Below are 121504 nucleotides of genomic sequence, written 5' to 3'. Positions count from 1 at the left end.
CTTTACCTCTCGATTTCTTTTTTTTTTTCCTTTTGCAACAGCGATGCCAAAGGAGGGCGTGACCAAAGCAAACAGAATGAGATGCACAATGAGTTTTACATCTCAAGATGAACAAAATAAAAAGACAAAGGAGTATGTATTGTAAAAAAAAAAAAAAAAAAAAAAAGAAACAAAAAAAAGAACAAAAGAAACAAAAATTATATTTATCTTCTTGCTCATATGCTTCAGGCACTTTTATTTTGAGACATTGTTAATTTAATTTTTTCAGTTCTAATGTTGGCAAAGGTAAATATGGCAGAGAAAGGAAGGAAATACTGAAGAGATAATGGTAATGATTTCTGAAGTAATCCTACAGTTCATAAAGAAGTGTTAAATATGAAGTTGACACAAAGTGTTTAAAAATGTACTTATGTACTAATCCCGGCATTAACAACATTTCTACAGTGAACATCTCCTACATCCTGTTTCATCTGTTTAGGTTTCTAATTTTAATTTCTGATGAATATAAACAGACATCTCATCATCCAGAAAATCCACAAGAGCAAATATTTAAGTTTTTGAAAAATACCTTTTTTTTTGTCTCACATGTCTCATACGGTATATTTGCTACACAATGCAAGTTTGTATCCATCCACAGGCAATCTCAGATGTGTAAATAGTGCTGTCATTATGATACACTTTGTATTAAAAATGAGTTAGGGTAAAAGCACAGTTATTACATGAACACCAAAAAGGGTTTTGTGCCCGAGATTTAGAAAAAATCTTTAATAATAATAATGATTAATAATAATCTGGAAACCAAATTGTCTTTCCAAAGATCAACAGAATGTTGAACCTGGTGGATGTGAATCTGCCATCCAAACCAAAACTCGAAGGGATGTTTCACTTTGGGAAAACACGTTTACTTTGAACACACAAATGTCTCCAAGAGTTCAGGAGCACTTTTAATAGCATTTACTTGCTCCTATATACCTGTTGGTCTTAAAATAAGGTGCGATCAGGTGCATTGTCGGTGCATTTCTATCTTGAAGCAGCTGGAAGTGATTGACCAACAAAAAACTGATCATAAAACAATGCTGCAGTATTTTACTGTGATTTTAATGGTACATTATAAAGATAATTACATGTCACTACATAGGCGGGTGACATGTCCAGCTCACAAACTCAAATATGAAAGATTATTATTGTGAACATCAATCTGCACACAAACAGATCTGAACGAAAGTGTTCTTTCTCTTTATTTGGGAAGCCACCGTTATGATATTAAGTATAATAGTAAGCCACCAGGGTGCAAGCACACCTGACTCTCAAAGGGAAGGGAGATGACGCTCTGATTGGTTTATTTAATGTTACCTGCAAAACACAACAATGATTAGTTAGGGAACTAAGCACCACCCCACTGAACCATTGGCATTACTTTGTGCTCAGATTATTCGCCATTAAACTAGCAGCAGTGGATTTGGACACACCGTAAATGCACTTGTTTCATGCACTTTAGATTGTCAGTTAAATCGTTAGAATAGCAAACAGTAGTTAATCATAATCTGTATTTACCGCGCTACTACAGCTAAACAGAAACAGTTGTTTATCCTGCAGTATATCAGCATTTTCCTTTTTCTTGTTTCTTGGCCTATTTGAATAATTCAGTTTTGTGAAATTACATTTTATGAGTACACGTGGCTCCAGCAATACTTTTAAACATTAGTTAGCAGTTGACAGATATGAAGTGAACGCTACGGCTACCTTCCAATGACAGTCAAGCATCTTGCATGGGAGACAGGTTGTCATTTGTGTGTGTGTGTGTGTGTGGGGGGGGGTGAATGGATGATAACAAGGCAAAAAATTGTAGTGCATTTTGTAAACCACTAAAGTGAAAATTCACTGTATAAGTGCAGTCCAATATTTTGTCAAAACTGGTACCCAAAAGCAACAGCTCAAAGTGTTTAATAGAAATCTATCACCTAATTTGCACATACAGTATTAACTTTACTTGTGGAAAACAAGTCTTATAAATATCTGATGCCATTGGTTGAAATTTGAACTTTAGGTTTGTTTGCAGACCCGAACAGACGTGTCCCAGTAAAACAGTTCTGTACCCAAGTGAAACATCTCTTTATTCAGAGGGCAGATTAATATAATGCTGTATATAGAAAAATACAAACTACCTGTGATTTTTACATGACGGATCAGTGGGACTGAGGTGAAATAAAGTAAATGTGAATTTTGAACCGGAGCTCTGAGCAAATTCACTTTCTGTTCACATCTGTCAGGATCCAGAGGATGACATTCAGAACAACATGTATTCATATTTATTCAACTTTTTTTTTTTTTAATTTAAATTACTGGCCAAACATGGACAACTTGTTTAATTATTTCCATACTTTGTAAGGGTTTTGACAGTAAAAAAGAAGAATTCAAAATTTAAATACTTATCTTAATTTTTTTAAACACCATATATAAAGTCTTCTCCACTGTGTCCTGCAGGTAAGCTTACAAAATGATGATGTCAAAAGACAACAGATTTGAATTGGGTTAAAGGGCTGCTTCACAGTTTTACGGGGGTTCAAACCCGCCTCACGGATCAGATGTACAGAAAGTGAAACACACTCGGGCCCTCTGATGATGATAATCATTTCCTCTCTGATAAGACTGACGGGTTCTAATGGGAAAATAACTGTCACGTCAAAAAGAAAGACTCTAATTAATCCATTTTAACTCGATCTTGTTTGCATGATTTCCAAACCCCCTCCCCTCCCCCTACCTCCCTACCCCACCACCCGTCTTCTTTTTTTTTTTTTTTTAACAAATGACAAAATGAGATCAAAAACCAAAAAGACGTTGTTCCATCGGAAATAAAGTTGAAATCCTGTTTTGATTCCTATCAGTAACGCTCTCTGTGATTTTATTGTCGTACTGAAATTTCCTGAAAAACAAAAGGATCGGACTCAAATCATAAATGCACTCAAACATTAGTTTGAACTTTCTGCTGAGTCTTGAGTAACTTTTGTTTGTATTTATATCTATGCATATCTGTGTTTAAGTTACATGTTTAACTTACTGTTATTTAATTTTTTTCTCAGAGAAGCCGAAGTACGTATAAAAGGTAATGCATACAGGCTGATTTAGCTTAGCATAATTAAACTAAATTCACTTTTATTTATAGATAGATATAGATAGATATTTATGTGGTACCAAAACCCAACAAATCCATAGAACATTTTAAAGAGACACCCAACAGGTCAACCATTCCCATATGAGTGACAGTGGAAGTGGAGTGACAGAAGGAAAAACTCCCTTTCAAAAGAAAGAAAACCTCCAGCGGAACCCGGCTCAGCTGCCTCGACCGGTTTGGGAGAGCAGAGAGAGAAAAGAGCAGCATGGACAAACAACAAACCAGTAATGTAGATCAGAAATGCAGCTCATGAATCAAATCATGATTCAGGAGCATTCTTGACAAAAGACAGGAGGAGAAAGACAGAGAGGGAAAAAAATGTAAAAGTAAATGACATGCAGCGGTGACGTATAAATGTATGGAAAGTGAAGGAGAGAGTAGAGGAGAGGCCTATATCATGTAGCAGTGGAACTATGGGATGGTTCAGGGTCACCCGTGCTCCATTTTACAGGAAGCCAATAAAGAGAAGCTAATATGGGACGAAATATGATCTCTTCTGCTAAATCGCGTCGTTGCTCTCGCTGCATCATTTTGAAATGGGCTGCAGGCTTTTAAAGAGTTAGTAACAAATGCAGGGACTCGTTTTTCAGCATAGTTCTTGCTGGCTATAGCTTTATATTTACTACACAGACAAGAGAGGGGTATAAATTATCATCTAATTCTCAGAAATATAACAAACAAAAATGTTGAACCCTAAAATGATCACAGTGGTCCCATAACCAGTGATATTTGTTATCTTCGGAAATATTAATAACCTTCAAGGTCATACTCGAAGGTGACATTTCAGCCTTGCGATTGGAGTATTTAGGAAAAGGGTGTGGTTTATAGGATCAGTGACTTTTTGAAGGATCATCCTGTCCAGCACACATTTCAGATCAAATCATCGCTGAAAGTTGTCCTCTTCATACATTCGACTGTGGTTTATTTTGTTTTTTAATATTCTGCCACACAGGAGGCTTCGTCACCGATCACCAGATGCCTCTAATTACTGCTAATAATCTGTAACACACACACAGCCTCGCCTTGACCTCAGCTCGGTCAGCTTGTAAAGTGGATTTTCCACTTTCCAGTCTGATTTCAGAGATTATTCCTGTGAGGGTTCGACAAATTCACTAAAACAAACACACTCAGAGCTTTCAGACATCAATCACGGCGTTTTTTTCACCGTGGGAACCGGATCCGAACCCCCAAGCCAAACAAACAATGACACAAATGAGAAGTTTCATGACTTTTTCTTTTTTCTTATTTTTTTTTTCTTGTAAATGTCAAACATGTGAATGAGTCCAGATTAGATTACTTGCAATGAGATTATGGCAGTTATGATTAGAAGCAGTTCGTGTAAAAGAAGAAAAACAAAGTGGGAGAAAACTGACTGACTGAGAAACAAGACTGAGGAGGAAAACTGTTCTGAGCTTCATGTGTTTGAACAAGTTTAAAAAAAAAAAAAAAAAAAAAAAAACATGAACGGAATGTCCAGGAAGAGAGGAAAAAACCCAGTAATTGTTGATTTATGACTCATACCTAAATAGATAATATAAAACATATTCACCAAGTAAAAGATATATCCAGATTATGTAACAAAGGAAAACAGCAAAAAGGTAGATGCATTTGTATATAACAAGTTACATCATATTTATGGTAATTGGACATTTAGGAACTGGTTGAATCGGGAAAGAAATAAAAAATAACTGTTGATGGACAACAGGACGGACATCTGACTATAATCAGATTATAAATAATATAAAGTTTACACCAGATGGGGTTACTCTGAACAACCAAAGGACAATTTCAGGAAAAGTTTATTCTAAAAAACATAGTTAAAAACTAAATTCAGTCAAATGTACTTCACACTGAAATGTAATCCCTTTTACAGGTAATCAGTTGAACCTTCATTAGATCAACCCAACAGGATGTTTCTGTTGTATTTTGTCAGATTCGGTAAATGATGTCATAAATTCTTGCCATGTCCCTGCCGAGAGAAAAATCACAGATGACACACTGACTCTTGACCAATCACAGCTTGCCTTTTTTCATGACTATATTCAGGAGATCTGGGTATACAGGACTCAAAGGTAGCACCTGCTTACCTTCAGAGTATTGTTTTCACTTTGAGCCCTCTACTGGACATGTGCAGTAGTTCTGGCCCCTCCCCCGGATTGCTACTAAATCCATAGACTTTATGTATTCTGCAGAGTGAGGTGCCTGGTCAACATTTTACATATTATTTTTTTATAACTGTGGTCTGTGAGGGCCGGATATGTCGTCTGTTGTTGCTGCAATAATTCAAGTAAACAAGAGTGAGTGGCGGCACAATATTCGTCTTTCTTAATACATCCGTGCCTGCGTGATGTTCAATAATTGAAATCTAAATAAACAAAAAAATGAATGCAAATCTGAGTTCTCAGTCAACTTTCTAACAGTGATTTATTGTTATTGGCAGCATAAATCAAAACCTAAAAAAAAAAATAAGAGCCTTGATGTTGATGAAGCACGTCATACGCTAGACTTTGTGTTGTCGATGTTTTGTTCACGTTTGAAAATTGACCGACCCTCGGTCTGATAGTTTCTCCTTTCTGTGTGTGACAAAGGGCTCCTTTGAAACTGTGACACATTTGGTCTGTTAATGTTTTGTCTTATCTGTCTAACAGATGCTCTCCTCTTCTTCTACTCTTCAATAGCTGTCCAGGTCTCCTGTCGGCCCGTCGCGCTCCTCGTCTCTTCGGCTCTCACCTCCTGTTCTCTTCCCTCTCCTGTCCTGCTCATAAACAAGGATGTAGTCAGCATATTCCAACAATGCTGAATACATGATGTGATGATTGGATTATAAACATATTATTGTATTTGTTGAGGATAAAGTGAGTATACATAGTGGATGGATGGAGGGACATATTATTTATCCATTTATTTGATACAGCAATTATTCAAAAACACCAACAAAGTACTTATGCAGTTTTCCATTCCATAGCGGCTAAATAGTCCTCAATGCTCATTATTGCATATAGTATTCAACTTTACTGTCTTACTTAAAGCTGAATACTTATTTTGATTTCGTATTTCCAATTTTAGCTTCTTTATACATCCAATTGACTTCTTAATACATACGAATACAACCCCATTTCCAAAAAAAGTTGGGTAAATAAATAAATAATGCAATGATTTGCTAATCACATAAACCCATATTCAATTGCAAATAAACCAAAGACAACATATCAAATGTTGAAACTGATAAATGTTTCTCTTTTATAAAACATATGTGCTTATTTTGAATTTGATGCCAGCAACATGTCTCAAAAAAGTTGGAACAGGGGCAACAAAAGACTGGAAAAGTTGTGTAAAGACAAACAATAAAAAAACACCTGGTGGAACATCTCACAACTAATTAGGTTAATTATCAACACATCAGTAACATGATTGGGTATGAAAGGAGCATTTCAGAGGGGCAGAGTCTTTCAGCAGTGAAGATGAGGAGTTGGGTTTACCGATTTGTGAAAGACTAACTGGGAAAAAAGTGCAACAATTCAAAAATAATGTTCCTTAATGTAAAACTGCAAAGAATTTGAGGATTTTATCATCTACGGTTCATAATATAAAAAAAAGATTCAAAAAATATCTGTACGCCATGGATGCTGCGTCCTCCAGGCATCATATATATATATATATATATATATATATATATGTGTATGTATCATTTAGCATTAATGTTTCCTTCCCAAATGTGCCAGCTACCCATGCCATGTGCTCTAATGCAGCCCCGTATCATCAAAAATGCTGGCTTTTAAACTGAGCGCTGATAACAAGCTGGATGGTCCCTCTCCTCTTTAGCCTGGAGGATGCAGCATCCATGGCATACAGACATTTTTTGAATCTTTTTTTTAATGAACCGTAGATGATAAAATCCTCAAATTCTTTGCAGTTTTACATTAAGGAACATTATTTTTGAATTGTTGCACTTTTTTCCCAGGTAGTCTTTCACAAATCGGTAAACCCAACTCCTCATCTTATAAGATGTATATATATATATATATATATATATATATATATATATATATATATATATATATCATATCATATCATATTTTGGAGCAACATTTGCTGCCATCCAGACAACGTCTCTTTCGGGGAAGGTCTTCTTTATTTCAGCAAAACAATGTAAAACTACATTCTGCACTTATTACAACAGCATGGCTCCATAATAGAAGAGTCCAGGTGATAAACTAGCATGCTTGCACTCCAGACCTGTCCATTATTTAAAACAAATTGGCACATCATGAAATGAAAAATGCAACAAAGGAGACTCTGAACTGTTGAGCAGCTGAAATCTTATCTCATCCAACAATGGGACATTTCACTTCCAAAACTCCAGCAACTGGTCTCCTCAGTTCCAGAGTTTACAGAGTGTTGTTAAAAGAAGGTCATGTAACAAAGTGGTAAACATGATCCTGTCCCATCTTTTTTGAGACGTGTTGCTGGCATCAAATTCAAAATAAGCATAAAGTTTTCATAAAACAATGAAATTCAAAATTGAATATGTTGTCTTTTGTCTATTTCCAATTAAATATGGGTTTATTTGATTTGAAAATCATCGCGTTGTTTTTATTTACATTTTACACATCATCCCAACTTTTTTGGTCGTATTATGTTTTCCACTCCATTACATTTATTCAATAACTTTGTTTCTTTGTAAATTTGGATAAATACTCTTATTGATCTTTGTGTGATCAAAGGAGGGTGATTCACAGGCTTTCCGGCAGCATACAAAGTATTTAAAATACAAAAAACACCTATAGGAGCTGCAACATGATCAACAACAGTTATAGTTTAATAACATTATAGGCATTGATCTGAAATTGTCTAGTCTGAATATTGAGTACTTCCACTTCTAGAACTTTCGTGTATATTTGATTTTATTTTGTATATTTTGGTGCTCATAGTTTTGTTTGAGGACATTTTTAAATACGTGACTTTATGTTTTAACAGAGTACTGTATTTCTATGTTGGTGTTGTCACTGTTCTAATCTGTGTACTTCTACCGGCACGTGGCTCCTTTATAGTATTTTTGTTTAGTGACAGCCATAAGTATCCCATTGTAGAGATGCACCTGAAAAGTACAACTTTATTTTTCTGAAATATTGCAAAGGAACAGTAGAAATTCTTAAGTACAAACCAAAACACCTTTAAAATGACTCAGCAGTTCTCCTTAAAAAGTCACGACAGCGAAAAAAGAAAAGAAGAAGAAGATGAAACTGAGACGTCAGCAGTGACAGTCTTAGTTGGATATCAGTAAAGTTCCCCTGCCGCACTACTCTGTCTGAGTTTAACTAGTGTAATGGATCTAATGGTTTGCCTTTGGTGGAATTTCCTGTCGTGTTGAGGGATGGGGGAGGGGTATTTTGTAGATGAGAGGTCACACCTTCAAAACCTATTATAGATGAAGCTGTGGTGTTTTTTCCAGTTTTAATTGGAAACATGTTGGAGAAGAAAACTAGGGGAAGTTTCACTGTGAGAAAATCGCTCTGCTGTTAACTAGACTGCAGCTTAAAACATGTCATATGAAATACGAGTCATTTTGTAATCGCTTTTTTTTGTGAGTGTCATGATATAATTCATGCATATTTGGATTTACTGGGTTTGATTCATTTGTATTTGTATTCCAGATGTTGTCATCTGAAGCGTTTCATGGTTTAAAGTTTGGTTAAAAGTATTATGTGTCTATTCTATACATATTCTATATGTGATGCTTCAAACATGTGAAACTCTCACAGCAGCCTGAGCATAAGTTTCACAGAGTAATTGTGGGAAATTGTATCAACGCCCACAGCTTCAAGTATTTGCTGTATCAACCATCAGCACAGATTGAACTAACTTTTTTTTTTAACCTGCAGTGCCAAAAAGATCATTTTTATTTCACAGTTTCATGTTCACACTGACATTAGTTATCATTTCCCCCAAATCTGAGGGATTGTTTCCACTCGTGGCATCCTAATGGTTTCAGACGTCGGGGCTCATTTTAAAACTAGTGGAGCAGCCTTTAACCAATTGGTATTGACCAACATATGTCCCAAAACTCTACCATATTCTACCATATACCATATCTATTGCATTTAGACTTCAACATCATCATACTTTTGGCTATTAAGAGTGTCTTTAAAAAATATATATTATTAATAGTATGTTAATAATGTTAATAAACATTTTAAAGTTTCATTCCGGCCTTTTTATTGCAAACCATCCAACATTTCCAATGGACATGATCTGGCAGATTTCCACAGATAAATAGTAAATGGTCTGCACTTACAATTACAGCGGTTTAAAAGCACAGACGCTTTGGCATGTGGACAGCAGGACCCGGGGATCAAGCTGCCAGCCTCATGTTCAACCAGCTGAGCCACAAACTGGAATTATCCTTTTTTCACTGACTCTTTTTCTATCTGATTTTACAAACATGATTCCTAAGTTTTCTAAGGTTTCTGATTTGCTACCCTTTTAATAAAGTGCAGGTAACTAAAAGGATGCATCTGTGTTTTTGAAGGAAACTTTTAGGAGTAAACAGGATGCAAGGATCAGGATCATCTGTGTCTTGGACCGGGGAAAGGCTTCCAGCCCCAGCGACCCCGTAAAGGGGAGATCTAATGGATCATTTCGATATGATGTTGATCTGGGTACTACGACAGGTTCAACATAACCACGATATCTGTCTTTAACCAAGCCTAACAGACATAATCACCCTAAGCGGTAACGCAAAGGTAGTAATCAAGCCAGAGTTTATCAATCGAGCCATGAGCACATTCACATAAAAGGGGCGGAGTCTGCAGAATATGACCAATCACAAATATGGTAAAAGTGTACTGGCAGCAATACAGCATATTTTAAAAATGAAGAGCAATCTATAGGTTAAACTCATAATCCAAGATAAAAGCCACTCAGCTGCAGCAGCAAAATGCAGGAAGGTCGGTGGAAAAAACAGTCTATGTGTGTAATGTGCAAGTTAAAAGGCTTTTAATATCATTTTGCCATCATTACAGCAAGTACATCTGACTGTACTTACATTCCATGAATTGAATGTGTTGTCTGCAGAATCAGAACTGGATTTCAGTCAGACAAACTCACATTTGAAACTTTTATTTTGGCCTTTGGCATCGAGGCCCCCCCTCCCTAGATGGCATTACGCAGATATATTTGGGGAGTGATGAGCAAATATCTTAACGTATTGCTTGTATACGTTTTGATCTGTTATCTCAAACTTAACCTGTACTGGAACAGGTTACTGCTACTACTCGGTGGCTTTGACCAGCCGAGCTTAAGTTGGCAGGAAGAAGTAGAGTTAGCATTGTTTTTACCATAAGACTGAACAAATACATACATATCCAGCCTGTCTACGTGATTGTCATCAGCTGACTCAGCTTTGGTTGTCAGGGGAGGTTGTTTTACATTTTAAGGAACAGTGTCAGTTTAAATCACAGATTATTAGGTCTGCAATTTACAATTATTTTTATTATCAATATCCCATTATTTTCCTGATTAATAAATCAATGTCAGACTACTATGAAAAGTCTCTATGGTTTCTTGATGTCTAAATGTATTGTCTGACTGACCATCAAAAACCTTGTGTCAAAAACGTACTCAACAGTGATTGGTGAAAAAAAAAAAAGAGTGAAGCCAGATATTAGCAACGCAAGTAAGCAAAACTTTGAATGCCTTGTAGACAGCTAAGGTAAAAAGGTGCTGTATAAGTGTAGACTGTTTAATCATACAAAATTCACCATATCACCTTAAAAGATATCATATTGTAGTCAGTATTTGTTTCTGCGGTCTCCGTGTGGACAAACAATCTGTTACTGCAGGTTTAAGAGTTGTTACTTTTCTAAATTCAAGCTCGTCATTTTTTTCCCACTATATTTATGTCACTTTTATGGGAAGTCCTCATTCTTAATCTACGAAGTCTTTTCCACTGCCTCCAGTCTGTGGCATCGGCCTTCGGTGAGCTCAGTAACGGACCCACTTAAACCTGAAAACAAATTAGATTAGTGGTGTGCAGTTCGGGAACGCAGCCACACAGCACAGATCAATCAGGAACAGGCCTGCTGTATATGTGACACTGATAACACACTCTGTCAGTTCAACAAGCTGCAGCCGACAGCATGAACGGCGTACGTGCGTGTTTTTAAAGATGGTGTGTAGTAACGTCTGGGGGATTTTCTGAGGAGTATGTGTGTTTCTGTTAAACATGTATGACTGTTGTTTTCAGTTTTAACCTTCAGGATTCAACAGGGATGAGCGGTTCTTATAAAGTGCTGATGAAGATCAGCCGATATGATCAACAACTGCTAAACAGATGTTGAGGTGAGATGGTTTTGCCTGCGTACCTTTAATTGGATTAAACCTTTTCGGAAATGTTGTTTTACTTCATAAAACTCTCCCTATTATCCATGCAAGTATAAAAGTGTGCGTTTGTGTCTTTAATCAGCTGTGTGTGTAGAGTTGTCGGTGAAACTGATCCGACCAGAATGTTCATCTGATCAGAATTTTTTTATAAGATGGTTCCTAATTTGACAATAAATGACCAGCTGATCAAATCTCAATAGGAGAGCAGTCGTACACAAGTATATTTACATTTTTCAAAAGTAAAAGTCAACAATTCAAGTAAAAAAAAGTGTATAGCATTGGAATATAATTTTTTTTTTTACTGTGATTTAGTTTTATTTATTTATTAAAAAGCCAACAAATCTAAGTGTCAGGACAGAATTAGATAAATGTAAGACCGACATTGGCTGTCTGACATAGTTGAAAATGTAAATGTTGGATTAAAAGGATGAACAAACCTTATTATATATCATCTTTCATACAAGTCAAATGCATCTCTGACAAACACAAAGGATGGTAAATATGGACTGGGAGAGTAATGCAAATAACAAAAACAAAACTAGGTGACTTTTAAAGTATAAAATGAAAATAATAGATTCAAAAGAAAAGTAGAGTACATAAAAAAAAACCTACTTTTGAAGAAATTGATTGAAAAATACAATAATAAACAATACGTTAGGGAACAATTAGAATAATGCTGCTTGTGAAGTGGGGTAAAAACTCCGTTCCAGGAGAAAGAAACCTGCGACAGAAGCAGACTCAAGAGGCGGGCGAGAAAAGAACAGTATCAAGAACAACAAGAAAAACCCAAACTGGGAGTTCGCTCCACAGGGGGAGGAGCCTGACAGTTAAAGACTCTGTCCACTCCTTGGAAACAAGTGGAGGCTTTTGAAAGAGTTACTGGGACATAAGGTTTTGTGTTGATACGTGAATATACATATAAAGTTTAAAGTTTATAGTGGTCACACAAACATGTATAAACTCAGGTGCTGATGATGTAACTTGGAATATGTATTCATGAAGGTTAGGTTGGTGCACAGCATGAGCAGTCTTAATACACAGACAGACAGACACACACACACAGACAAACAGACAGACAGACACACACACACAGACAAACAGGCAGACAGACACACACACACACAGACAGACAGACAAACAGACACACACACACACACACACACAGACAGACCCACCTAAATTACTACAAACACAGAAGATTTGATTTATATAAAGTTGCTTGTGATCAAAACAGATTTCATCAGGATTAAAAAAAAAAATATCTAAGTTTGTTGTGCTTTTATTATCTAAATGGAAAATTTTCAGCTGTTGGTGAAATGAAATAAAAAGCTCATTGTCTGAGCTGTTAATTCAGTATTTAATCACTTCACATCTGTACTTACCTGTAAATATGATAAATTTAATTATATGTGTATCTGCAAAATGAACCAAAGAAAAGAGAAAACATGGATCAGAAAAGATCTATATTTGTATTAACAGATCTCATATCTTTAATAAAGCATGAACAATATTTTACAAAATAACAAAATACATATTAAACACAGCAGCTTTTATCCCAAAATAATTTATTCCAGAAAAACACAAAGAAGTTATATCTGCTGATGATCAAAAAATAAATTAATGTCTGTCTGCAGGAGTGTTCAGAGACTTTTCTGAGGCTGCAGCGCCACCTGCTGTCTGGAAAAACAAAACCCTCTTCAGTGCTCAACACAAACTCATCAGATTCTTTGATAACTTAAAATGATACATTTATTTCAGGCTCAATTATCTTTCACACTTTCACCTTTAAAGGGCCAGTGAGCTGAATTTTGGGAGTTTTAGTCCATTAACGACTGAACATGGAGATGATTTACATGATTGGTGACCTATTTCCGTAACAGCTCATTTTCTTCCCTCTAAGTATCTATTTCAGGATCTATGCATTATCAATACCTACTTTATCATGCAGAGTCACAGAGGGCAGGTCACCATCAAAACACACGAACCACTCACACTCAGCTACGCTCAACTTAGAATCACATGACCAGATATACATTGACAAAGTTTTTGGTCACCGTAAATTATTCCTCCTCTGTGTACCAACTGCAAATAAAAACATTTCAAAAAGAGTTTTTTTTGTGTGTGTGTAACAGACGCTGTTGAAGCTTCACCAGAACACAGAATGTGGACCTCAGAGTTCATTCTCCATCATTTCAAGTGTCAATGTGTTGGGAAAGATCACAGCCGGTACGAACAGACGGAAAACTTACAAAAACTTCATACGAGTTCTGTATGAAGACAAACTTAAAAATGTGAAATTATCATTTTTGGGAAGATTATTCACATGTTTAAGAAAGAAAGTGTAAGACATTCCATTTTAAATCTCCTTCGGGACAGAAATAAAGAACTCTTTAAAAAAAAAAAAAAAAAAAAAAAAAAAAATATCCAACTTAATCAGTAATTCTTAGTTTGATTTAACAAAAACTGTTGGTGCTTCAATGTCTGAAAATCAGAGGTTAAAACGCTCGGTTGGCGTGTTCATTGATCTTTAACTATATTTGATCAGTTTTAATGCTCTAAACAAGTTAAAGGAATAGTTCAGTATTTAGGAAATACACTGATCAATCTCACGTCTGTGTTCAGCTCAGAGCTACAGTTAGCTTAGCACAGGGGACATGTTCGAGAACAACAGTTCTAAAGCTCACTGATTTATATGTTGTATGTCGTATGTTTTATTGGCCAATAAACAGAAGGAGCATGCCATGCTGCCTACCTAAAATCACTCTTTTCATTTTTCTGTTTGTACAGATGAAACAATCAAGACATAAAGTGTGTTTTCAGAGCCCGGCTAGCTGTTTCTCTATTCTTCCAGTCTTCTAAGCTAAGCTAAATATGTTCTGAATAAGGCTATAAAGCAGTTTTTCTATCTGGGAGTCCCTGTTTTGATGCAGCAAAGTGCTTCCATCGGTGTCACTGTTTTTCTCTGATCCACAGGTGGCGGTAATGAGCCAAGAAGAGTATTAACACGGATGTAAACCGGGGGTCTCCAACCCGTCGCTCGCGAGGTATCAGTAGCTCGATCCTGAGTAGCTCGCTGAAGGTTCGAAAAAAATAATGTTTCCCAAACATGTCTGAGAAAATGAGGCTATTGACGCGATCAGTTAACGAGTGGACGGTCTCCCCTCGCTGTCCTTCCCCTGTCTGCTCCAGCCTGAGTGACACACAGAGATCAGAGGACTGTAACGCAACCTGCAACGATCCTGCAAAACACAGCAAGGAACGGGTGCTCATAAATGAGATAATTGACATGAATACAATATTTCTTGCTGGACTTCAACAACTGGGCCGGAACTAAAAAGCGAGAGTCTGTCACTGAGTGAGCGAGATCAAACTTACAACGCAGATAAGCTGAACGTGGCGACTTTTCAATTTAAAAGCCCTCCAGTTTCACACAAGGTCCAGTTATATACTTGGTTTTGACCTAGACGTGTTTATTTCAGGAGGAGCAGGGGGTCAGAATCGAAGAGAAAACACTACCATTTCCGAGTTAAATCTAATATTAGAATGCTTTATTTGACACTTTTTAAACCAGTTTGGTAAAACACTAAACGTGTGCACTGCAGTAGGCATTTAGGGAAGATCTGCTGCTTTGGATGGAGCTCAGCTACGTGAATAAATGTTCCCCATAAAATGAGAAGCCCTCGGACACTTTCATTTTGTCAAAGTAGCTCTCATGTAAACATAACTTCTGTTTGTTAGTTTGTTCCACTCCACAGGGTACTTTTACCAAATGGAAGACTCAAAAACATCTCTAGGGCTGCGACAATAAGTCCCTCGACATATAATGGATCATATTCATAATCAAATTATTGTACGATTTTTTTTTTTTTTTTTTTTAACTAAAAGTCAAATAAATGTCAAGATTGAATGTTTTTGTTTGTCACACGTGATTATACACGGAAAGTTCTTTAGAGTTTGGATGGTCGGTGAGATAAACCAGAACAAATGAAGGTGTCACCCTTTTCTGTGGGAAATTATTCATATTTTACTTTTATCTGCCATAAAAAGTTGTATTTAGATGCATCAATAATAAAACTAATGATTAGTTGCTCCTTTGGCCTCCTATAATCATTTGACATAAAGGCGTTAATGTCTGAGATGAGTACTGAACAAAATGTGCTTCCAAACAAGCACAAAGCCTTTACCCTCCAAAAGCAGGTGTTTCTCTTTATGACTTAATACCACTTATTAATGAAAAAATATGTCAGAAATATGATATTTGGGTCTGAGAGTTAAACCATCCCATATTTTCAAGATATTTTACTTAAAATGAGAAGCTCCTTTCTCAATATTTATTAAGTTCAGGCGGAAAAACCCAGATGGACGTTGTTTCTTTATTGAAATTAAAATGTTGTTAATATTAAAATGTCAATTCATGTCATATTGCTCATTTAGATCAATATCAGGACATAAATGTTTAAATATAAAACAAATATATTTTTATTCCATTTTTGGAATGCAATGCCCGTCTGTAGGTTCCTTAAGGTTCATTTTCCGAATTTGTAACATAAACATGTCATGACTTTGTTGTATTTCATTTTTGCAGTACTTGAAAAGAGTGATAAAGTTCTGCTAAAGAAACGTGGTACCTCAGGTGTGAGTCGGTCTCTGATTGGATGGCTGCGGCAGCCGTCAGAGCTTCCCTCGGTTACTCATGGCTTCCTGTATTTGTCTGCTGAGCTCGGCGATGATTCGGTCCTCGTGGGTGTAAACTCCGGTCCTCAGCAGTGTGTCTCTCTCCTCCAGCAGGCGGCTCAGGTGTTCGTCCGTGCTCTCATTCAGACTCTGACCAGGGGCGGGGTCAGATACGGATGGGGCGGGGTCAGATACGGAGGGAGCGGGGCCTAACAGGTTTTCCTTCTGTTTTAACCTGTTACAAAAACAGGATAATACCATTTCCACAACAATAAGAGTTTTAAAATACTGCGCATATAATGAAGTACTTTATATATGCTAGAGTGGATTGAAACAAACAGACACCAAGTGAATCTATGGGCAAGTAAGGAAAATAAAGACAGTGGAAGGAAGTCAAAGACGGAAAGAAAGAGAAAACATACAGATAAATACTTGTTCAAGGGTTATAATTAATAAAAGTGGACATGTAACTTAATATGACTATTTTTATATTCAGTATTAGATTAGATGAAGCTGCTGCATTTAATGAAAGACAAGCGTTCCCTTTCTGTTGTCCAAAGTTGATGTGCCAGTGTCATGTCGAGTTTTGCCCCCCCGCTGAGAATTGCATGCACCCCACAGGACGACACACAGCTACAAGGAAAACTAAAAATCACGTATTACTCCAGTAGGGTAGGGACATTGTAAATACTCTATTATAGTAGTACTGCAGAGGATAGAGTATTCTGGTATCAAAACCTAGCGTGGTGTTCCCAGACCCGAACATTCACCACATTAATATATTGGTCACGGTGCGCTCCATAAAGAATCGCTTGCAGCCGTTATATCCTACTCGGCGTAGATCCTCAGGTTAACTGTGAAACTACTGTAGCAGCTTAAACCGCTTGGTTTGCGCCAAATCCGTACGAAATTCCACCACTGCTGCAGCTACATCTAGAAAAAAAAAATAAACGCTCGACTTTAACGTCACTGCAGTTAACCTCCCGAAACCGGTCGCTGCTTGGTCTGAATAGTCCGACGGACAGCATCATATCAATCCTCACCTGTTGAGTTCGTTCTTGATGGTGTCCAGCTCTTGCCTGTCCTGTCGGACCGCCTCCCTCTCCTCCGTTGCTAGGTAACGCAGTCTCATGGCCTCAAGTTCGGCCTGCTGCTTCTTAAGGCGCGTCATGGCCGTCTCCTGCTCCCGCTGCTCACAACACAAAACAAAATAGACAAACCATAAAGCTGAGTTCTTTATACATTTTCTTACTGAGTATAGAGACTTCAGACTTTTCAAACATGTTTGACATCAGAAAGTTGAGTCTCAAAGTCCTTCTGCACCGAGCATCAGTCAACCGATCCGATCTGAACTGAGAATATTTAAAAATAAACTTCAGTCCCCAGAGCTTAAATGTATGTGCCGAGATGCCAAGTAACTGTTTTTCCTAATTACGCAGAGCGCAGTGTGATGATAAATTTGTCTGGTTTCGTGTTGTCATAAAACCTCCCTGAGAAACATTCTGCGGGACATTGAGAGAATTCACACGGACACTGACAGAAACACAGTCGATAATAGAAAGAAAACTTCATAAAAATGCCTGCAAGTCGTATTTCTCTCAGCTGCCTGGGCCTGCAGCGCAAAACTTCCCAAGACGGCCCTCAGAACCAACCTTGGCTGAGTCTGCTCGCTCAGAGCCGGACATTTTTACAAATATTTACAGGCGTTTTCATTTATTTCTGCGTGTAGGCATACACATCCATTCATCCATTCATCCATCTATCTCTATATATATATACACACACACACACACACACACACACACACACACACACACACACCGCACCAGAGAACAAGAACAGACCTCTAAGGCTCACCTCAATTGAATTTCTACCTTGTTGAAACCGCGACAAACGGAAACATCACAACTCAAGACCAACAAAAAGCCACTTCTTCCAACATATCGGTGATCTTAAACAGCCGGTGGCACGGTCACAAACATTATAGCAATCAAAGACCATCTGGTCCTTGTCTCAGTAATCTTAAAATTGTCAAAGCTCAGCCATAACCAGCCTCCTCTCCTGTCTTGGAATCCATCCAATTGAAATGAGCTGTTTTTTAAATGTCAGATTCTTGGCCAGTAAATCTTTTTTGGTTAAGGATATGATAAATGATACAAATTTGTATGTTTCTAGTTGAAAACAAGGCTTAACAGAACTACTGGTGAAGCAGCACTGATAGAGGTTTGTCCTAACTATACATTTCATACAAAACACTGTGTTGCAATGACATTGACATCAAGTCAATTTATAACATTTGAATATCTTGGCCTTGAGCTTAAAGAAAAGTGAAGAGGATTCATCATCACAGATGTATATTGGCCACTAAAGTATTCACCATTTATTTTTGCAGGAACTCTCAGAGTTAATCTCACTTGGTATCAACATTTAACACTCTGGACTCAGTGATAACAAGAGGGTTGAACATGGAACGTTTCAGTATGTGAATTACCTATTTCTAAGCGTCACTATGTATTTTTTTTTATGTCATCGTAACCATACCTAAAAATAAAAAGGGACATTCTGGTTCATACGAGAATCCTTAATGAAAGGGCTGAAGCAAAGTTCTGTGATATTATGATATCTTTTGAGCCGTGACTGCTCTTCAAATGACATAGTGGAACACTTCAATAATAGCTTTGTCATTAGCTTTAAATACCGTTGCTCCATTAAAGGTTAAAAACAGGTCAAGTGGTAGAATCTCCCCGAGGCTGAATAATAACAGCGTGAAAGGGATCAAGAGAATTAGTCGGAAAGTTGAAAGAAGGTAGAGGAAAACTAAACTCACGGTTTAATGTAGTATACACAAAGAAGCAAGGACTTCCTTTAACAAAGTAATACGGCTGCAGTCAGATACACTGACGACCGGCCCGCTGACAGAATACAGCGTGACCCGCATATTCCACTACGACGAGTCTTTAACGTTGTTAAATGGCTTCTTTTTTGTCCATTTTGTGTTTTTTGCTATATCACATACCGTGTCTGTAGCAGGAGAAGAATGCATTTATTGGGGTTAGGCGATGAAGAAGTGCAATTTTTTTTTTACAACTGGGTGTTCGCACAATTTATTTTGAACATTTTCAGGGAATTTTAATTTGTTTTCTCAAGACATTTCCTGCCCGGCTGAGCTCTTCAGAGGAGCCGCTTCTGGGACGCTGCCGGTATACAGCGTTGACGCTAACGACAGCCGTGACGGAACGTGGCGAACACGGAACTGGCTTTACAGCGAGTCCTTACCGAGTGGCAACCAGCGGTGACGTCACCTGTTGGTTTGTGAACGGCCGTAATGAAGCTGGCTGCTGCCATTTTGCTGGTCCTGAGCGGTTTGGAGTCGGTAGTGACCATATGTGGGTGAGCTGGAGAGGAGCGAGCGGTGGATCTGACGCCATCTAATCAGAAACCCGACAATACTACGTAACCTGACTGCACCACAGGCCTGTCAATCAACCCCCCCCCCTTTGTAATTTGTAATTAACGGCGGGATTATTTTCAGATGGAAGGCCATGAACACTAATCTGGAAGAGTGAATTTAGTGAATGACATACGGGAACCTTATATTTGATGAGAGAAGTTGAACGGGTCTACGGAAACCAGCCCTTTTTGGAGCCGTCCTCTAGCGGTACCCGTCTGGGTGTTCTGGTGATACGGAGCAGAACCAGCAGCCGGCTGATTCTGGATGGGAAAACGAACATTTTCACATAACACATTAGAAAGCTTTCCTTTTTCACACGCCTGATCAACTCCTCAAAACCACACAGTCACACACACACACACACACACACACAATCTCTTGTGACCACATCATTCACACACACCGCTGTGTGTTGACACAGGCGAAGATCTCTGTGGACCATTAGCAGTCAGTATTACAGGCGGTTTTAAGGATAATTACTAGAAAAACAAACAGGCTAAACATTTTCTCTAGTGTCCACTGGAAAGGACAGTCTGAGGCCGAGTCCTGAAACAATTCAGGACGGGTTGAAACCAGAGGCCTCGACGGGGGGAAGAGGAGAAACAAGGGGGCCAAAGAGAGAAGCTACTAAAAGTCAGGACTCTTGAGGAAAATATTTTCCAGTCGTGGTGTGAATCTCCATGCAGCCGTAGATGACACAATAAAAGTAAAAGTGCACAGATTCTGTTGAGAACGTACAAGAACTGGTCACCTTACAAACGGAGCTATCTTAAAAATGAATTTTCAAAAACATATCTACAGTGGTGTTTAAAAGTTTTAGAATTTTCTGTATTTCCGCATTAATGACCAAAAACATCATCAGATTTTCATACAATTCCTAAAATTAGATCAAGAGAACCAATTGAATAAATGAGACTAATATACTTGGACATTTGTTTCGGAAGAAAAATGATCCAATATTACATATCTGCGATTGGCAAAAGTATGCGAAACTCTAGGATTAGCTGTGTTTTATGTAGAGAAGAAGGTTCTATCAAAGTCTGAGCTTCACAACACATTTGTGGAAATGTGTAATGGCACAAACACAGTATATTTCTGAGGACCTCATAAAAAGAGTTGTTAGTGATCAGCCTAGGAAAAGATTTACTATCTTTGGACTCCACCAATCCACAGTCAGACAGATCGTGTATAAATGGTGGAAATTAAAGGCCATTGTTACCGTCCTCCCCACATGTATCGGACCAGCCAAGGTCGCTCCAACAGAAAGGCCGACGGTCCACGATGTCACAAAGGAACCCAGGGTAACTTCTAGGCAACTAAAGGGCTCTCTAATGTTAATGTTCATGAGTCCCTTGTCAGGAGAACACTGAACAACAATGGTGTGTATGATGGTAAGGGCTGCAAGGAGAAAGCCACAGCTCTCCAAGCAGAAAACTGTTTCCCATCTGCAGTTTGCTAAAGAACACAAACAGAACTTTATGGTTTACATGAAAAACATGTTTGGAGAAATGAAAAAAAAAAAAAACCCACTGAATTCCAGCATATGAACCTTTAGCCCCTCTGTGAAACATGGTGGCGGTAGCAACATGGTTTGGGGCCATTTTGTGGCCACATCTGGGCCACATCTGGGCCCAGATGGGATACTCACAAAAGTCAAAACGTTGAGTGTATCTCCACTACGAATCCCCTGCTCACTCCAGTCACCGCCCTCCATCACACTGAATATAAACCATATAAACACAGAAACTTCACAGTAACAGTCTCTTATTTAGTAATAACAGGCTAAACAGAAGTTGGATGCAAACTGTGATTTTGGAAGTTCACCAATGAGCCAGATTTTAAGTTGGTCCGATAAATTCTATTGGAGGAGTTTTAAAGTACATGTGGAAATGACCAAAACTGTTCAAAAGTTGTACAGTAAAGTCAAAATGGCTTGTTTTAAGTTGGGTTTAGGTCTTTTTTTTTTTTTTTTTAATGTGTCCTCTGTGTTTCATACATGCAGGTGGAATGCACTAAGAGGGCTACTTTGTTGAAACGCTGTAGGGGGTTGTATTAGGCCATTTTCAACCCCCAATCCTGACACCCACATAAAATTGAAATTTTTGCCATTTCTGACATGTGCCAGGTTTTGAGTTTTAAAGCATTCTGGACGCTGTACAACAACTTCCTGTGTCATGGCGAAACATAAAAATTCACAGCACCACCATGGCCACGCCCCTTCAATGGAAGTTCAAATTTGATCGAAACTCCGCAAAAATGACGGCAACATCAACGCCGTTGCACGAAAACAAAAGCTTTTAACAAATTTTGCCACAAAGGTTTTAAAATTTGCTCAGACCAAATTTCAAGTGAGTCTAATAAAGGAGTTTGTTAAAGTACAACATATGCGAAATTCAAGATGGCCAATTTTCTGTTGAGTTTAGGTCACGGCATGACATTTTCTTTTGTAGATCCAAGTATGAATCAAATTTTAAAAAATCCTTAATAAATCCTGACTAAATTAAAAGTCAAAATAGAAAGAACAGAATTTAACCTATTTGTAGTTGGAGGTTTCAGTTTTACAGATGTCTCTTTCAAAATATGTTTGCACGACAGGCCCGTCCGTGTTAACCCACGTATCCATGTGGGTATTGATGACGAGCCGAAGAACAATCAAATCAACTGATCGTTATTTGGGTAACATTTAAATATTTTAAAAGGGCAAAAACAAATGAAAGGATCAGACCATACGAGAGATCGCGCACCAAAAGAGTGAAGTCCAGCCCTCGACCTCCATAACTGAAATGGTTTTTGAGCTCAGAGAGCAGTGCAGGCGGGAAAGTTGCGGGTTCGCGACAGTCAGGGGGGCTGATTTATGGGATGGATGACCCGAGAATGACTTTTCCTTCCCCTTCGTCCTCCCTTCATTACTTACCTCCACTCTCAGAGGTGCCATGCCGCTGTCAGTGTTACCACCTACCATTATAACACTTGGGCATGACGCCCAAGTGCTTTTTCACACCGCCTGAGCCCAATGAGAGAGCGAGAGAGAGTAAAAGCGTGTCTGACGGTGAAGCTCGCAACTGGACACTGAAGCAGAGTATGAAGTCAGAACTATAGCTGTGTGAACGTAGCAGCGTGGTGTGTGTACAGGATACTTGGAAGATAAGAAAATTCATTCACCGTAAGCTTTGTTTTATAATGTTTTGTGATTATAAAATAAATATTGCAATAATACAATTGTGTGAAAATGCATGTTTCTCTGGTCAAATAACTCCCCACCACCCACAACTGCTACCGCAGCACCTAAGCACTCCAGAGACCGAGGGACAACCCTGATCTGTCTCCACATTTTCATTCCGTCACTCACATGACTCTGCTGGAGGTTTTTGTCGCTTAAAGAGGAGTTTTTTCCTCCTAGCTTATGTGGGAATTGTTGAATTGTTGGTTTCTCTGTATAATATTGTAAAATCTTGCTGTAAGGACTTTAATGTGTTAAGTGCCATGAAATAACCTGTGTTGTGATTTGGCATTATATAAATAAAATTGGATTGAATTTAATTGAACATGTGGACAAACTTTTCTCCGGTCAAATGAAGGTTTGTGAGTTTTGTTCGGGGAGGGGGGGGGGGGGGGGGTCAAAAGGATACGTTTCATAATTAACTATTCAATTTAAAGGTATTTACAAAGTAATTTACAAGCTAAAATGCCTCACATTGTTTTGTTGCAGTTTCTAAAAGTGCTGTTTTCACTGTTTTATTTAATTGCAAATTGAATATCTTTGGGTTCTAGACTGTTGTTCCGATAAATTCAAGTAATTCAAAGATACCACCTTGGATTTGATAAAGCCAATTTGTTAATTTAACTTTTAAAATTGTTTAAAATTGACACATTAATTGATGTTGAAATGGTCATGGTTGAAATGGACTTTAAACTGTTCAAGGTATATTTCGTCTTGAAAATCCAGCCAATACAGTTTAAGTGAAAAAGCTGCTGATACCATTATGAGTAGCCGGAATAATGCCATGTACTAACTTAGTAAGATTAATCCAAACCCTTCACCCTAACACTATTAGAGCTTCAGCAGCACCGGGACGATCAAATCAGCACCACAATGAGTTGAACTACCCTGCAGCACTGTTATATCTGCAGTGTTTCACGGTTTAGGAACACTGTGTTCATGCCAGACCGCAAATAGATGCTGGTGGGGATGAAATAATATATATTGTGAAGCGCTATAACTATATGTTAAATTCTGAACACAAGCAACCACATGAGAAATAGAATAGTTATATAATAACAAATTCATATAATATAACAGTTAAAAATGTTGTCAAACTCTGTATTTAAATCAGGATTTATGTCCTCTCAACTTGACAACTGGGCTGCAAGTAATATTTTTTTCCATTATCAATAAAGCTGTTGATTATTTTCTTAAATTATTGATAACATTTTTGGTCTATTTAAAGTCGTATTTTCCTAAATGTTTAGCATTTCGTTATAAAAAAAAAGGCTTTCGTGAAAAAAGCAAATCTTTCAACACTTATCAAAGAAAATTTACAAATTATTGTCCCCAAACATACAGCCAGTTTCCATACCCAGGTCTACAACTCTAACATATGTTTAGACCTTGAATATTCCAGTAATCTTTGCTCTGTAGTTAGAATTTCTCAAGACCTGAACAGTCTCTTTTCCAATCAAACTGTTTGCAGTTTGTATTGGAGGCAGGTTCCCAGTGGACCCATAAGAAAACATGTGTTTGGCTTTATATTTATTTATAAATTTACTCCAGTTGGACTAAAAACCATCCAATGTAGCGACTGTCTGGAAAATAAATCATGCGCTGCATAATATTTCTTAAAATCCCTCGCTTGCTCCAGAAAATGTATCAAACTCTCTGACCCCTCAGTCTGAAAACAACACCCTTGACACTGGGGCTGCATGATAGTCTAGGTTTGACCAGTGGGAACCATCAGACAGTCTCCACTGAGACCGGTGACACTAAAATTCCTTCAGATGACATGTTACAACTGCTGTTTGACAGACAGTTTAATACAAACAGACTTGCGGCATCATGACAGACACTTTTAGTCTGGACAACCTCCGAGAAACTGAACCCAGCAACAGGATCACATTAACACCATAACCAAGATACGATGGAGGTGAAGTGGTCCAAACACAGCAACTGATCAGTATGGATGTCCAACAGCTGTTTTTGAGAAAAGTCTTGGAAGATTAAAAAAAAAAAAAAAAAAAAAAAAAAAAAAATGTTGACATTGGTTCTGTTTCTGTTTGGTCCAAGCAGAAGAGAGCCCTCGCCACTGAAGCCTTTTCTCTGGTATAAGTGAAAAATGAAATAAAGTAATAAGTAAAACACATATTAGTATATTTGGTCTATAAATCTCAGACTCGCACTCTCCAGATAGCATTTTTCACACTTTCTTTTTGAGCTCATCTGTGACGGCTGTAAATCTTGGCTGCTTAAAAGATTTTCTGTTTCATTTCTGCAGGAAAGACACGATAGACTAGATATGTCACAAGAATTTATACTATGGTAAAGAGTGTATGGCAAAATTCAGAAAATGTTATAGTTCTTGTTTTCCTAGGGCACTGCAGGTAGTGAAGCTAGAGTAGGAGCTGTAGGTATATTGGAGATACTGGACACAGACAACCTGTAGAATGGAAGTAAGTGTAGGTGCAGTAGCCGCTCCGCAGCTACTTGTGAAAAAGACAACTCAAGATTTGTGTATCGGAATATTTTGCATTCGTTTCAAATGATCAGCGAGCCATTACAGTTTCACTACAAATTGGTGGAAATGGAGGCCTGGTTTAAAAGTGGGACTCTACACAGTATAGACCTAAAATCTTTCATCAGAAACTGCAGTGGATCACAACATTGATGTTGAATCCTTGCTCAGATTGTAGTCTGGTGTACTCAGCATAGACTATATTCTAAGTGTTCGTAGCTTCCGGGCCTGTAAAATGAGGCAGATGCAGAAGTGCCTTAAGCTTCAATACCACCGAGTGCCACTAGAGGTCGGCTTCAAAATCTCCATAGACTCCCATTCAAGGGTCCCATAAAATTCTCAGTCAATAAAATGTCTCCACCAGTTATTTCGGTGTTGTTAGCTAAAGTCACTCCTGCTTATACGTTTTCTGGCCGTCCAACCTCAAAATAAGCTTAAGCAGGCATGTTTGTTTGATTGACAGGCCTGTGGTGCAGTCAGGTTAGAGCTATTGGTGGGTGGGACATAGTATCATCAGGTTTCCAATCAGGTCCACCGCTGGCTCCTCCCCCAGCTCGTCCAAATATGGTCACTTCCTGCTCCAAACCGCTCCGAACTAGCAAGATGGTGACGGACAGAATCTGAACTGGAGGATTCATAACGTTCACAAACCAACGATGACGTCACTGATGGTTGATGGTTGGTCCTAATATTATAATCCGATGTGATGAGTGCATCATTCTTACATTTTTTGACTCCCAATATTAATGTGAAAGTCAGATCAAAGAAATTTTCATTGCAGTTGAAAACTATAGGAAACAATGCATTTTAACCAACGTGCAGCATAAATGAATAGTTCCTGAATACCGAGCAGCTCTACAACATATGGCAGCTCAAGGTCATGACGGATCTGAATTAGTATTTCTTTTTCAGAGAAATTCAGATGGATATTGACATCAGTTTATCAACTATCTTTCACTGTCACGTCAGGACAGCATGAACTTCTTGCAGGGGTTTCTTTTTGGGAAAATTAGGCTTTTGTTTTAATGCTCATGTTTCTATTGGGGTTTCATGAAATTTCAGTTTATCCCTCAATCCCACTACAATAAGTTTTCTAAAAAGCCAACTTAAAATAACTAATCTTCTACTTATCCTTTAAAAATACCAAATTTAGCTCGGGACCTCAATACCTTAATCCTCCTGTCCCAATATTTTTGCTTTGACAAAAACAACTTAAGCTCCTTGTCACAATATTTTCAATTCAAAAAAGACCGAGGCTGACTCTGATCTAATACCTCAGGCCTGTCTGGGTATTAAATCTCCAGTCGCCTTCACCTCCTGGGTTGAAAAGCACATTATTGCTCGGACAAGAATTTTTATGATCCAACTTAAGCTAAACAGCATGCCATGTGAGGCGCTGAGAGGAGTGAATAAATAGTCCGGGAGAGGCCGAGAAAAATCAAACAAGCTCTTTTTTTAAAAACGGCCAAGCACCAAGATAAATGGTTGTGTAAACACAGGCCTGATGTTTTATAGAAAGCGAGAGTGTTACATCTGAATAGTTAGCATTTCACTAGCTTATTGCTCAACGTAATCGCGAGGAGGGGGGAACACTCAGGGCCGAACCCCTTCAGAGCCGCATAACTCACTCTGTATTTTTCTTTATAATGATGTGACAGAGAGGGGAAGGAGGAGGGACAAGGGCGGCGAGACTGGGAGGAAAAACAAGAGAAAGAAAAAAAAAAAAGACAGGAAAGGAAAAGAAAAACCAAACAAAGGACACAGACGAACATGAGGCAGGGACAAGGGAGTTAAAAGCAAAAATAAATGATTGTGGAAGTGGAAAAACAAACAAAAGAAGGAACAATTAAAGGAAGAAGAATAACAAACAAAGTAAAGAAAAAGCAAAAGACCATTAAAAACAAATAAAAAGAAATATCAGACAGAAAGGGAAAGAATGAAAGACGACATAGATGGAAATACTAACTAGAATTAACATCTCACTTTTATGTGCCTCTGCCAACTAGTGAAGTTATAGTTTACATCCATGTCTGTCCATATGGAGTACCACAATAAGGAATAAATCTGTAAAAGAACAAGGACATGAATGTGGAAATATAAAGGGAATAAATATATGAATAAATCAAAAAATTAAAAAGCAAAAGCAACATGGGAAACAGCAATGTCAATACTCTTTTAAACTTTGTTATTTTTCTTTATATTTTCTTTATTCATTCCCATTTATATTTCTACATTAATTTCCTTATTGGTTTACAGATGTATTCTTTATTATGGCACTCCTATCGCTCCATATGTCCACACCATAACTGTAAGAGCCAATGCAAGGTGTCCTAAAGTGCAATACCAATGAGAGCCACTAGGAGCTGGGTCCAAAAAAACTTCTGGCTCCAAGAAACTCCCATTCAAAAAGCATCAACTTATCTTATTATATAAAGTCAAGTCAATGACGTTTTTTTTTTTTTTTCCACAAGTCATTACCAAAATTAGGTCCTTCTGATCAGTGTCCTAATTCCATAATTAATCAATTTCAAAGAGAGAGCTTTGTTTGAGGGCCTGCCTGGTTTGATTGACATGTCAGGTTTCCGGTATGGGTGGCCGGGCATAGCGGCCGGGGTTTCCACATCAGATCCACCCCTCCCTCACATCTCCCCAGCACGTCCAAATACGGTCAATTCTGTCTCCAAAAAAAACGAGATGGTGACACACAAAATGCCAATTTTGAGCCTTCAAAATGTCAGTTCACAAACCAATAGGTGAAGTCCCGGCGACGTGTACAGATCATTGACAAAAATGCTCCTCATGATAAATAATGAAATTGAAAGCAATTGTCTCATGTACACCTGCATGTCTGTAGTATGTCAAACAGTAAAGCAAAGAGTGCGCAAAAAAAAAAATATAAATTACTGTTTATTCTACAAACACTGTTCTAAAATAACCTGGACAGATTTATAGGTAGAAAAGATTATAAATAATACAATTTGTAGTGATATTTCAAACTAACTGTTTTTCTTTGATGAATATCACGTATCTTAAATCTTGTAATTAGTCATTCAGCCTACCTAAATGGAGAAAAGTGGTGCTTCTGCTGAGTGGCGTTATCACGTGCAGCGCACTGAACATTAAGCATAGAAAGCAAAAAGAGCGTCAAGCATGTTAGAGATGAAAGCTAAAAGACCATCTCCAAGCAGCTTTATGTTTCTGTGACTGCAGTAAATGAAAAGACAAAGAGGTTGATGCAAAAAGAAAGAATGAGAGCGAGCGAAGGAGGGAGGGAAAATGTTTACGCTATTTTCCAGCTGGTAAGTGTCAGTAACAGTTATTAGTTTGTCAGATAAGTCCTGTGTGTGCTTACATTAGTCTGACAAAAGCCACACTTTGTGTTTTGTGTGTGTGTGTGTGTGTGTGTGTGTGTGTGTGTGTGTGTGTGTGTGTGTATATGTTAGTCTATCTTTGTGAGGACTAACTTGAGTTTTACACCTTGGGGGTGATGTTAAAATCATGCTTTGGATTATAGTTTGGCATTTAGTTGTGTTACGTTAGCAAGAGTCTAAACAAAGAGAAATACAAATGTGTGTGAGCTGAAAAAATATCTGAAATATTTGGCTCGCTTTATTCCCCTTTCTTTCTCTTTAATACACACGCGCACACATGCGCACACACACACACACACACACACACACACACACACACACACACGCACACGTACGTCTAAGTTGTGAGTAAAGGCAGCTAATTGTTTTCACTATTTGTTTTAAAAATCAATATTTAAGTTGCATTTCTATATGGAGAAAGATGATAGTGCAGTTGTTTTCTTAAGACTGCTGTTCGAATACAACTTTTCAGTTATTAATTTGAGATTTTTTTTTAAGTTAGAAAACATACAGTTACTATCATGGAACTGCAAGATAATTCAGCCAATATTTGGGGAAAAATACAAAAAGACATAAGTCAGCAGACACAACTCGAGCAGCATCAAAGAAGCAACCATAACAATCTTATCTAAAAATGGAATGACCCCTTTATCATCTGTAATAAAACATCCTGAATGAATGACTTCCTGGATTGTTGGTAACAGAAACAATGTGAAGTTTCCTTGGATAGATGGATTACATCGTTATGATGTGTTTAATTTAAATGAGGCAATGCACTGCTGTGGCTAATAACAGGTTCTATTGCACGTCTGTTTATAGACTCTATATAAAGAGGGACGGCCTGAAAGGTGAAGTGGAGCAAATGCAGACGTGCCTTACAGTGCAAAACCACCGAGTGCCGGCTCCAAAAAAACCTTTGGCTCCGTAGACTCTTATTCAACTTCTCTCATTTAATAAAAGGTACATAAATGTTTTCTTGAAGTCATTATGGGTTCATTCAGTAAATTTACTCATTCTGATCAGATGGTGATCCATCTGAAATGATTTCATAAATAATTACATATTTGAGTCATCTTTGGAGGTGTGACTGGTTTGATTGACATGCCAGGGGTGCAGTCAAGTTTCCCGTGTCAGTGAATGGGTGTCGTGTCTTTGGGTTCTAAATCACGTTGATTCAGATCGATCACGAGCTCCTCCCTGGTTTATCCAAATATGGTCACCTCTGGCTCCAAAAAAAACAAGATGGTGATAATCAAAATGCAAGACTCAAGAATTCAGAATGGAAGTTTACAATCCAATTGCTTGCCATCTCTAATGGCTGGATTATTTGAAAGAACGAAAGCAGATTTGGTAGGTTCCTCCCCTTCTGCATGTTTGTCTTTTATTGTGGACATGGAGCTAATAGTGTTGCGTTATGTACCTGACAGATAAAGCAAAAACAGGTCAGATATGAATTGAATGCCACTTGTAGGCGTGCTGTAAAAATCAGCTGTTTCAGCACTTCAAATTTTTTATTTTTTTTTATCTTTCTGATGTAGCCAGAAATTCATGCTTGCTAGCAAATCAGACCCAGCATGCTTTCGGCATTGCAACATGTAACTTTGGTATAATGCAAAAATTATGATTTACTAATATAAAAAACCTTCCCATGTTCATAATTTACAAATGAAGCTTTTATATAATTTATATTATCTTTCATCTGGTTGCTGTGATTGTCCAATGAGAACAGTGCAGAAACAGGAATGCGGCGCACTTTCACGTGCACCTCGAATGACGGGCAGACAGAATGAACCGCAAGGGCAGTCACGTTTTCTAATAATTACATTTGAACGAACATAAAACGACACGCAATTCATACGAATGAATTACATTAATCATCAAAAAGGTGCAGGGGTCAGAATCTACATTTGTCTTTTGCCCAGCCAGTTCAAATATGGCTGTGCTGCATTCCAGACCTGGTTTCTGGGGTTGGACACCAGACGGCAGCAGGTCTGGGTTGCAAAGAATAAAATTAAACCAAACAAACGTATTTCTTTTTTTTTTAAACCGATGCAGATCAAAAAAAGCCACTCGGTCACAATGCACAACTTGCGAGACAATTTCGTTACCCAGCTAAAAAAGGCCTCATCCGTCCGGCGGTTCTACCGGGTGTCTGACAAAGACAATAAATTCTCGGTTTGCAAAGTGTGTTCCGAGGAGCAGCGGGAAGGTGACGGTACTTTGGCAGCGAGTGGATCAGAGCCCCCAGACAGAAGGACCACGAGCCGGCTCCTTCCATGATATATATGCAGAATCGTTACACGAAGGTGGATGAACATAGCGGTCGGCAGGTTGTCTGGCAGGACAATGAAAGCCGGTACCTGTTTGAACCGGGCCAGCTCCTTTAAGGCGCGCCCCCACTGCTGCTTGTAGTGAAGCTTGGACTTCGTGGTGGACTCCAGCTTCCTCTCCAGCTCCACCTTTCATCAAAAAAAAAAAATTCAATCACACATTTTGAAATGCTCTGGACATTAGTGTGATCATCCTCAAGGTAGCCAAACACAAGCTACTAAAGAAATACAAGAAAAAGTAATAATCCTATATAATAATAAGTTATTTAACGTTTCTGGTTGGAATTATTATCACATTTATTTTGTTGAGATCACGACTGTTCCTCCACCTTTGGGGAAAGGTTATTTGACTGCACATTTATTGCCTTTGATTACATCATAAAGGATTCCTTACATGTACAAATATACAAACTCTATTATTGCATTTAAAAGTTGTGAAGGAAGCGCTCGTTTTGCTGAATATTCATACTGCAAAGCTGCAACTAATTTGCCACTTTTGTCTTTTTGTTGTTTGCTTACCCCGCCTTTGCCATAGTTTATTATTATTATTTCTTCTATTATTTTATTGTCTTATTGGGTTTAATTTTTCCAATTAGGGTCCCATCACCAACATTATTGTCTTTGTCCGAATATTTATTAATATCATCATTTTTGGGTGATGGGGCCAAAACCACAGGCAGATAGTGAACCCCAAAATGGAATGACACATGCCAGCCATTAGGGGGCACTATAATAAAAGTAAAATCCTTTTTTTGACTAAGTCCTAAACCTGCTTTATATCCACATGTTCCTTTGATGGAGCTTCATCTGCTGGTATATGCCACGACCATTTCCACATGTATTTATATATTTTTTTAATATTAACTAATGATTAATATATATATATATATTTTTTTTATATATATATATATAATATATATAATTGAAAAATATGCAAAACCCACTTTTTCAAACTAGTCTGTTTTTTTCACTAAGAGTGACAAAAGCGAGTCAAAAGATTTTCTGTTATTATTGCACACATTTTCTATCTCGATAATTGAGTGTAAGAAACAAGACTTTAAATATTGATAGCCGAGTGACCTTTTTGGATTGAACACTGTAGCTCCATCAGACAACATCGAAATTGCATGAGATGTTCGACACAAAATGTTTAGGAGGAGCCCAACAAAGTTTTTTTTTCCAAATAGATATACTTATGGCCGAGCACAAATCTCACAAAGCTCATACACTGTATGGTCCAGAAGCAGAACATTAAATTGGAACCAATCAGCCCCACGGCAGAATTGTAGAATATATATATATATATATATATATATATTGATGTGATAAAAATTCCGGACAAGGATGAGTTTGTGATTCAATGAAAATAAAATTTAGTGTAATTACACCTCCATTGTGTATTTTTTTGAAACGTCAAATGTCACACGGTTCACTATGCTCATACAATCTTTATTCTAGAACCAGAATCTAATTTTTTTTTTTTACAAATTGGCCAAACGGTGGACCTATCAGCTTGGTTGAATAAAAAGAATGATATTTCATGTTGAATCTGTGTTAATTGCTGGGAAATATTGAATCCTGTGTTAATCTGTGGTGTGCTAACTCCCTCTGGTGGCGGCATTGCAAACTGATTTCCTTTTCATGTGTCAGTTCAGAGCAGGCATCAGGCTGACAATCAACAAGCCAGAATTCCAGTCAGCCATGTCAGGCAGGAAAAGTTACCGGCTGGTAAAGAGTTCAATAGTAACTCACTGATTATTGTTTTAACAAATTCCATTACACTAAGGACCATGCATTAAATATATTTAACTTGGAGATGGAATATCCATCTACGCAGTACATTGATTAACCTGATGAACACTAGGCTTTGTAATTTCACTACATTCACTTTGAAGTTCTTATTTTAGTAATTATTAGAGCTCCCCATTCATGCTATATCTTGTTGTTTTTTCAGAAGAGTCTAGGCTATCCAGATCTTTCATCATTTGATATGATACTACTTAAAGAAAAATATATATTCATCATTTAAGAAACAATATATTTTTTCTGATGTGATTGTTATGTTTTTACATGCATCTCAGCATAAACTGCTGGCAGTAGATATCTTTTCATATTGTGTTGGGGAGATTGTCCAGAATCAGGGGATATCAGAACCCTGCTGGTGAGATACTCTATGACTTAGTAAGAAACTAATTCAAACTATTTTAAGGTCATTTCAAGACCTGCAGATCCCATGTAATTATTCCAACTACCTTTTTGTTTAATCTATAACTGTGATCTGATGTTATGTATTTATCATACTAAAGGTCATCTTTCTTGCTCGGAACAACATTTCTGCCTGTTAGCTGCCTACCTTTTCGAGAGTCAGCAGGTTGATTTCTGACTGCAGTCTGAACTCAGGTCTGATGTTCTGTTGCTCTCTGTAGAGCTGAAAGTCTTTCTCCAGTTGTTTATACCGAGACTCGGCGTCTCCAATCTGCTCAACAAAATATAGAAGAAAAGGAGGGTTTATTATCTCGAGCAAATAAAAACCCACTGTTACTCCAACGGAGCTCTACAAGTGTCTCTACCTGCTGCAGCAGCCGGCCTCGCTCCTCCTCCATCAGTCGGACTTTGTCTCTCACCAGCGCCACCTGGTGGTCGCGGTCCTGCTGCAGCCTCCTGCTGCTCTCCTGCAGCTCCCTCTGACCCAGATCGTGCTCGGCCCGCAGCTCCCGCTGCAGCCTCTGAGTCTGAGGAGAGAGGTGATTTCTTGTGAGCTAAATCGAACTGTTGTTACCTAACCTACAGATTTGAAGGGATACTGGATTTGATACCTCGTATTGACAGGTAACAGATGACGGCTCTATTATTAAATCGTGCAATAATCTAATAGGACGCCTTGTGTGATGTTTGAAAATGTATATAAAGAGGTTTTCTAAGACAAAACGTTGGGCTTTGATTCAGCATCACGTTGCTATAAACCTTTAGATACTGCACATAATGTCAGCAGTTTGTCAGGTTTCAGAGGAGGATCTGACCTCCAGCTCAGCCTCGGCCAGCTGCTTCTCTCTCTTCTCCAGGTCAGAGAGAGTCTTCTGAAGCTGCTCCTCCAACAGGTTATACTCCACCTCCTACAAACAGAAACACAGATGGGGATAAGACAATAGGAGGGACTTTAAATTCAGACCTGAGTGTATAATGTAATGTGTCTGTTCAGTGTGTATTTGTGTGCACTCGCCACCTTCTTCTTGACCAGAGCTTCTCTCTCTCTGTCTCTTCTCCTCCACTCCTCCGCTAAAGCCTGCATGTGGCTCAGCTCCTTCTTCCTCAACTGAAACAAATGCATACAGTTCATCTTAATTATTCTATTTAACGTGAAATATTTAGTCGACACGAGGAGACAGTGAAAGTGGTAAAAAAAAAAAGATTGGAGGAAACATTTCAGTGAACAACCTCCTGCGCTGTTATTTTGTTGATATGTTTTCCATATCTGGCTGGTTGATGTGCTCTTAAGATTATTTACATTTCACAACAGTAGAAAAACACATTAACATGTTTAATTGTTCATATTTACTGTACGTGGAAAAAAAAGAAATTAGCCAATACTACACAGCCCTAATAGTAAACTTCTATGACTCAACATTGTGTGTGCTATACATAAATCCATGTGACACAGGGATGATTTATAAAATATAACGTAACTGATCATATTATACTAAACTTTACGTTACTTAATATAGAAAAATTGAACTTTTGTGGCTGTTCTTCTTATTTCTAGAGTTAAGTGAGTCTTGGAGGAGCGTTTACCTGATCATCAAACAGATCCTCCTGTTCCTCCTTCCACAGCTCCAGCTCCAGCGCCGTGCGGTACTCCAGGGTGTCTCTGGGGGCCGCGGGTCCTGTTGGTGCGGTGGACGAGCCGGCAGCTGCAGGGTGGGAAGACGACGGTGCAGGCGCCGGAAGTTCATTCTGGAGATGTCCCAGGATAAAAACATGTCAAAGATTTGGCAGCTATTTTTTTTTTTTTTAAACCAATATGCCAGGCCCCAGATGTACAACATCTTCCTCGGGTCAGGGTAAAGGATAATCTGTTGTGGTTGAAGACTCCAAAAAAATTTTTATGAGAAGAAAGAAAACCAGCAACAAAAGAACTGAATAAAATGATGTCTCGTCACTTTATTTATGGAGCACATTTAAAAACAAAGTGCTTCACAGAGAGATTAAATCAGGAGATTGTTGTTAGCAATCAAATACAACATTTTACAACAATATATTGTATATACTGTGCATTTTTATATTTAATATTTTTTACTGTGATTTTACTGCTTTCCTGTATCTATAAATGCTGCTGTAGCAAAAAGATTTCCCCTTGGGGATTAATAAAGTAACTACCAACTACCTACCTACCTACCTAGCAATCAAATACAACACATTTCAGAGAAGAAAATCACTAAAAGGGCAGAATATCTGGAAACACTACACAGAGAACATCTGTTTAAAAAAATGATTTGCACAGAAAGATGCTGCAGGAAGGAATATGTCTAGTTCAGAAAATGGATGCAAAGTTTGACCAAGAACCATGCAAAAAAAACTTTATGAAATTATCAGTCTAAAAATGTGTTTTTGATGCTATTCATTTGAGCTGTCATTCCATTTTATTCGTTTTATCCAATGAGTAGATTGTGGCCTAAAAATCTAAGTGTAGACGGCTCAAATAAGAACTGAGCTCCACACTCAGGCTGCTGTTGACATCTTTAGGTAATATCTAATTTTAACCTCAACTAATTTTGCATTAGGGTTGCAACGGTATGATATTTTCAAAGTATGATAACCATCTCAAAAATACCACAATATGACAGTATTCAATTATTATTATTGTTATTATCACTTCCATTGTTTGAAGTGCCGTCAGCAGTGCTCTGAGCAATTATTTTAAAAGTTGACAGTTTGATAAAGTTGCATTCGTCTGTGCTTTAAACTCACACTGATGTCGACACTCCGAGCTGGCAAAGACAGTGTTGGCACATGGGATGTGGAAAATGATTTCAACAGTGCATTTCATGATTGACGTTTGAACACGCGTTGTTATTTTTGTTCGGCATTAAAGTTATAAACGGAAGCATACTTTGATCTGCGAGGGATTCTTAACATGTTAAAGGTGTTTTCCCTCCATCGGCGACACTGATGCAAATTGGATATCCGTCCTCGAGGACAACCTCACGTTCATTTTAAAGATGACTAAAGTTACTCATGATAACCATCAATTTTAATACCACGGTATACAGTGATACCTGCTGCAACCCTATGCCTCACCGTCTCCGGCGGTCTCACCTGTAACGAGTCTGACACGATGACCTCTCTGGGTTTCACGACCCCCAGATCCTCCAACGTTGCTACGTAGCTCAACTCTGCCACCTTGTCAGCGGGACTGACGGATGAAAACACAGCTGTTAAAGACAGAAGTGACACGGCACCATGCGGTCGGTCGGTCAGAGCGGTTTCCCTACCCGTGCGTTTGCACCACGGGGATTCGGTTCTGGTGGATTTGTCTCGAGCTCTGCTCTCCCGTTGATCCCAGGAATCTGCTCCTCTCGGAGCTCAACAGGTGAGACAGCTGGACGGAGGCTCGTCCAATCAGCTGGTCTCTGCTGGTGGAGTCTCGGTGCCAAACCTCCACCACCAGCGGAACTCTGCAAAACAAAGAATTAAACACGTTTCATCACTGAATAAAACAACATATGGACTTAAACAAATATCCTTAAAAATCCTCAAATTCCAAAGGTAATGTTCCCAGAGACAGAAACTGTGCAGAATGCAGAGAGGCACAACTACACCCACCAGCTGGTCAAAAGTTAGGGCAGCATCTTCAAAGCCTTAGAAGCTTCTGTCCCATTAGTTTGCTAATAAGTGTATCTAGTTTGACCTCTTTGCCAAAATAAACATAATTAAGATGAGACTTTATTAATCCCACAGTGGGGAAATGTTGACGTCACAGCAGGTTAAGAATGTAAGTAGGAAAAGAGAGAAATTACAAACACTCACACAATAAAAAATAGAATGGAATAAAAAGAAAATATTTTAGGAAAATACAAAATAAAAATAATAATAAAGACCAAAGTATAAATACACACACAGGCTTTATACACAAAATAATGAAATACACCTTTGACCTGTACAGTGAAATGTTATTATAAATATTTCTGAATAAAGAAAAACTGATTATTATTGCACGTAGGCGATAAAAGACATTTGGTTAATTGTAAATTGTATAATTTTAATTTATAAATAATAAAACAATTATTACAGCCAGATGTATAGATTGTGTGCAGATTTGTAAACAAGTAGCAGTATTTTTTTTATTTATTACCGGTTTAAAATACATATTGTAAGATTAAAAACACTGTCAGCAATTTGCTAATGTTTCATATGAAACATAATGCAACCCTCATCTCTGAATGTAGACAAAGAAACCATCCATTTTGCCAGAAGATAAAAGTGTTTTTTGTGTGTGCGTGTACCTGCGTGTGTGTGTGTGAGCGTGTACCTGCATGTGTGTGTGTGAGTGTGTGCGTGTACCTGCGTGTGTGTGTGTGTGTGTACCTGTGGAAGGTGTCCTGTAGCTGCTGCGGCAGCGCCGCAAAATCGAAGGCGCAGTAGGACTGAGGCAGAGACACCGTCATGTTCCTCTGCAGCTCCACGGGAGGGTTGGTCATGATCGGAGCTGCACTGCCGAAGAACTGGTACGAATACCTGAAGTACGATCAACACACGACCACACGTCGATTTGAGCAATTATTACACTATTGTTTAAAAAAAAGAAAAGAAAAGGCAACAACCCAACATTCTCATAATCGTGTAAGTGTTTAGTGACTGGTGTCTTTACAGTGATGCTTTTAGTTTGCGCATCTAAAGTTGAGCTCTAGATGTCCACGTAAAGTTCTGTGCCGGAGTTTTAGGCACTAAAAGGGGAAAAAATGATGCTTTCAAAAAATTATACCATGACATATTCGTATTTATTAACCAAACAGATCAACTAAATGACATCAATATTTGCCTTTAAAACAGAACCAGTTTTAGGTAATTAGCAGGTAGATTGTTCCGAGCACCTCAGAGACCCGCAGTCCTTCTCTGGATTCAGACTTTCTCAGTTGTTGTGTTCCAAATTGCATACTTTCATACCAGCACTCACTATTTTGAGTGCCGAAGTGCATTCACCCCGTCGTGTATAGAAACAGGCGACAGCTCAAAACTGTCCACCAGTTGGGTGTAAAACGCTGGACACTACGCAGCAGATAGGGCGGGAGGTACCACGGACCTAAAGTATTTACAAAATGCAGCTGTCGCTGAGCACTGCACAAAAACAACGTTTTTTTGAGGGTTTTTTTCACTAGGTACCACTATGCTGCATGTTTAATGCCTTTAACAAGAGGACACAAAAACACGTTTATTTCCGGGGTATAACAATCCAACTCGGCAGATATGTTGGCCGGTGAGGAGCTCAAATGTAACGGTTCATTTCAGGAAGGGCAGAACAGCAATGTGCGGTTTGAGACAGCACTATCCTGTCAAAATCCAAGTACTACACAAGTAAGTGTAACTCAGAGATACCGAGTGTACTAAGGGAAGTATTAGATCTGGAATACAGTGTTCTTATTGTAGCTGATGTTAGTCCTTTAATACTCTGGCTGGATGCTGGGGCCTGTTATTATGCTGTAAGATAACATAATGGATAAGTGCCTAAAGCGTCTAACCACTGAACACACTGCTGGATGTGCACTAAAACATGCATATGATAAATATGATGGCAATACATAATGCAAATTAAAAAAAAACACAAGTGACGGGGTTTGTGGGAAATGTGGAAAATGATTTGGGTTAGGAATACTGGATGTAAAATTTGATATATACTCACTTTGTGTTGTAAAAGACTGGACTTTACTGTCAAAATAAGAACTGTAGATGCTGTTTTTAATATTAATAAAAAAATATGCACAAAAACAGATTTTGCCTGTTTTCTATATTAGTCGCAGATTGTGTGTTTTGCGAAGCTACGTCACTTTTATTAATTATTTTTAACTCTAGGTTCAATAAATTAATAAAAAAAAGATTTTAACTCAAATATGTATATGATGTGCGTCATGCCTATTTTCAAAGGAAGTGATTCCATATCAATCTTTATCAGGCAATTGTTAGAAGAAAAAAAAATGCAATTATTTTTCTTCGACTTCCACCATCTTACCAGAAAAAAAAAAATCCCCAAATTACACAACAATTTTTGATCACATCCAATGCAAAATCCATTTTTGAATGCAACAACCACAAATAAAAATGCACGAAATCCGAGAGGCACTGATATGACTACCATCGTATCTTTTTTGCTTGGATGTCCTATATACATTTCAGTGACCACTTCTAGTTTTACACGGTCCCAGGAGATGCGATCCTTCACCTGAGCGTAGCAGCGATGGGGTGGGTCAAGTTGAGGTTTCCCAGGCTGCGGAGGTCCAGAGAGAAGCAGTAGTGATGGGCGGAGGTGGGTATGGACACTTTGGGAGAAGAAACGCTGACCGACGACGCTGCGGCCTCTGCAGCAGCCTCGGGCTGACCGTGCAGCTCAACGGGAACCTCAGAGTCTGCGGCCGGACATGAATACAAACACCGTCAGCTGTTAAGTTCTGAAACTGTCAAACGTCTCATCTAAACGTGATACGTGGTGTTTTGATCCGCACCTGCCGGTCCCGCCTGCTCTTTGGCACGTTGAAGCTCCTCCAGCAGACTCTCTGCTTCGCTCTCAGTGTGAGAGGAAGATGGAGGGAGAGGAGGACCAGCGGGAGGAGAAGAGTCCGGGTGTTTCAGGAATGGAGAGGAGCTCCGAGGTCTCTGTTTAGCCGGAGGAATCGAAGGACGCGGCAGAGCTCCGCTTCCTTCTTTATTCTGTGCAGACTGGTGAAAAGACGCAAGACAACAGCTGTCAGTCCCAACTTTATTTACACGTGACGCTGCACTGTGGTAATCTGATTACTCCCCAGTCTCGCTGCAGACGTTATTGCCATCCATGGAGCTTTATGCTGTTGTCCAGTGGTGTTTAAATCAGAGGTGCCCAAACTATTTCCTATGATGGGCCAGAAAATAATAGTTTATAATAATGTTTATGTTATTTCAAATTACATTCAAGTTCAGAATAATTAAAACACTACTTTTTAATCTGCTTAAATCTTTGTCAAAAACATTTAAAGCATCCCTGTGCGTCTGTTGACGAGAATAAGAACGAGACTTTTCAAAATGCTGCGGTGGGCCAAAACAGAGAAAGTGTGGGCCAAACTTTGGCCCGCGGTCCCCAACTTGGGCGGCTCTGGTTTAAATGGAAGGTTCTAATGGGAGATCAATAATGACATCATTTCCATTAGTGGGGTTTTACTGAGTAGATCACCAAAAAAATGGTAATGATTTACAAGAATCTACAGCCGTTCTGATGAGACTGTACTATAACACGTCTCCATTTTGCAGCTGTTCATTCAGAACCCAAACAACTGACCTTGAGGCCAGCTGCTGGCACTTTAGAAAAAGTCATTAGGATTCAGTCTTTTGGCAAACATGAAGATGTCTGGGCCAAATGAGCGGACGGACAGACACTGCCATCTATAACTCCAAAACGCGAGCATGGATACCAATCTACCGGAAAGATCCAGAACGTTCTTCACACACGGGAGCAGAAAACAAACCAAGACCGATCGGTTCCTGAACAACAAGCATAACTACTGTTTCCTTCTACATTATAATCACTCTCTGCCTCAATTTATGATCCACGGTTACATGATACGATTTCATCAACCAAGGTTTCTGCAAATTAAATTAATACTTTTACTCACACACACTCTATATATATATCTATATAGATAGATATTGATATCTATCCGGATAGATAGATAGATATCTATATATATCTATATAGATATATATATATATATCAGCCACATATAAATATATATATATTTTTAAATATATATATATATATATATATACATATATCACTTATATATGGCTATATATATATAGTTAAATGCATTCCACCAGATTCTGGCGACAGTAGCACGATTAATGTTAGTTGTTCTGCTACCAATCATGTGAGTGATCCTGGCCACAGCACGAACAGCTCTCCTGCTGATGCAGATGCACTTTACCGGTTTTAAAATGGGGGAAGACAAAGTGCCTTTCGCCATCCTTCACATAGTGGTCAACAACCAATAGCAGGGTGGTTACAGTGCTTCCCCTGTATGGACTTAACAGCATTTATTAACAAGAGGGGAGACACGTAGAGGAAAGAAGTTCTGTATCTCTATCTAATGATACCAATTCACACACACCGCACCAGTGGGCAGTCTAAATCCAACTTGCAAACAGTAAGCTGGGAGGGGGGCAAGATGCGAGGGATCTGGAGGGGGGGGGGGGGGGGGGGGGGGGGGGGGGCTGCGACCACGAAGCAGGGAGCCTGGAGAGGTGTTTTGAGTGACATTCACGTTTCCGAGGGGAAGAACGTCGCTGTCCAAAACTGAAAAGAAGCTTGTCAGGTCAGGAGAACCAGGTGGGTTCTCTTTGACATTTCACGCTGCCGTGAATTCATCCTCAGGAGGGTCGGAGTGAAACCGCGGAGCTCTGCTGTGACTTCTGAGGCGTCCGAGAAAAAAAAAAAACCTTGAGATCAAATGACCCAAACTGTGGCGATGGCACTTGTGTTCTCCAACATGACAACGCGCCCGCTCAGAGTGCAGTGAAAACACATTTCTCGCCAATAACAACACAATCGTAGCTCCTCTCCACTCCGACTCCCCGGATTTGGCTCCCTGAGACTTCTTTCCGTTCCCTAGAAATTTGTCACAAATTTTGATGTTCGTTCTCTGCTAAAGTTTCCGGTGCATAAAACAAACAATCACCCAGAACACTGCTCACAAGAACGTGTGTAACTCCGGAACTGATGATCATCAAGCAATGAAATGTCTACCAGCTACTTATCAGTGTTATATCTTTCTCCTGCTCCGCGCACGACTTCTCGTCTTTAAGAGCCCTCAAAAATGTAGGAGAAAATAAACTCTGTATACTGGTTTTGAGTCAAAACTAAAACTCCCACCTTTTTTGGAGGTGCGTGTACCTGCTGTCCAACATCCTCCCTCCTCAAGGTGACGGCCACTCCTACGGTCGGCTGCAGGTCGGCAGGCGGAGCCGGCTGCGTTTGCTTGATGCGGTTCGGAGGGAGCAGCGCGAACGCTCCCTCCACCGTCGCCGCCTTGTTCTCCAGATCCACAGAAACAGCAGACAGAGCAGAGAGGGAAACGTCCGTGCTTCCCAGAGAGTGATTTCCACAGCACAAGTGGATCTGAGGGAGGGGCAATAAGAATGTGGAAACAGGGTCCGGGAAACGGTCACGGCAGAGGTAGAAAGGTCCAGGAAATGTTGGACTCTCACCTGTAAACCGGGCTGCTGAGACAGGAAGGCCCGGAGCATCTGTTCGCTGCTTCGAATGCGCACAGAGGCGCGCTCCGGCTCAAAGTCGGGACTCAGCAGGTTGTGGAAAGGCTCGCTGGTGATGTCGTTGCCCAGTAAATTGTAGTAGAAGAAGAACTCGGAGCCCTCCGCCGACAGCTTCGTAGCGCTGGAGATCAACTGCTCGGGAACAGCAAGCAGAAAACATTTGGTTTGTTTGTTGGTTTTGACTTATTTTATAAAATCTAGATTTTGAAGATTGAGTTTAAAAAGACATGTACCGTTCATGTGACAAACATTTATAGTCTATAAAAAGGTCCCCAAAAAAACTGTCAATTGACGGCCGTGATTTCATGATACGTTAAAAAAAAAAATTCCAGATCAAATTTTCTCTAAAATGTCAATAAACTCACGGTGTCATGTTTAAAAGGGTGAGAAACAGCAAAGTAAGTATTCAGATTTAAAGACCAAATCAACGGCACGAAGAGTTTAAAAACTGCCGTACAATAATTTGATGTCACCTAACAACTCATCTTTTTACCTTTACAAAAGTAAAAACATGACATGAATATGTTTGAATTCATATTTTGGTTTTCACGGAGTGATACTACATGCTGCCTCTACCTCCCTTTTTACTGCAGCGGTTACAGAGGAGATTTATTAGCTTTCATAGTGAGACATGAGAAAAAAATATCTTCACTGTTTTATTATAATGCTCAAGAGGAAGACGGTGCTTGTTAGAGCCGTTAAGAAATGAAACAATAATGTTTACATAACAACACTCTATGGACATGTTCTTTATCCACATTTTTAAAAAGCTATTCTGAGACAACTGCTGTCATATTATTTTGTTTTTATTGTTTGTTGACCACAAATTAACGAGTTGGTTTCTCAGCAAGAAAAAAAGTTGTTTCTCATTCTCTGTTATCAAACTCGATTCCCGACACCTGGAAGTTTGTGGATGTGATGTTATGATGGCGATATGACCTAAAGTAAGTAATGATAACAATCCAGCACCCAGAGACAGCTCTGTTGGAAGTAATCAGTAAGATGTCAGGGCACTCTGACTGTCTTTACCTGTTCCAGTTTGGTAGCGAACGCCACAGTGACGGACAGGATGAAGATGTCGGCGCAGAGATCTGCAGGTCCCACTTGATGGTAACCCTGATCTGAGATCAGTACGGCCTCCAACCTGTCCGAGAGCAGGTGAGTTGCTGAGGTGGAAACTACGCCGGCGGAGCAGGAGGACCGGAAAAAGAGAGACAACGTTAAATTAAAAAGCAAAGAAATGGGATTTTAGCAGAGGAGATGAGACCAAAAATGGAGGTTACAATATATTCAGCACCTCAAATTATTCCTCTCTCCTTTTCTACCTTTAGCAGAGCTCTGCTCACACAACAACCGGAGCTGAACCTAAAGTGAATCTGGCTCCGTTACAAGACTTCAGACACCACTGACAGAACACATTACTGTAGACCTGTCATAGTAGTACATAGCAAATCAGGAGAAAGCGAGAAAAAAAAAAAAAAAAAAGCTTTGAAAAATAAAGATATCTGAACAGTGAGAACAAAATAAGCAGCGTTCACCGCGCACACATTTTTAGACATGAAGTGATAATGTGCAGGCTGGATTTCCACAAAGGGCCACCTCAGTGTAAATGGGAAGCAGCCATCGTTGTGGAGATTAAATGCTTTTCTAAGTCTTCCTCAAACAGAACCATTTCTTTCACACAAAGTAAGAAAGGAGCTCACTCGCATCTGACGAGGAAGACATTGTTCTCTGTATATTGTAAAAAAAAAAAGTCATATATTTTGCATTAATTAAAAAAATTAAAAAAGTGTTCGTTTAACCAAAAATACACGTCCCGTTTTGCTTGTAGAAAAGTAAAAAGTGGCTAATTACTAAAGAGCGACAGTCATTGTGGCCAGTGAGTGTCGTTTAGTCTATTGGCCGGATTCTATGAAAGCCATCACAGACAGAATGATACAGTCGTGACAGCTGACCAGAGACAGCACAGTGTTAGTTAACTTTTAACTTCCATCATGAAACCGCTGCATGTAGCAACTCAATAAATGAAAGTTTATCAACTAGTGAACTTACATAACACAGGAGATAATAAACCAAGGTTAAGAGCACTGACTGAAGTGAGGACTGGACAAAGCAGGCAAACGGTCCAGAAGAGGCAGTTGACCTTGTAGGGGCGGGGCCTTCTTGGCTTTGAACCTATCAGGGGAGAGTTCGGCGGACTTGGAGTCGCTCTCCAGCACCACGTTGAGGAGAAGGGCCGGCCTCTGTTTGGTGTATTTGCTGCTCAGCAGCGGGTACCAGCGAGGCTCCTGACAAACATCAGACATCAGACATCAATCAAAACGCTGGTGGCCGTCGCCGGTTACAGCGTCTCATCTCCCAGAAGAGATGTTTTACCTGTTTGACCTCCTGAACCGATCGCAGGTCGAGCACGACGTAGCCAACGCTGTCTCTCTGTTTGGTGACGGAGTCGACAGCGAAACACTGAAGCTTGATGGGAGTTCTCTGCAGTCTGCGAAGACACAGTGATGCGGGCAGGTTCATACACCAACAGTAGTTTAGTGACATTTTCAGAATCCAACATTAGTAATAAAAACAGAAGGTTATAGAGGATGTCCAGTAAAAACATGACATTTACCTCGTGGTTTGTGTGAGAACTTTTCACTGCTATAATTAAATACAACTAACCCTAACGGTTTCCCAGCAACAGCTCAAAGAAAATTGTGGATTCAACTTTTGTCAGCTATGCTCCAAAGCTGTGGAACAAACTACCTGTTAGATATCAGGGAAGCTAGTTCAGTTAATACTTTTAAAAGAAAGATAAAATCATATCCCTTTACATCAGCCTTTAACTAGCTACTCTTGAAGCTCTCTTGCACTTTGAATTATCATGCCTTTAAACTGCATATTGCTTATTTTATATTTGAACTCTATTTGTGTTTAATTAGATGCATTTTACCTGTTCTTATGCATCTAATTTCTTTTCAAAATGTTTAAATGTTCCTTTATTTCTTTTTTTATGTGAAACACTGCATGTAATTGTCTTGCTGTAAAGCACTTTGAGCTTGAGGTGCTATACAAATAAAATTGATGAATTATTATTACAACTGTCTATCACAGTCGAACAACAGAAAACAAAACAATTATTTTCCAATCGATTTATCGTCATTGACGAGAGAATTATCAGGAGATGTCAAAGTCAGCAGCTCTACCGTGTGATCAACTGGGTTTAAAACACAATGTTGATTTTTGTGAATTGACGTGACGGAGGGTTTGAACTGTAAACTGCAGCGAAGAGCTGCGGACCTGTGCTGGTGCAGCGTCCTGCGGTCGAGCTCCCAGGCCAGCTCGGTGCTGAACTGCGGCTGCTCTCGGTGCTCCGCCGGGTCGGTGGCCAGCTGCTCGCCGTCGAAGCGCGCCTGAACCACCAGACTGAGCCGAGGACTCTTCGGGAAGTGGCGACCTGTAAGGGAAAGGAAATTAAAAATGTGATTTTCCCAAACATGGCTCGCATGTACTGGCTACACAATCCAGTAACTTGATCGTGTTTATAGCAATCAAAGTTATGACAACAAGCCTGCAATTATGTATTAAGCACACAATTTATTTTGATGTACATATATATTTTTTATTAGTGACGTGAATGGAGCGCTACGTCGTAATGAAACTTGAGCAATGTACACATCAAATTTTGTATCAAAATATGGAAATATGGAAAATATGGTTGTGTTGTCTCAGGTGAGAAACGTGCTTCTTGTCGACACGCTGTGTGCGGGCCGAGTTGTCGTGTTGGAGAACCCGACGTGCCGTCGCGCCACAGTTCAGGCCGTTTGGCTGAATGTTTCCTCAGACGCCCTCAGAACGTCACAGTTAAACTCGGCACTGACTGTATGACCCTGCAGGTAGAATTCCCAGTCATAAAACAACTGGTTGTGTTTTCTGACCGGATGAACCTTTTTCAGTCTTGGACAGTGAAGTTTTGCCTTTCTTAAAACACAAATGGCACTCAAAAACACTGCAGCCCGGCTCACTGAGATGAGCCAAATGTTACAGTCATAAACAATTCAATTCAATCTTATTTATATAGCGCCAAATCACAACAGGATATTTCATGGCACTTAATACGTTAAAGTCCTTACAGCAGAACTTTACAGCGATATACAGAGAAACTCAACAATTCAACAAGTCCCACATAAACTAGGAGGAAAAAACTCCTCTTTAAGGGAGAAAAACCTCCAACAGAGGGAAGAAAAACTCCCTTTAACAGGAAGAAACCTCCGACAGAACCAGACTCAGAGGTGGGCGGAGCATCTGTTAACAGAACCAGACTCAGAGGTGGGCGGAGCATCTGTTAACAGAACCAGGCTCAGAGGTGGGCGGAGCCTCTGTTAACAGAACCAGGCTCAGAGGTGGGCGGAGCATCTGTTAACAGAACCAGGCTCAGAGGTGGGCAGAGCCTCTGTTAACAGAACCAGACTCAGAGGTGGGCGGAGCCTCTGTTAACAGAACCAGGCTCAGAGGTGGGCGGAGCCTCTGTTAGCAGAACCAGGCTCAGAAGTGGGCGGAGCCTCTGTTAACACATAAAAAGCAAGTCTGTCAGACTGATGTCTTTCCCCAGTGTAACAATTTGTAAAATCTGGCAACCCTGCACACTGGATGATTTATTGAGGTCGAGACATTTCTTGAGCAATATGACCCACAACATATAGAGGCATAGCTCTGGAGATAACTCTACAGGCCAAATCAAGCTGTCCACAAAATAGTTGAAGCTAGTGTTTGCACAGTTGAAAATATGATATGATGTATGGTCATCATGGTGTCAACAGCACTGGTGAGCTTTCCGTTTTAATCCAAGCAACCAAAACAAAAAACAGCAGTAAAAGACTACAAAATAACAGATTCTGACATACCACTTTACCAATATTTCCATGATCAATTAATTAACATTTTCCCATAAATTGTCAGAAAAAAATAAAAACAGCCCAGTGTGTTGTCTTAAATTGTGTTATACCATAAATCCAAAAACTTTTCACGCTACTATCATGTCAAATAAATACACCAAATCTTCACATTTGAGAGGCTGTAACAAGCAAATATATGGCCACATGTTTTCTAAAAGAAAAATAACAAAAACGACAACTCCATCGTATAAATAGTTGCCAATTCATTTTCTGGAGATCAACTATTCCTCAAACTGTTCCACCTCTCAAGTGCAGAAGGGCATTCGTGGTCTGAAGACACGAAAGCTTAACAAATACGATGTTATACTTTACACACGCAGTGCTGTGAGTTCATTATTACTATTATAACTTCAAGACCACTGAGATCATCTGCTGCTGGTTTATTGGAGGTTTCCAAGCAGCAAACAGCCGAAGCAAAATTGTGGATTCAACTTTTGTCAGCTACGCTCCAAAGCTGTGGAACAAACTACCTGTTAGAGATCAGGGAAGCTGCTCAGTTAATACTTTTAAAAGAAAGCTCAAAACATATCTCTTTACATCAGCATTTAACTAGTTAATCTTGAAGCTCTCCTGCACTTGAACTACCACGCCTTTAAAATGCATAGTGCTTATTTTATATTTTAACTCTATTTGTATTTAATTTGACGCATTCATGCATTGTATCTGTTCTTATGCATGTTTTCAGTTCTTATGCATTTCATCTGTTCTCATGCGTCTCATTTCTTTTCTATATTTTGAAATGTTCCTTTATATCTGTTTTTATGTCAAACACTATGTAATTCTCTTGCTGTAAAGCACTTTGAGCTGCAGTTCTTGTATGAAAGGTGCTATACAAATCAAGTTTATTATCATTATTTAAGGACCTGCTCCCACTGCACGAGAAAGCTTGTACCAACTAATAAATGACCGCCTTTCAAAATTGACACAAATAATTCATGATGCAGTTTTCGTTGTCTTACTCTCACAGCACCACATTTAATGTTTTATTTTGTAATTTCCTATATAAATAAAATATAAGTGAATTGAGTCCCACAGGGTGGATTTAACTGACCGAGCCGAACATCACCAGTAGCAACCAGCTCCAAAACAAGCGGGTTCATACTGGACTTACCGACACTCAGGAAACCGTACAAAAAGTGTCACAAACATCTAATATGGGGCAAACACCGGCGACATATTCAGTGTAATTCCCTTTACAAGCAAACACTCAGCTGTTACGCAGGTTATTCAACCTCCTTGAACTTGTTTACCTTCCAGGATGGACACAACAATAAGAAGTTGGTCTGTCTTCGCACCCATGTTGACATTTGCGCTGCTCCACCGGAAAACGTTCAGTCAACTCGAGAACGACTCCTCTACACACCGCCGTTCAGTTTGAGATTAACTTGTGGAGACGAAACTGTACCAGGAGATATTTTGGTTCACGTAAAAGGATTACTGTCCGTTACAGGCAGCAAACAGCCGCTCTGATGTCAAGCTTTGGCGCCACCCATTTTGTTTTAAAAGCGGAAGTGATGATGAGGACGCTCAAATTCACGTCGCCCTCTGTCAGTTGGGGGCGGAACTGCAGTACAGTACAATTTATTTTACTACTACTACTTTAGCAATAATGATGATGATAATAATAATAATAATAATAATAATAATAATAATAACAATAATGCATCATTGAATGAATACTCATTAGTTCCTACTTTTAGTCTTTATTTATATCTTTCATTGGAGGTCATAGTTATTAAACTATTGTTTTTGTTCAGATGATAAGATAAGATAAGATAAGATAAGATAAGATAAGATAAGATAAAATATGACTTTATTAATCCCACAGTGGGGAAATTTAGTCATCACAGCAGCATAGAAACATAGTTTGGAGAAAAGATGCACACAATAAAAACAAATTACAAATACAAATAAAAAAAATTCAATAAAAATAATATAGATACAAATATTTTCTTTTAGAAAAGGTAAGACCAATGAATAAATACACACACACACACACACACACACACACACACACACACACACACACACACACACATAATAATGTATTGCTTAGGAATAAATAATAAATAGTTATGTATTGGCATGAATTAGCAAGTCTTGTCAGCTGAATGGCTCAAATGTGAAACAATCCATTCAGTCCTTTTTGATAATTTTGCATTTAACTCACATAGGCCTGTATACAATTACCTATATTTTCTCCACATACTGTAGCGCTGGTGGGGGGTTACAAAATGAAATTGACTGACTTCCTTACACAAACAAGATGACAGGTAGGTAGAGAGAGGCACACTAAGAACAAACCAAACAAAGGTGGCACCTGGCATATTTCTAGACATCCTGGCAGAGTGGTCTTCCGTTTGAAGTGTAACAATCAACCCTAGACCGAACTTAGTTCAACCTCATTTGAAATCCTTGGTCTTAGTCTGTCACACCTAAACTGGAAGAAAACAAAAACAGTTATTAATCACCTCTTACACACTTACTCAGTTTCGAACTGAACTCTCTTTTTATCTGACTTGGTGCTCAGTACAGATAAAGTGATTGTACTGGGTGACATTAATATTCATGTTGATGAGGACAATAACACCCTCAGCACTGCATTTTACAACTTTTTTTGTATTATAGTTAAACCAGATAATGTAATAATCACACCCTTAATATTGTTCTGACATATGGCATACATACTGATCATTTAAACGTATTTCCTCAAAACCCTCTTTTGCCTGACCATTTTTTTAATAACATTTAAATTTACAATAATGTACTATACAGCATAATAATTCCATTAGAGTAGATGTCTATCTGATAATGATCTCTTTCTTAAATTCTCTTTCAAATTTAAGAAAGAGATTTCATTATTATCAACTTTAATGCATGTGCTACGTCAACTTAGTAGCAACTTTACTTTAGTGGATTAACTTGACAACATTGTTAGCCTGCATGAATTTATGGGTCCATCCGCAGATCAGTTTGTGGAGTCTGTAGGCATCCGCTGTCCTCTACCTGCTGCTCCGGTGCACAAACTATCGAGAGCGCTGGTCACCACAGACTCGTGAAACTTCCTCAGGCCTGTCTGGCAGATGTTGAAAAGATCTCAACCTTCTCAGAAAATGTAAAGCTTTTGGCTCGATAATCTTTTTCCTTGCCGATCACCACAAACCTTCTCTGGACCTGCTCTCCCTCCTGCTCCAAGGCGATCTTCATCAGCAGGTGTACTGGCACTGAACCGGCCATCCACCTCAGTACAGCGGGTGGCCTCTCTGCTCCCAAAGCTTACAACTCACTTCCCCCTCATGCGGACAACCTTATTCACTTTACTTTTTTTTGTTTGTTTGTTTGTTTAATTTGTTGCACTGTTGTTTAGTTTAATTTAATACAGTGTCTATCTATCTATCTATCTATCTATCTATCTATCTATCTATCTATCTATCTATCTATCTATCTATCTATCTATCTATCTATCTATCTATCTATCTATCTATCTATCTATCTATCTATCTATCTATCTATCTATCTATCTATCTAACCATCCATCTTACTCCATTCATGTATAATGCTGATTGAACTCATTGCTGATCTACACTATGTTGCTGATTTAAAAAAAAAAATTTTTTTTACAGGTGCTTTGTATATTTTATCACTGAAGTCCTTAGATGTCCTCATAAATTATATATATTTTGGATATTTTTAAGCTCTAAAAGTATCATAGTGATAAGTGGAACAAGAGTTCAAACAACTTCTCACTGTGATATAAAAATATTAGTAATAATACTATAAACTATTTTTCCTATGAGAATTTATTATGCTGTCAATTTTTGTTTTCTATAGAAAAAGACGGATATTCTACAAAAAAAAAATCCAGACAAAATATATATATATAAACATCCTTTAATCATGATTGCCAAACATATGAATTAAGGCATATACAGTATAAAAAAAGCAACAGCAGGTTTCATGTTTATACATTTAGTGGATACACCAGGTGGGTGAACTGAATATACCAAGCAGCCTTTATAAGACAACGGTGTGTCTCCCAAAAGTTGACAGCATTTTGTAAACAGAGTTCATAGCACTATATTCAAGTAATAGAATGATCACTGATACTATGCAGGTAAGGTTTAAGTGAGGCAGAGCCGCTGATAGACATGGCGCTCAGTGGGACTTCTGTTGTTGCCGATGTTGTATCCTGTAAGGTGTAAGGCCGACCTCAGGTGTTTACTGCCGGCCTTTGATTTCAGCACGTATTCCAGATTGATTTAACAGATTGACTCCAACAGTGAATTTTTGGAAAAATATTGGATAATGACAGCAGGTAGCTCCAGATGTTTGAAATGATAATGTGGTTTGCGGCTCCTGCAAAAGGAATCTTAATGGCGCCCAAACGCGCACCCATTGAGCGTTATTAAACCATATCAAATAAATGTGCGCTGGGTTTGTGAAGCCGGTGTTTCTTTAATGTGACCAAAAGTGAAGACCGACTGTTGTGTGTCTATCAGAGGCTCTACAGTGAGCTAGTTAGCTTGTAGAAAGCATGGGAGCAGGGGCAGGGCGAAGGATTGTGAGACTCCTGACAAGCATGCATCCACACCATCATCACTGACAACACAAATGTGAGCATTTCACTTTAAGGATAATTCCAAGGTGTATATCTATTTTGCATCCTTGTAGTTACCGGTTTTTTTTTTTTTGTTTTTTTTTTTTCAGATATTCAGTTAATTTTTTGTTCTCATTTAAAAAGAAGATGTTTTGATAAATGAGCTTGAATAATTTTAAAATATTCCTAACCATGGTGCATATGTGTGCAGGATGTAACACTCCGACCTGAATGTAACATGTTTTCAACGGTAGGATGTGGTGATGCAAGGAAATGCTTCAATACACAACTTGCAGATTTGTAAAAAGCATATGTTAAAATAGCTGTGACTTTTTGAAAGTCAACTAAAAACCTATTATTGATTGTTGCAAATGATGAGTTAAGTATGTGATAAACAATACAACCAAATATAATTTTTTTTTTGTCATAAAGTCTATTTAACCTGAGTGAGAATACCAGAGAATTGGTTGAGAGTGCACTCTCCGCCTTAGTGTTAATTCTAAATAAATCCATGCTAGAAAGTGAGCAAAATATCAATTTAACACTGGAATTACCCTTCATAGAGAGGTATTGCGATTATAAATATAACTGACACATCCCCTAGTTTATACATCTTGTTTTAGGATCATTTTTACATCTGCCATTGAGGTTCAAAGTTTACTCTTAACATTGTAAACAGTCCTACTTTAGCTCAGAGGAGCTTTCAGTCATATCAGATCTTCCTCAATTGGAGTTTACCCACTTGTTATGGAACTGTAGATGCTCCAATTTCCATATTTCATAAGCATATTTCAACCTGTAAAAGTGTGCTGTGTTAATTTCCCAGGTCCTGTCAAATGCTACCCGTCGGTGAAGATGATGTGATATAATTAAAAGCTCCAGAGCTAACATTGGATCTTGAGTGTGTTTCTCCAAACATTACCACTATTGAAGACAGGCTATTCCTAATCCTCACAGATTCGCTGGTGCAAGAGAAAAAGCAAAGGACGGCTCCACGATGTATAATATATAAGTAACATACAGCATATTATGCTGTTTTTACATCATTTGGATGTTGATAAAAATACAGTTTCCAATTCCATTCCAAAGAGTGTGAATGTGAGATTATGTGTCATTATAATGATCAGTTAGCTACAACACTGTTTCCAAATAAAGTTGTGACACTGTAAAATGTGGGAGTTTTTCTTTCCCTCCGTTGGAGGTTTTTCTCCCTTAAAGAGGAGTTGTTTCCCTCCTAGCTTATGTAGGAATTGTTGAATTTTTGGGTTTCTCTGTATAATGTTGTAAAGTCTTGCTATAAGGACTTTAATGTGTTAAGTGCCATGAAATAACCTATGTTGTGATTTGGCGCTATATAAATAAAGTTGAATTGAATTGAAAATGTAAATATGCAAATCATGTAAACCCATATTGAATTGAAAAATAGAACAATACAACATATCGAATGCTGAAACTTAAAAATCGTATTGTTCTATGAAAAATATATGATCATTTTGCAACAGGTTTAAAAAAAAAAAAAAAAAAGGGACATGGTCAACAAAAGACTGGAAAGTTGTGTAATGTTAAAAAAAAACAAAAAAAAAAACACCAGGTGGAACATCTGACAACTAACTAGGTTCATTGGTAGCAGGTCGATTGGATATACAAAGGAGAGGCAGAGTCTCTCAGCAGTAAAGATCGGGAAGGATTCACCATCATCTACAGCACAAAAAGTCAACAAAAGATTCAGAGAATTTGAAAGAAATTTCTCTACGGAAGGGATGAGGCTGAAAATCAATATCGGATGGTCGCACTGCATTAAAAACAAAAGCAGTTCTGTAATGGAAATCATTGCATGGGCTCAGGAACACTACACAACCATTGTCAACACAGTTTATCACCGTTTCCACAAATGCAGGTTAAAACTTCATGCAAAGAAGAAGCCCTAAATAAACGTGATTTAAAAGTGCCACCGCCTTCTCTGGATCCTAGTTCATTTAGGTCGATTGAACTGCAGTGAAAAACTGTCCTGTGGTCTGACCAATCAAAATTTTAAATTATTTTTGGAAATCATGGGCTAAAGAAGAAAGGGACCATCCAGCCTGTTATCGGTGCACAGTTCAAATGCCAGCAGCCCTGATGGTACATAATGCATGAGTGCACTTGACATGGGTAGCCTGCACCTCTGGGAAGGAACCGTTAATGCTGAATGATATATTCAGGTTTTGGAGCAACATATGCTGCCATCCAGACAACGTCTTATTCAGGGAAGGGCCTTGCTCTTTTCAGCAGGACAATGCCAAACCGTATTTTCAACGTATTGCGACAGCGTGGGTCTCCAGTAGAAGAGTCTTGATGCTAAACTGGCCTGCCTGCAGTCCAGACCTGTCACCCATTGAAAACATTTTGCGCATAATGAAAGAAAACGTGTGACAAAGGAGACCCCGAACTATTGAGCAGCTGAAATTCTATATCAAGCAAGAAAAGAAAAGGACAACATTTGAGGCAACACCTGCTCTTGTTTTAACTAGGTTTTTTTGGTATCAAATTGGATTTAAGCATATATTTTCTAAAGCACAATAACATTTCTCAGTTTCAACATTTGATGTGTTGCCTTTGTTTTATTTTGATTAAATGGGTTTTAAATAATCAGCAAATCATCAACAATCCGTTTTTGTTCACATTTTTCACAGCGTTCCAACTGTTTTGGAAATGGGGTTGTACACGAGCCTTAAAAAATTACTGAAATTTGAAGACTCTTAGCCAAACTGTGTAAGTGATAAATACAATATATAACCTGCTTAATAATTACTGTGACTATTAAGGGCACAGCGAAAAGCATAGTATCTAAAAACAAATCACGTTCTGAACATTATGAACTAATGAGCTTAAGTCTATTTCATTTCTCTTTAATGAACAGAATTTCAATTGTAATTTTAAGGTAGTTTCATCAAATCGCATGAATTTCCTTCGAGCCACAGGTCGCACGGGGCTAGGCTCGCTAACCTTTTGCGGAAATAAAGGATTACATTGAGCTGCTGAATTGTTTATGTGATATTAAAAGCTGTTACATGTTAGCAAACATGTTGGAGCTTTTTTTTTTAAAAAAAAATACAAGAAACAGGGAAAAAAAATAGGTCAACTGTAGCTCAGGCTTTGTCGCAAGCTAGCTGTAACTAGCCAGAGTGCAGTCACTGCTGGTTTCATTTCAACGTGGTGCTATTTTCATTATTTCTGACAATTAAAATCAAAAGTAGTGGACCAAACGACGGCCTTCATTTTTGCCACATCCTGCCAGAACAGGACCTCCAAAATTGGACTTGTATTTGTTTGGATCCAGCACTATCAAAATCTGTAAAATATATTTTTTTAAATGTTTATGTTAAGTATTTCATGTTATATGTTCTGTCATTCTTTTATTTCCCATTAAAGTTACTTGTAAATTGCTTGTTTGCCCATTTAAATGGATTTTATATGGGGTTATAAAGAGATAGAGACATAAATCACTTAGGTCACACTGTCGTATGCAGCATGTGGAGTTTTGTGTCACATAAGCTGATGTTACTGCGATTTGAACTTCAGCAACAAGTTCAACAAGCTGCAAGCCATGAACAGCTGTTTCTATTTGCCTCCCCCTATTGAGTTTGAGTAATTATCGTGGATGCTGGGATTATTAAATATAAGTAAATAACGCTTGGTTTGTGAAGACAGTTTTGTTAGTCTAGTTAGTGTTCCTTGACTTCTTCTCTCCCTTTGAGCCACAGAAAACAGCACCCTCTCTGTGTTCTCTGTGCTACCGCACAGCTTTACAAAATTGTATTCATCATAATGTATAAAAAACAAAATAAGGTCGTCGTTACAAGTTCCCTCAAAGACAAACTGCAGCAGATACAGTGTGTTGAAGTCAGTGATTCAAGAAATAGTGTTTTCTTTTTGTGCTGGCTGTCCCCGCTCTGCCCGAAGCTCCCTTGCATGGCTGATAAAAATCAACGTCGTGTACAATAAAGCAGGATTAGTGCTCTGCCATGAATCTGTACAGAATATATACACCACTGGGTTCCTACATGGCACTGGGCAGGTAGATGTGAAGGTTTTACGCGCACATAAAGACAATACAATCAACATGGTTACGCTCAAGTACAGATTAGTAATACAAATGTAGCGTCAGCACTATGGAGGCAGGACCACTTCAATAATAATAATGAGAACAATAAAGATAATAATAGACTTTTTAGCTTCCGTATGCTGTTTTAGTCCCAGTAGGAGTTTTAAAAAGCACCCACACTATTGGGATAGTGTAAGTCATCATCAGTACATTCAGTCATAACATCATCATAATACACTACGATAAATGTGCATTTTATAAAGTTGTATACCACAACCACCCTCAAGCGGAGCGCATGGCGCTCCGGGATGTTTTGTTTTCTATGCCCCGCTCGCTTCGGTCAAAACTCTGCAAAACTGAAAGCTTCAAAAGTCAGTGATTTACACAGATAGTTCCTCCTTTTCAAAAGGTCCCCATCCTGCTTCCTAGTCCCTCTGTCGGCCCATCTGCTCCTCTGTGATGTGTTATAAAATTGGTGGTAGTCATTAGTAAGAAATGAAAGAGTTTTTTTTTTTTTTTCTTTTTTTTACACTTTTTTTTTTTCTGCCTCTCAGCGAGGCAAAGCTTATTCAACACCAAGGAATTGATGTTTAATAAATCTGCCGTTCCTCATGTGAGACTTGGTCACATGGTCCTACTTCTTCCCCTCACCGTCTGTGAAGAGAAGACAAAAATAAAACACAGACATTCAGGCACATTCAGAACTTTATTATGTTTGAGCAGACCGTTACGCTACAGAAGTCGTCTGAATCTGTGGTTTTTGAACCAATTATCAAGAGATCACTAGTTAATTATCAAATTTGATGTTATTATGACATTAACAAGATGCATAACGCTGCTTTCTTTTCTTCCGGATTTTACCCACATCAGTTTCACATTCTGTCTGGAAAGAATGAGCAACATTTCTTATTTCAAGACAATGAATTTGTAATGCATGAAAACAGTTTGATATCTAACGGTAGGGAGATAATTAATTGGTGATTTTCAGACATTAGGCCAGAAAAACTAGCAACCACTGCTGCTTTCAGCTTCTGCAGCAAACCCATTCTTCATGCTTCTGCCGTAGTGTGCCTCAACTGTCACCATCACTCTTGTTAATCTATTTTATTTCACAGCAATTACTATTTATAGATAACTGCTGTCTTTGCAGGAGTAAGATAATCACCACATTGTGCTGTTTTACTGCCGGGCAGGTTCCTTCTGCATTATTCCACACCTTTAAATGAAAGCGATGATATACGAAAGTATATGGAAAACACTGCAGAGTGGGTAATGATCTACTGGAGGGTAATTTAAGCAGGTATAGACAAGAGTCACACAGTCCAATAACCAGCAAGCCGTTATTCCCAGGAAAGAAGGTTTAGTTATTCGATTTATTGACTCAGCAGACGACACAGTTGTCTGGCTCATTTTACTCGGTTTGCATCTTTTTGGAGAAAACAAATTCAGAACGAAAAAGATGCAAACTTAGTGGATAATCCATGACTCAGTTAACCACACTAACAGTATTCCTAAATTGAAGAAGATATTCTGCACACAAACTGACAAATACTTTCAAAATCAAGTGATAAAAACAACACTGCCCACTTTAGCAGTTTGTATTTTAAATAATAAAATGTAAAATAAAGAAATCTGCATTGCACTTGATGCCTCCTCTGTCAAGTTGCATTTCATATCCTTGTAGGTGTTCATGTGTTTGGCAAGTAAAGCTGATTCTGCTAGAACACCAAGTTGTTACCTAGACAGTAGACAATACTTCAGATGTGGTCGATGCTGCAAAGAGGCTTCAAATTATAAAGTGTGTTTTCATACACAGCTTAAACCCTCCACTACTCACTACAGTTTCAAGGTGGGCATTCGTTATTAGTGCCTCTAATTTAGTGTCCGACCAAATGTGAAATACGGTCAAAATCTCCCATCCTGTTGTTGAGTTAAAAGTGTTTTCCCTGAACATTATGATGTCACACTGAAGGAACATCTGTTTGGGGGTGTGGAGTTTTTTTCTCCTCCACTTTTTCATGCATGTCCTGGCTGAAGCTAAGTGCTGTTATTGGAAATAATTATCCCATCGACAGGGGATGTTCCTGCTGTTAACAGGAAAAGTAACAGGTACTGACGAATCACAATGGACAGTTATATAGCTCATGTAACACTCATATTACATTGTAGTTTTCCTTTTTTTTAATATATTTAAAAGTATATCGTCTGGCATTAAGTTTTATGATTATGATTACATTTGCCCACGATAATCCGAACAGTGGTGTGGGGTGGTCCGTCGCAGCATAGCAATTTTTTCTTTTCATTTCTATATAATTTTTTTTTATATGGGTTTAATGATGAGTCAGTGACAGTGATATTATTAAACCATTCTAAAAACTCTCAACTGAAGCCCAACAATAATAAATCCATGTTAGTCATCGTAGAACCAGGCAGCCTCTTCACTGATTGAGCCACGCATGGCAACTTTCCTGGTACAGGGACCTGCAAGGGTGGAAAGATTTTAATTCTGACTGTGACAAAAAATTCTGTCACATAGTTTCAGTGTTTGAAACGTACCAGTTGAGGAGTGTCCTGACACCTGCTGACTGGAGACCAGCGATCTAGAGCTCAACCCTTAAATGCAAAAGAACGCAGTGAAAAAAAATCAGCTGTGAAACATCAAACTGTACAAGATAATCATCCTGTAATGTGTTTACAGCACAAAGACAGTGAGAGAATCAAACTGTTGTTCAGTAGCAGAGCTGAAAGATATATTAGCTTTGAGATATTTTAATGTGGACCAATAGTAGCCTATACAGCCAGTTGTTAAGTTTATTGGGTACACAGCAAAAACTAAGGCTTTTTTCATGGTATAGCCCCATCGACAGCGATGTTTGCAGGCTTTATGTGTTCAGGTCATCCATTCGTCCATCCTATTCTTGGGAACATGATGTCTCAGGGATGTCTCGAGGGATTTTTAATGTGGAGCAAAAGTTCACTTGTTCTCAAAAATCAAATGAGAATCTTTTAGTGGGTAAAGGTCACTGTGTCCTTGTGTCCATCCCGCTATGGCAAATGCAAAACTTGGGGGAATGACTACAGGGAATTTCTTCAAATTTGCCACAAATATTAATTTGGTGATGAACTGACTAGATTTGATTGTTGAAGATCAAGGTCACCTCGATGGTTTGAAGAGCTCTGTGTTGAGAATTTGATTTTGAGGTTGCAGTCTGCAGCTGTATTGGATGGTACAGAGACAGGACAGCCACCTGGGAGGTTGACTAAGTTGCCACCAGCTGGAGGGAACGTTTTGAAGTTTCCCTGATCTTCATTTATAAGTCAGTCACTGAAGTCCAATGCACCTGTGGTTAATTTTCTTATAGGATTCTTGTTTTAAACATGTTTGGAAATTCCATGCAAATTCAATGATATGATCCACACCAGGATGAAATTGTAATTAGGACATGGGAAATACTGTACATGGGCATTTGTGTCCTCAACCCCAGTCATGTTGTCAGTGAGTCGGTCGGTCATTTAAAAGAAATTCCATCCTGACAAACGGTGGTCTGAACCCTGAAATCAATAAAATATCTCTGAGGTAGAAAATCCAGGCATTTTGTTGCCTGTCAGCTATAAATCCAGATGTTTGCTCCTGGACTGACAGGTGTCAATCACCCCACTGTGCTCCATTAAAACACCCCACTTGGTTTCATTGAATGATGGAAGATGGAAGCCGGTGATTGTTGTGCATCTATCTCAGTTATATGTCACTGCAGCAGTTAACACACCCACAGCACTGGTGTTAGTCTGTTACTTTGTTAACATGGAGGTTAATGAGTGTCTAAATCCTGTCCAGACTGCACTGCTACTAAACATTCACACTGAGATCCTCTCTCTCTGTAGCCATAACGTGTGCACAGGAAACAAACAGAACTTAAATAAATATAGCATCATAAACATGGTCAAGGAAAGGGAAAGTCATATTTCATTATTGCCACCTGCTACTCAGTACAGAAAATGTGTTTGCAATGTGAAGGGTTTAAAGACACAGATGAACAGTAACCTGATAATGTCAGACTCATGCAGGGTTATGAATGTACATGTTATGTCAAATCCTATCCTGAATACGGTTCTAAGCAGGACAAGACATAACTGCAGACAGATGATGTTGATTGCATGACACAGAACAGAATTTTAATAGAGGGTACTTTGAAAATGTCAAGTATTTCAGAGAGCCCAACACACAAAACAAAAGCAATTTAAAAAAAACATTTACCAATTTGACAACACAGGTGCAGCATTTAGCATAGATGCAAAGGGTTGTAAATGCTAACACATGTTCAAAAGCAAGTATATCTCCAGCCTGAGACTTGCAGACACAGAAAACACGACCAAATACAAAAACAAACATGCTGCAAATAGAAACAGAAATGTTTCAAGAGGGCACTAAGAACTTCTAGCTGTAGCCGGGACAAGCTTGATGTTGCAACAATTTGTAACTCGTGAAGTTCCTGAAATTGAGTATTGACAATCGAGGGAGTCTCTGATTCCGAGATCACAAGGGGACAAAACACTTTGAAAACATTTGGAGCATTTTCCGCCGTGCACGAACTGGACGGTCTCTGAATTGTTTCCATGGAGTTTTTGCAGGTCCCCGACTGGCATCTGTCACATCTCCATACTGCCCCTACACTGCCCTTACCGGTCATGCAGGTCATTGCATCTTGCCTAATTAATTTCGTAACTTCTGATGACGTGCACAACCAACGCTCCAAACAGACACAGGCTACACGAGGCAGCCGCCATGCGCACACAAACACAAAGTTGAAAGCACGTATATCTCCGGCCTTACAGGTATCTCCAGCTGCTTTGTGTTGAGGCCGCTATAAATTATTAGTGCAGGACTGTGGTACAGTGAGTTACATCTGTTTGGGTGAATTACTTGTAATTGAATTGCATATTCTCAACATTCAACAACAACAAAATGATCCTTCTCAGACACAAAAACCAGGCGAAAGACAAAGTTAACCACAAAGGAACTTTCCCCTTCTGCTGTTCTACAAGCAACAACTAGTACAAGCAGAATCTGACCAAAAGTATGCAGTCACATGATCTGTCCAGATTATAGCCTAGCATGTCATTCTAAAACCCCATTTCATAATCTGCTGCTGAAACAGCCTCTGCTCTTCACAGCACGGTACCGTGGACTTCTGTTACCCTTTGACACCTGAATTAAAGACTCAGTTTAGTTTGACAGACTTTCGAGGTGCGGCGTGTCTTTACCTTGGTAGATGTCATACTGTCCTGACATCAGGTTGTAGCTCATACCCAAGTGTGTGTGATGGTGTGTGTGGAGGTGTCGGGCGAACGACACGTGGTTCCTCTCTCGCTCCGTCTCTCGGTCTCTCTCGGGGGAACCTTTCTCGCCAGGCTGCACAAACAGGAACACACGTGTGCGTTTAGATTTTTCTCCAACTCTGCAAATCGAGTACTTTGACACAGGATTCCAGAATGAATGTTTCCGGACTTCATGATGAGGTAGTAAGGAATGGTACATTTTGATGTATCTGTTTTAAAACTCCCATAATACTGCAAAAAAAAAAAAAAAAAAAAAGTTACTGTAAATCCAATCTCTCTATTAAGTCGGAAAAATCATTTTCATCTGTTTGAAAACAGGAGATGTCATTTTTTTTTTAAATGTTTTACGAGACACATGATCTGTCCAGATTATAGCCTAGCATGTCATTCCAAAACCCCATTTAATAATCTGCTGCTGTAACAGCCTCTGCTCTTCACTGTAGCGTAGACCTGTGCTCTGTTCCCGATGACATACTTCCCTTTTGTACGCTAACAAATAGTGCTCCTACATGTTAAGACTCTTACTTATATAGTGCTGGAAGTTTGACAGGGTAGTGTTGTTTCTAATCGCACACTGCTGTTCTGCACTGACCGGAAAAAACCCCTCATCATGTTAATACATCATGCTCAGACATAAAGGCAGAAATTCAGGTGAAAAAAGCTTTTAAACACAAGCATATTATATTATACATCACATTATGTCATCACACACTCTGCAGTAGTTGACGGTCGTGAGTCAGAGCAGGTGGGATTTAAAGAGATCGCCTTTTTTCCTAGATTTACATTGCATTTCCTTATTTTTCATCATAGTGAATTAATATTATTATTATCATTAATAGTATTATTATTTACAAGTATACAGTGTTATAATTAAATTTGATGAATTGAAATTGGCTGAAAAAAAAAATCAGTTGAGACACTGATAATATATAAAATAAAAATACATAAATAAAAGACCCAAATGGTTTAGCATGCCCTGCAACAGGATTAATTTCTAAATGCAGTTAATCTAGCCGAGTGGTGGACTGATGCCGGAGCACCGGTGTGTGGTGTGATAGTCATGGCTTTCCCTAAGAGAGGCGGATTGTGGCATCAAAAAAAGGAAGTAACGGAAAGACAAACATGGTTTAAAAGTGGTTGAAGATCATTTCTGCAGTTGTCATCCATGCGAGTCAGACAGGGTTTGCGGTGTGTAACACATTCATCAGTGACATACAGTAGCTATCACTATATAACATGAGAAAGCTCAACATTAGGAAACACATTGGTTTCAGAAACGGAGAGTAGATCAGCAGCAGGTACCTCATCATCTCCTCATGATGCTACTGAGGACGTGAGACAATGTCAGCTCATATTGCGGCAACTAATAGTTATTCCCAGCAGTCATTTAGAGCAGTTTCCACTGAAAGGAACACTAACATTATATACCCTGTTTTATAGGCTATAAGGAGGTTAAGAGGCAAATGCAAAGACAATAACATTTCTCAAAGGTGAAGAGTTTCACATCTGATAATGTGAACTTTTATTTATTTTCAGGTGTCTCAACCTGCAACACTCAGCTGGATAACGGCTGATTTTACAGTGTTTTCCTGTAGCATAGACTTGTGCTCTGTTCCCAACGACATACTTCCCTTTTGTACTCTAACAAATAGTGCTCCTACATGTTAAGACTCTTACTTATATAGTGCTGAAAGTTTGACAGGTTAGTGTTGTTTCTAATCGCACACTGCTGTTCTGCACTGACCGGAAAAAAACCCTCATTATGTTAATACATCGCCCTCCAGCAAATCTACAGCTTTCATTATTTAACCCCAAAATGTAGTGTTTTTGTTCCCTCTGTCCAGCAGCAGAAGTCCAAAAGAAGCACTCTTGTGCCGTTTTCAGTATCAGCAACGGCTGCTTCAGACGCCTTAATTTGAAAATTCTTTACGTCAGTGGCCCCGCCCCCTTCTTCTACATAGCCAAGACGGCTATTTCTTTTCAAATTGCTGAGTCATCGAGTATCTTACTATCATGGTTCTCATATTGCCAGATTTTAACCAATATACCATACAAAATTATTAAAAAGATATCTTTACTGCCAGCATTTTATGGTAGGATACATGTAAAATCATAACAATTTCAAAAGACATCATTTTTTCTTTGATATAAAAAAATAAATATGCAAGTATTATCTTATCATATGATGGAGGATCTGGATAGCCGAGGCAGTTCTGAAAAAAAAAAAAAAACACAACATACAGCATGCAGCTAGTTGTAGTTGTGAAATGACCCTGAAATAGCCTCCAGGGGTTCATAGGATTTACTTGTGTGATTCTACAAATACTGCACAAAATAAACATAAATCATATAACCTATCTCAAACCTATAAATGTGTTCAGGGTTGTGAAGTCAGTTTGTTTGTTTATAGATTTAAAATGTGTAATTCTTAATGGTCTCAATAGATTTTGTGTGAATGTAGCTGGTCAGTGTCATCCTAGTGTTACGTGTTGTCAATGAGTGGAATCAGAGCATTTTACTGTGTCAAACATGAACTTTTACAGGCGGAGATTTTCATTTTTGCTTCATGTTTTCTTTGTTGTTCTTTTAATCCCTCCCCGAGGTGTTTTTTTTTTCTGTCAAAGACATCAGATTTGTGTGGTGTGAAAGGAAATCAACATCAGAGGAGTGATGCTGTGAGCTGCAGTGTGGATGAGGCTATGAAAAGTGAGCGGTTTTCTCACAGCGGGTGATTTTCCGTGGTACTGATGGCTCTGCTGCTGCTGCAGCTCGATGGCTGCGGACGAGGACGAGTCGCTGCTCTGGTTGCTGCTCACCTCCCCTCCTCTGCCGGGCAGAGTCACCTCCGACTCCTCCCTGCCCGCCGTCTTACCATACAGAGGATAATGGAAACCTGTTGGCCACAAAACACAGAGACAAAAAGGAAAATGCACACAGTGCTATTAAATATGGATCTGACCACTTCCAACTAGGTACATTTGTTTTCCATATTATGCATTATTTATAGAGAAAGATTATTTCATGGCACCCTTTTTTGCTCGTATGGCAAATTTAGTCATTTCCAGGCAGGCAAACAAATCAATGTGCAAAAATGAATATGATTCGGTCAGACCGAATGGGAATCCCTAATGCAGTTAGCAAAATGGCCATTTCAGGTGCCTAATATCCTTGATTGCTTTAACTCAGACTGAAAGTACATGTTTAAGCGATTCAATTATAAATATGTTTTTTTTTTGGAAAGCTGCAGTGAGCCGGCTCTTTTTGATCTGATTTGATCTGCTGTTTTGTACGACTCCTCATTTCCCCAAATCTCTTCAACGGAAGGGGAGAGTGAGAGCCAATTCATTGGTAATTCTTAGTAAATAAAAAGGAAATGGTAGATCATTTAACATTTAAGTGCTGCTTGCCATTTGTGAACAGACTCAGCTTGCATAGCTCGATTCACAAATGTTTTTTTTGTCATCAGGGAATTATCTGTAGCCAGTCAGATTTCTCCTTCTTTTTCAGCCAATCACGAGTGTAGAGTTGAAGGTAATTACATCTGCATTACATCTGCACAGTCTCACACAGAAAGTGTATTTTGAGCCGCATGTTTAGCAAAGCACCAGTAGCTGCAAAGGCTCATTTTGAAAAAACAATGCAAGTGCCTCAGAGTGTAATACCACAGATGGCCACTTTGCTGTCTCAAAAAAAAACAAAAAAAAACTCTGGCGTGTCAACTTCTCTTATGAAATACAACATCCATAATTTTTTTGACCTAAATTCCTTCCTTCTGACCAATGTTCTGATGGTCCTTCTCAAAATTATTCCATAATTAATAGATATTAAGCCTCGGAAAGAGGCATATTTAGGTGTGTGCCTGTTTTATTGGGTGAAGTCAGGTTACGGTATATGTGAGCAGTCATAGTGTTCTTGGGTTCTCAGTCAGATCAACCCCTCGCTACTTCTCAGCTCACCCAAATATGAGCTGTATCCCAATTCAGTGGACACATCATTTGAAAGCATTTGGAGACCAATACCATCACAGGGGTGTGGCAAGACGATAAAAACCAAGGACATTAAAAGCAAAAGTTTTCTTATTTGTTTAGTGATGTAAAGAGTGTTAGCTAGATGGGTAGCTACTTGGAGCCACTGCTCCTACTACAGCTCAGCTGTCCTCATCTATATTACAGCCTTCAAAAGTAAATATTTTCAAGCCTTCACTGCACAGGTTCAAAGGTTGGCTTATAGTTCACCAAGATGGCAATTTTATAGACGACTTACTTCATATTACCTACATAAATGGACTAAGTTGAACTTTTACAGGTTGCCAGGGTTTCAGACATTAGAATACCACTTTTAAAGAGTACAAACATTGGGAATAATTTCACGGGCGAACCTGAACCTGAATTTGGTTATTTTGTTACTTAAGCTGCTTTTGAAGGAGCGATGCAAAACTCACTAATGTTTTGTTTAGTTTTAGGAAGCACAGAGCAGACTTCATTAACTGTCTCCGTCCCTGAGCACTACACTGGGGCCGGAGGAGACAAAGTAGGGAGGGAAAATTAGTAATTTCCTAGAAGTCACCCTCACACACAAACAAATCAATGTGCAAAGATGAAAATACCAGTGATTAGGTCAGGCAGAAAGTTGCTCCATATACAAATCCCTAATGCAGTTAGCAAAATTGCCATTTTGTCTTAATTCCCTCCATCCCTGAGCACACACTGGGGTCAAATGCAGCAGTGGATGACTCGGAGGAGACCCGAGTCATCTGCCAGCCAGCAACAGAAGACACAAAAGAGAAGGAGAGAGATGATGAGCTCTTCGAAGAAGATACAAGGTTGAAGAGGAGAGCAGGGAACAAATGGCCAGGCTCTTCTCTCTACTTCAGAGATTGGTTGAAAAAGAAAATGCATCACATCAAGTAAAATGTTTTTCATGTATTGTTTAATTCATTATTTTTAAGCAATCTTTACAACAACAACAACAACAACAAAAATAAAATATACAGAACTAACAAGTTGAAAACAATGTGCCTTCTGGTCCTTAAATTTCTAAAATATAGAATAAATAGATTTGTGTTCCTGTTATCTTCAGGGCTGCTGAGTGGAATAGGGGAGATGAGCAGCGGGGTTTCTGGGGCTTTACAGTAGACCGGTGGGACAACCTCAATGGCAATAACCAAGAGTGAACCCATTAGAGGGAGCTGCATGTACAATATACAACTATCCAGCACTGTGGAACTCTGGTTTCATCCTGCAGTACAGGGACCTGGACTGGTTTAGGTAAAAAAAAAAATAATAAAAAAAAGAGAATAAAACCTGTTAAATAAACAATTGCTCGATATTTTTGGCCCAATCCCATTTCCCATCCCGTGGCCCTACCCCTCACGATGGTTTTCGGAAGTGTTTCTTAGCCCAGACACAAATTTCCACTTTCCAATTGTGTCTGTTTTTAGATGCCAAATGATCACGACTATCCCATTTTGATTTTGGGCCATGTTCCTTGTGTGCAGAGATTTCTCCGGATTCTTGTAATCTTTTTTATGATATTCTGGACTGTAGATGATGAACTCCACAAATTATTTGTAAATTTCGATTGAGGAACATTATTCTTAGATTGTTGCACTATTTTCCCACACAGTCTTTCACAGTGGTGAACCTCTCCCCATCTTCACTGCTGAGAGACTCTGCCTCTCTGGGATGCTCTTTTTATACCCAATCATGTTACTGTTACTGTTGCCAGTTAACCTAATTATTGTTACAAAAACCAATACAATTTCTCAGTTTCAACATGTAATAAGTTCTCCTAGGTCTGTCTTCAATTAAATATGGGTTTACATAATTTGCAAATCATCACATTCTGTTTTTATTTACATTTTACACAGCGTCCTAACTTCTTTGGAAATGGGGTTGTACTATATCGATGTATATATTAACTTTCCTTTAGTCTTGACCTGTATCATTAGAGCACATCATACTATAAAATATATTTATGTAGAGTTTGTAATAATCACACTGGGTGCTTATTGGGTTCAACAAAAGTATTTACTAATAATGTAACAATAATAAGTGCTTTGATTTATACATGCTGCCTGCAGCAGGGGATTTTTTTTTTCAAAGCACTATTACTTGAAAGTATAATTGTGTCTGAGCCGTTTTACTCATGATCACATTGCTAAATAGTGAGGCCAGAGAGAAAGGCTACATAGGCTCACTTATTCAAGAAAGCAGATATCTGTGAATAGGCATTTGTGCACACTTCAGCAACCTTCACCTCTATTGTCTATCTTGGGGAACCATCCTTCTCCAGACATCTTTTGCACAGATCTGAAAAATAAGGACAATAAAGTCAAGAAAAGTAGAAAATCAATTTATGTAGGTAAACCACAAAGCAAACAAAATCCTAATTGTAAATTTAGCACACAATAAAGCAGTCCACAAGGGCTGAATCATAATACTATACTTTATTGTTACCAACTTGCTTGTGATTTTTAACTGTCCATGTATATGTACAAGAAATCCCTTATCATCGACAGAGTCCGACCAAATTAGTAATTATATACCATAAACACAGGTGAGACTGTTACACTACATCTAGCATGGCAAAGTACACAGACATTTTCTGAATTTTTTGAGAGAGACTCGCCTAAAATACTGGATAGGACCAGATAAATAAATCATTATTATATTATATCCTGTTCACAAATTGGGGTTACTATGAGGTAACAAAAAGCAGGCCTACGCAGAGTGTATTTGAAAGCTGCTTCTCCCAGAAAAAGGTTTTTCACTGGATATATTTTACGGTTTCCCACAGAGAGCCTCATTAATACCAAGTCTGTAACTCACCGACACCACAGCTAATGAGGTCTGAAATTACTGCGCAGAATGAGATCTTTCCAGTCTAACCATCAACAACATAACCATGTTGATCAAATAAATCTCTTAGCCATTAATAGTTATTATGCCGCAAATTCCGTTTGGGAAAAAAACACCCAGCATAAACTTTACAACAGAAACTCAGGTCAGAAACTGTGCTAAACCGTTAATGGGAATATTTGGCCATGAAGGCAGGAGGACCGACTGCGTCTGATGTAGCAGTAAGCGGTTCAGTTTGTTCCCAGTATCGCTGCCTCCACCGACGAGAAGCCTCCAGTCTTTCTTTCTATGCAAAATGTCCCGCCTGCCTTTCCAGCTCCTTGTTCCCCAACTCAGCAGCCGCTCTACCATTCAGCCCACTCAGTAAATCTACTTCCAGTCTGCCACTACGAGGGTGCCAGATCATAGGTTTTTGTCCCTAGAGATCCGTTTCTTTGTCAGTATCTTCTCAGCTTTGGACCCTGCCAGAACTTTGGACTCCCTCATAGTTTGGGCTTTTTCCCTCTCTGTCCTCTCTCTTTTTGAATCTTTCTGCAGGTATCTCTGGCTACAGAGCTGCATGTTTCTGATCTGCAGTTACCAGCTCCACCAATCTGCCCAGTGTTTGTTGTTTCTCTTTGCTGTTCCTTTCTCTGTCTACTCTCCCCAACTGGTCAAGACAGATGGCAGATGGCTGACCAACTCGAGAGTTTGGTTCTGTTGGAGGTTTCTTTCGGTTAAGAGTTTTAGGATTTTTTTGGGGGGGGGTCTGTCTCTATGATGCTCTAAGATCTCATCCTGACTACTCTAAGTGACCCGAGATGATTTTTGCTTTGATTTGTGTGCCACAAATAAAATGTAATTGTATTGAAACCACAGACACAAATATTAAGGGTGCTCCGGTCAACTGCCCACCGATCATGATCGGCCAATGGCAGCTCTTAAAAGTTTGGTCATTGGTCTCTAAAAAGGCCGACCAGAGGAGCCGATCACGACGTAAAACTCTGCACGCAGCTACAATGGCTTCACAGAGAGTGGAATATGCTGCAACTGTTGCCTGATTATTGATATTTTATGATATCTTAATTGTAATACATAATATACAATGTTTCTAAGAATAGCTGAATAAATAAATAATGCTAAATAAGAAAGAAAAAGTTTCAAATAGAGCCTGTGATCGTTGATGGGTATCGGCAGATAGCCTACTGCTTCCAGTGTGCGATGATCGGCGGAGCACCCTCAACACATATGAGGACAAAACACCAAACTGATCAGACTGCCTCGGGATAGTTTGAGTCATTCTCCAATACAATGCTGACCAACTGCCTGAGCATCGGGGATAAGCTGAAGTTAGCCAAGTTACACTTTTGAAAATCAAATCAAAAAGAAATCAAGCAGTGGTAATTACCTGTCCAGCAGAGATGTGAGTAGGTATCAGATTTGAGTCCTTTCAAGTCTCACAGTGGTCTCCATCTTGGGAAAAAACGCTCCGGAGTTTACTTGTTTCCTCTCAGACTCGGTCTAATTTTTTTTTTTTTAGCAGCATTTCTTTGTGCGACGTCTTCTTGGTTGTGGTTTGTGGGCAAACAATGAACAGGTGCATTTTGTTAATCTTTCTGTTTACTTGTTTTGAGTAGGTCAGCTGAAGGGATGTAGACACGCATTTACACTAAAGAAGCCAATAGGAACGCTCTCTCTCTCTGGATTGACCTGTGAATGGCACTGGAGTCTCCAATCGTTATTTAATACAGAGCCACGAGGAGATGGAGAGATCTGGTGTTCTCTCGTCATATTTGAATTACATAAGGCTGAAAGTTTTATTTAACTATTGATTAGGGAATTTTATTATTCGGGAACTTTTGCCCATTGATGCAAAAAAAAAAAAAACACAGGTCCCAGCAGAAACAGACAGAGCACTCAGATCTGCACAGCTCACACTATGCTCTGTGTAGAAACATCCATGGTTCCCTGAGATTGCACAGCACATCCTTCCTGTTTAGCATTTTAGACTGCGCAAATAAAACGCAACACGATCACATTAAATCCGACCCTCAACTCTCTTGTGGTTGGCTGAAAAGGAAGGAGACATCTGATTGGCAATAGATAATTTACCTGTTGGAAAAAAAAATGTGTTTGTGTTTCAAAAAACACATTGGTACGCAAATCCAATGAAGTTCTCGAAAGACGAGCAGTTTGTAAATGCAAGTTCAACAGTTTGTATAACAACCTCCAAATATGTTGATAAAAATTGCTTAACCTTATTTAATATTCATTTCATTTATGTACATTTCAAACAAGATCTATTCGTGTTCGTATCAGAAATACATTTGTGAACCTAGTTTTTTTTTTTTTTTTTTTTATATCCATTTGCTAAAAGTTTTTGTGCAAATTGAAAAAAAAGTATTCTTGTGGAGATAATAATATATATCCCCAAAAACCTTTCTGAATCTTTCTGTCCATTCATTGATCATGGAACTGATCTACTGCTGCTTTCATCTTTTCATCTTCATCTGACTTGCCTTTTTTATTTAACTGTATTTGACTTTTCAGAGTTGAAATGGTTAAATATTAAATGATATTTGAGTTATATTCATGGTTTTTCGAAAGGGCAATCCAAAAAGTTCTCAGACTGATCCTGTTGCGCACAAGTGAACTGCAACACAGAAATGGGGCACGGAGAAGGAGCTTATGAGTAAATATTGAAAGATACCTCACTTGATTCATATCGGAACCAGTGCTGACCACTGGTATGTTTGCATTTGCAAATTCTCCCACGACTGTGGAGCTTGAGCAGAGAGTGCACATCAAATATTGTAAAATTTTTGGGGGGACAGAAAGAAGTCTCAGGAGGAGAGTGACGACCGTATTGTTGCCGGGGAGAGACTTGGAAGTTTTCAAGGCGCCGTGAGCGGGCACCACGGTTAAGGTCATTTGTGCTGAATGTTCTCCCTCGCTGCCTCAGAACGTCATGGTGGAACTTATCGTCGACAGTCTGACCCTGTGGTCCGAACTCACCGTGCACAATGAAAACCCGCCTGATTGCACTCCTGACTTGATGTTACGTCCCTGTTCTTGGACATTCTGCTTGTACTTGAAATGCCAACGCCGCCATCGATACACCTCACCCGGCTCATCGCTTCATTACTGTAAGCTCTCTGAAGCATTTCAAGGGTCTCTGTTGCTAATTTTTGACTTGAAACTAAATTTGTGTGGACTCTCTGCTTCAGTCTGTGATCAAAATTGCCAATGCACATGTACCTGTGGTCACAAACACGTTTAAACACAGGTGATGATGTTAATAAAGTGACATAACTTGAAATACTTACTCCAAAAAGTTATTGCTTCCCCCCTGCGCATATACGTTAATGTGCTGTCTCTGAACTTTATGATCACACGTTTTAATTTCCTGAGCCGACAGTTTGCTTGCTCTCAGCTCTTATTCTTGAGGTAAACTACTTTTAATAATAATACAAACTGCACAAACTGACAGCTGCTTAATAAGCTTAAACATGAATGAATTTCACTTGCTTTCAACCGTTACACACAACTGACACTTCAAACCCTTTTAGTGATTTGACTTCAACTAACGCTTCAATTTGTTTAATTGCTTTAAACTGAAACTGCTGCACCAAGAGAATATTGCACATACAAAGACTTTTACATTTACAATATACATTTTAGGATACTTAAATACATTTGCATGCAAATTTCAGAAGCAAGCGCACTTGGTAAGCCAATTAGCTTAGCACAAAAACTGGAAGCAGGAGGAAACAGCTTGCCAGGATCGATTATTAAAATACAAAAGCCAAGAAGTGAAATCAACAGGTTTCCTGTTTCCTTCTGTTTCTAGTCTTTGCACTGACTGTACGTTATATTTATTGCACAGACGTGACAGCGGTGTCGGCTTACTCATCCACCTCTCACACGTTTCCCAAAATGTTGCTCTATTATTTAAAGTACACCCAAACCATCACTCAGAGTCTTACCTGGGTAATTATGGACCAGGGTTGGGGACACCCCTCTGTAGGAGCCCCCACCACTCTCACACAAGGCCAGGTAGGGCGGATAGGATGAGTGCTGGTACTGGATGTAAGGCTGCTGGGGGGTCATTGGAGGAGACACAGCCACCCGGGCACTTTGAGACTCCTCAGACAGCCCTTCCATTGGCTCCTGGCCCTGATCCTCCAGCCCGTCCAGCCTTTCTGAGTCCTCCATGTCGATGGCGGGCAGGAGATCGTGGGATACATGGACTCTGGCTTTCTTAGCATCAGGACCCATACCGCCTCCAATTCCTCCTCCTGAGGTCATCTTGGCCCCGGCCAGCTCCATGGTATCTCCCCACTCTTTTCCACTGTCTGCTTCACCCTCCTCGGCCTCCTCACCATGTTGACTCTGTAGGTCTGAGTATTTGCTGTGTGCAAGGCGGTGAGACCAGGCGGGGCTGTCTGAGGGCTAGATCGATGGGGAAAAGTGTTGGTGCTAGTTGCAGTGTTTCCCCTATAATTCTTTGTTAACAGTGGTGGGTGAGAGTCACTTTGAAGTCGGGTCAACTTTGGTCCACGTCTCTGTCCCAGTTTTTGTTTACATGGCCAGTTGTAGGGCTAAAACTAAATACCTTTTTTATAATAAATCAAAATGTTGGTGCTTTGTCTCTTTTGTGGTTTTTTTGGAAGAAAATCAAGGCTAATTTATAACTTTTATTCGTACATTTTTGTTTTGGCAAGAGTGGAGAATTTCTGGCTGCGGTGGCCCACCGCTGCTGAATGACTATAGAGGAAACACTGAGTACTTGAGTGAACAGAGCCATAGACAGACCATCTATCACTGGCTCTGGGTGTGATGTTGATGAAGGATGACGACGTTTCAACAGCAGGCGGCCATTCAGAAGTGGGATGTGAGGAGTGTGCCGTCCCTCTCAATGACACGGATCAAGACTTGTCTCACATGATCAAGTGCACAATTTAGGTCAATCTGAAGGAAAGAACAACCTACTCTTCCCCAACATGGCTTTCATTCAAGTCATACACCCTTTTTACATGACCCAGCAAGGCTAGAGTTAGCAGTTGATTGCGTCATGAGATGACATGGGGGGGGGGGGGGGGGGGATCTGTACAAGCTTTCTGAAAAAAGCGTCTCATAAAAAACAACACTTATGTATAAGAAAGGTTTCTTTTGTTCCATTACAGCCAAAGTTGGAATTAAACATTTCCTCCAATAATTCTCAATCTAAACATTTGCATCAACTACACAATTTCGATTTCAACCAAAACGACAAGTAGTATGTCAAAGTAGAGCTACAGCCCCATAGAAGCCACATGGTCTCTGTTATTAGCACCTATTAGTTTAGCTGTACACAATATGTGATTAATCTCTTTGTGACACTCAACAGCAGTCATTAAAGGACATCAACAACACCATCAGCGGCGGCGGCAGGTTATAGACAGAGGGAGAAACTTACACTGGAAAAGGAAACATTTGAGTCCAGATCTGTCTGACTGTTTGGGTTGTGGAGGGATGAAGAAGAGGAAGAGGTGGGAGACTTGATTTCATCGCAGTCTTTCTTGGAGACGTGGTGCTGCTCCACCATGCCACCATGCACCGCCTTTACCCCCAGACTCTGTCCCCTTTCTCCTCTCTCACTCATCTCCACGTAGGGCAGGACGGGTTTGGGACAGCAACCTTTAGCACCATCTGGACCTTTACCTACTATGGGTCCACCAGCTGAACCCCCAACTATATGTTTAACATCGTCATTGTCTCTCACCCCCTGCCCCCTCTGCTTGGCACTGGCTGTCTGGTCACAGCATTTGGAGGCCAGTAATAGTTTCTGGTCCATGTAAAGTCCTCTGGAGTACTGGCCGTAGTATAGGGACTGGGCCAAAGCTGTCTGGGTTTGACTCATAGCGAGCTGGAGCTGAGATTGCGGCGGTCCGTCACCTTTCTTCGAATCCGAGAACTCGTGGGAATTTTTGTCGTTCTCTTTCATCTCCTCTTTTCTGTCTTTTCCTTTGCAGTCATGCGGGGAGCTTTTGTGGAAAGCAGAGCTGCTGCTGTTATGCCTATCTGACTGCATGTATCCTTGTAGGTAATAGGGCTCATAGCTGTGGTAGTACGGGGACTGTGGGTCTTTTGACTGGGGGGCAGCCGCTGTGGTTGGGGTTTTGCTAGAGTTACCATGGTTACTGCTCGAGCTCACCTCAGAAGAAGCAGAGGAGCCAGACTTGGATCTGAGCCCGTCAGAGCGACATTCGGAAGATCCCCCGTCGTCCCCAGCATCTGAGATGTCAGAATAGGCGGGGCTGTTCTTCTTGCTGCCACTGTCCGTTGTTGCCAGGCAAGTACCACTTGCATCAAGCCGCAACGAACCTCCAATGGAGGGACTGGGGGCATTGTCAGTGAAAGTGTAAACCTTGTCAGCTTCAGCCCGGATACTGGCCATCCTGCTCTCCTGGCTCTCTGTGAGTCCATTCATTACATCATGCTTACTGAGGTGCTCCTTCAGAAGGCTTCCAGAAATTTCCTTGACACCCATTTTAGATCCCCCACCCCCATCTTCCATTTTGATTCCGCTGCTGTCGCCATTAGGCGTCCTGATTGGCTCATCTTTGTTATGTTTGTCCTTTAGCCTCCGTTTTTCTTTTTTCCTGGTCTCTTTGCTGCAGGTAACCAGGGTGGCTTTGACAAGGCTTGGCTCCACAACGATGCTCAGCTTTGGTTTGATGGGTTTCAGGGGAATGTTTTTACTTGTGAGGCCTGCCGCTGCCATAGGAGAAGGCTGCTGTGAGGTGACAGTATCTGCTGTGCTGGTTGGATACACCGTGTTGGGTATTGCGATCAGCTTGGGTGGAGCAGGGGCTGGAGCAATTGGTCGGTTGGTCCTTGACTTGGACAGCTTCTCGACCTTCCCGTTGGCCTTCTTGCCCTTGTCACATGTGCCTCCCTTCTTTTCGATCAAACCTTCAGCTTCCAGTTTGGGCATCTCGACCGAAGAGTTCCTGTCTGGGACCATGCAGTTCTCCAGAACAACAGTCATGTTGGAGATGATGGGAAGATTGCTAAGATCATCGATCAGACCATCTTTGAGCAGTGAGGTTCTTCTGGTTTTGGAGTTGGCTGTGGGGCTATGGTTGGTACTGAGGAGTAGTCGTCTGTTCTTAGGAGACCCCACTGTTGTTACCTTGTACAAAGGGGCGGGTTTCTTCGAGGAGCTGTTGGCATTAGTGCTGTTGTTTGTCTCTGAGAGGTCATATGTCACATTGTTGATGGCATCCTCACAGTCTGATAGTCGTTCCTCACTTTCCCCATCCTTCATGGCCTCGATCTCGGGCTTCCTCGGCTCCTCGACCTCCAGGTGTGCATGTGTCTGGTGGTAGCGCAGGCCATTGATGTGCTTGTAGCGTTTAGTGCAGTTTGGGTGGGGGCAGTCAATGAGGATGGGAGGTGGAGGAGGTGAGGAGGCACAACCTCCTCCTGGATCCATGAACGAGGGGTCAGATTTGCCCTGTGGCGTGGTCGGGGCACTCCGGGATTTTGCTCGGATCCTCTTCCCATTCCCATTTTTGATTTCCTCTGAGGAAACCAGGCTGAGGTCCAAGTCCGCTGGTGGTTTATTCTTCCGCTTCCCAGAGGATAGAGAGGCGGTGCTGTTGGCAGGTTTCACCTCCTCCACAGTAAAGAAAGAAGGTGCTCTGCAGTTACTATTGATGAGGTTCAGGCTGCCTCTCCTTCCCTTGTTGTGGATGGGTGCCGCATTTGCAGACACTCCACCTCCACGGCTCCTGTGCTGTGATAGACCCCTTACTTTGGCAGCAGGGGCCGGCTCAACACAGGGCCGCTCGGCCATGGCCATTCGCATCCGTTTCCCCCTGCCACGGCCGCCTGGCAACTCAGGGTCACTGGAGGGAGACTCGCAAAACCTGGACAGCAGAAGAGAAAAAAATGGTGGACTTACAAGAGAATTCTGTTTAATAATCACAGCCTGCGAATGCTTCATAGATGGCACAGATCATTATTGTGATACATTATGTCGTGTTGTCTCAAAATGATGTGTTTTGGATCATTTCATATTATATTATGTTCTGTTGTATCACGTTCCTGAAACCTTCTGGAATCCTGAGCTGAAGACAATAGTTGTTTTTTTCCACCCTGTTTATATTGAAAAGGTTTACTGTGAAAAAACATGTTCATCCCAAACTGAGCTCAACCATTAAACAAAAATGTTTGAGGGTAACAGATTTCGATTCAAGGCCCATCTGAACCACTTTGCCTCGATGTCAATCATAAAAATATATTTTTTTTCTGTACAAAGCCTGCTTGATACAACATAAAAACCTGTACAATCCATAGTAATTACATGTGTTTGATAGAGAGACATTTTGTATTCACATGCTGTCCCTACAACTTTGAAGTCCTATGATGCTGTTTATGACATCACATTGCATTCTATCAATGAAGATACTTTCCCGCACTCACATATTGATATTCAAATCAAAAACGTTGTCTGCTGTAAGGAGGAGACTGCATTACCTCATATTTATTTACAGCTCTACTTGACCCTGCTGGTGGTGGAAGAAGCATTCAGATGTTTCACTTTGGTATTAAGGATCTGCAATATAAAAACGCTCCATACTACAAGTGTCTTGCATCATAACTAACCGTTATTTTGTTCTTACAGAAACGGGTTGCAGCAAGACAAATATGGCAATCGAAATGAATCAACTCCTCTCAGTCACGTTTAGTGTGACTAAACGTCACAATCGAAGCACAGGTCAAGAAAGAGGACTGGCATTTACCTTCCACTCAAGCTTATCAACCAACCCTGGACTGAAACATAGTTACAACTCACTTGAATACCAAACTGTGAGCTTCTCACACCTAAACTGAATTTATTTATTTATTTATTTATTTTTTGTCCACCACTTACATTTTTATCTCAATTCTAACTTATTATCTGATCAAGTGTGAAGTACAGATACAGTGATTATAGTGGTCTCCTGTTGGCAACTTTTAGTTTGAAAAAAATTAGCTTTTGCAAAAGCAAAAACATTAAGGAATACTTATAAGGAAGATTTGTTCAAATAAACATTGCTCAAAATGTTGACGTGAAGAGATTTTGGTGACACAACGCTCCAAAAGACAAGTTATTGAATATTCTTTCAAATAAACAAATTCCCTAATTTAGCAAAATGCAAATTTTTCAAACTAAGTTTTGAAGTATAACAGGAGACTATTAATATGATTTTATATGTAGTATCTCTCTGTTTTGTTTTTTTATATTGCACTTTCAGACAGTCCCCGTGCACTCAGCCAGTTGTACATAGAGACCAATGTTATTTGCCAAGCTCTGAGAATAGTCTGTTTTAAAGGGAAAATAAGTTTGTAGCTCCTTGTCTACCTTCCTGCAGTAGGAATGAAATGTTTGTGTTTCACCAACTATTGGTTGAAGTTTGAATCTGCCAGTATATTTCCAACTTCATGCTTTTTCTCTCCTGTAGTTTTTGCTTATTGTCTGTTGCCTCTCCATACAGTTCCCTCGCTGGCATAGTTTCTGTGCTTTTATTTAACGTGTTAGGTGCCATGAAATAACCTGTGTTGTGATTTGGCGCGATATAAATTGAATTGAATTGAATTGAATTGAATTGAATTGAATTGAATTGAATTGAATTGAATTGAACTGAACTTCACCAAAGTTGTATTTTCTTACATTTTCCTATCAAGTAAGTGTGTTTGTTGTAGCACTCTCAGAGTGCAGGCTTACTTGTTGTTCCTAGAGTTTCCAAAAGTAGAATGGAAAGCAGAGCCTTTAGCTGAGCACCTCCGCTCTCCTTCAATCTCTCTTTCCCTCTTGGTGCATTTATCTTCTTCTACTTCATGTCAACTTTCTGTCTTCTCTCTCCCACTGTTTGTGCTTTTTGAGTAGGTGTCTCTGACTCCAGAGAGGTGGAATACGAAACAAATTCAACAGATCCAGGCTTTCTTTGTCTGAGCTCACTCAACAAAGCGGAAACTTGCAGTCCGAGATAATCGGTCCTACGATGGTGGTTATCAGCTTTCTGTGTTAACTCAGGCTTTCTGCTTTAGGCTCTGAGCGCGTTCACGTAACAGAGGGTGTGTTTGCAGCATCTGGGCAATCACGAACATGGACAAGTGTACTGATAGCAGAGACAGCAAACTATAATTTTAGAAGAGAGACACATAAGAGAGACACATAATCGGGGCTGAAAGCAGCATAGCTGCAGTTGCTGAATGATTGAAGGATGTGCTGGCAAACAAATCACTGACTTTGTGAATGTAAAACCTAAGTTGAGAGGCTTACCATCAAGTGCACAGGAAGATCTGACTATAGTTGCATGTGCATGTTTCATTAAATGTACTGTATGTATTCTTCTTATGATCTTTAGTTTTATCCATTTAGCTGCAATGTGTCAAACAGACTGAGGAGCAAATAAGTAATACTTATAAAAACATAATTCAAAGCGGTAGGTAGATTTACTGTCATATCTTATAAGTACAAGTGCAATGCTTTGCAGAGTGTGTATATATACATGGTATATATCACTTCAAAAACATCGTGGTCGAAAGCCATGTTCATGTGGAACTTGTTGAATTGTTATATATGCTATATACTAATTATGCCTCTCTATAATACTGTAAGGTCTTAACCTTAATATGGTAAGTGCCCTCAGATGACTTCTGTTGTGAGTTGGCTCTATATGAATTGAAGTGAATTAAATAGAAAAAGATGCTCATATCAAATCATCTGTCAAATGAGTGGATTAGAATGAATGGAGTAGAAATTATGATGTTTCCCTCTGAAAGTAGCACAAAATGGAAATACTCAAAGTAAAAGTGTGTAAGTAAAATACTTTAGTAAATGTACTTCACATTTCACTGAAGTTGATGGGGTCTGTAAGTCTAAGGGCTTTAAAGATAGACATTACTTTCCACCTTTGACACTTCATCACATGACTGGTTGGTGTTAAAGACTCTGTTAATATTTTCTGACCTTGCAACAACTGTTTTGGGTTTTAATAACTAAATTAATGAAACAGACTGCTGAGCACATTGAGACTAGACTTTCTTGTTCCCTTCTGTGATTTAAAAATGATGATATCTCACAAGTGCTGTGATGTTTGTAATTGCTTTTTTTCCCCCACCAGTCGGTCCCTGAATGTCACTTCAGTTCCCATGACTTCCGGCTAAAATTGTATGCATTTTCTTTGATATTTCAAATACCGTATTTTGCTTTCATGCCTTAACTTAACTTAACTTAGCTTAAAAGGGCAGCTTTGATTCACTGAGTGATGTTACTTTCAGCTGAATTTTGTTATGTTTTAAATAATGTGAAACTTATTGTCACAATCCACTCCTCTCACTAGGCAACGTTTTCTTTTGTTCACCATTTTTTTTATATTTACCAATCTTTGTTTTATTTTGTATACTCACATCTCTTGTCATCTCAAAATCCTCACTCCTCATCCTGCCCAAATTTTTGACGGAAATGCCAAAAAGTGCAATGGGTATTTGAGGGTGTCTTCAAAAAGAGTCATTCAATAGACTCCCATGTTAAAATGAGAAATGTTACTGCAGAAATAAATATGTTAACAACTTGGTATAAAAAACTGTTTTGGTTGCTGTTGACCTTTTTCATTGCTGACATTTTGACTTGTCATGAAAAGAAAAGTGCAGGTGTATTCACGATGGGTGCATCTTGTCCATGGCTGAGTCACTGTGATGACTTAACTGGGTCACATAACGTAACGGAGTTAAAATGTCTGTTGTGTTAAAAGGACTATAGCTTATTTTCTCGTTCACAACAACTTTATGGAGGCAACTTTTTATAGAACTCACCAATTTATTGTGTTAAAACTTAAAATTACATATACGTACATAAATACAACCATACGGCCAATGTGAACCAAACAGACAGAGGTGCTGTTTTTAGCAATCAGACTTTATTCCACCCGCCTCAGCTCCACTCACGCATCACCTTGTGTGAAAATCTAAAGATGTTTTACATGATATTTATGCTGAGATATGGAGAATTCTGAGGGGTTCATGCACCACTGTATATACAGCATTGACAAAGATGTGACTGTATGGGAAATGACATAGCGCACTCATTACATTTATGGTACAGTAAGCTCGCCATGAACTCTTCGTTCACCTCTGGTTCTGCCCCCCAAAACATCCTCAAAAAACCTGGACTCAATCCTGACTTCATAACCAATTTCCAGCCCATCTCCAATCTCATCAAAAATTCTGGAACATGTTGTAGAGCCCACCACATCTCCAACGACATGCTTCCACCATTTCAATCTAGTTTACGCACACAGCATGGAAAAAGCCCTCCTCGTAGTCCCTAACGATCTCCACCTCTCCTCAGACTCTGGTCACCTCAGCACCATCGTCCTCCTCCGCCACACTGCAGCTTTCGACACCATCAACCACACCATGCTACTATTACGCCTCACACCGTTCCTCAACATCACCACCAGTGCCCTTCCTGGCTAAGATCATATCTTGCAGACAGACGACAGTTTATCAACGTCAACAACTGCACCTGCTCCTGTGCTCCTCTGTCCCAAGGCATGACCCATGACCCACGACCCATGATCCATGACCCATAACCCATGATCCTTGATCCATGACCCATGATCCTTGACCCATGATTCATGATCCATGACCCATGACCCATGATCCTTGATCCATGACCCATGATCCTTGACCCATGATTCATGATCCATGACCCATGATTCATGATCCATGACCCATGATCCATAACCCATGATCCTTGACCCATGATTCATGATCCATGACCCATAACCCATGATCCTTGACCCATGACCCATAACCCATGATCCTTGACCCATGATTCATGATTCATGATCCATGACCCATGACCCATGATTCATGATCCATGACCCATGATCCATGACCCATAACTCATGATCCTTGACCCATGATTCATGATCCATGACCCATAACCCATGATCCTTGACCCATGACTCATGATTCATGATCCATGACCCATAACCCATGATCCTTGACCCATGACCCATGATTCATGATCCATGACCCATGATCCTTGATCCATGACCCATGATCCTTGACCCATGATTCATGATCCATGACCCATGATTCATGATCCATGACCCATGATCCTTAATCCATAACCCATGATCCTTGACCCATGATTCATGATCCATGACCCATGACCCATGATCCATGACCCATAACCCATGATCCTTGACCCATGACCCATGATCCATGACCCATGACCCATGATCCTTGACCCATGATTCATGATCCATGACCCATAACCCATGATCCTTGACCCATGATTCATGATCCATGATTCATGATCCATGACTCATGACCCATGACCCATGATCCATGACCCATAACCCATGATCCTTGACCCATGATTCATGATCCATGACCCATGACCCATGATTCATGATTCATGATCCATGACTCATGATTCATGAGCAATGATCCATGGTTCGTGATCCTTGACCCGTGACTCGTGATCCATGACCCATGATCCATGACCCATGACCCGTGATCCATGACCCATGACCTATGTTTCATGATCCATGACCCATGATCCATGACCTTCATCACATCCAGACTCAACTACTCCATCAGCATCCTTTACGGCACATCATCCAAAGTACTGAACAAACTGCAGTGCATCCAAAACTCAGCTGCTCCAGTGACCACATCACCCGTGTCCTCCAGAGCCTCCTCTGGCTCCAGGCCCCCCTCCCACCTCGCCCAACTGCTCCACTCCTTCCTACAGCCTCTGCTGTCCTCACCACTCAGAACCAAACACCGGACCAGGGGTGACAGAGCATTCTCCATCTGTGAACCAAACTCTGTTTTCTCTGCCTCAGAGTCAGTTTTTCTCACCTTTGCCTAACATTTATTTTTCCACGTGTGTATGTGTTTTAATTGAATCTTTTGTCCACGTATTTATTCAGAGAGGAATCATCAAAGAGAAAGCGTTTCATTCGATTGAATTATATAATGAAACCACATTCAGTCTCCATTGACAGACGTGCGCAGTGACAAGAGTCCAAATGAAAAGAGCAATTTTGTCCCCGCTTTCGGAGATTATGCTGTAATTGCCATGACAACATTCATTTGCATACAGGAGCAACAATACAGAGGTTTCAGCAGAGGAAGGAAGGACTGTCACATTTTTCACTCAGCAACCACAAGACCAACTCACCGTTAGTAAATCAGTTAGATGGGCAGTGGAGAGTGTTTTGGTTAAAGTCCTGCTCCACTTACAGGTCATGTTTTTCTCATTGTTTTTCTTACTGTGCAGAACGATGTGTGTGCACAGGCCGTTTTCCTCATCGTCTGCTGAAAGGGGAAGCTTCTCTGTGCTAAATTAAATTCTGATTGTAAGTGGTGAAATTAGGAGCTTTTTTTTGTGACATAACAAATGGTTTGGAAGCTGATTATCATGGAACAACAGCTGACAGCCTCAGAGCCAATTCAGCCTTCTTATACTTTTTGCAAGATTCGGAAATAAGTGCACTTTTCAATTAATCAAATAAACTAAGAGTAAGAATAACTGTAAAATGGATAAAAATTAAAAAAAGAGAGATCAAAACGGATATTTACAATAAAAACTCATTGCAAAACATTAACTTGTGCCCAAAACATAGAACAGTAATGTTACTATTAAAAGGCAATCATAATGAATTCATGATCTTACAATATTATTTAACCACAGTCGTGTTTTTTCCCTGACCTGTTTTCAATTAAAGACTTACTGGCTGTTTAACGAGCCAAAACAAAGCTTTACAAAATATTCAGTGGGCATTTTGATGCTGAAATTAATGGAAATTAATTTAATTCACATACAAATTTAAAATATAAGAAAAAAACAGACTGTTAATAGCTAAATTGGCCTACTTTATTTTCAAAAATGGAAACGGTAAAAGAAAGGAAACAAATACTCCAGGCTATTGTTGCAGCCAGCAGAGTAATATAGTGTAACCATGGCAACATTACATTGCTTTTTTCTGGTTTTATAGAGCTGGAGGTCCTCCAGTATATCTGTATTGCCTTAAAGTGAGATGACACAGCTTTGCACTACAGTTGCTGTATAATGATGAATATAAAAACATAATGTAACATTTGTCACTATTAGTTATTGATCATAGCAGATGAAGTGACACTGCTGCAGCTATAAGTGGCACACTTTATTTCTCATGAATGCCAATTTGAATTTGTAAAGGGCAGAACGTGTGTTCCATCAAAAGATGCATGCTTTTTCATCCGGAATAGTTTGGTGCAGGGTGTTCAGTTTGAAATAACACTTCTCTGCAAGTACTTCCTCTGATCCGAACACTTCCATCTGAAATATTTTGGCAGCCCACCAGTTGTCGTCTATCAGCTGCATGCTAGCATGGGCAGCCTGCTAACCACTCGTCATAGAGACATAAAAATCATTAACTCTGCAGGGTTAGCCTTTAAGGTTAGCTGGTTTCTATTAATAATAATGATAATAAACTTTATTTGTATAGCACCTTTCATACAAAAAGTGCAGCTCAAAGTGCTTCACAGCAAGACGATTACATACAATGTTTTACATAAAAACAGGTATAAAGGAACATTTAAAAATATAGAAAAGAAATGAGATGTATAAGAACAGATAAAATGCACGAGAACCGATTAAATGCATAAAATTAAACACAAATAGAGTTAAAATATAAAACAAGCAATATGCATTTTTAATGCGCGGTAGTTCGAGTGCAAGAGAGCTTAGAATATTTATGTATCTACGACAAGTGGCAACACACCGTGACGCCACCCATTGGTTTGTATTGTGCGTTATGCATATTTTTTTTTGTTTTCTCTGCTAAAAAACTTGCAGTACAAACTGAACTGTGCATTTTGTGTGTCAATATGACCATAGTGCTCCAGGAACTTTTTTTTCGCAAAGGAACTGTCAGGAGTCCAGTTTTTTCCTCCGTTTTGCCCCTGATCACCTCTCCTCCGGTGTCCCCTGTCTTTGTCTGTGGCCACGCCCCTCACCTCCCGTGGCCACGCCCCTCACCGGTCCCAGCAGATGCAGCCACTCACCCCTGATCACCACCTGCAGGTGTACTGCATCTCCCTGATCACCTCCCCAGACTATATGTACCCTGCCCCTGCACAACTCTGGTTGTCGGTTCATTTTTTGTTAGCCACCCGTCCGTCTTCCGTCTGCTCTCCGTCTGTCTTCCGTCTGCTCTCCGTCAGCTCTCCGTCAGTCCTGTTCCCGTTCCCGTTCCTTCGGCCTCTGTGCCGCCTGTGGATATTCCCGGTCAAAGTCACCAGTCGGTGGAGTTGCCCTCCCGGCTTGGAGGATTGTTGACGCCGTCTCTGTGCGCTGGTCTGCCGACTGCCCTGTCAGCCGTGTCCCCCTAGAGCTGTCGGTCGAGTTGCCCTCCCGATTGGAAGTAAGTGGACACGCTCGGTGCCACCTTTTGGTTAGTTGTTTTTTTTTTGTTTGTTTTTGGACAATAAAGACTGTATTTTGGAACTTGATACCTCGAGTCTGTGAGTTTGCATTTGGGTCCTGGAAAAACACCCTCCTCATAACAGGAACCTGTCTGCATCTGAAGGTTTTGTAACAACCAGGTGTGTAACAAAGCTGCAGAAAATGCTAACTGCCCACCCCAAAGAGAGTACTACACCCTGAGCAGGGACTTTCCATAGCGGGTAATACTGTATCCCTAGTCCCTCAGGTGAAAACACAGGTTCAAGGATCAAGGTTAATTCAATTGTCATTCTGAGCATAGACATATTTATACACAGTGGAACGAGGTAACGTATCTCAGGACCAGGGTGAAAAGTAATAAATATAAGACATGAAAATAAATAATAAATAGTGACCAGTATGTCCTATAGTAAAGGTCTCAGTAAAGCAGCATAAATAGAGTCCAACTAGGTGCAGAGTGTTACATGTTTAACAGTCTTATTGCCTATATCAAGGATTAGAGGACTTATGTCACAACAGGATTTGGAAAAACTTGTCCCTTTATCTTCAGTAGACTCAACTACTGTAACGGTGTGTTTAAGGGTCTCTGTAAAAAGTCAATCAGACAGCTGCAGCTGATTCAGAACGCTGCAGCTCGAGTCCCCACTAAGACCAAGAAAGTGGATCACATCACTCCAGTTCTGAGGTCTTTACACCTGTCCAACAAATAATCCACTATAAAATTGTACTGTTGGGTTATAAAGCACTGAATGGTTTAGGGCCAAAATACATTTCTGATCTGCTGCTACCTTTATAAACCATCCAGACCCATCAGGTCGTCTGGGACGGGTCTCCTTTCTGTCCCCAGAGTCAGAACTAAACATGGAGGAGAAGCGTTCAGTTTTATGCTCCACATATCTGGAACAAAGTCCTAGAAACCTGCAGGTCTGCTGAGACTCTCAGCTCCTTTAAATCAAGACGGGAAACTTTTTGTGTTTGCTGCTGCCTTTCAGTGAACCAGATTTGAGGACGTCCTAAACTGCACTGTAACTTTTATCCTATTTTTAGCTTGCTTAATGTTTTAAATATGGTTTTGTGATGTTTTAATGTCTGTTCTTAATTGTTTTTAAATGTCCTTTTCTTTTGCCTGATGTTTTGATGCTTTTAATGGTTTTATGTGAAGCACTTTGAATTGCCTTGTTGCTGAAATGTTCTACACAAATAAATTTGCCTTGCCTTGTGGAAAGAAACTGTTACACAGTCTGGTAGTGTTTGATTTGATAGTGCGGTTGATAGTTTCCTGTTCCCAGGGGAAACTTCCAGTGGTGCAAATGCATCTTTAGTCTCACTTTCCCAATTTAGTCATCTGAGCTACAGTTATCTTGAGTCTTGAGCTGAGACATACAGTACAATATGTTTGACATGGTGTGCCTTTAAATTTCTCTGTGCAGAAACATAGAAGCAGGGAAAGAAAAAGGAAATGTTACCTTGGAGGTGCCCAGTCGTGTTTGGTGCAGTCTAACAGAGTTCCCACGTAGGTTCTCTTCCGCCATGTCACATTCACTACCAACACACCTATCAATCACACAGGACAAGGACAGCGGTTAGTACTGGTTTTGCTGGGACTGTAATAGCACAGGGTCTAGAAATAAAAAAATAAAAGAAATGTGGACAGTTTTAGTTTGCTTTGATGAACATTCAAATGAGAACATTTGTTGGCCTAATTCTTTGTGACGGTAACAATTGCAGTTATATTACCCAAAAATTCCACAAGAAATACAATCTTAATAGATTTTTATGCTTAATGTTGACTTTTAGAGAATCAAATACTGATACAGGTATATTTAGAAATTTACTGAAATACACTCAACAAAAATATAAACACAATAGATAATTTCAGAGACTTTTTGTTGTGACCAGTCCAAAGCGCACCTTCACAAAAATCATGCAGTTCAATCTGAGTCTTGACGTGGCACATCTGTCGGGTGGATGGATTATCTTATTGAAAGTGCCACTAATATTGATTTTAAGTAATTTGTGAACATGCGGGAATACTCGGCTGAATTTTTGCGATAGTGCCGGAACCATCTATAAGTGCAACCAGTCAAAGAGAGCCGTACACTATGATCAATGCACTATATCACTTTATTTTAGCTTTTTGGCCTGGTAGACCAAAAGTTAAAATAAATATGAACTAGAATTACTGCCTCAAGGTTGGATGCCTCCACTAGCCACCCAAGCTGCCGTTTACATCAATGTCTATCCAAACCGATACGATATATGAAGTGAAGACTGTGAAGGAATTCTTATTGTGCTCACATGGCTGATAAAGCTGATCGACAGTAGACAGTGTTTTAAACATAGATGATGCTGCAGAAAAGCTGGGAATTGTAAATTGTCAATGCTCGATCTTCAACCAACAAAATTGTATCAGTTCATGCTTGAGTTCAAGTGAATGTTTGTGTCAAATTTAAAGAAAGTTCCTCAATGATCAAGATATCATGGATATTAGATATTATCACGAACATGGGTCAATGTGAGGTGACGGAGACCTTGGCTTTTGACCTTTTACCCCAAAATTTAATCAGTTCATCCTTGAGGCCAAGGAAACGTTTGTGCCAAATTTCAAGAAACTCCCTGCAGGCATTCACAAGAACAGGACAGATGGATGTACGTACATACGCATGAGGCGTTGAATTTACGTACGTACATATGAACGGATGGCAAACCCAAAAACATGGCCATGGCTATCGCCAGATGCGGAGGTATAATAAACAAGGTCTGACCAAAGGCTTAAGTGATGCACTGTAGGGATTTAAGTGTGTGGATGTCTCGAACCAAACATCAAATGCAAATTGTTTTTGAAAGTTGTGCATCCTTTTCTGCACATTTACCTAGAATTTGTATTCACATATTGTGGTCTGTTGTCTGCATTTGTGCCCTATAATGAAAGTAAAACTTGTTATCAGTTGCCAGCCAACCTTTATTTTCTTGCCTACAATTTTGAGTCTGATTTGGGGGTAACAAGTACGGTTACTCTTTGAGAATTTAAAATAAACTCTTCCCAGAGTATCAGAAAATGCTCCGTGAGTGATTTCTTTGATACACAGTACCTATGATTTCTTTGATATACTGTATCACTGTATTTTCAGAATCTATTCAGGTCTGGGCTGAGCTCTTGTCTGGATTTTTATGTTGTAAATCAAATTCCTTTTGGTTTCTGTTAAGACAGATAAAGGCTGTAATGAGCCTGTGTGGTTTTAGAAACCTGTAAAACTCTGTGGCCAAATGTCGGGACTCAAACTGTATGTATGTAACCACAAAGGCAGAAATATGCATTTTTATAATCATGTTCATAAAACCACAGACAATGCCTGGTTCCATTAAAGCTAGATTTAAATTATTGTAAAATTATCCATCTGCATAAGCCTCATTTCAACTCTCACAGTTTGCTACAAATGTGGAGAAACGCCCTGAAATATCTGTTTTGCGGCTACGACCACTCATGAGTCCTGCCAGTGAGACAAATAAAAAGGAAATGCAGTTTCACCAACTGTGTTACATCTGCGTGGTTCTCCAACAGCAGATTGGTCACATCTTAATCAGTACTATCATACACCAGAAAGATAATTGATGATTTAAGGCAAGTCTGTGCCTGTTGTGCACACACGGAGTGCAGCACGGTAATACACAAGGAGGAGGATGAAGATAAAACATATTAAGTATTCCACATTACATCCCTTCATCAACATCAGCACCTGTGTTACACACATTTATGTGACCACTGGTACGTGTGCATTTGCAGTATCACCATTGACTTGAGCAGAGAACTCACATGCAGTTTTGTGTCAACCTCAGAAAGCAGCAATGAAGAAGCAAAGAGCAGGTCGGTGCGTTTTGAGTTGCATTTACATTTCAAGGGGGGCAGAACGTCGTGTACAAATCAAATGTGAGAGTCATCATTTTTGGTATCTTATCACATTATAAACATCCACTTTATTATGAACAGTCAAACCAGCAGTGCTAATCGTGCACAGCAGTGCTAATCAGCACTATTTAATCGTAAAAAGATATATCAATTCAAATCTTAAATCAGAATCTGCCTAACTTTTCTTAAGCGCTGTCTCACCATCACCATGTAAGCTTCCTTCTCTATGCGTTGCTACCGGCTTTCTGTGTTTTATGGCTCACTACGTTTTATATCCAGCTTATTGTCCTGTACACTATTACCTTGATTTTTATAAGCCTAAAGTGAATATAAGCATTGACGTATATTGTATATATTTTTTTTATTTATAAATTTATATTCATCTGTGTAGTTTTCTGTCCTTTACCAGCAACTGTTATGATTCTTTTTCTGAGAAGGATGCGCCACAGGGTACCCAGGATTTCCTCACAACTTTGTAGTCCCTCTTCTAGTTCTCGCCCTGGTCATGGAAACCATTACAGCTTAATGAGTTGTCTCCCTGGGAGAGTTCAAACCTCTGTAACTGAAGAGTGCAATTACTATTTCCAAGATGGGTTTTGTATTAGGGGTCTCCTGTTTGTTCTCAACGTCCTTTGAGTTTTACGTAAATGTCTTTTTGCCCAATTTTATAATTCCTGTAACCTAGTACTGGTGCGCTATCTTGGCCAAGTTTCCCCTGAAAAAAGGTTTTAATCTCAAGAGCCGGATGAAACAAAGGGTCAATAATAATAATAATTAAGAAAGAATATTGCAAAATAATGCTCACCCACCCCGTTAAATACGGGGAAATATTATATATTTTAAATTGGCTATTTAAATTTCATACAGTAGATGTAAAAATAAAAAAATACAAGTTCCAAGGAGTCCAAGAGTTAGTCAGGATGATAAATATCCTTTTTGAACAGCATCATTCTTGCTTACACCGGCGGTTCAGCTCAGCTAACCACTGGTCTCCTTGTGTGGAGGGAGGAGGAGGGTTGAAGCTGAAATAGTGGTTTCTTCATCTTCTTCTTTTTTTTGTCTCTCCAATTAGTATTCAGCTCAATTAACATGCAACTTGCATCTTGTATCCCTTTGCTGCCACGAGGAGCGGGCTCCAGTTATCAGTCCGCCTCCCGAACAATAGTCCCCGAGCAGCAGGAGGAGAAGCACATACAAAAAAAAAACCAATCACGTACTTTTCTCTCTTTGTCTTTCTGTCAGGCGTTTTTTCTGTCTGCATCAATATTGGAATGCTTCATCTTCATCCCTTTATCTCTCTTCTCCTGCCATATTTACATTCCTTGCCATCTCTATTCGCCGCTGCAGTAGTTTCAAAAATACTGACTGAACAGGCGAGCCGTTCGGGCATACCACATTATGTGCAAATGCCATCAGCGCGGGGTCCCCAGGTGTCAATCCTAGCCAGTCTGAGCTTTTACTGCATGGCTTTCTTCTTTCCTATTTCCTGCCCGTCTACACTGCACCATCTGAATAAAGGACAAAATGCAAACAAAACCCCCCAAAAAAGAGAGAAAATGAATGGCTCAAACCTCTTTTACCATTCTTTCCATCTTCCATTCTTCCATCAGGACGATGGGACAAAGACTGAATCTATTTTCTTGCTCTTTTTCTTTGTTTGTATCTCTCCCTTCCTTGTCTGCAGCCCTCCATCTTTTTTTACTCATCATGGTACATAGATGTGACTCCCTTTATGTAGATTTTACAACATAACGCATAATATTACTGTCTCATATAGCTGATGCTGCTTCTGCTCTTTTATTTCAAAACCTTGAAACGTGATGCTTAATGTCTAGATTTTTGTCACAACAGCACATTACTGAAAATATCTTACAATAATTGAGAAATTAAGGGTTTCTGTCTACTAAAGCACTTTAATTTTGAAGTGTTGAGTTTGCATATAGTCTATAGTAATACAGCGTAATGAAATAAGGTTTTGTACTTTTCAGTAATTTGTACTGTAAATTATAACTAATTATATTCATCAAACAGAGGGATAAAAGTCAGTTATCTTGTGGCAAATAAAGGTCAGTCACTATTGGAGCAACTACACTATTCATGTGAATGAATGAGAGAAAAAAAAAAGAAGCAACATCCCATTATTGTTATTTCTAATTAGCATTACGAGACACCAACCCATTAGCTAGTCTGAGGTGGGCATTGGCTGTTGAGGTCTGCAAGACAACATGTGAATTCAGTTTCATTATCGTCTCTTTGGACTGTGTGGAGTCTGATTTTTCTCTGACTTTGTCTCTTTGGGTCTTTTTATACAGTCTGAAGCAGAAGATGTTTTATTGACACTCTAGCCTCGCACCATATCTCTGCTCTGTTTAGAAGCACTCTTGTCCTGGGATATATTCCCCTGCATTGTGTTTGTATTTTCTTATTTATTTTTGGAGTGTGGTTGGAGCGAGGAGATCCAGTTAATTAGCACTGGACTGGGATACAAAAGCCTCTCTGCCAAACTCAACTCTTAATTTCAGAGACCCCGTGGCTGGAAGAGGGAGGTGGGCACGGAGAGATGGGTTATATTCAAAAGGAACCTGCAGCAGGTATTACACCTCTGCTGCGCGGCTGCAGTGCTGAGTGGTGTCCTCGTTAACAGCTCATCAAAGTGCAGTGGCCTCCAAATTGGCGTGTGAAACAGCAGGCCGATGCTACCGTGGCATCATTCTGTTGCACTGGATGGGATTTGGCTCCACTGTTCTCTTGGTTAGAGAAAAGAATCTTGGTTATTTTTGCTCATGGAGAACAATGTGTTTGAAAGGTCTGAAATTATAAAAATAAGATGCATCATCCACTTTCTCTCGTAACATATGCTTTTCAAACCCACACAAATTGCAGCAATGCCCGCTTTTAATTTGTTTGCATTTCGAGGGGACATTTGTGGAGCGGTTACCGACTGAATTTGAGGAATTTCTTTTCAAGGAGAAATGGAATCACCTCGGACTTGAGGAGTGAAACGCATACCTCTGGTATGTGTATATATAACCTGGGGTTACATAACACCATGCAGCAGAATTTTGAAGTTATTCTCTACGGTCTTTGGTCTCTGGGCTTAAACAAGAATACAAAGCATTACTATACGCAATAACCGGGACACAGAGACAAAATGTAAAATGTCAGACTAGTTCCTCTTTTGCTTTTGATACACACGAGTCATTATTAACATCCCCTTAAGATGATGCTCAATAAATGACCAATGCTGGTTGCAAACACCAGAGTTGAAGCAGTCCCAGGACAGACTGGGAAGAAACCAAAGCTCATCATCGACAAGAAGTCAGTGGACAGTCAAAGCGACATCAGGCAAGACATTGTGTTATCACCCCTGAACCCTGATATATGTCATCACAGGACAAATATCTATATTTAGGTCACATGATACTGATTAAGCCATCTTTGATATGAAGATGAAAGCTCTACATTATGGATTATACATTATGCAAAAACAATCAGTTTTGTTGTTTTCAGGCAAGGACTCATTTTGGAAATACAAAACTAGTAAATCTGAAAAACCCATCTCAGGAGGCTGAAAGATTTCCTCAGCTCTGAGTCCAGACAGACGGTCTCCCAGGAGCTGTCAAAAAAACTGGATACTGTCCTTCTATAGCTTGTCAATGTTTCCCTGTCCCTTTAGCACTGTTTTATTTCCATTAAGACGGACTAAAACAAGCCATTTGTAATGATGATGGTAATGCCAATTATTACAAGATTTCTAATGATGAACATCATCATCCAAATACAAGTAACGATGATGATGTGAAAATCTAAATACAATTTATTGATATTGCTACTATCATTAACATTTCATTCAATACAGTTGTTTTCCCTTTGAATGTTAGAATAAACTTTGATCTTTAAATGAAGAGCACTTTTCATTAAACTGTGAAAAGTGAAACATAAACAGCAACACAGAAAATGGCTGCTGAAGAGATCGGCATGTGCTGCTGCTCTGTAAGCGGTACACCATCTGCCCCCTTTCGATCTCGGCACTGCCGCAGATCAATGGGAGTGAAGGAAATACAGACAGACAGTCTGGCACGTGGGAGAAGTTTGTCTTCAAGGCTAAACTAGTTCTGTGAATCCTTTTCCTCAAAGACCCGGATGTGTGAGACACAAACTGAAATTAAATTTCAAGAACTGAAATGAACTATAAGTGAAGTATACAAAGAGTTGAATGTTCCATCAAACAAAATTTCACATTACATTTAGTTTCGGATTTTTTTGAATTTCAAATTATGCTTTTCAGATTCACATTTTAGACACAGCTATCCCAGGTAAACAGTACAAGATCAAATTATGTGATTTCATTTAAATTTGCTTTTGCAATTAATCAGTGAACAATTGAAATTCAAATATAAGTGATTTAAATTCAGTTTCTAGAACCATATTTCTCCCCCTACACATGCCAGTGGGTGTTGATCAAGCTGTATGATTTGGAATCCTTACTCACAAAAATTATTTTTTTCTTCCAGCTCCATGTGTATTACTGCGCTGTGTTTCATCCGTGCGCAACAGGAACTGGCCCAGATATTTTTATTGAACCTTGTACCCGTATTAGTGTCGACAAGGTCTTAGACTGATTTTAACTTAGAATCAGTTTCCCTTGAAGGCATCGGACGAGTAATTTAGCTCGCATATCATTAATGCCACTGTTGGTCAAAGCGTTTTTGGAACAATTCTTTACAACTTAACAAAAACACATTTCAAGCATCTGAAAATGTATTTTCAATTTCATTTCCATAAGAATGGCTGCTATCTGGAAGAATGAAAAACCCAGACATCTAAAACAAAACTGTTTTGAAAAATTGTCAGCTGCAGTTAAATGGTTTAAAAAATATGAACACAAAACACTTGTGTCATCCTTTACATTCCTGAAGTCTTAAAACGCAACTTGAAAACCCAGCACAACAAAGGAGAAAAACTCAACACGAACATGTCTTTCCAGAATTGATGAGGTAATAAGTCTTTATAATCTACAAAGATATAGCCTCCCCCCTGAAATGCATGCAACATCGTTTTTTATTGCTTTAAGGAGCACTGACTGCAATGGGCGTTTTACCAGTATGAGGCTCGGTGTGTCCAGGTTACTGCTCACCTTCCTCAGTTTCGTGCCAGATGATCCCCTGCAGGTTGACGCTGGTTCCAGGCTGGCATGGCCCCAAGCAGGCCGAGTCCCCCTCCAGCGCCCCAGCGATGCCTCCGTCCTGGGTGTTGGTGCCGATAGACCTCGTCCTTACGGCTAGGTGCTTGGGGTTCGAGGTGGGAAGGGCTGTGGGGGAGAGGGACTGGGCCGAGGGCAGGGAGGTTCCGGGGGCCCCGGGGTGGCCTGGAACAGGAGGAGCTGGGACCGTGAACATGGTGTCCACCTGGAAGAAGGACGAGTAGATTCATTGGATGAGAAGAGGAGACTGGTGTGCATTGCAATATGTAATTTTACTTCAGATAACCTCAGTTCAGTTTCATTCTATTTAATGAAATTTGCATCCATTGCTTTGCTGAATACTTCTGGAGAAATGAATATATGAGAGCTTGAGAGAGAGAGATGATCGAAAATATTACTAAAAGGATTATTAAAGTCATTTTAATAGAACTGAAGAGAATCCAACTGACATCTGGCTATTTGAATGTTGGATAATGCTGCATAATGGAGGCAAGACTTGCAAGGACATTTTAAAAGAAGAAAGATATTTTCTCTAAATGGCACACCGTTTATTATTCCATCCATAGTCTGCGTTTCCAAATATTGAGTGGCAGTTCATCATCTCTCAACTTTTGTTATCATTATTATTCTGTTTCAATTCATCTCCATCTTTATCGTGACTGGTGAGATCCTTATGAGGAAAACATTTCACCCTCCTTTATTAGTTTCCAGGCAATGCATACATACAGAAACTGCACATAATAATTAGCCGCCACCTCTGGACAGAGTCACTTTGCAAAAATCTGCAATCGTACAATAAGGCAACACTAGTCCATCGAGTTTGACAATAAAAACAAAAAATGGTTTCTCTGTTGACTGTGGAAATTAGATTTTCATGCTTTACTTGCATGTGGGGGATGAGCTTTTCTGAAATAGGCTTCAGCAATATGCAGATTATTTACTTGCCTTTGTGTTCTGAAGCTTGAACAAGTTATTTAATGGTCACTTTTTATTAATTTTCATGAATAAACATTTTATTCCCCACTGCCGTAACAAGGATTTAAGAAAAACACAGCTTCGAGTATTTTATGGGGGACATCTTTCAGTGGTAACTGAAGCTCTAACTCAAGGACGAGTGTTCAAAGTGATTTATTTTGCACCAAAGTGTTTTTCTAAAAAACTGCAGATTGCTTTGGCGCCTTGGCTCTTAAAATTTTCTCTGCTGGAAAGGTGCTGAGCAACATTTTTTATCATAACTCAGGGAAAAAAAAATATACAAATAGGACTCAGTTTAGCAAAGACCAGGATTTTCAACCTGCTTAAAATCAAAGTGGATTTTATAATAAGATAAACAATATTGCAATGGCTAAATAAAAGATATTTGATTAGGAGGGTCTTTTTGAAGCTGCACTCGACTGTTAAAAACTGATTTTGGAAAACAGCTATTTCAGGTCTGGTTTTACATTTAAATTTAAATTTTTAATTTTTTCTGAGACTTGTGAGACTATTCTGTGTTTAATCCCAGTGGGTGAAACATTTTAATGGAGTCTGGGTGGAAAAGCTGTCATCTTATACAGGACAACCTAACCCCGTTGTAATGGCTAACTTGTTAGCACACCACTATAATCTTCCCATTAAAAAGGTATTAGTGTCTATGTGCTAAACGCAATGTTGACCCTTCCCTTTTTACAACTGTAGCTCTGCTGTGGTCTCCACCAGCTGCTGAGCAAAATATCAGGCCGCTTTAGCTCCTAAACATTCCACTTTCCTCACCAGCTGATTTCTAACTGCCTGTCTGCTGCTCAGAACCGAGTAGGCAGCATACAGTGGGTTTACTGTCAGAAAAAACTGCAGATTGCTTTGGCGCCTTGGCTCTTAAAGTTTTCTCTGCCGGGATGTTAAAGATACATGACGTATCTTTAACTTTCTGAAACTAACAACCTGGCATTCACACCCACTTGCCAAGTAGGAAGGTATAACTCTAATGAGTAAGTCTTACAAATTGACACCTTTGATCAAAATCCGAACCTGAAGGTGCACCGTATAGACGTCCCTCAGGGTCAGACTGTCAACACGCGAGATCTACTCTGATGTTCTGAGGCATCTGAGGGAAAACATTCACAACAGACAATCAAACTATACCACAATCTCAAATCAGCCAATCGTTCCATTGCTGTCAAACTTGAAATCTGTTATCCTCTCTTCCGTATCAGCCAGAAGACCACCTGCAACCCCCAAAACCCTTTTCGCCTCCAGTCTTCATCGCCGAGGTCCAGCTCATCAGATTCCCGTCATTCAGATCTGCAGTCATGGGCACCACCAACCTACCATAAATGTATTGTTGTGTCTCCACGGTGCTGTTTTTTTCTCTCCCCTTGTGGCAAATGGCCACCTCCCTCAGTCAAGGATTTTTTTTTCCTTTTCCCTGAACAAGGTTTTTCTTCCTTTTAAAAGGGATTATTTTTCCTGCTGGAGTTTTTTTTCTTCCTGTTTAAAAGGTTATTTTTTTTCTTTCAAGCTTGCTCGTGGGAAATACTGATTTGTTTTTAGTTTTTTTCCTTTATAATTTTAGATAGAACATTTTTAAGTCATTTAAGTCATTCCATTACCACCACAGGCACTGCTTCAACCCCTTTAAATATGAATGATGACACCGCAGCGGGGTCTAATCGCCAGAGACTCTTACATCTCTCCTCCTTCTCTCTTGTCTTCAAGCTTGTCAATAAGATTTGTAACTGAAATTGAGTCTCTCTTAATTAAACTTTCTGTTCGCTCTCTGTTCAACCTGCAGGCGTACCCAGACCACTGCTCACAAAAGTTGCTGATCTCGGAACTTCCCTCGTATGCCGTCCTTGACCGGCTGAGAAGAAGTGAGAGAGGAGCTCGACATTGTTTTTGTCTCTCTTGCTCTCCTTTTTTATTTAAATAAGCAGTCAACGCTGAGAATTGCTGTTTTGGAACTACAGTGACAGTCTGACAAACATGTAAAAACACGAATTCAGACAGCCAGGGTTTCATACGTCAAATACCCAAGAAGTCAATCCCGTGAACTGGCAGGTTGGCGTTCTCCGCATCATCCAGCTGCCAGCGCTAGCTGGAGGTGAGCGGAGGAGGGATTGGAGGAGATACAAACAAGGACTATTTGCATACTCGTAGATCTGCACCAAGCAGCAAACCAGCTGTGATTTACCCGTCGGTTTGTGAACGGCCGTTTTGGAGTCTCAAGTTCGATCTCTTTGGTCGTCGCCATCATGGTTTTTCAGAGCCAAAAGTAACCATGTTTGGAGAAGCTGGTAAGGAGCGAGCATTGGATCAGTCAGATTCAATCTGACTGGGAACCCTGAGGATACTACAACCACCCACCTATAGCAGACCCCGACCTTTTAATCAAACCAGACACGCCCGAAGAAATACCCCTCCTTCAGGCCTTATGCCAAGTTATTTATTATATTATTTTCAGACTGGAACACTGATCAGTAGTGAATTTAGCAAATTACACCATTTAATGTGAGAAAGTTGCTGTTGTTCTTGCTATATATATCATAGTTATTAATGCTGCATTTGGAGTTACTGCAATGCTGAATGTCTTTTGACTTTTTTTTGTGATTGCTGAAAAAAAAAAAATTGGTGGCTTTTCTAAAAGAATTGTGATGCAATTTGCAGTTTCATTTGATTTGATTTTTATTTGCAGTAAGATTGTGGGAATTGGCAAAAAATTGCAAGACAGAAAACAACTGTGATTTCTTTTTTTTACCCCAAATTTCTAATCAACAAAAAATAATAAGTGATAACTTATTATTATAATACTGCACATCACAGATACCACTGGAAGTATTTTAGTTTTACAAAGCTTTACAAAACAGAGTCTGCGACTGCAATACAGAATATGTAGGTATACATTACCTGTAAAAGTAAGAGCTTTAACAGTTTTTAAAATAATGTTAATTCAACACATATTATATGCAAAAAGATAAAGTGCAATGTCATACAACTGCAAGGGCGTATAAAACATATGCGATTTACATCTAATTCTCATTATAAAACCACATTTCCCACTTGTCAGCTCCTGTTTTATCACTATTTCTGCTTTTCAAGACAAACCTGCTGCAAAATCATTGCAAAGTATAATTTTCACTCCTACCCTGACTCCTTCACATTCTTTCATTGTCCTGTTATTGTCTTTGTATCCCTTAATTTTCACCAAAGGGTTTCGAGCCACAGCTTTTTTTTAAAAAAGCTAAACAGGTCAAGGTTTGAGCTTCCATTTTCAGACAAACCACAACTATGACAAGTGTGCTGGATCGTAGTCTTATTGGGCAGCAGCCATTACTAATCTATTTCTCATGGTATTAGGTTTAATTGTCATGTTGAGTATTTATTAGTCTGTGTACTGTTTTGGAAGGTTTTTTTTCACTCTGACCGTGTTTCCCACTGCATTCATCACTGAAAAAATATTTGCGGACTTATTTTCCAGTCTGAGGGAAATGTCTAGTTATTTTATGTACTTCCAGTTTCAGTGTTTCTTAAACTGAAGGACACCATTTAGTGTTGATCACTAAGAAGTTTTCAATATTTTTAAATGTTCTTAACCACCGTCATCACCATGGTTACGTGTAATGAAATCCATGCCAACGGTGCCTTAATAGCTTCACTCTAATCTTCGCCCCTTGTTATGGTCCCAATTACAACAGTTCTGGGAAATAATTCTGCTTAGAGCAGCAGTAATCAGCAGTGGAGGATTTTACTGGCGACTTTCAACTCAATAAAAATTACAGTTTTGACAGATATCTCACTGCACACTATTCTTAAGTGATTTACCGTCTGAAAAGAACTTCCTCACCCGAATAAAACAGCAGCGCTTTGTCAAGTCCAACACAGAGCTCTGATGTGGCATTTGGTTTCCCAGATAAAGGAGCTGTGCTTCTGTTGTTATTATGAAGATTAATCGGTTACTCACATGTTGCACTTAAATCTGGCAAAAAAAATATTTTTTTTCACTCCTTTAGAGAGTAAAAAACTAAAGATTCAAGGGTGCTCTGTGTCTTTTCTTCAAATTCCCCCTGCTATTTTATTCCTGCACAGCAGTTTAAACTGACAAAGTTACAAGTACAGATCCAGCACTGTAGACTGGATACCAGCACATATAGTTTTAAAGGACTCTCATGGGAATCAAGGCCATCCAATCAATCAATCAATCAAGCTGTGCATGTATTTTTCTTGGGCGCAGGGAGTTTTCCCTGAATACCTCTCACACATGACATATCACAAATGACAGGAAGCAAGGTCATGTGACAAAGAAATCCCCATTTCCCAGAGTGCCGTTTCTTCTTTGTAACCTTTAAAAATTAAGCAAACCAAATTAAATAGGTGTAAGTGATGTGCAGAAATAATGGATAAGCACTAGATAATGTTACACTGTTCCTGTCCCTGATCCTGCACAGGGCCAACACAGAGAGACAGACAGCCATTCACGCTGACATGTATGTTCAATTAAACTAACATACAGTACATGTCTCTGGAGAACATGCCAACTCCACAAAGAACGGCCCCAGCCAAGGTCTGAATCCAGAGCTTGTGTTTCCAATCCTTGTTTCTGTTTTAACGACTTTAGTGCCTTGAAGAGTGCCTGAAGGCCCCACTTCGGCTGAAGGAAGCAGAGTACCTCACCATAGAGCTGTGGTGAGGTACTCTGCGTCCTTCCATCTTCTAGTTTTCTTTAATCAGGACAATTTGACCCAATACAAGGGTCGATCACTACGTTCAGAAACTGCTCCTGTTGCGCGTGACGTGCACAGAACAGAGATCATCTGTAACCTTTGTGAATAAACTACTCCTACTTTCGTCACTTGTTGAAAATCAGCACCTGAGTTTGTTACAACATTATCGGGGAACAGAAAGAAGTAGCAGGGTGCCAAATCCAGCGAGTAGGGGTGGTGGGGAGCAACGATTGTGTTGCTATGGGTGAGGAACGTACACCTTTTCAATGCACTGTGAGCAGGCACGTTGTCATGTTGGACAATCCGAGTGGCATCGCGGCACAGTTCAGGTGATTTGCACGAAATGAACGCCCCTCTGGGCTCTTTGCTTCATTGCCATAGGCTTCCTGAAGTGTTTTGCGGGTCTCCGTTGCCGATTTCTAGAGTTTGACACCAAATTAGCTGGGAGCCCTCTGGTCTTGTCCGTGGAGAAATGGCCGTGTGCGTGGACCAGCGCTCATTAATTGAGTCTCTTTTCTTTCTGAGTCGCCGGTTTGGAGGTTTAAATGAGCCAGTTGTGGACCGGCAGGCTCAATAGCACACGTAATATCAGGCATAACACAACATAATGTCAGTAGTGAATGAAACAAGTGTCAGCATGCAGTTTTAAAACCACCAGCAAAATGCACTACATAGTTGACACCTACATGAAATGATTACAAAGAAATCAGACCACTCTGCTACTATGTATAAATATATATATAAATTCAGATACAATTGAATTTGTTGTATTTGGCCCCAAACCCCTCACTTAAATTCTTTATCCAACCAAACAGTTACTCATTAACAAGTCTGTTGTCTTTCATTTATGCAGTATTAATAAAATCAGGAACATCCTGCTTCTGATGACTTGCAAAGCTCTTTATGGCCAAGCTCCATCTTATCTCAAAGATCTTATCGTGCCATATCATCCTAATAGGGCACTTCAATCTCAGAATGGCCTGCTTGTGGTTCCAAGAGTTTCCAAAAGCAGAATGAGAGGCAGAGATTTTAACACTCTGGGCCCTCTCCATGTGGAACCAGCTCCCAGTTTCAGTTCGGGAGGCAGACACACTCTCTACTTCTAAGATAAGGCTTAAAACTTTCCTACTTGACAAAGCATACAGTTAGAGTTGGCTCCGATTGAGTCATCCCTTAATTATGCTGCTTCATGGGGGACCTTCAATGATGCACTGAGCTGCTCTCCTCTAGCCTGATGCGAACCAGACCCAATTTCACTGCATGAATATGGGTCTAGTTGCTCTCCATAGAGAATCGTTTGCTGTCGTTTCATCCTACTGGGCGTAGACCTCGGGTTAATTTGAACCAATCAGCATGCGCCGAAACTGGCCGACGCTCTGCCACCACTGCAACTTCCTACCGTGTCCACCAAAGCGTTTTTTTTTTCTGTCGGCAGCAATTTTTTTTCAATTGTATTAATGAACGCCAGCAGCTTGATGAGGTGCTGAGCTTTTATTCTGCCCTGCACGCTGAATGTTCAGCAATTCTTTTTTTTCCAGTCGGCGAGTGTTAAAAACTGTTAACACTGTCATTTTCACCAACTGTGACACACAGTGAAGGAGGGGCGGGAAAAATGTGGTTAACCACCGACGCTGCTGGCTGATTGGTCCGCCCTTCAGAGTGGCTGTGCAAACGCTAACACAAGCCGAGTTTCCAGACTGTACTCACAGGGAAGAAAACTGAAGCTCCTCTCCCTCTCTTTCACTCTCTATCCATTTATATGCCACCATCGCATCTCACCATAGTAATGCCTTCACTCTCTGGGTTTTGTTTACTGTTCGTTATCTCTCTACGCAGTTAGGGTTGGCGGCTGTGGCTCAGATGGTTGAGCGGGTTTCCCACTAATCGAAAGGTTGCCGGTTTGATCCACATATAGCAGTGTCCTTGGGCAAAATGCTGAAGTTGCTCCTGATGGCATACTGTTGGTGTGTGAATGTGGCGAGCACCCTGCATAGCAGCTTAGCTCCAATAGTGTGTGAATGGATGAATGTGGAAATGGTGTAAAGCGCTGAGATCAATTAACACCTCATTGATTGCATAATCTTTTCCTTTTCTGTTGCAGGTATCCCTGAAGCTGCATGTTTTTGCTCTAGCGGTTACTGGCTCCACCATCAGTTTCTTGTTTCTTATATCTCTCTGCTGTTCTTTTCTGTCTTCTTCTCCTCTCACCCCAACCAGTTGAGGCAGATGGCCGTCCATCTCTAAGCCTGGTTCTGTTAGAGGTTTCTTCCTGTTGCAGGATCGTCTCCCTGTTAAAATGGAGTTTAATCCCTCTCCAGCTTTCGCTCATGTGGAAATTGTTGAATTGTCGTATTCATTTCTATAATGTTGCAAGGTTCTTTTGTAAGGTCTCTGCTAGCTTAGGTGCCCTGAGGTATTGTGTTGTGATTTGTTGCTATATAAATAAAACTGAACTGAATTGAACCAACAACTTGTGTGTCCTGCAAGGTAAAGGAGCTTTGAAGATAATAATAAAACGCTGCCATTCCCTGTGGGAAAGAGCTTTTGTTACTGCACAGTAAAGCGGCGAAATATTCTAAATATAGTGTAAAATTAAACCGATATAGATTTTCTTCGGTGGGTCTTTTGTTTAGGTGGATAAAACACATTTTGTTGCTGACTTTGTCTCCAGCAGTAAATTCACTGCCAGTACAGCTTCCTGTATCTCCAAACTGGGGACACCGTGACCCCCATTAGTTGACGGTAAAACACTGAATATTACACAAACCCACTGAAAACAATCCAAACTCTCCCTTTATGTTTTAGGGGTGCAGTATAACTGCATTTGACCTTACAACTGAGGAGGACAGTGAAACCAACAGTCTATTGACACGAATCTCAGTTTTTATTTCTTATACCTGACCACAGTGTTGGGATGATGCATTGCAATAACGTGAGGACTTCATATGACGATCACATTAACTGTATCAGTGTTTTCCTTTTCATTGCTCAGTGCCGATTAAAACTGCATCACCGCTGTTGCCTCAAGCGTCTACAGACATTGATTTCACCTGTTTTAGTTTTTTTTGCACTTCTCCTCCTCCAGTATCTCGTTTTATGAGCTCGTCGGTGTCTTTAGACAACAAAGACCAAAATGGTTTAAAACAAAAAAAAAGAGACAAAGAGAAAGTAACTCAAGTAATACTGCTTTAACCAAACCACACAGGAGCATCAAATACACAAACACCCAAATAGCACAACAATATGCACAGACCCTGAAGCTGTGCTCAAACACAGACTCCTCACCCCATTTCAAACTATATCTATCCTCATTCTTATCGATTCAAAATCGGAATCACCAGACAGATAGTACTAAATCACTAAAAGACATGTTTTAGTGCAGTTCCTATTTCAAGTTCTCCTGGAAAAGAAATCTGTTGTTAATTACAGTATTTTGCTGTTTGGGGATAACAACGTTGTTTTGTTTTGGATGACTATCTCCAGACGGGATGTATCAATATGTGTGTTTGTCCCAAACGGTTTTAGTTCAGGATGAAATGTCCTTGGTTCAGTACTTCCTGTGATCCAAATAAGTACTATCTAGAGTCGGTTTATGTCGATGTACTTAAATTCTAAAGTCCCACCCAAGATGTTTTGGCAGTGCTCCAGTCGTTATCTATCATATGCATATGCTGCCGTTGTTACCCTTTAAAGCTGCAGAGGCGGTATGGTTTTTCTATATCTTGAAAAATGTGCTTGAACTTGAACTACACATTTTAATGGAGTCCTCCTGCAGCAGTGATCGGTGACTTCTCTGCTCAATCAACACAGGCACAAGTGACCCCTGTGGAACTCAAACTGCACATAATGACAAAGCCCCTGTTTACTTTGTCCAGTGACAATTCGATAAAGGTTATTAAAAAAAAACCCGCATGACAGAACTGTTAATGTAAGTGGTTCTTTTGTTTTCTCTGCTGTACTCCACTGTTATTCACAAACTGTCAGGCATGACCTCTTCAGATTGGTTTGAGGCTCAGAATATTCCAAACTCTCGTCTTCAAACAATTACAATAGTGAAATACGTCACAAGTTTCTAAATGAAAATGGAGGTGAGGATGTGTTTTTATTAAATGCCTGATGCTTTGTCTCCTCTCTCCTCACCTTTATGTACTTGTTCATGTTTGAATGTCTATTTATCTACATTATGTCAAAAAAGCCAACAATTTTTTCAAGCGATGTATTTATTTTTTCACATCACTGTATCTATGAGCCCATGGCTAACTTAAAAGATGTAGAACAAAAAATACTAGAGTACACAGCACTAGAAGGTCACAATGTGAATTCCACCCTTGAAGTCCGTTTCGGTGAAAGGCCGAAGATGAAGGCGAGAAGAAGAAAAGCAAACGGAAAAACCTGCCGCGCCTCATAAAAAGTAAACTCGCTTTATATGTTTCTTCCGACAGTCAGCTTTGTGTTCAGGCGGAATCACAAACAGCTGTCTTAACTCGCATGCAGAGCTGGATTTGCCCAAATTAATCAGGAGAGGGAGGCTGGGTGGTGGGTGTCAGGGGAGCTGGCTGAGTTTTCCATTAATTCTGCCTCTAAAATCTATAATTAAACAAAGAGACACTTTTTCATCTTTGTTTTTTATGCTTATTTTTTAATCTCATATCACATTTTTATTCACTTCAGGCCACAGACGAATCCACTTCTATGTCGTCAAAAAGGCTAATAAAGAACTGTTGTTCCAATTAATTCATCCATCCTTTCTTTTTTCCATCCATCATCCATCCATCCATCATCCATCCACTCTCTCCACCTCCTCCATTCCTTCACTGGTCTGCTTGTCTGTCTTTCTCATCCGCCTTGTCCTTCCCTTATTTCTTTCCCTGTTTCCCCATGTCCTTCCACTCCCTCCCTCCTCCACCCACTCTTCCCTCATCTTATTCCCCTCTCAATTTGATCATCTCCCACTTTTCATCCTCCCCCCCTCCTCTTTTTTACAGGTCTCATCCTTCTTATTCTCTCCGTATTCTTTCCGATATCCTTGTATTCATATTAACCTCCTTTTCGTTGGTCCTTTCTTCCCCCTCTTCATTTCCTTCGTTTTCTTTCATTTTCATTTATTTTCTTTCATCTGTCCTTCTCCCTCTTCTTCCCACCCTTATTGGCTTTTCATCATTTCATTTCCCCCCTCCACTTCACCTTTCATCACCCCTCTTTCCTCCTCTTTGCCATGCCTCCCATTGTTTTCCATCTTTCCTCTCCTTTTTTTCTCTTCCTCATCTTTTGTTTTACCTTTCTGCCTTTCCTTTCTTTTTCTCTATACCTTATCTTTGTTTTTGTCTATCTTTGCTCTTCTTTTCTCTTTCTCACCTTCTCCTCCTCCTTTTCTTTTATGCTTCTTCATATCTTTCTTTTCCTCATCAGGCTCTTGTATTTTTTTCTCTCCTTCACCTTTCCTCACCTTTTTTCCCCTACCCTAGCCTTCTTACTTCTTGTCCTTGTTCTCACTTAGCCCGCCCTCCTTTGCGCCACCTCTTCTTCATTGCTTTCCTAATTTTCTTATGTTTATGTCTTCCTTCTCTCCTCTTTCCTGTAATTAATTTTCTTTCGCGTCCCTCATCTCCCTCGTCCCTTTTTTCTTCTTTCCTTCTTCCTCCCCTCCTCCTATTAAATCGCTCAGTGGAAAGCCACACTAGCAGCATCAAGCTAAACCTACAAAATACTTCACTTGAGTTCATACTGATCCATTTTGATGAAATCTCCTGATTCACATTTATATGACAGGTTTACTGCTTGAGTTAAAGAGCTACTGCAGGACCCTCGTGACTGTAAAAGGAACAAGATGTTTTGGGAAAGCTACAGGTAAATAAATTATGAAAGGAAGAGAACAAGAAGAGGATATTTGGATATTCCTCCATAAGAGCAGTTGCATGGCTTTAAAAACACATTACACTGCTTGTACTGATCATCTGCTTGTTTTTCTTCTCTTCAATTTAAGCTTCATGTCAAATGGAAAATCACTTAATTTATTTTTCAACACTGAGCCAATACTGACCTACCCAGCTGACCACAAATTATTATCAACCATTTTAATGACAGGATTGACATTTTTAATATGTATTTTTATAGTCAATCATGGAATCAGAATGAACAAAGGACTACTGTCATATCATTTCACAAAGTTGTGTACACAATGTCCGCTGTAACCACACTGATGGAGCTGCACGCAACTGTGCAAAATGATTTGAGCTCAGACTGCACTGCAACAACATTTGTCGCACTAAATGCAAATGGAAGACTTTATTTAAAACAAATACATATCTCCTAATTTACTACGTCTGTGAAGCCTGTGGCATGCTGCCAGTACTGACATTCAACAGCATTTCGCCAAATTAATATCTGGTTGTTAAAAAAGTACTGTTAATTCTACTCACAACTATGTGTAATTTCATATTTAAATATCGAGCATCTTCTAATTGTGTTAATAACACAACTGGAAACATTAAGTGTGATTTAGGGACCAATAACCACTTTCAAAACTACAGTAATTAACGATCAAACTTAGCCAGGACCTTTCACTGTGCTGAAGGGCTACATGGTACCAAGGTCCCAAATCTAACAAATCTAAGTACACACAACTTGAACTTCACATCATCTTGACTGTCTAAAACTCTCAAGGACGCTCACTCTATGCTTATCACTTTTTAGCTAAAAATGCTAAGTAAACTCTTTGTTGTCCTATCTACATGTCAACTCCTACAATGGTTGTCCTCTCAGCTCGGTATGGAGGGCCAGAAGGCGGGACCTCAACACCACATCTCCAGACCACAGTAACCATTGCGTAGACTCTGGTTGTACATGACATCACCAACGCAAGACGTCAGCACCTATCCCCGAGACATTCAGCTTTCCCTTCTGGGGAGCTGTCATTTCGTCCACCTTTATATACCGTCTATGTTCTGCGGCTGCAAAAGCTAAGATAAAAACACAAAATGAAGCACAGTAAAAATATCAATTCTACTTCATCATTTAGTGAATACAGTATTACCAAAACAAGATTTAACACCCGCTGTTGGCTGAGGCTGAGCACTCGTCCTTCTCAAGTTATTACAAAAACTGAGTTCTTTAACAGGTTGAACAGTAACAGATTATTTATCCTTTGCCTTTGTCCTCGACAGGAATAGACTTTTGCCATCATTTTTACTTTTAAGCCGATCCACCATGTTTGTTTTACCTTCGTTGAGTAATCACACAACTGTGTATCATCAGTGGGTTTTTGTTCTTTGCTGGTGACGCAAAGAAAAATAGGAAAAACAGAGAACTTGAAGGAAAGGTTTAATAAGGGATTCAGAGACCATGGAGCTTAACAGTATTTTACCAACTTGGATCCACAACTGCTATTGGGAGCCATCCTTAAAACAGATTTGGATTTCTTCTGTTTATTGAATACATGATACACCATACCAAATCGTAGAGCTTCTGGTTTATTGACCGAATCAAAAAGACCAAAAGGCTCACGCTGAGACAGAATATATGTGCAGTATTTCCTCTGTGTGCATTAAAAATGGCTGGTGATCATATTTTCAGGATTATGATTTGCCAAAGGGAAACTGCAACTTCAGGCGCGTATCGCACACACCATTACAGCAAATGCACTCATTTGATTGGAATACGCAAGGACACACATCTGCGAAACCACATTTGGAAGATCCATCTATATACTGTAAAAAGATAGCAGGTATTCCACTAACTCAGCACAAACACGGCAGTCTCACTTTTGAGTGGTGATAAAGAGGCAACGATGGTCTACACCTCACACATCGTATTAATTTTCACCCCGCAGCTTATTACCATGTGACCAACAACTGGCACACTAATCTCTGCCCCATTATCTGGGGAACTGTACAGGATGCACCCATAAAATATCAATATAAAAAAACATCATGAACAGAGATGGATGTTGTGACCTATCTCCTTATTCAATTTGATTTCAGCTCAGGAAGTTTCAGCTCGGTAATTCATTCATTACCGTTTGAGTTCTTGAAAAGAAATAGTTCCGTAAAAACAGATTTTCTTTTTTACAAAAGCTAGTTACTCGCTATCTTACTTTGACAAATTTGTCACAAGGGAGTGTGAATGTTAGGTTGTCAATTTACAGAAATTGTTGGACACACATTGATGCCAGAAAGGACAGGGATTGAAACTGTTTCTGAAGTAGTTTGACCTCCCAACAAGCACATTACATGGAGTATATTGACCCCTTAATTACTGTAAGTAACCCCTTTATATTAGCCCGGCAGATCATCAAATAGCTGTCCTCAGGAGAGCCAAAAGAACCAAGGCATCCTGATAGGTATTTGAAAAAGAAAAAATTAAAAGGAATTTTCAAGGTCGCTTTTCCAAAAGCCTCTGAAGCTTCAGATGTTCCTCAAATTCACCAGGGGGTAAGCAATTAATACATAAAAAAACTGTCTTCAACAATGGGAAACGGCTAAACGTATATCTGTTTGCAATAAGCATGACCCCAAACACAGCCTGCTTGCTCATCTATGAATTATACTATATAAACCTAACTATTATGGTTCCGACCAAACACCTGTTCATCTTCATCATCACACTATAAACTGTTCATAACAAACCTTTGCAAAGCCAGAAAGAATTCAGATTCTGCTTGTGAATTCAAAAGAAGATTCTTCTGTTCAGCTGATGAGCTGAACCTTTAGAGACAAATTTTGACTTTTGACCAAGAGCTCTAGCTTCCCAGTGGCAAGTGCTACGGCCATCTTTGCTAGTTCCAGGCCAACAGAGTTGTAATTTTCCTGTTCTGCGTCCACTTTTAATAAATAGCAAATATACTTGTGCCCTTGTATGCACCCATGGGCGTGTTGATCTAAAAATGAAGTGTGGTCAGGTGGATTGTTAGAGCAAGAATAACTCAAGTCAATGGCACAGTACTTTGCTGTTATTTTCAGGACGCATTATTAAGATAGATGTATGGGTTTAACATAGGCGGGCACTTGTTAAACACAAAGGGACATGCAACAGCGCACAGACATGCAAAAGATTGAAAATGAAAAGATAACTAATGTGTGAAAGAAAATGTTTTGTCTGTGTATCAGCAGGTCTGTGAACTGACTGAACGTAATGCATCGCTTGCATCCACAAATGCAGGTTAAAACTCTACTATGCAAAGAAGAGACCAGATATAAACATGATCCGGAAACATCGCCGCCTTCTCTGGACCCGAGATCATTTTATGGTGGACTAAGGTGAATTGGAAATTTGAGATTGTTTTTGGACATCACGGCCGCAGCATCCTCCAGGCTAAAGAGGAGAGGGACCAACCAGTTTGTTATCAGCGCTCAGTTGAAAAGCTAGCACCTGTGACAGTACGGGGATGCATTTTTGCACATGGTATGGGTAACTTTTTTTCCGAGTCATTGCATTGGTTTTTTATTGACAGTTTACACTGTCCCAACTTTTTTGGAAACAGGGTTGTGCAAACTGTTTTATAAATGAGGTCCCAGGTCACCAGGTGTCACTCCACCCTAATCTCTGTCAGCTTGTCTCTCAGGAGAAAGGACTGAATGGTGTTGAAGGCCAGCTTGGTGTTATCAGACCCAAATTCTGTGAATTAAAGGGTCTGGTCACGCTCCATAGAGAATACTTTCTAATTGTTGCATCCTACTGGGCGAAGACCTCCAGTTAATATTGACACTACCACAACAGCCTTTAACCAATCGGCACTGACCACATATGTGACAAAACTGTTACCACCACTGCAACTCTAATAAAAAGAAAAGCTTAACATATTTGCACTGAGCCCCATCTCACTGGTCTCTGATAGATCCACCCTTCAGAGTGGCTGAGAAAACATTAATGTGGTTTTGAGACGATATTCACAGTGAAGAAAACCGAAGCTGTGAGCAATATTGTGTTAGAGCCAAGCAAGTTGAAGGCACTGTATAAGTAAAAAAAAATAATATTAAAATAAAACATGATCCCTACAGCACTGCTTCCCTTTTCCATGTAAAAGTAAGCCCTGTGTATCAGATAGACAATGCTATCTTCCACATCCACCAAAACTGCAGCGCGTCAAGTGCATTGATAAATTGATTTTAAGGTGTATCCACAAAATGAACTGATACTGCTTAAACATATTGTTACAATAACCATACGTTAACCATAGTTTATGAGCAGTTCACCTTCTCTCTCACCACTCTGCTTTTCTTAATGACTGCCTGCATGAGCGTTCCCAAGATTTCAAGTAACATGTTTCTCTTTATGCAGCAGGAGATGCTTAAAATCTGAGCAAAGCTATTATTTGTCTCCGTTAGAAGGTATATTTGGCATTGAAACAATATTCTCACCTCTTCATTATCTTCCCACGGAAGCATGTGCTATATTAAGAAGGGACTTTTCTAAATCGCAGGTACACTGAATGACAGACTATGTGTGTGTTTTTGAGTGTGCGCACACACACATACACGGAGAGAAAAAGAGAGAGAGAGAGAATGTGGGGTTTGTCATCTACATGGTGAATAATATGATTAACAGTAGAGTAACAGTAACTTCCTCTGCTCACTTTTAAGGCATTAATGTGTACAACTGATAATTTGAGCCATTTACTCCTTGAAGTATGGCATTATGACAGTTTTAGTGAAGATCTGTGGTCAGTTTTATTTTATTATTAGGCATTAGTCCTATTATGTTTATTTTCAGGAAACTACGCATTCAGTCGGTCCACTACTGTCTGCCACACCTTTTGACGCTCCTTAATTAAAGCAGCAGTGTTCTTTTTCACATATCTTGTCGTTTTTCCTCCTCGTATGCTTCCATTAAGGGCTATTTCTCAATGGAATTGAAACATGTCTCTGTTCCATTTCCCATCAGTGAATCTGTGATCTACCTCGTGGGTTTATCCAGATTAAATACACCTGGCTTGAACTAGCTGCACCTGTTCAGCCAGGCTTGGCAATTGTGAAACAGATTAAGCCAGGATGCACTTGACAAGGTCAAGCCTGGATTTACTCTGTTATCCTGGGTATCTTAATTCTGCTTTTGTGAAACAGGCCCCTGGACACTTGTTTTAAAATCAAGAACTTTCCTTTAGAGTGACTTTTTTTTTTTCAACTGCTTGCGTTAATTTTTTGCATTTTGAGGTTACAAGGACAAGATGACTTCCACAAAACAATCCACTTAAACTTTTAAATTACCCTAAATCTTGACAATTATCTGATGTGCACTACATTGGTCAACTATGAAACACACTGCATTATGCTATGATTATAGACACACCGTTTAGTTATCAAAATTTTATTTTTACCATTTCAAAAATGAATGTTTACCATTAGGCCCAGTTCAGACCAAAGACTCGCAATGGGGTGACACTGTTCTAGAAAGTTGCAGGAAAAGTTGCAGCCTTGTGAACCGGCCTGGCGCAGTTTAAGTCAAGTCATAAGATCAGCCTGTCAAGTTAGACGTGGGCACTCACTGTCATCATCGTTCATGTTTTAAGATGCTACAAATTATATCCAGCAACGGAAAAGCCTGGAAAGCCACCTGTTGAAATATTCGTACACAGAGTCGTTGCTATATGATATTTCACTGTCTAGTTGCTTTGGTGTGAACTGGAACTTTTAACTTTGTAAAGCATTTAGGGGACGTCTGGAAATTATAACCTGGGTGACATTCTGCCCCCCTGAACCGCATGGCTGCTAAAGATCTGTACCATAATGTGGAATGTAATTTCGTCTTTATTAAAATTAATTTTAGATAATTGGTAACAAAAAGGTACTGCTCAGGAGCTGCCATTGAAGTCAAGGTATCAATGCTGATTTTGAAAAGAGAAGCCAGTGCAAAGTACAATAGCACTGATAGCCACTAGGGGCTGGCTTCAAAACCCTCTGGCTCCACAAACTCCTCTTTCACTTATCTTGTGAAATAAAAAGGAAGTATATTTTGTCCATGTGATGATGGTGATGTCATCATTCGCCAATTCACTCCTTCTGACGCGTGGCCAGTGTCTCCTCGGGTAAAATATGGCTCAAGTGACATCTTTTTTAATTGTCTTAAGCCAGTAATGCAGTAAACTTTTTCTCTATGTAGATGACCAAAAAAAAAAAATTTTTTTCTTCTTCTTTTGTCGTCCACCTTCACTATAACAATGAACCTAAACAACCACAAAGAGATCATATTTTATAAAGCTCTCTCTCTTTCTCTCCCCTCCAACAAATCGCAACTATCACACAGTAATTATACATTATTGTACAGAGCTGAAATTCCTGGTTACCCCAACACTCACTCCTTTTTTAGTAAAAGGATTTTTTTTTTTTTTTTAGCTTAGTATTTATTACACTGTTTTTTTTCCCCCTCTTCACACTCAATAAGTAAGTAAAACAACTGACTCAGGAATGAAACATTTGGAAAAAGTATTTGGAACTATCAGTCATTAAACGACTCGCTTCGTGAACAATATAAGAAAGAGCAACTGGTGAGAGCCAGTGCTCAAGAAACTGCAGCCATGTTGAAAGCAAAGACTGACTGACTGATTGACAATGTTGAGATCCACACAGCTCTGAAAGGTGAGCCACATATTCCAGCATGTGTAGCCTCTTCAGAACAGAACATGGGAGACTATTGTTGTTGTAATGAATAGTGTTGATGGATTTATGAAACTCTTGCCACGTCATAAAAGCTACTAAAATGACTTGGGATGGCTGACAGCTGAAGAAACAGCTCTCAAATGAAGAATGAAAGAAATTAATTGAATAATTTGGGCACGTCACGTCCTTTCTGCTGGATAAGAAGAACGAGATGAAATCCTCAAGAGCAGGCAAAACAAAGCAACTCACTTGTTGATTCGATTATTTATAAATGAATGAGAAACAACGGCCCGCTGAGACTGTTCATCTCGTTCTCCACCTGCATCTTCCTGATCGCTCTTCGGTCTGATGCCCGCTCCCCTGGATCAGCTGTTTACATGTGACGTCACCCCAACTCACCTCTCCCTGAACAAACTGAACAAACCAAGCCTTTTGTAAACCTGTCAAAATCCACCAGGTAAACTGGACTTACAAGCTGCACTTACAACTAACAGGATATGATGCTCCCAGACGAAGATAAGAATAACCCCATATTGACGAGAACGTTGACATTTCTGTGACGTGATCAGAATTCGATGAAAGCCAATCCAACAGGAGCAGTGTGTTTTTGTTGTTCCAGCTTCATTTGGCCGGCGGGGATCCAGACTGACGCACAGAAAGTGATAGCAGAGCAGCCGCTGTCATTCACGCACAAACTCGAGTGCATCTTATTGTCATGCAGATGAACCTCGGCAGCAGCAGAACTGCTTTTATTTTTGTCAGCAAGGCTGGATAAAATATTTTGGGCAGCTTTTTCCTTTCAGCCATTACTGAAGTTATATTGGAGCCTTTTTGTGTGCGTTCAGTTGGTCAGTCTATGAAAATATCACCAGAGCTACCGGATGGATTGCCATGGAATTTAGTGCAGACACTTGTGGTCCCCGGAAGATGAATCATATCTACTGTGGGGATCCCTTGACGTTTCTTTTAGTGCCATCGTGAGGATGACATTTATTAATTATATATTATATTTTGGTATAATATTTTATTTTGGTAACTACTGGACTGATTAACATGAAATCTGAAAAACACGTTTCACTCAGGATGAGCTTTTTGGTAAGTTTGATAATCGTCTGACAGATCATCCCGCGCTATCATCACATCAAAATGTCCCTTTGTAACATTGTTTGGTTTGTGATCAAACAGCTGCAAGACTAATCAGTAAAAGTCAGCATTATAATGAGCAACATTTCAGGGTTCTGGGGTAAAAGAAATAATACTATTTCATGCTATTATTTTGAAATATTAAGAAATGAGGGCCACAATATAACTACCATGCCAAAGAAATGAGTTTCCTTCGCAGGGTAGCCGGGCTGTAGCCTGGTGCGAACCCAACCCAATTTCACTGTGTGAATATGGGTCTAGCCATCCTCCATAGAGAATCGTTTGCTGTCGTCCCCTCCTACTCGTCATACACCTCGGTTTAATTGAAACCAATCAGCTTGCTCTGAAACCGGCCGACACTCTGCCACCGCTGACACTATCTACCGTGTCCACCAAAGTGTTTTTTCCCTGAGCACAACGCATTATTAAAAGTTGTTTTTAATGAACGCCAGCAGCGTGACGAGGTGCTGAGTGTTTAATTCTGAGAGATGAACGTTCAGCGTTTTTTTTCCCGGTCACCGACAGTTCACCGAGAGATGCGCTCGTCACTGTCACCAGCCGTCCAATCACAGCGTACCAGACGCAGGAGACGATGATTTGAAAAAAGCGTATCGGAAATTAGCCTCAAAATGACATCCAGATAAAATCTTAAAAGCGGCTGTGCAAACGCTAATACGAGCCGAGTTTCCAGACTGTATTCACAGCGAAGTCAGTCGGCGTAGCCGGGCTAACCGGGCTGAGCCCTTCAGGCTATTTTTCAATAGTTCCAGCTCCGGCACAGTCACAAGAACTGATTGCTGCCATTCAAGTCAATGCTTGATATTCTACCAATTGCACCGCAGCGGGTGTCAGCAGCATCCCAGAAGCGGGTCAGTGCTCCCCCTGTACTGAAAATAGGTTCCATGTGTACTTTAATGGAAGAGATTGCATAAATCTACACAAAGCAGAACAGCAGGAGCGGAAGTCAGACAGAGAAAAGCACAGAGCATCCAAGTCAATTTTCCAAATAAAACATCCTGCGCTGACTCCCGATCGTATACCATCTCACTACATCAACGTCTACTTCTCTGGTCTTTCAAGTAAGACAAGAAATGCATTCTCTTCCTGCTACCAGGCACGGTAATAGAAATACAGAAATAGTTCCAAAAAATTGCGAGTATTAATGTCCCAACTTTTTAAAAATGTGTTACTGGCATCAATTTCAAAATAAGCATATATTTTTCATAAAACAATAGCATTTTCCCAATTTTAACATTTTATATGGTGTCTGGTCTATTTTCAGTTAAATATTGGTTTATGTGAGTTGCAAAACATTGCATAGTATGAAAAATATAGAGTGACAGACTTCTGAATTGGTTGGAATTAAAAATTTTGAACGCTATGACTTACTTTGAGCCTTCAAGAAACACGAGCTTAAGTATGTTATCAGAAAAAAAACAGCTTTGTGCAATATTCACTCCAGGAACACTGTTTAAAAGGAAAAAACTAGCACATCAACAAACAGTTTGCAAAATCCCCTATTGCCCAGTCAAATCAGAAAAATAGATTTTGAAAAATGTATAAACTTGCAATAAAAACAGACAATAGTCTCCCACAGCTGGTATTATAAAAGATCTAGCTGTTACCATAAACAACTCCCGCATGTACATCTGCAGCAACTTCAAACTAAAATTTATTCAATGCAAAATTCTAGCCAGACATCAACTTACTCAATATGACCATGACAGGGACTCACAGACGATAATGTACACACTGCACATTAAATACTAGATGATTACCTTCATGCCACCTGGACCCAATCAAAAACTCTGAATGACAGCCTGAATAATTTAGGATGGTGAGTGATTTGATTTTGGTGGGCAGAAGTGACCTGACATCTTTCCCATTTATGTGAATGTGATATCACAAATGCCTTCAATGACCTTCTTTACAAACATTCTCTTGGACCAAAGGCAGAAGTGGATGAATTTTGGTGATTAAAGGTCAGAGGTCAATGTCAATCTGACCTCACACCTGCTCTATTCTGTCAGTCTCAGTCTTGTGAATGTTAAATCGCAGGAATGCCAAGTGGGAATTTCTTCAAATTTGCCACTGACATTGACTTAAACTCATGGATGAACTGATTAAAATGTGATGGCCAAAGATAGCTGTGACCTCACGAAACCCATTTATGGCCATAACTCAAGTATTTCTGTTATTTTATTTTGACAACATTTCACAAAAATATTTAATATAATAAAATGATTCAATCACTTAGAAAATCATTATGCTACAACAATTTGGATAATTAATTGATAGTTTGCCATTCTTTGCTATTCTTTAAGCAAAAGAAGAAAAAAAATCCCCTAATTAACTGTCTTCAGCTCATCAAATGTAAATATTTGCTGCTTTTCTTCTACTTCTATGATATTCTTCTCAAATTTTGCCCTATTGGTCAGACAAAAAAAACAATATTCTGAATTTCTGATTCCATAAATAAATGACCAAGTATGACATTTTGGTCTTATTTGTTTAATTGGGTTCAACTTTCAAGAACTAGTGTAACATAACAAATTTAGCAAAGCACCTGAAGAACCGACACGCTGACTTCTATAAAGAACTGTGAGAGGATGGTGACAGATCAGATTAAACAAGTTGACCCAGTAAACTGTTTGTTAAGTGTGTCGTCTTTTTTGTTAGCCCAACATCCATTTATACTTCTCAAACTAGACTAATCCCCTTCAGGGCTATTAAGCCTGAGTATCTCTGGCAGCAGTTATTTCATAAAAAAACACTTTAACTATAGTCAGAAGAAAATTCAATCAGATGCTGTTGTGTTAGTACTATTAACTTAACTTCATTTCAAAGAGTAGTTAATTAGATACTTTAATTTTAAAAGGCCTGATCTAAAAAAAGACTGTTTCTAAAAATCACTGATGTGATATGGAAACAGACTGTCACTGATGGAGGATGGGAAAATCATATCAGACGAACTATTATTTTTCACAACTTCAAACATGCCTGGAGAACATCTGTTTTCTGAAGTTTTAGAAGTAACTACTTCCCTGGATAACCTTAACTTAACAACACGAGAGACACAGAAGATGCATCTCTGGCGTCAAAGTTCGTCGCATTGCCTCTGGGTTCCGTCATGTTGTAGCTTGAACAAATGATTTACACAAATAAACAACCATACAAACTTGGCTGAAAGGGCCTTTAAAAAAAACAGAGTTTTGAAAATACTTTTATCGGTGTCTTGAGTAATACAAACAATCTTTTCTTTCTGTGATAAAAGAGTCAAAAGCGAAGGCTCACAGGCCTTTAAAGAGTTTTTTCTGTAGCCATTCATTTGGAAAAATCAATGCTATCTAAAAGCTTGTACTCCTGTTCTGAAGGTATTTTCAGAAAGAAGACTTTTCTCAAAAAAATATTGTAATCAGTTTCCCAAGTTGTAGCTCTGTTTTTCTCGCCAGGTACCCAGTGGGCAGTCATCTCTGCTTTAATTCAGTAACAAAGGTCTCGGAGTAGATTCAAAATCTTTATATTTTTTCAACATCTGGAGTATTTTTTTCATCCAGAAGACGTTTTTAGAAATTTGGGAAAATGCTCAATTTGCAGGGAAACTGTTTTGAACAATCCAGGCGTTAATGATCTTTTAGAGCAGAGGTTCTCAAACTTTTCAGACCCATATGCACCGAACCAAGAAGCACTGGCCATTTCAGAGAGCAAAGTTTTTTTTTTTATAAAATAAAATTCACTGAATCCTACAACAGCCACTGAGAGGCTAAAAAAAACACTAAGACTACTATTTCTAAATCAATGCATACCTTTAATAATCAGACTGGATTATCCAACTATAGCAACCTTTGGTATCTTACTGTTTTCATTCTTACTCAGCTACATATCAACTATTTTGGTAGGTTACAATATTATATGTTAATAGAAGTCCCATCGTACAGTAATGGGAACATAACTTTACGCACAAAATGTCCATACTGCAAATATGCTGCTGTGAGACTGTGAAACGCCAAATTCTCTGTAATTAAAAAAACATTTTTGACTTCAGTAAACAAGTATTTTTGACTTCAGTAAACAAGTCTCACTGTTACCCACAGTGAAATAAAAATATCCTGCTGTAATAAAGCTCAAAACTCAGCCTCAACCTGGACGGCTGCCCAGTAGTAAGAATGAATCTGTGACTGTGTTAAAGTTCACCGACGTGAGGTGAAGGAAATTAGGCTACACATTGTCATCTGCTGTTAGATCCTGATCGATCCCGTGTCTGTCAGGCATAAGTATGAATAATTCAGTAAGTTACCACTGTTATGCCACATGCATGAACATGCACAACTGTCTGGCTTTAATTTTTTTTTTTTTTTTTTTTTGTCTTCATATGGACCCTGCTACTGTATGAAGCTGCAGGTATGTAATCAACTCACAGGAGAAACTCCTATATACAGCAGGAAGCAACAAACAATTCAGTTCCTGTGAGGGGGGGGGGCTTTTTACATATAAATGAATCTGTGCCAACTGAATGAAGGCAATGATGTACAGTTTGTTTTAAGGCACTTTAAGCAGAGACTGTATGTCAAATGGATGTTGCTCCTGGGTCTGAAAAATGAGGTCGATGCATAAGTGTCTTAAACTGCAATACCACCGGGTGCCACTAGAGGTCGGCTCCAAAAAAAGCCTCCAGCTCCATAGACATAAAATTCTCAGTCAATAAAATGTGTCCATCAGTTATCTCGGTATTGTTAGCTAAAGTCACTCCTTCTTATTAGTTTTCTGGAGGTCCATCTGAAAATAATCCCTCATTCATTGGAAAAGAAGATTCAAGAAGACCTGTTTTTGGGGGCGTGTCTGTTTGATTGACAGGCCTGTGGTGCAGTCAGGTTACAGCTGTCGGTGGGCGGGACATAGTATCGTCAGGTTTCCGATCAGATCAGTCAGATCCAGCTCTTCCAAATATGGTCACTTCCTGCTCCAAACCGCTCCAAACTAGCAGAGATGGCGACGGCCAAATTCCGAACTCAAGGATTCATAATCGCCGTTCACAAACCAACGGGTGACGTCAATGCTGGTTATATCTTGACTTTAAAGCATTAGGGGGATTTTTCTTGTAAAAACATTTAAATATGTAATTTCGGTCAACACAGATGAGTTTTTAGAGGTTTAATTATCGTGAGGAGAGGGATTTTAAACTGTTAAGTGAAGCCCAGGAACGTGTTGACAAGGGAGGACTTACAGCGTCCACAGACAGAGCTCAGGGTGACGGTGTGTGTGTGCGTGTGCGTGTGTGTGCGTGTGTGTGTGTGCGTGTGTGTGTGTGTGTGTGTGTGTGTGTGTGTGATTGTTTCGCTGCCAAATGGGAATCCTTGAGATCAAAAAATAAACAAAGCACCTGGGGCAAGCGTTCCTCCTGTCAGCAGCATCTGCCAGCAGGGAGGAGGACGCTTCAGTTTGGCCTGCCTCCTCTTTTTCTGCATACATATTGAAAAACATATATCCTTCTGGACATCCACCTGTTTCTTTTGTTTGTGTGTCTTTCAGACTCTTTCAGCCAATGTCCTCTGCTGTCATATCCAATTCCTTGCTCTCTATCAAATACATATTTCTTCCCCCACCCCTCCCTCCATCTTCCTCCATCTTCTCCCCTGGATGACTTATTCAAACCCGAAAAAACGATTTCACAAACATCCCCGCTACTCCCTCAAATGACAACCAAATGGACCTCAGTCTGGCTCATTCAAAACCTCAGCAATCCAGCTTCTCAACCTGGAATTCTGTCTTATTTTGAAAGACTGTGACACACGCGCTCTTAAAACCTCATTTTAATGTCGTGAGTCTTTTCCCCAAATAAAAATCAGCCAAAAGAAAGCCAGAAGCAAGATGCAACAAAGAGGCAGAATTAAAGAAGAGGCTCATCTTTGAGCGTTCGCTGAGTTGCTGCTGCTGCACCTGTAAATAGTTGCTTTCTCCTCTAATCTTCAGCAAAACCAGGGAGGACTGGATTAAACGGTTCTGAAAGGAGGAGGATGGAGATGGAGGACGCACGGCTGCTGCCTCCCTCCTCCGCCTCCTCCTCCTTTCCTCATCTTCCCTCCTGAAGAAAAAAAAAAGGCACAAGAAAATCTTATCTTTGTACATCAGCATGTAAATATCAAGTGAGACTGGGAACAATGACACCAACTGGGCAACAACAATAGGAACTAAAATATAATGTAGCAGGCAGGCAGGCAGGCAGGCAGTCATCCCTCCATTTATCCATCCATGCATTTAAACATTCCTGCTGTGTGTCTGATCCTGTACGGGCTTCTTTGTGGCCTTGACACCTGCATCTGACTGACTCTGAATATGGAGCCTAAATGCATCTTTCTTTTTATTTTAAGGTTAAATGAGAACATTAAATTTGTTTAACGTGCAGATGAAGGGTGTCTGCAGGACTGAAAGTGCTGCTGGGTTTGTCTAGTTATTGCTGATGTGTTTTATTATTGGCCTCCAGACAATAAAAGCTGCTTACCCTCTCGGCTCCTCTGTGTTTCTTGGCAGCCGGCGTGTCGTCATGCTGCCGCCTGACAACAATAGCGCCGCCGCTTTTAACTCCACAATCCAGCGCGGTTTTACTGGCAGCGCCACCGCCGTTACTCCCGCTATTGTTGTTATTGTTTACGTTGTTCGTGCCGCCGTTATCTCCCATGATCCTGGAGTCCGGCGCGGCGCAGTGGCAGTGTCCGTCGCGGCACAGATGATGTTCAGGCAGGGCGGACGACGGGAGGAAGACGGAGGGAGGAGGAGACGAGCCATCGCCGGGCTTCTCCTTCCTCGTCCGGGCAGGAGGAGCGGCGGCGTCTCTCTCCCTGTCCCTCTCCCTGTCTCTCTCCCTCTTCCAGCCCCGGATCACGTTCTTCCCCTTCCTCTCCTCCTTGCCTTTGGCGCATGTCGCAGAAGGAGCGGCCGCGGACACTTCGCAGACGCCGTTGTTGTTGTTGTTGCCGCTCCCGCCGCTGCTGCCGTCCGCGTCCCTGCTGACCGCTGAGATCATCCCTAGACCTTCTCCGCCGACGATGCGTCCTTGAGCCTCCCGACGCTGCCGTTGCTGCTTACCGTACCCGAAACACAGCTCGGCACCGCTTCGTGCAGTTGCGACGGCAACCGCAGAGTGATCCGCCGCCGCCTCCGGTTCCTCTCGTCCCTCCCGGCCGCCTTGGCTGCGTTTAAGCGCGGATCTCCTGGGCTCCGACCCGCCGCCGCCACCTCCGCCGCCAGGTCCCCGGGTCTGGAGCGAGGGCAGGGCCGCCTGTCTGTCGGCTGAGCCAGCGGCGCTGGAGGAGGAAGAGGAGGTGATGGAGATGGAGGAAGAGGAGGGGGAGGCGGTGTGGTTCGGTGACAGCTCCCTGCAGTCCGTCAGCAGCCTTCCATTCTCCTCAGTTCTCAGGAAACGGTTCATCTCCTCCTTTCCTTGGCTCCTTTGTTGATCTCCACAATAATCAGCATTCAAGTCATCGTCAGACCGCCAGCCAGCCGCAGTGTGGCAGAGAGCACAGGTGGACACTTGCAGGTCTGTTATAGGCTGCTGGATCAGGCCTGCTCCTTCACAAAGTACATGTACAACACAAACTGAATGACAGACATGAATAAATAAAGGCTAGCCATATACTCTTGCAATAAAATAACACTTTATTTATTTTTTATGTCAATAAAGGGAAAAAAAAAACAGTTACATTGTGTAAATCTTTTTGAAAATTGCCATATTTGTGTTTTCACAATAATGTTTGTCTAATATATATATCTTAATGCATTTTTCATATTCATATCCTAGAAAGAGAATACTATTTTTCAATTACGAAAAGCATGTTAGCCGGTCCGTTCTGTAGCAATCCAAGACTCTGGGTGGCCCCAAGCAAATAAGACCATTAAAGCCTATTAGTTACAGTTGTCATTGCAAAATGTCCTGGTGGGGGCCATTTTTGTCCTGGGGGGGCCCCAAACATTTGCCCGTTTTATCAATCGTGACGGTGCACCTCTGAGCGTCTGGTGAGTTCGGGTAAGCATTTTTAGAAAATAGCCCATC

The 121504-nt window shown here is 39.8% G+C and overlaps 2 protein-coding genes across 4 annotated transcripts; both read right to left on the bottom strand.

Moving 5' to 3' along the window:
- Positions 1–13034: 13034 nt before the first annotated feature.
- On the bottom strand, positions 13035–49012 carry cep120 (centrosomal protein 120). The gene is made up of 20 exons (XM_069169364.1): positions 48805–49012; positions 45900–46056; positions 44991–45105; positions 44707–44902; positions 43644–43792; positions 42549–42746; positions 42235–42459; positions 39818–40031; positions 39538–39721; positions 37689–37838; positions 36596–36778; positions 36420–36516; positions 34896–35057; positions 34330–34419; positions 34127–34219; positions 33677–33838; positions 33460–33582; positions 31137–31235; positions 17272–17417; positions 13035–16463 (listed from the first exon to the last, which is right to left on the bottom strand). The coding sequence occupies exons 1-20, from the start codon at positions 48851–48853 to the stop codon at positions 16226–16228; spliced, it is 3030 nt and encodes a 1009-aa protein (XP_069025465.1). The 5' UTR covers positions 48854–49012; the 3' UTR covers positions 13035–16225.
- Positions 49013–51429: 2417 nt separating this feature from the next.
- On the bottom strand, positions 51430–120978 carry znf608 (zinc finger protein 608). Of its 3 annotated transcripts, none has more exons than XM_069169395.1 (9): positions 119954–120978; positions 93960–94230; positions 86382–86469; positions 73870–76327; positions 72398–72863; positions 64296–64465; positions 61498–61645; positions 58792–58848; positions 51430–56889 (listed from the first exon to the last, which is right to left on the bottom strand). In XM_069169395.1, exons 1-9 carry the CDS (start codon positions 120878–120880, stop codon positions 56870–56872), a joined length of 4605 nt encoding a protein of 1534 aa, XP_069025496.1. In that variant the 5' UTR covers positions 120881–120978; the 3' UTR covers positions 51430–56869. The 3 variants fall into 3 exon arrangements, with proteins under 3 accessions (XP_069025496.1, XP_069025495.1, XP_069025497.1); XM_069169394.1 differs by lacking the exon at positions 51430–56889 and adding an exon at positions 56921–58716; XM_069169396.1 differs by lacking the exons at positions 51430–56889; positions 119954–120978 and adding exons at positions 56921–58716; positions 119392–119528.
- Between the last annotated feature and the right edge of the window lie 526 nt (positions 120979–121504).

This window comes from Embiotoca jacksoni, unplaced genomic scaffold, assembly GCF_022577435.1.
Source record: "Embiotoca jacksoni isolate LCO1_2020_lvr unplaced genomic scaffold, fEmbJac1.0.p SCAF_44, whole genome shotgun sequence".
Lineage (NCBI taxonomy): Eukaryota > Metazoa > Chordata > Actinopteri > Embiotocidae > Embiotoca > Embiotoca jacksoni.
The sequence above is the reverse complement of the archived record's forward strand: the minus strand, read 5'-3'. Positions and strand labels throughout refer to the sequence as shown.

What these genes read in the sequence shown, in the direction of transcription:
- cep120 (XM_069169364.1), bottom strand. Translation starts at nt 48,853, where the DNA reads ATGGGTGCGAAGACAGACCAACTTCTTATTGTTGTGTCCATCCTGGAA. An exon ending in CTACAGGACACCTTCCACAG is followed by an intron (nt 36,779 to 37,688) that starts GTACACACACAC and finishes TTTGTTTTGCAG; the next exon opens with AGTTCCGCTGGTGGTGGAGG. An exon ending in GAGGCCGGCTGCTGCAGCAG is followed by an intron (nt 33,583 to 33,676) that starts GTAGAGACACTT and finishes TTTGTTGAGCAG; the next exon opens with ATTGGAGACGCCGAGTCTCG.
- znf608 (XM_069169394.1), bottom strand. Translation starts at nt 120,880, where the DNA reads ATGAACCGTTTCCTGAGAACTGAGGAGAATGGAAGGCTGCTGACGGAC. An exon ending in ACCACGGAAAATCACCCGCT is followed by an intron (nt 61,646 to 64,295) that starts GTGAGAAAACCG and finishes CTGTTTGTGCAG; the next exon opens with CCTGGCGAGAAAGGTTCCCC. An exon ending in ACAGTATGACATCTACCAAG is followed by an intron (nt 58,849 to 61,497) that starts GTAAAGACACGC and finishes TTTGCATTTAAG; the next exon opens with GGTTGAGCTCTAGATCGCTG.